The 144179-nt window shown below is 37.6% G+C and overlaps 2 protein-coding genes across 2 annotated transcripts in view; both read right to left on the minus strand.

Annotated features, from left to right (window-relative positions):
• Nucleotides 1–646: 646 nt before the first annotated feature.
• LOC139457891 (scavenger receptor cysteine-rich domain-containing protein DMBT1-like) lies at nt 647–72768 on the minus strand. Its single transcript, XM_071239238.1, has 6 exons — nt 72378–72768; nt 55372–55538; nt 54760–54901; nt 24081–24413; nt 2048–2214; nt 647–796 (listed from the first exon to the last, which is right to left on the minus strand). The coding sequence occupies exons 1-6, from the start codon at nt 72766–72768 to the stop codon at nt 647–649; spliced, it is 1350 nt and encodes a 449-aa protein (XP_071095339.1).
• A 20578-nt stretch (nt 72769–93346) lies between these two features.
• Nucleotides 93347–144179, minus strand: part of LOC139457890 (scavenger receptor cysteine-rich domain-containing protein DMBT1-like) — a 63203-nt gene continuing 12370 nt past the window's right edge. The window contains exons 4-6 of the mRNA XM_071239237.1: nt 112713–113045; nt 94711–94877; nt 93347–93502 (exon numbers count right to left, since the gene is read on the minus strand). Of these exons, the coding sequence (XP_071095338.1) occupies nt 93347–93502; nt 94711–94877; nt 112713–113045 (656 nt within the window). The remainder of the gene's footprint in view (nt 93503–94710; nt 94878–112712; nt 113046–144179) is intronic.

Below are 144179 nucleotides of genomic sequence, written 5' to 3' on the forward strand. Positions count from 1 at the left end.
CTCTAAGGCACTGTGTTTTCGTAGCTTTCGTCAAGGGGAGCAATGCCAAATCCACATTTGTCTGAGAGGTATACAAAGTACGTCATCTAGACTACCAGTTGCCGGCGTGGACATTTTGAGTGGAAGCCTCGGTGGTTGAGTTGGTTAGATTGCTGACTGTATGTGCTGGCGATTAGGTACCTCACACTGAGTGTTTGGGTTCAAATCCTGAATGAGACTCAACACAAAACGTACTGACATTTGTTACTTTACTAAGAAAGGGCATTCATTTGTTAAACGAATTAAATAGACTTGAGAAAGCAGGGTCACATATGTCCTCACACTTCAGCAGTCCGGTTTGAAATGAGAACCAAATGTACCAAAAAGAGGCACCAGATAAGTACTTTTTTCTCTAGCTTGATTCCATAAACTTGTTTCAGCTCATCTCTTTGTCATAGACAAAAAAGAGCATGCTGAAGATGCAACGCCAGGTTACCAATGTCAGGTTGCATGAGCTGCAGACGTTTTGAAAGAATGCAATGTACAACATGTTTTCACAAAGTATACACAAGCAACCATGGCAGTGACAAGCAAATATCAAATTACGGTATCATGGAAAGGAATAAAAGGAAGAACAAATTAAACAAAATATCAGAGAAGTACACATCTACATACCTGTCCACACAGCCTTAAATCCCTTCCTGACACCCCAATGATTCGTAGTAAACACAACACGGTAGTAGATGGCTGACTGGACAATGTAGCCCCGTCTGTCTCCACTAAGAAGGACAAGGAGGTTGTTGGAGGCGTCATAAACCTGCAGTTTACAAAAGGAGGATTGAGTCCCATTTTGACTACATTCCAATTTTCCTGAAAACTAACTGTAGGCAAATTCGGATTTAAAACACTCCTACAGATTCTTACATGTGTAGATTCTATAATGATCAAAATGAAAATATAATATATGAATAAAATATTACCTTATTATGATTTTCGCAATACATACTAAAACCTAAATTATTGGGAACATGTCAATTACTCTTGTTTTAAGTAACAGTTATTGTTTAATATAACCAAATATTAAACACACTCAAATTGATTACAGGACAAATACATAGGTTAACAATCCACAAAGTTCCAGGAAACACATCTAGAAATATGTTTACACAAGCAATGGGCGATCTTTTCCAATTTATGTTCCCTTCTCTAAACCCGACAGTGCGTTGACCCGGCCGTCCAACCTTAAGCTGACAGCACAAATCGCATGTAGCATACTTGTAAGCGATATGTTTCTCTGTAACACTAATAGATGGCTAACCGGTGCAGCCTTCACCTTTATTGGTTACGTCCATTTCGCTGGTGTACGAGCAGTATATCTTTTCGACCCTAAACAATGCTAATCTATTGTCATGTCCTGTAATTTGTTCTGTGCTCCGGTGATACATCAATGATAACCAGGTTTGCTTATATTAGAACAGTAAACCATGTTAATGTAAAATGTGAGCGGTTTGATCAGCTGATCGTTCATTCTAAGTCGTTTTGTGCTTAAATTTCACGCTTTTTAAACATGATACATAGTTTAGTATGTGTCCATGGGTACGTCGTATTATCGTGCAGTGGTTACATGCGGTGGTACACAAACTTTGAAGTTCTTACATTTATGTTCTGACATTTAAGTCGGTCAGATAATTGTGAATTGTGACAGCAACACAAGTCTTTAGTAGGAATATAACTGACGAATTGAGAAAATAATGTTCAGGAAATAGTGCATTAACAGGTACTAGTAAATTATGTCATAAACAAATATCCAAAATAACAGATATGGAAATAACTGAAATCATGTTTGTATTTGTAATATACATGGTTGAATATTGTCCGGATGATCGGTGTCTGTTTGTTGTCATAATGCTACACGTATTTCTAATGTGTAATCATAAGCCCTTGAAATTTCTTCCCTGTTTTCTGTCTGTAAAAGTAGTTTCTGAAAGAATCATTGATCTGATATTTTAATTGCACGCTTCGTTCAATATTGGTTATTGTTTTTCAAATAAAATAGATGTTTACATACCTTGACAACATCAAACCCATCCTTCGTAATGAAATCTTCGAACACGAGAGTGACCAGTGTCTCTCCTGCATCAATGATGTAGGTACAGTACAGATTGCTCCCGTAATTGCCAGGGTAGTTAAGTGAGGTGAAAGAACCAGAGGAGCTTGTGTAGCGCTCACCGCATCCTGAAGTAGACACAATAAGGCTTGTGTGAATGTGGTTGTTCCTAAAGTTTCTTCTTATCAAGAAGTTATAAACATCAAAGAAATCCAAAACTGTTGAATAGGTAAAAGATGAAAACGGTCGCCCAAAATGTAACAAAATCTCTTTAGATGTAGAAAGATATATTTTTCACTGCCAATTGTAGCATTATTAAGAATAAGTTATTCAAAGTGTAGAGGCAGTAAATTTAGAGTTTAGGCTAAATGTTGATGTTGAGAGATATAAAACATATCCCCATGCAGAAAGATTTTGTCATTATCTCACCAAAGAAAATGACTTTACTTAGGATGAATTATATGTCCTACATATGTTTCGACAGATAAACTGCTTTCAGAAATTTCAACTTCTACACATATCTGTGAGATGCTTTAATTGTACTATCAGTGTTTACCGAGATATCAGTAACAGTAATGAGGTAAAGACTGCTACTTTTAACTGGGGACCTATCATGTGATGTCCTGTGGCACGATATTTTAAACAAAGTAAATGCCAATGTTCTGGAAATATCTGGCAGATATCAGACAAGGGCTTGATTCACTGGATGTAAGTTCGGAACCGAACCCTGAACTTCGGCGTGACGGGCGAACGCAATAACCAATAGGCTAGCCCACCATCACACTTTCATGTTGACGTTCTGGAGAATGTTTGCTCAAAAACAACAAATTGGTCAATTGCTTCCCACTTCCCTGTAAATCATGTCAAGGTCAAAATCATCAATTTTGGTCAAGAAGCGTGAAACAAATTAATTCAGATGTTCTGTAGGGGTCAACCCCATTGCTCAAATCCAATAAGTCCACAGCTCCTTTTGGACTAGTAGTTAATGTTAAATGGATTTTAGGAGAAATCAACTAGTCCCTGAAGATTTTCAACAGCCTCGGACTAATGTTGTACTGGCCGTGCCTGTGCCTGGATTCTGGATATATCCTACCGACAAATAGGAAATATGACAAAATGAATGCATTCCATTCACTTCCATCAAGATCATCATTATCCAAGGGGTCTGCAATACACCTTGGCACCAACTCGGCAAACTTCAAACTTACCTTCCCACCTAATATAGATGTGATCTCTAAACGCACCTCTTGAAATATTTCACTACGAATTAAGGTCAGGTCGCCTCATTCATTCAATGTCTGTGGACTTCCAAAATAACCTTTCAACACACCCAAATATAACTAACAATAACTGTTTGCTTATTGTTTGAATTACGTATGATTTGCATAAATGTTCAGCGTTCAGGAGTTTTTGTACTTCAAAAAGGAAATCCCACCAGTTAAAAAAGCGTCAGCCAAATATTTTAGCACCCGTAACGGCCACCCGTTGAGCATGTTGTCCGATATTTCTTTTTAATGTTATCGTGTTTATTTTACATTTGATCAAACAGTTTTGATTTGTTGATAACAATGAGAACACTCAAGTTCCTCAATTTCTGTAGGCTTGTGAAGATCCGGGGTAGAATAGGTCTTCAGCAACCCATGCTTGCCGTAAAAGTCGATTATGCTTGCCGTAAGAGGCGACTAACGGGATCGGGTAATCAGGCTCGCTGACTTGGTTGATGCATGTCATCGATCTAAATTGAGTGGATCGATGCTCATGATATTAATCATTGGATTGTCTGGTCCAGACTCTATTATTTAGAGACAGCCATCATATAGCTGTGATATTGCTGAGTATGGCGTTTAAACAATTCAAAACAAACCAATTTCTGTAAATTAGCAACTTTCAGTGTAACTAATTACACATTTTTTTTAAATCAAACTTCGCACTACACCTCTACTGTTCACTGAACGTGTTCACTAAGTTTGAAAAGAATGCAGTAGTTTTCAAGTTATAGGTCACACTAAAATATCCTTGGAAGGACGGACGGACGGACGGAATTCCTTGAATTCCTATATATTATCGCCCTTTAAGGTCAGGGGGTACACAAATCTGGATTGTTACATTATTGATAGGATGGAACGGAAATACGCGTCATGATTCTCTCGTACTCCTACAATCCTTTTGTAAGATCTAACTTAGTTTTCCAAAATATAATGTTTAATTCATCTCATGTTAATTCCTTGGATAAATTTCCGCCAGTTACATGGAACTTAATTACATCCAAAATGAAATACAGATCATCAAAGAGAATTACAATATTCCTAGTTGATCCATCATTGCTGAAACCAAAAGCACATATATCTTTCCCTTGCCAAATTCAAAACAAGGGGCACATAGGGCATTATCGCTCACCTGGATATTTACACAATCTTGACAAAATATACATTTGCATTGTACATGTATATAATGCTGCACAGATTTCGTAATTGTGACTCTGTCAGCATATAAAAGGGGTGGATGGCAAATCCGACAGCATGGGGACTTTTGCTACCTACATGGACCCCAGCCGGATTTACATCATTCCTTCAGCTGTTGCCGATTATTGACAAATTTAGCAAACATTAAAACAACACATATGCTACGACTAAAGGTGTGGTAGAAATAAATATACTTTGAAAGACGTGGTCTTACATACCCTCTTAGGGGGACGCCAAGTGTTTGAAGGAAATAGTCCAACAGATGGGAGCGATTTATTTCACCCAAGGATCCATAAAAGGTAATGCAAGTTTGAAGACAAAAAAAGGCTGAAATTACCAAAAATGTTTGTCTTACAAAAATCTGATGGTCTTTTTTCACACGAGGGGGCGCTAAAGTCATGACACATAACTTTTTGGGGGCATAAAACTACTTCCAAGTAAATGGATGTTCTCATCAAAAGTGATATGTTTTCTTTTAATATTTGTTTTCAAAATAGATAGAATTCAACAACATACACAGTCATACACAAAACTTGAGCGTTCTGATATATTTCTGGTACAATAATACTTGTGTCTGCACAACAAATTGCAAAAATAATCAATGTTGACACTTTTCATTCATTTCCCTTCCTTCACATTGAAAAGAAACATTGCATAAATTCTCATTTCTATCACAGAAATGAGTCAGAAATTAAGATGATAATTTTTAACCATTCTATTAAAATGTTTTTGCGAAAGTGGCGATGGTCATATTATAAAATGATGACACAAGGGAGATGATAACTCTTTCCTAATGGTATTCATAAAAGTTGTCATTTGGATACATTTTAAGAAATATGAAAGCACATCGGGTAAGAATTTTCAGTTGATGGATTATCAGTTGAAACAAGTTCCGTTTGAAGCTATAAAGAAAAGCACAAAAAGATTTTTCTCCAATGAGGTATTTTACAGCAACTTCAATTTACAATACTTATCCTTTAGCGTACCTTATGGCAGTTGCAATGAGAATGTCTGCAAAAGAATTTTCGTGTCTTATTTGGCCTACACAAAACGTATTTAGTATATGTGTAACTATGATAAATAATTTCATATTCATGATATTACAGTATATACAATCTGTGTAATGTTTGTGAAAATCTTGATTCTCCAAACATATCTTTTAGGGCATCAGATACAGGTGTAGTTCATCACTTACAACGCCTGGAATGGGGTCCTGTCTGGATTGATCATGGGAACAGCAGTAACAACACAAGACGCTATTTCGACATCAATGCATTTGCTTCTGTAATTGGCAAGGACATATTTCAAATACTTTCATCCGTACATGCTTTCACATGGTGCGACTGCACAGCTGCATTCATTAGAAAGGGAAAGTGTCGATCCTTGTAAATGGTCCAGTCATCAGATGCCTTCAAGTCAACATTTAAAAGTTTGGGCTTGTCACAGAAACGACAAGAAAAAATCTTGTGTGCACCTAATATTCCAGACCGGAGATGTCAGACATAAATGACATTTGATTAGTATTTTTAAACAGAAGTATGCTCCTTAAAAAAATGTGTGTTTCTGCCATCCAAGAGAACATTAGTTGAGAATATCAAACGAACAAACTATGTATCAAGTGTTTGGAGAAATGCTCACACACCAACTCATGTTGAATATGCACCAGAAGGACATGGCTGGAAGGTAGAAGATGGAACCTACCAAATTGTTTGGTTTGATGGTGACCAAATGCCAAGCTGCATCACTAAGGAACTGACGACCATTCCTGATGATTTAGATGAAGACCATGCTGATGCAAGCATGAGTCACAGTTCAGACAGTGAAAGTGACACAGATGAAGAAGATTAATGTTTATCATGTCTTGAAGATGTGAGCTGGGTATACATGTCACTTAGCATCCAGAGAACTAAAGTAAACAGCTTAAAAAACTATTTGTATCATACGAACATGACTCTTGGAGCAGGCGACAAACAAATGGGTCAGTAACTGTTTGATTTATGGCTTCTAGATAGTCAAAATTTGAATAGTTGAAATACATCTGAAATACGAACATGTGGTCATTTCGATTCTCAAGAAGAATCTCAAGATATTATGAATTGGAAATTTAGTATCATAGTGTCATGTACACTAAATAATACATGAAACTTCTTATGCAGACATTCTCATTGCAAGTGCTATAAGGGAGGCTAAAGAATTATTATTGTAAATTGAAGCTTCTGTAAAATACCTCTTTGGATTGAAATGTATTGAGAAATGTGTTTGTGCTTTTCTTTATGTACTGAGTCAAATTAAAAACTTCACATTTTTAAAAGTAAACCCATATATGATATACAACGGACAAATGTATCAGAGAAGGTAATTTTTAATTATTAAGGTCCAAAGAAGGATTTTAATTAACGGTGAGCCATAATTTGTTCCAAGCACCCACGGTATTCGTTAATAACATCAACAGTTTAAATCACGCAGTCCCAAGCACGATAATCTGACGGCACACAAGTTCAGTAGCGTGTATGGCCACCATGAGCGTTGACAACTGCCACACAACGCCTCCGTATGGACCTCGTGATGCTTGTGAACACATGATTGGGAAGACGACGCCATTGTTGCTGCAAAATGTTGCCAAGATCTTGCAAATTCTGTGGTTGGTTCTTGAGAGTATGCAGACTTCTGCCAAGAGCATCCCAGACGTGTTCGATAGGATTGAGGTCGGGAGACCTTTACGGCCAGTTCACGCCATTGACTCCCGCATTCTGAAGGAAATTCCTTGTCAAAATTGCTGTGTGGGGTCTGGCATTGTCGTGTTGGAAGATCAAACCGGTTCCATGTGCTGCCATAATTGGCAGAAGTTCTGGTGCAGGTACCTGGTCGCTGTAAGCAGCAGCATTGAGGTTGCCACTGATGACAAGAAGCCTGGAACGTGCATTGCCACAGAAAGCACCCCACACCATGACACTTCCGCCTCAAAATCTGTCAACTTCCTGTACACAACACTGGGCGTAACGTTCATGACGGCGCTCTCACACCCTCGCCCTACCATCAGCAAAACGAAGATTAAATAAGGATTCAACACTGAAGACGACTTGATTCCAATTCCTCTGAGTCCATCGAAAGTGTCGCTGTGCCCACAATTGACGTTGATGTCTGTGTAATTGAATCAGAATCGGCCCGCAGTATGGCCGTCGTGCTTGAAGGTGAGCAGTTCTCAGATAGTTTCGAACAGTTTGCGCACTCAGTCTACCCCTAAACAGTTCATTTCTGGTTGATGTAGCAATCACAAATCGCTGACGGTGGTGACGTAAGACAACTGACGCCCTTCTGCATGTGACGTCACTATTGGTCGACCTGGCCGAGGGCGATCAGCTGTGGTATCCGTTTGCTGTAGACGCGTCTGTAAATCATAAACAGTCCATCGACAACAACCCATCGTCCTTGCGACTTCAGCTACGGGCGTTCCCGTCTGCAACATGCCGATGGTACGTTCACGTTGCACGTTTTAAAGGCGTGGCATGACAAATGTCAGTAAAGACTTTTGTTTTCTTGTGTTTTTCTTTTTTTGTTAAAACTTTAGGATTGTGAAGTTTTTAATTTGGTTCAGTATATTTTCTAACAGAGCTTGTTTTAACTGATAATTCATTAACTAAAGATTCTTATCTTAGATGCTTTCATTTTTCTTAAAATGTATCCAAATGACAACTTTTATGAATAGCAAATCAAAGAGTTATCTCCCTTGTGTTTTTAATATGACCATGGTCACTCATTTAGCAATAACCTTTTAATTACTTTAAATGGCATGGTTAAAACTTATCTTAATTTCTAACACATTTTTGTTACAGAAAATAGAATCCATGCACATTTTTTTTAATGTGAAGGAAGAGAAAAGATCGAAAAGTGTCAACATTGATTATGTTTGAAATTTGATGTGCCAACTCAAGTATTATTGCTCCAGGAATATATTAGAATGCTTAAGTTTTGTGCATGTTGTTGAATTCCTATTTATTTGGACACCAAATACTAAAATTGTCTTTTTTAGTTTTGATGAAAACATCCATTTACTTGGGAGTAGTATGATTTAAAAAAGTGCTAAGTCATGACTTCAGCGCCCCCTAGTGTGTAAATGGACTATCAGATTTTTTAAAGGAAATCATTTTTGGAAAATTCAAGCTTTTTTGTCTTCGAAACATGCTTTTACTTGTTTGAATCTCCTAGGTGAAATAATCGCTCCCATCTCTTGGATATTCATCAGATTCAAATTTAGCAACGGTAAATTTTTTAACATGCTTAAAAATTTCCACCGTTGCGCTGCCGGAGAGAGCAATGGCAGTGCTCCTGTATGGCTTCGATAATGTCGGTAGAGCACCGGTAGCGCCCCGTAATGGATCAGCAGCTCTCCGGTGGCTTCAATGTGTACCGTGCTGGTATCACTGTGATACCGTAGTACGGCCGAATGCGCCGACTACGTGATACCGGAGCTCCACCGTTTCATCGGTAGTGCATCGGCAGCGCAACGGTATCACTCTGCTATAGCTCCGGACAACAGTGGTACATCGGTATAATATCGGCGGCGGATCGGTAACACCAAGGTGACAGAAAAATGGTATTTGGTAGCACATCAGCTCTTTACACTGGTAGGACAACGGTATCACAACGGTATCACAACGGTATCACAACGGGAACGCCGGTACTACATCGGTATTGCTACGGTCAATTTTGATTTTTTTTCAAGTGCTTTCTCGACGTTGTCAAGGGCAGTTAAGTACTGGTGTAGATTAATCACTCCAGATAGTTATAGGCTACCTCATCAAGTTGAAGTCTCTTGATGATTCTGACAGAGTCACATGGGCTACACATTTCAAACATATTCTATTTCAATTTGGGTTTTATTTTGTATGTATTAGCCAGGATGTTGGGAATATTGACATTTTTATCCGAAGATAAGACTTCTTGATAATTTTAGACAAAACTGGTATTCTACACTACCCTCTTCTCATACATTTATAACTACACTACTGCCTAGAAGTCCATTCCCCTTACGCCACGCGTTACGCAACCCATGTGCACCCCGTTGACTACTTGTGTGGAACCCGTCCGCCACGCGTGTGACATCCGTGCGCAACGCATTGAACACGGGTGTGCACCCCGTTCGTCACTCGAGTTCAACGCGTGACATACTCATTACAGGGGAAACAAACTTTTGACCAAAGGTGGACCCATGTTCAGCTGAACTTGGAGGTGGCAACAAGAAGAGAATTTTTTTTATATCCTGACGAAAAATGTCAAAACACATTGTATCATATGTACTTGCTGATGTCTCATTTTTAGATGTGATAGTGATGGAAAATATGACTACTGTTGTGGCTTCTACATGATGTTTTGCGATGGTGAGAATACATGATCTTGGTAAATAATATTGCTATTCAAGTGTTTTTTTTTTAAATTTTGACATTTAACGTCTCTCAGTAATCATGTTTATGAGGTTTGGGGGAGTATTGTTTTATCGCACGCTCTCACTTCACGCATGGATAGATTCGAGGAGAGTATGGGCAGATTTGAAGACAATGTTTTAAAAAAGCTATAACAGACGTTTAATGCCAAACTGATAGAGATTCGGGAAGATGTGACGAGGAAAGTGAAGGAGGTGCACGACAGAAGACAGTATTGTGCATACACAGTGCAAAGAGAGAGGACCCGTGAAGATTCCGGGTTAGAATAGGTCTTCAGCAACCCATGCTTGCCGTTCAAGGCGACTATGCTTGTCGTAAAAGGCGACTAATGGGGTCGGGTGGTCAGGCTCGCTGACTTGGTTGATGCATGTCATCGATCCCAATTGCGCGGATCGATGCTCATGAAGTCAATCACTGGATTGTCTGGTCCAGACTCGATTATTTACAGACCGCCGTCATATAGCTGGAATATTGCTGAGTGCGGCATTAAACAACAAACAAACAAAGCAAAGAGAGAGACGTGCTCAATAGAGAAATCAATGAGCTGAGAAACAGAGCTGTTGGGAGAGAGGAAGACGTCAAAAAACTAATCATTGTGCTCAGAAATGTTGCAGGAATAGAGGGTGAGAATGATAGACATAAAGTCAATGCCATGATCAAGGACAGTTTGAAACTGAGAGGTAAAGTGACAGACAAAGCTTTGTGAAAACAATTGGCAGGGGTGATAGTTGAAAGTCAAGTGAGGATAAAATTAAATCTTGAAAGCTGGGAGATACGAGGAACTATAGAAACGTCTATGTTATGGCTGATAAAACCCGACAACAACGCCAGTACAAATCAAGTCTGAGAATAATAGCTACTGTGGTGGTGGGGTTGATAGGCTCGCGGTTGCAGCTAACACGATCACATGATGATAACAACCACACGGACAGAAACACGGACAGAACGGATCGAGGTGACAGGTGATATTGACAACCACGATAGAGACAACGTCGGGAGACAGAGTGCAGACGACACAACAGGGACAGACGAAACTGGCTTGATGGAGACAGGAGACCAAGAGAATCCACCACGAATGGAGGGGACAGGAGATCACCTGCAACACAGACCAGGGGCTCTAATCCATGGAGCCAGGATGGTAGAAGATAGTCAGTCTGCGTGTTCACGAATGTTGCTGGCTGGACACCTGACATTCTGAACAATAGTCACATGTTACGCCGCGAACTGTTAGAATTCCGTGACTTGGATATAATTGTTGTAGCCGAAACTCACCTACGTAAAGACGACGAATTGACAATAAACTGATATACATGGTTCGGATATAACAGACCTCCATTACATAACCGTGCTAAACATGGATCTATACCAGATTTCTCATTAGAGACACTTTTCTTGATAGTTTTAAGAGTGTCGCTATTGAAAATAAATCTGATGAAGGTATAGTTTGGATAGAGCTCTCAGACCAAAGTAACAATCATAGGTTTCAGGCGTGCCCAAGGGACTCGTTATTTGAGTGGACTGTCATGTTTGTTAGCACCAAAATGTTGCTGTTAGGGAGAAGGATGTTGTTTATGCAACTAAGTACTTTACTTCGGATGTACCAGGTGATTTTCTTACATCTAATGATATCAATTTACAACTTGAGGCTCCTACTCACTCCCAGATTGATCTCGATACCTGATCTGATAGGTTAACTGGGTTAGTTAAGAATAAAATGCACGAGAAGTTAAGTTCTCGCTCATTGTTTTGGGGAAGAGGAGTAATAAAAAGAGGCGAGGTGGAAAGCCATTGTGGAATGATGGCCTATGTTTGTTTTGGAATGCAATGTGTGAGGCGGAAAGAAAGTAGTGTAAATATAAGCATGGACCCGGCAGAGTGAATCTTAAGCATAGTTTTGTTATGAGGAGAAAGGAGTTTGATGAGCCTGTTGAAACAGCTTAGCACTCATTATTGTTGGTTGGTTGTTTTTTTGTTTAACGCCGCAATCAGCAATATTTCAGGTACATGACGGCAGTCTGTAATAATCGAGTCTAGACCAGAAAATCCAGTGATTGATATCATGAGTTTCTATCCACGCAATTGGGATCGATGACATGCATCAACCAAGTCAGCGAGCCTGACTTGACCACCCGATCCCGTTAGTCGCCAAGCATGGGTTGCTGAAGACCTATTCTACCCCGGAATCTTCACGGGTCACGCATATATGAGTAAGACTAGCAAACGGCTGGAAAAGCTGTGAAAGCCATGACCGGGAGTTTTGCAAGAAGATAAAATCGGTATAGTTGGAGAGAGACAGAAGCAGATTCCAATGAAAGTTGTGCTAGAGGATGGAACAGTGAGTGAGGAATGGAATATAGTGCTAGATATATGGAAGTGAGATTACTGTCGGTTGCTGAATGGGAATGCTGGTTCCCACAGCGAAATTGCAGATAACGACAGACAAAAGGATGAAGATGTTCATGTCCTTTTTAATGCCAATATTACAATGTTTGAAGTAGCTAGAGCAATAGACGGAAATCACCGTTGGAAGGCGCCTGGCACAGATGGTATTCCCACTGTATGTTTGAAGTCTCAAAATGATATATCAGCAATGCATAAAATATTTAATTTTTATTTTACCACTGGTAATATTCCCACAAAGTGGTAGATGGGAATAATTAACCCTATACAAAAGAGCTGTACATTGAACCCTACAGATCCCTTATCACAAATACAATTTATAAGATGTAATGTACTGTCCTTAATCAAAGATTACAATCTTGGACAGATTCTACCGGTGTTTTGAATGGTGCCCAAAATCGTTTTAGAAAAAAGAGGTCCACTATGGACCATATTCACACAGAATGTTCAATTATAGAAACTAGAAAAAGCATGAAAAAATCTTGGTTTACAGCTCTTATAGATTTAAAAAAAATATGATTGCTGTTAACAGAAATCTGCTATGGCATAAACTTCATAATATTGGTGTAAATGGAAACATGCTAGTAGCGCTTCAATCACTTTATCGCAATGTTAAATGAAGTGTGAGAGTAAGTGGTATGTTGACATGTGTGATGTGTGATGTGTCATGTTAATCGTGGCTTGAAACAAGGGTGTTTACTGTCTACCAATTTTTATTGGTAGTTCGGCTTTAAGTAGTGTTAACTGTTACAGCTACCTGGGTTTATTGTTGACTGAGCATCTTGATTATAACACAATGGCAAAGACTGCGGCCAAATCAGCTAACAGAGCATTAGGCCTACTTATTTCCAAGTTATGCATATTAGCACTTTTTCTAAGTTATATGACACTATGGTGTGGTCTGTCTTAGCTACGGCGCATCTGTATGGGGTAACCGTGACTGTCTGATGTTAATGCAGAACACCACCGTGGTGCCATCAGGTTTTCTGTCTAGGGGAGGGTAGATATGCAACTAATTTTGCTCTGAATGGGAATAGAGGGTGGATACCTCCGATTGTCAGACAGTGAATATGTATAGCTAGACAATGGTGTCGTTTTAGAAATATGCCTGATCGATTATATAAACTTGGTTTCTTATGGGCGGAAAGGCTTTCAGCCAATCACAAGAACACAATCTCACGTTGGCCGACGTAAACATACAGCATATTTTCAACATCACCACTGATTTAAATATGAAAGGTATTTCAAGCAAACTACAAGATGTCCTCATGGAAAAATATCTGAAAAACTGCTAGAAACTTCTATGGTAAAATTAAACTCCGTACGTATAGGCTTTTTAAATATAGTTATTGATGTGAAGAGCTCCATGCCCCGGAGTTACAGATTTGCCAGTACAAAATTTAGATGTGGTATTGCCCCTTTAAGGATCGAAACAGGCACATATGTTAATGTAAATGTTGAAAGCAGAGTAGGCTTTAATTGTTGTTTTTTGTTGTTGGTTTGTTGTTTAACGCTGGTAAAGGGCAGCATTTGTTTCATGAGAGTAGGTCATATCAAGGAGGTTACACTTGAGGGAGAGGGTTCTACTAATTACAGTACCACAGGAAGAGACCTGTAGACGTGACGTGTATTAGATGGCCGTTGCATAATGGCCGCCAGGAGAGGTAAACATTGAGTTAAAGCAGCGTTGTTTGAAATTCCCAGTGCTACTGTCAATATATCTTCTACTTGATCTTAGATACATCATTTTCGCATTTACAATATATATTTTTTCAACGTTCGTAAATAGTTTTGAAAACTGATTGGATAAAGAGAAGAAGTTTGCCCTTACATTTATGTAGAGACATCATCTGAATACGACTATATATGTAAATGTCACGATACTGTAGCTATCTACACAAACTATTAAAAGTGGACATAAGGTCACGGAGACGAGGGCTATAGATACTATACCATATTCGATGTTTTAGATGATCACGTACATTATTTGATATTTTAATTCAGGTATTGACATCTTCAAATCGAATTGCGATATCAGTAAACATTTCATGATAACATAAAATCAAATTTGTGATATGAAATCTTTTTTTGGTATCCATAAATGAATTATTGATATTAAGTTAGGAAAAAACTGTGAAAAGGCGCCCTATATATTGTTCTTTATTCATTGTATTGAGTAACGCGATTGCATCGTGGCTATACTGTTAATTGCTAGTCTTTTTTCTGCACCATCATTTCTTTCCTCATGAAAAAGTGTGTTTAAAATGCATCTTATAAATAACTTAGGAAAGAATACTAAATATAACACGACCTTCATTTATTTAACTCTCTGTCATTATTATCGTTAACATGTGTCTACTTTTAAGTGTATATACTTATAATATACATCGTACTGATTAAGGAATGACACACATTCGTAACATATATATACTGTTAAAACATGTAGCTCGTCGGTATTTTGATTCTGTAGCACCCGTTACCCCGAATTACTGTGTAACGGTTCACCTCTTCATCAGAGAGGGGCGGTCGGGTAGCCTAGTGGTTAAAGCGTTCGCTCGTCACGCCGAAAACCCGGGTTCGATTCCCGACATGGGTACAATGTGTGAAACCTATTTTGGTGTTCCCCAACCTGATATTGCTGGAATATTGCTAAAAGCGGCGTAAAACCATACTCACTTACTCACTCACTCTTGTTTTCAGACGTGCCATTCAGACAGTTATCACAATCTCACTGGTTATAAAGATTTGATACATGCTGACTGACGGGTCAGTAATTAAGACAACAGATCAATACACACGCTTCCTACCTATTCAGTACGTACGTGTGATTACATGGTTGTATGTGTGCATGGTACGTTCGGCTGTGTGTACCATTACATGGATGCATGTTGGTTGGTTGGTTGGTTTGTTGTTTAACGCCGCACTCAGCAATATTCCAGCCACATGGCGGCGGTCTGTAAATAATCGAGTCAGACAATCCACTGACAGATATCATAAGCATCGATCCACGCAATTGGGATTGATGACATGTATCAACCAAGTCAGCGAGCCTGACCACCCGATCCCGTTAGTCGCCTCTTACGACAAGCATAGTCGCCTTTTACGGCAAGCATGGGTTGCTGAAGGCCTATTATTACTCGTATCTTCAAGAGTTCATGGATGTATGTAAATTATGGGTGTGTATTTATGTATGTATGCGTGCGTGCGTATGTAAATGTATGTAAATGTATATAAGCCTAAATTAAGAAATATATCCCTCTGTCGTTTGAAGCCAGTAATTGTAATAATATACAAAAGTTTGCCACTAACGTGGCTATATCCCCCGCCCCTGTTGCAGAATTTATGATATAATCAAATCTAAACAAACCCTAACCTTTTTTAGCCGAGGTGGAACTTGTCATGGAAATTGTAAAAAAAAATGAGTTTGGAACCTAAGTCCATCTTGTTGCCATGGAAACGTAAAAAATAAATATTTCTAAAATTTCTCAATAGCAAAAGGCACCAGTTCAGCATGTACCTGGCAGACCTGCAAAGTTTGATGAAAAAAATATTGAACGGTTTATGAGTTATGCTCCGGAAACGAAATGTGACAGACGGACGGACGTACGGACGGACGGAGCCCGTTCCTATAATTATCATTAACAAGACGATTAGTTTTCGTGTATAAAGAGACATAAGTGTATGAACCAGCTATTACCTAATAAAACCATGATCGCGCCGACTTCGTACTCAAAGAACTAATTTCTGAACACAAAGCACATTTAAACTTCACAATAAGGTAACTTGACGATATAAATAACCTTAAAAAGGAAACTTATTATCATATCACATTAGGTAAAGTAATTATTTTCATATGTTTTAAATATATAGGTTTCCATTGATTTTGTTACATAATGATCGTGCATGCATATCAACATTTTACATGCAGAAAAGAAGATTGTCAAGGTGTCAATATAATTATCTTTCTTAAAAATATAACAGACATAACAATCAAACATCAGGTGCAGTATTATTTGAAATATTTGCGTAAATCAAACAGAATAATGAATACAAATCTTTCATAAGTTAAACAAATATCACAGTAAAGCGTCAATATCACATCATATCCAGCTATTATGTCAGAAAATAAAGTTGCTGATGTGTAACTGTATGTAAAAAGTTTATACGAAATGACTTGATAATGTCCTTCAAATTTATCACATAAAATCTTATTATGCAAAAAATTTGGAAATTTTACAAGCTGTAAAATATATGGGCTGCAACCATCGAAAATACTGTACTGTATCATCGTTGAAAGACTGTTGAAAACAAATGGGTGAGTCATTTGAGCCTAGGGAGTTATCTGAGCCTACGACGGGTGAGTCGTTTAAGCCTAAGGGGAGTCGTATGAGTTGTCTGAGCCTGTGGAGTCATTTCAGCCTACTACACCGGGAAGGAAGCCTACTCTCGCAGTAGCTCACAAGAGCAGAAACTTCTCTCGCGAGTATAGCAGAGTAAGCTGGGGGATTATAGGCTGTTGTGTGAAAACAATGCTTCAGATAGGTCGACGTCCTGTCCCTGTTAAGGCTAGACTTTACTTCTGTTTTCCTATATTTACCAGGCCCCTTATGCTAACAAATAGCCTAACTGTTTATATAACTATATCCTGCTATGGTTTAACTCTAACAAAGCTATACATTACTATTATATTAGGCCTTAATATTTCTCCCTCTGTATATATCCGTACTTACATATATACATAAATCATTTATAATTTATAGTCAAAATTTATATATAAATCTACTATACTCTATAATACTCTATAATATAATACAATATAATACTCTATAATATAATATAATATAATATAATACTCTATTAAATAATAATACTCTATAATAGAATGGAATGGAATAGAATAGAATACTGTTTATATATACTGACTATGAAGTCAACGTAAAACCTATAGCTATAACTGATGATAATAATCAGTGACAACTTCCAATTGGTGACATATTGGTGTACTTGGCAAGTGTTGATGAATTTTGATATTCGTTTTATTATAATCTGTCAAACTATACATAAATTTGTGTGTTAAATGATCAATATTCAAAGGGACTGTTCCTTACACCCATCAATATCTTACTGAATGAACATTAGTTTATTGTATGAATTATATAAAGATCTCAATCAGTATATGTTTTATATTTTTGAGTGCATGAAAGGGGGGATTAAGCGAGAAGGGGAATATTTTTCTAAAAGTATCCAGTAACTAGTGGAGGAAATCGGAAATGGCTCAATCTGTAGATAGCATCAAATCCGTGATAGATGAGGCAGGGTAACATCCAGCAGGCTCATTACCTTGTGATCAAGAAAAAGAGAAGAAATTTGCAGTGAACTACATTGGAAAATGAGAGAAGAAATGAATAGTCAATGTTTTTTATCATAAAACACTCCCTGGTAAACACCCAGCTAACACACGACGTTGTCACAACGTTGTGGAAAGGTTGTGGATAGGTAACATCGTGAAATAACGTTGTCACAACGTTATTATAACGTCAACGTACAACGTTATTTCACAACGTTACAACAACGTTGCACATTCACGTTCTGAAAACGTTGTACATCGGACATAGCACAACGTTTTGTAACTACGTTTCTGAAACGTCGGTGAAACGTTATAACGTTTGCTTCTTGATAGTCATAAAGGAATAGAACTGCTTTATCAAAATCAACATGGATTTGTCAGAATACCAAGGCAGTAATGCTTTACCTTTCTGTATATTCGGCATTTGAATTTTCATCTCTTAATTCTAAAATTTCCAGAACGTAACTGCGTATCTCTATTACAACGGTAGTATTACGTTACATTGTAACGTTATTCCACAACGTAACAACAACGTTGCAAATTAACGTTGTGATAACGTTATGCTTTGGACATTACAACACTTTTTGTAAATGATGTTTAGGAAACCACTTGTAGATCTATCATCTCGTAGTTTTATTTTTTTTAAACATATATATCTATGAAGGAAGTTATCTGTCTACTAAATGTTGTCACAAGCAAAATTACAGTTAAAAACACATTGGCGCGCATTTTTTGCGGCGTGAGAGTGACTGCTGAAAAGTTTAGCCTGTTGCCTCGTGTAGTGACGTCAAAATGACGTCACATTGTCGCGGAAGATTTGTTGTCACCAGCCATCTTAGTTCAAGCTCACTCTGGATATATTACAACCAAGTGATTGTGCAGCAACGGGAACTGGACAGATGATCTGTGAATTCGGATAAGGTAAGTTATTTTTCAAAAGCAGTCTCCGCTTGTTGATATATTTCTGTACATGCAGATAGTCAAATGATTTAAATGTATCGTATTATTCAGAAGTGGCGGGGTTTAGAATGCAGTTTGCCGATCACTTTCACTGAGCTGAGCGTCAGTGTTGATAGTAATATTTGATACACAAAACGTGATGTATATAGAGGTGAAGGAAGCCCATGACTTTTTACCATATTATTATTTTATGGATACCAAGTGAAATTACCAAGGGCAAGTGGTATATGTTTGACCAGAATTCAGTCTGGCGGCGTTTTTTGGTCGTCATATTATGTTCGGGTTTCGATCATAAGCGTATAAGGTCTGTAGGCCTAAATAGGCCTAACGTATGCATCGCCTACTGACCACTGACAGTTATTGCCATTTCTTCAGTGTTATTTCTGAAATCTGAAAGTTTACATGTACTGACTTTGATTTTTGTGAAACAATGTGGCTCATTCAGGCCATGGGAAAGGTTGAGTAGATTTCTCTTATACAGCGAAGAGAGGGAATCAAAACAATGGAAGTATTTTCAGATCGACTCTCTGTAGGTTCCTAGTTATAGCCCTAGTCTAAAGGGCCCTAGTCTAAAGGGCTCAATGATGTTATGAACAATTGTATTTTCGGGAAGAGACAGAAACATACTTGTTGTTCCCGAAAAGGCCCAATTAGCACTGACTGAAGTAGCCTAAATGTGGATCATATATGGTTGTTAGTGCTATCTATAAAGTTTATTTGAACAAGGCGCTTATCATATGTATTTTTAATATTTCCAAAAAAAAGAATCAATTCATCATTTTCCGATAACTAGATCTATGTCCGACTCCCTTCTAATGAAAACGAGCAAAAGTAAAACGAGTCTCGTCGCGCGCTATAACGGGGTGTTTGCGGTATTGTTCTCGCTGGTGATGATAGCTAGTCGATAGTCAAAAGTTAAATATCACCATACATTGTCAGTGATTTGGTCATCGTTTGTTGATTATTAAGGTGAGATAGGTGTAGATCTAGTCAATGTGCACCAATGAAAAATACAATGGAATTGATAGCAACCATATTCGTTCTCCGTATGTTGCCAGGAAGGCTACCATACTACAGAATTATATTTAACGATATTGAACTTTATTATGTTAATAAACGTAGTAAGTATATGATACTTGGTTCTCTGAAACATTTTGGCAATGAGAGAGAATAAAATGGTGATCGAAAACTGAACGAGTAAGTTCCAGTGCTCGCTACGAAATCGTACTGTAGCTAGATCTATATAAACAACGCTGCGATGAAGATGTGAGTGTGAGTCGTTATTAGCTACAATGCCTGTCTAATATATATGTTCCCGTTTGGATTCCGGTTTAGAAAAGGTCCCCAACAAACCATATTTGTACTAACATGATTGTGTGTCATTGTACTCTGACAGAGGTTGTGAGACGTGGCTCACTAAAACAATCACTGGTTTGCCTGACCGGGTTTGTCAGACCGGTGTATATGTAAAACCAAATTACATTAAGTGTTGTTTTTTTTATGATGGTACTCATAATTGTGTTACTTATATACTCATAATTTTGTTACTTATATCTGTAGCCTGAGTTTATTTCCGATCGGACCTTACACATGAAGACTTTAGATTTACAGTTTTCCTAAATTTTAGGCAATTATACAATGTATGTTATCTTTTTGTTTAGACTACAGATCTAAATGTATGCTTATTGAATATAGTTTTAGTTTTGACTTTTTTAATATGTTTTCTTTGCAGCAAGGGGGAAAATGTTACACGACCATTCCAGGAGATAAAATCAAGAATGTTGAATCATTGAGGAACACACCAAATAAACCCTGGGCTGTGAATTATGTTAACGTAAAGACCAAATGTTTACGATTACATTCCATTGTCTATATCCATGTTAATTGGTGTGTTTTTTTGTTGCTTGAAATGAATGCTAAGAATGTAGATCTATTTATATAAATCTATGCTCGTACCACGTTTTGTATTCAACCTGATTCTTGATGTCTCTGAATGAATGTTAAAATTTGTTTCCATCAGTCACTTGAATTATACATTATTGTTTGAATATTGATAAAACCTTATCTCCAAATGAATGTTTCTCGTCATATGAAATCTTTCATATACCTGCTTGAGATTTATTAAGCTGTTTGTATTTCAGGGAAGTGGAAGTGAACACCAAAGAAAGAAGATTCTGGCATTCAATAATTTAGAAAAGTGTATAAATTTTCTATAATCTAAAAATAATACAATGTCAACGCAAATATGTCTTGGAGTTCTTTGTTGAATGGTGACTTCGCATGACTGAAAGTTGAAGTATACAATATGGACTTGATTAGAGTCCGACCATTTAATATTCAAGGAGGTGGGGACCTGGAACCTTTCTATGGAGATTACATATGTTTTCGGTCACAGCTACAAAAGCAGATATATGATTTTCTTTAACTCTATGAGCCTGAAGATAAGCACCTTGCATCTAGATCTATGTCATTTTTTTTTGTGGCAGGCATTTTTTTCACCAGTCTGAACCGTTATTATTTTTGTCACGAATTTTCGGTGACAATATATTTTTTCGATAATATTCCAGGACCCGACCCTCCCCAGAAAATATCACATGGTCAACCCCTTACATTGTCTGCCATTCTTTTTTTTGTTTCTTTCAGTACAAGCCTAAAGGGTAATGGTGTCTAACTTTCTAATAGTCAAATCATGTATCTAGTTAACAGCTCAGTGGTGTTTTTACATTTTGAACATTGTTAGCAAAACACGATCTAACTCACTGTTAACCGGGCTATTCGACGCCCTGGTTTTCAAATATTGGTAAAAGGTATCTCGAATCATACACATTCACGTGACTAAAGCATATTCTAAAACATTTTTTGGGGTTGTTTTTACAACATTTTAGTGTGGAATGGTCACAACCGTATTTCATCCTTGTAACAAAGTTATTTCACGTCGTGACAACGTCCGTGGTAGTACACAGAATAACGTTGTAGGGACGCATTATTATAACATTGCCACAACGTAAATTACAAAATAACCACAACGTCAAATACAACGTTCCCTCAACGTAAAAAAACAACGTTCTCACAACGTTCCCACAACGTAAAATACAACGTCATCACAACGTTGTGACGACGTGAATATGACGTAACACAACGTTAGGCCATGACGTTGTGACAACATAAATGGGAGTCCACAGAATAACGTTATATGGACGTTACATCCACAACGTTGCCACAACGTAAACACAACGTTGTCACGACGTTGTCACAACGTGAAATTGTTAGCTGGGCACCAGTTGTTATTTTAGTGCCTTAGAAAATCGCCTTCTTCGTCCGGTACTGCCAATTTGTCGAGTCAGTTCCCCATGATTTAGTTCTACGTCTCCAAAAATAAGATCATTAAAATATTGTACAGTCGTTGGCATCGTCGTTATAGTATAAAACACGAGCACGTCTCCAGAAGTTCTTAGTCTACCCCCCTATACTGGATGGCCACCTAAAAGCAGGATATGTCACCTGATATGGCCGACTTGATTGAGTCCTCATGGTTGTAGAAAGATGCCTACTCATGTCTAATATCGCCCCTTTATCAGGACCCCCCTAGTACCTTTTTGAACAACTTGTGATAATGTTGGCTTTGGGTAGGTTGATTATAAACCCTAGTTTGACTTGGGATCTCCCAGTCGATGTGCAGCTGGCTCTGGCAGGGACAGGTAATTCTAATAAAAACCACCGGTCGGTTATACATTTTCATGTTAGGTCACGAGAAAATATTGCTGTTATTTTTTATTGTTTATGTTAATTTCCATAACATTTATGATATTACATTACGATAAGGAACACATACAGCATTATTTCATTACTTAACTTAGCTTAGTGACATAAGTATTATGATTTTTTTTAAAAATATGTACTCCTTATGTACTCCGTAACTTCTAAAATGCCGAACAGTTACTAAATCTAGAGCCAACTTTATGGAGGTGTTCTTTCGAATTTCAACAGTTTCATAAAACATGGTTGGGGTATATATCTTGCTACTGTTACAAAATCATAATACTTAAATCTTGAAAGTGTCCATCCAGGAGGAAAGGAAGAAGAAAGTATAGTCAATCATCCTCGTTATCGTTTCCTTTGATTTTTTTTAAAGCTTTGTTAAAAGAAGGTGCAAGGTATGATGGAAGGCACCTAACCGGTTCCACTGTAGATATATGCAGCAAGCTATGCGCTTTTGCAGCCACTTTAAGACAGAAATCAAATTAAAGGTAATCATATGTCCACTGTTGAAGGTTTCAATCTGAGGCACGATCGCGATTTAAAATCCAAACTGTCTTACAACACCGCAAAGATCAGTTTGTGCAAGTGGAATATGACTCAGGCATGTATTTTGTAAAGTGGATTGTAAGCACCTATGGTCGATGGTAACTAAGGATGCTCTGTGCAGTGGGCCCGGTTGATTAAAAGCATCACAAGAGGTTGTGTTTTACGTGCTTCAGTTATGTTGTTTACATACGAGAATAAACATGTCAAAGTCGCTTGAAGTCGAAAACTGACAGGGAGAGGCAAGCCTACTTCCATGGCTTGCGACTTGCTGCCATGGAAGGATCTGACAAGAGTAGCAGTTGCCCTGTCACTGTCCTGTATTCAATAATTAAATAATGCACAGAAGTATTTTCTTGTTTTATTGATACATTTCTGGTGTTTATGCTGGCAGGAATAAGAAAAAATTCTTGGGATGTTTTTTACATTAAACCATGACTATCTCGTTGTTGAGAATGATGTTTAGCATTAAAGAGATTGACTGTCCTCTTATTGTTTGTTTTCCCTAATGACTGCAGTCGGTGTGAATGTGTATAAATGATTTCATTGATCTCATTTCAGGAATTTTTGAATGAAACAGAAATATCAAAGCACCAAGTTTAACTGGTATGTCAGTATTTCAAGCAAAATCAAGAAAGGTCATGATTGTAGAACAATATACCTTTCTTAATCCTCATCATGACATATTTCATTGTTGTAGAGCAGTCATATGCATTTTGTCATTTACAAGCACAAACATTCAAGGTGTAGCAATTATATTGGCAACGATAGTTGCTTGGCCAACGAAAAGTAAACACATGCAATAACAGTGTCAGAGCTATGCAGATGGTTGTCTCTAATTGAACAACACAACATATACATTGTCCAGAAATACATTTCCAATAAATCAAAAATATATCCATATATGTGTTAGTCGTGGTATTCAACAGTTTCTAAAATGTAAACCAACAAATGCATTGTGAGAAAGCTAATCAAGATGTCAAGATTATCAAACAGTATGAATATCAAAAGGATATTTCAGGCATTTGGTAGGCAACAGATACGTATCAGATAGTAGACGGAACTTTCTGAATATTACTGACCCTGCACTACAAGCTTCTGTCCACAGTCAGGGATGATTGGTCCCCATGATCCTGGTGAGCCTCTGTAACACTTGTAATGACCTTCGTCTTCCCAGCTTACATCAGAAAGCACGAATCTAAACAAACCAGTTCCCGATGATGACACTTTTCCAATGAATCCCAGTCTAGATGTGAACTTGTCACTGGCAGCTCTGACATGATTGTGGCTTGTGACGTGAAGAAGGCATGTCTTTGTCTCACTGTTACACACACTGAACTCCCTGGTCCCAGGCTCCGGGAGAGTCCATGACAACGTGGCATAGCTGCCGACCCTGACATGCTCAGTTGTGGGCACTGGAAAAGAGAAGATTTATGAAAGATTGACAGAGGTAGACTTACAAATATGTATCACTTATGAAACGAAGAGTGTGACTTCTTTATGAAAGGTCCATGTAGGAAGCAAGGGCACTGTAAGTCCCCATGATCCCTGGTATGGTGAACTTCCTTTAGTTACTGACGATCTCTAGCCCATTTTTATATTGTGTTGTTAATTCTTTCTGCTTTTAAATGTTCCTCAACTAGTTTTAGATAGACTGTGATATTCTAGTTATTGTACTGTCCTTTGATGACAGTTTTTTTTTTATAAAGTCTACATATATGTGTTATTAATGTACTACTTCTCGTCACGATATGGCTGAAAATTTGCCGATGTGACGTTCAATATCAACTCACTCACTCACAATTTATGAAAGTTTGTTTGCAACAGTAAACGCAAAATATCACATTAAGTAAGGTCAATGCTCCAGCAGTGTATCTTGTATACATGTAACATCCAACATATTACCGTAAAACATCATATGAACTAACAAAAATGTCAGAGCTTCCATAAAAGACATAGTCACAAACACGTGAATAAGACTAAATATGTGGCAGTGTTGTATATACAGGCACTTTCTGTATTTTGCATATTTTTACATAGTGTATTGAAATGATGTATTGGCCTTTTAATGTAGCTGTTGCACTCTACAATGCTTATTTCGGCAGAATATGAACTTAACCTATGTGCTTTTTTTAATCAATTGTATATTTAAACCTGAGCATCAACAATAATTAGTTGTGGTGTATGACAGGTAGGCTGTTTTCTGTTGTTTCTTTGTTTAAGTCAGCTTACACCTGATTGTTCCAGTCTAGACATCCTAGCACTCAGCATTTCACATGCACACCAACTGTATTGAGTGACCACAACCGTGCTTTGCGTGGATTTTAAGTTGATCACTGAGATCCTCCTTACAAGTTAGTGATATATTAAATACGTCTTATTATGTATTTGAATTTATGTATTCAGTTACCTTATGACACTGTTTTAATATGTATCTAAATTGTCAGTTGTTACGTATCGATTCCCAAATTGAAACAATATGTTAACACAGAAATCTGTACGTCCAAGAACTTAGTGTGAAACCAACAAGCAACCAACAAATGGAGTACAATCAACAAATGTATTACAAAATCCACCAAATCCTCTGTACTCCATCAGTAGTATAGGTAATGATGGTTCTGGACCACTTCCACTGGAGCCAGATTCATATACCTATACTGCTACTACAGATGGAATTTTTTATGCCAAAATGATTATGCGATTCAATGATGGTCATAAGATTCAGCTAAATTGACCACCACCTGGAGTCTATGATATAATTTTTTATAGGTAATGATGGTTCTGGACCACTTCCACTAGAGATGGAATTTTTTATGCCAAAATGATGATGCGATTCAACGATAGTCATGGCTCTGGCTCACCAATACCTGGGGCCAATCATTGCTTTAGATGAGTCTAAATGGTAATAAACATATTCTTCATTATTTTTATCGATAAAGCGATATTCAACATTTTTATTAAGTTCTTCGTTCATTTTACTAGGAGACCAGACTATATAACTACACTCTTTTTGTAAATTGATAAGAAACAATTGATAACCGTATTTGGTTGGTTTGACATCACTGATATAATAAAAACCTTGTGGTAATTCTCTCCATTTAATAGTTTTTTTCCATTATTATATATATTTATGTAAGCATTTGTCTAAATGTGATCAAACGATAGTAAGCAATCTATTTTTAATCTCCAACCAGTTCTTTGGTTTTGGCACGGAATAATTGACGCGCTTGTTGCCTCCCGTGGTCTATGAACTTTTTTTCTCGTCTTCGCTAATACCATTGGTCTTACGAGATTTTGATCGAATCTCTTGCTTCATTTCATTGTATTTGGTGAGTTCTGACAACACTAAACGAAACTCATCCTTGGATATCTTACAATCGGCCATTGCTGTCGAAATATGATCCTCAATGCTGTTCAACTTTGCTTCGGCGAGTATCCGAATACTATCGTGTTTTAATGCTTTCTTTTGCAACCTACGAGAAATGTATTTTATCGCTATTCCTGCCAGTCCCGAGACTCCGGCGGTTATTTCCATGCCGAGCACGATAGGCGCGGCGATTATAGTTGATAGTAAACCGACACCGGCTACACCGAGTCCCATGCCAGCTACTACAAGAGCGGTGTCAACTCTGTCCAGAGCATTCACGGCTCTGCGATACTTTTTATACAATCCAAGTCTCAACTCCCTATCCTTTTCTACTCGATGTTTTATGTCGCTTATTTGATGTAATCGAAATCAGTTTCCATCTTTGAAATTGCTTCATCGAGCGCTGGATATAAACTCATAGTGTATATTACGAATATATAATAGTCTTTAATTGGTCTTGCTTAAATGTTTTGAGAGTATACATCAACCTTATCAAATGTATATTATACGGCAAGAATATCTTAGAAAGAGAAATTCTGTACCTTTTAATAATTTGAATCCCCTCGAGGGTTGCAACGGGTGATGCACCGACATGAATTATACTACAACGTTTACGCTCGTGTTTCTTGAGCCATTTAATCGATAGACCTGGTAATATTTCGAAGGCATCTACCGGTGCATCTCCGAACAAGACTTCAATAATAAGCGTAGAAATATTAGGTATTGCACTCAAGTTAACTTTAATATCATCGAATTCTGTAACCAAATTTAAACTAACATTTTGGATTGCCGGACGACTATATAACATATGACCTGTTTTTTCTGGCAGGGGAGTGACTAACACACTTTTTCGTTTTGACGGGATATAGGCCGCGAGTACGATGCCACTATTTATTATCTTAGTTAAATTTTGTCCCTTACCCATCATCGCATAAGGTGGGGTAATGACGATATTCAGTAGCCACTTGATGTTTGCTTCGACCATAGTGCATTTATTCTCACTGTTGTAAATAATATTGTACGGAGTGGTTTTAAGGAGTCTACTAACGTCGACATCGCTTAAATCTTCTAGATTTTCCGGGAATATAACTTCTTTCTGCTTGTATACATTATCGTGTAAGTGTAAAGCGTATAACTTACCATTGTTACCGGGTTTACCGAATCCTTCCGTGTCTCCGAGATCGGAAAGCGCAATTGTATTACATTGTCTTATCGTTCCAGGGCCTGATGCATCAACCATTATTTATAATATGGAGTGTTACACTTAAGTATCCTATATGTACAGGTTGATGTTTTACATCTAATACAGAAATTTTGAGGTCTGAAATAATACCACGCTTTAATTTTTTATATTGTAATGACGAGAAAGATTCCGTTCTACCGCTATTATATTTTTCATTTTTCACTGGAATAGATCTGAGTAGAGTTGAAGGACTTTCTAGTTGAATATTATCCGTCGTGCTTATTTGATCAAGATGGATGAACAACTCTTTATTGGGAACTAAATCGGGTAATGTATCTCCATGTTTTGTTTCATTGGGTTTTATTATGTTCATAGATTTAGAGTCGAGTGCAAATCCAAATTTAGATGCTAAGTTGTCAGGAATAGCTAATAACTTTTCTCCAGCGACTAATTTCAGCATCCCATTCGCCTCATTTTGTGTGAGACTAGCTCCCATAGGCTTAAAAATTTTATCATTGAGTGAGCATACGCTGTAATACCCATCAGGTATAATAATGAAGTTTTCAATAATATTTTGTTCAATTGATAAATACATCTCATTATTACCTCTTGCAGCACTTATATTGGTCCACCGTGGGTAATACGTTACATCACAGATAGCTACTTCGAGTTGCCCATCCGAGTCATCGATAGTATGAAGCAGTTCAATAGACTGACCATTTGTAATTCCCGGGAGTGTAACATACATATTAAATATACAATGATACTATATCATAACTTAAATATGAAATCGAGATACATTACTAATCAATCGATTATAGTAACTGCCTCTGGTGCTGAATTTTTCGTTAAATTCCCTGAAAATTACAGGGTCACGGCAACTAGCGATAAAATGGTGCACGATTGGTTTCACAATCCGATGCAATTTTGGCAGAATCAGTGAAACTTTGCTATATGGTGTGCCACAACGGGATGTGGCGTATCTCTTTACGCTCCAGGATTTGAACTGAATAAGTCTGTTATAACATTTCACGTGTACTATCAGATTAGACGTATACTTAAAGAAATTAGTGCTCCATTACCGCAGGATCGAGCGTGGAATTCCACAAATAATAATTATGATAGGTCCGCGTATGAGCGTATTTGTCAGGAATTTAATGTTTCTACGAGTAAAGATTGGCGTATTAAAGGAGCAAACCATGGTCTAGGTGTTCCTTACACAGAGGAAAAAATATCCGTCAAAGAAGAAAGCGATAATGTATATAAAGTACTTAATAAACTTCCGGTTAATTTTGGTAAATTGTATAGTACCAGCAAACTTTACACAAGAATATATGATCACTGGCATAAAACCGGTGATTGGTATAAAGGCTGGGAACTTTATATTAACGATTGGAGAGGGGATATTATGAGTTTTAAGAGTGGTTTAATTTATATTGTTAAAAAAATTGTACAAATGAACGATACCGCAGACGCTTGGAGTGAATTTCTTAATAATAAAACGGAAAATAATTTTACTAACCCAGGATTTGTAAGAGTTAATGAATCGATAAGAACTTATGTATGGGCAATTCTCGGAGCGCAATCGCAAACACGAACGTCCATTATCGGTTCTGGGACGGCGCTCGATGCGCAAAAACGGTTTGTCTCAAACGTGGAGGACGCCATTAATTCACCAGTTGACATACCATCGTCTATAAAGCGTTTTCAAGATGCATTACAGTACGCTCAATCCAAAGTGGACTTTGTTTATGCACCGGGACTATACATGTCTCCGAGTAATGTGGAACTTAAGATCGGTCAAGTGATCGGTTATAATAATAAAATTGTTATCGCTACCGATCAACAAAAACCAGGTATAAATTCAGATATGAACGTCGAATTAATAACGCAAACCATCACGGGTGAAAAGGGAATAGTCAAGCCACAAACACCACATGTTTCACAACCATCTACTGATGCACAAGTGTCACCGCATATTGCGGCTAAAAATCAACAACATATCGATGAAAAAACAGCGCTTGTAGTGGGTGGAGTCTCGGTTGGTTTACTAATGATTTGGTTAGCGAACTGATTTGGTTAAATAGTCTTTAGCGAATACGTACAACAGCCTTGCAATTGTTACGATCAACCCCCACAAGTTTTGACTAAGCCAAGTGGTGGTCTTAGCTAATAAATTCAATAGCCAGGAAACTATACTCCCTATTATACCGGGAAGTGCGGCCGCAGCTTTCTCAGCTAGCTTTCCCAGTGCTGAACCTAATGCTTTTAAATGCTTTTTTATCCACTCTTTTATACCGTTTTTATCGTTAGGCGGTGATCCGCCGCTACCACCTGTGCCACCTGTTAACGCGAGAGTCAAAGTCGATATAATAAATCCCAACGCGGTTAAAAGTACTGGCAATTGTTAGTCCCTGTTCTCTGAACAATGTTTTAATTTTATCCGCCAGTGTAGTATCATCGTTGAGGACTTGATCGATAGTTTCTCGAATACGACTGATTTGCGAACGAAGTGCCTTTCTATTACTGGAAGCTGCTTCGAGGCGGGCCGATCTTTCGTCTTCTAAGTTACGCAATCTTTCCGCTACGCAGCGTCTACTGAACTCACCGCCCGCCTGTTCGAGTTTTGTTTTCTCGTAAGCTATATGCTTGTCGATTTCGGATATCTTGGCTGTATTATTGATGAGTTCTCCCCGCATTGTTCGCATTGCCTTGTCAAGACCCTGTAATTCCCTAATACTGAACTCTGAATGTGGTACCTGTAAAGTGGAATTATCGTAATAGGTATCTAAGATTTCTCCGAGTCCGTTCGAGGCCACCATCGAGGAAGCTTCCAAATCATCTGTATTAACGAGTTCTTTCCTCATAGTCTGAAGAGCCTTAGTAGTCTTTGCGGAAAGTTTTGGTCATCGGTAGTAGTCCACAAAACCTAATTCATCACGAACAGTGCCGATGCCGTGTTTAGCAGCTATCGTAGACAAGGCTAGGGGCTTACGAGTACGAGAATGCATAAGATCAATATCCGGAGCGCCACGCAGTCGCAATATTCCTTTACTATCTATCGTAAACTTTGAATAGTCACGAACAATAGGACTATCATCTTTAAAGGAATCGTAATAATCATTGACGGTTGATTGTAAAATTTCATCGTTAAGATTCGTGCCACCAAAGTTGGTTTCATCAGTATCTTCGCTTGGATTCTGGTTATCAAAGTCATCAAAGGTACTTAGATCAAAGTCATTAATATCAAAATCAGTCATTTTTATATTAAACATAGGGTACACTAATAACCCTAGTACCATCGATCAGAATCAAACGCTTCTGGTTCGCTTTCCTAATCTCGGCGCACACGATGTGTTAGTTCCGGGAACTGTCCGACTAGTATTTACGATTAGTTTGACTTCTGACGACGTTAACAGGGAGCCCGTTCAGAACATAGGTCGTGCTATCGTTAAGAAAATCGCTATTAAAATTAGCGGTAATGAGGTTTTGAGTATCGACGATAGCGATGTATACTATTGCTACATGAAAATGGTGCTGAAAATGGTAACGCTACCAACGAAAAAGATAAGGCCGTTGCCGACGCATTAGGTAACCGATTCTATGTTCCCCTAGACTTTGAATTACTAGATTCCCACATGCCTTTTTATCAAGCATCCTTAGGTGATAGGTTAGAATACGAACTCACTTTTAACGACTACAGTAGAGTAATCAGAGCTGATGAAGATGCTAGCTATTCCATTGACAATATCTCGCTCGAGTACGATATGATAACGGATCCCGAATTAGCCAGACAAATTCGTAACCATTATTCAGGAAGTTAAGCCATTTTGTACGATCGCGTGCTGCGACACCAAAAGATCACGAGGGACAAAAAAAATATGATGTGGAATATCAATCTTAACGTCCCCACGAGGTTGTTGAAGGGTATTTTAATGTTGTTCGAGGACCCCTACGATGCGTTTAAAAGAAATACCGAGAAGTTCTACAATCCCAAGATTACGAAAGTAGAATTGACTATCGAGGGCGTTCCTTATCAACTATATAGCCAAGGAATGCTAGCGTATCACCAGTGGGATGAGATTAAAAAACTTCCTTCTATAAAACGTTCTGAGGAGGCTAACGCGGTCGTGAAAGTTCTGTCTCTCGGGAGTGTATCGATGGGTGAATACCTCACCTCGAAGTACGCGCTATGGCTAGACATGCGAACAACGGACGATGACCAACTACACGGCAGTGGGAGGAGAATAGAAAATGCTAGCGAGGGTGTCACCATACAGATAACGAAGCTCCAGGAATCGGCTGGTAAATTAAACATATATTTGTACGTGATTATGGATGCGCAACTTAATATACAAAATGGGAGATTCGTGCAAGCAATCTATTGATAATCTTTTACCTAAAGATCCGCACTGCGCTATCATATGCGGGCAAACGGGCTGTGGAAAAACAGCTTTTATTCTAGATATTTTACAAAGTCATTATCGGGACGTTTTCGATCATATTATTATTCTGTGCCCGACTATAAGCGTTAATAAAACATACTTATCGAGAGATTGGGTAATGAATGACGACGGGGTACACAGAGTCGATACGGGCGATCGTTTACAAGACTGTCTCCGAGTATGTCACGAAAAATACAAAGGAGAATCAACCATTTTCGTAATAGACGACTGCAGCGCGAGTAAAGAATTAACAAAAAAGAAGGATATGCTTTCGTATTTAGCATTCTCCGGAAGGCATACTCAACATAGCGTTTGGGTACTTACTCAAAAATACAACTCTGTCCTGAAAGATCTCAGAGAGCAGACCAAATGGGTAGCGCTGTTTCATTGCAAAGATCGAGATTCATTCGAGGAATGTTTACGCGAAAATGACGTCATTTATACCAAGGGTGAACGAGATAAAGTCAGAAAATTGTTATCAGCAACGAAGCACTGTAAACTCGTATTAAAAACCGATCAACCAGCTGCTTATGCAATTGCTTAGCAAAATGTAGCAAAATTATAGCAAAATTATAGCAAAATTATAGCAAAATGTAGCAAATTGAACATTAGCGGTTAATATGACATAAAATGTGGTTCGAAATCATCATTCTTTCGCAACAGTTCATTATTATGGGATGTATTGGATACGTCATATTATATTATGTTAGTCTTAGATATCTCCTTAGGTATTACATTATGGAATGCGACGAACTCATCGAACAAATGCTCAAAGAATCTGATGTAGATAAAAAAACACATCAACATGCTGAAGTAGTTACAGATAAACATAGAGAAAGACTCGCGGCTTTGGTAGCCGGTGGAAAATGTTCCCAATATTTGGGAGAAAATTATACCATCGAAAAAATTGATAACATGACCGACGAAGAGATTAAAAAACTGTACGCGCGTTACGAGTCTAGACTGGGAGCTACAATGACTAAAACGATAGGGTCGTCTATATTACAACTATACACAGTCGTAGCTAGTACGTTTCTCCCCATCCCATCAGAACATCGCATGTATTTATGCGAATCTCTAGAGAAAGACCCATTCATCGAACACGCTATAAGCTCAGTGAGCTGTGAGTTTTATCATAGATTCGGAATGTTTTTAGCTCCACTCACCACAGCTTTAATAACGGCTAGGTATTGTCAATTTAAACATACGTGCCCACTTAATAATAATGGAGACTCAACAGGTGACACCACAACAGATTGTGAACACGCAACCACAACAGATTGCGGAAACGCAACAACAGATTGCGGAAACGGAACAACAAGTGAATGAGGAACCACAAAAACAACCCAGAGTTACTAAGAACCCCAAAAAAATAGCAGCAGGAAGAAAGGGAGGGCTTGCGCGCAAAGCAAAATTAATAAATAATTCAAATCCGATTAAAACATGGGCACTAGTAGGAGTTGCTGGTGTAGCAGCTGTATGGTTCTTTTATAAGACCGAAGAAGAGAAAACGTCACCCCCGCCGCAACAACAAGTTCAATTAGAGGTTAGTCCTCATATAATGCTATAAGAAGCATGACTACTCCAGTTACAGACGGTAAAATGTTGGTAAACGCGACGTATCATTCAGCGGTGGTCACCGGCTTGGCCATTGGCTATGCCCGTATGGCTAAAATGATTACTAAAGCCACACCTCCCAAGCTAGATTTTAATGGAATTGATATAGGTATGATGGTTCTGGATATTGGATTAGCAATGGCAACGAAGGATATGCTCATCAAACAAGGACTTATCCCGGAAGACATAATGAAGTAATTAAACATTTGAATATTTTATGTTCATATAAAGATTTGAATATATTATATTCATATAAATATGGCATCTATTGCGATGATGGTCGGTGGAGCTGTTGTTAATGCTCTAGCTTTTTCGGGGAGTAATTATTTATTTTCTAGTATGAAGGAATCAAACGCTAAAGAAGTTGAAGACGAGCGTACACGACATAACGAAGCTTTAGAACAATACCAAGCAGCCCAGTTACAATATACGCAGCAGAGAATGAAGAGATTAGACTTTATTCATGAAAAACTGATTAAGGAAGGACATTCAATTCAAACGTTTAAGGATGTCGAATCTGCCATGCACGAATACTACCTCGTTTATGGGAAAAAACTCGACCCAATACCTAGACCAACAATGAGTCAGTTTTATACACCGTCAGAGGCTCAGAAAGACCGAGAGGTCACATTTGTGATTATGGGATATCTGCTCTATTGATTTTCAGCTATACAATAGCTACTCATAAATAACCACAGCTGTGGCTATGCATGACCTAGTTATAGCGATCTATAAATAGCATAATCAATATCTCGCCTTGTGTAGATGTGATTTGCATTTAGACAAATGATATGATAGATGTATATACCATGAATAACTGCATGTTTACACTCATGGGGAAGACGACTCTATGTAATAGACGCTGTGTTGATGATATATACTGCGGTATACACAATTATTACATCAGGCGCGGACACATAAACTATAAGTGTTCTGAATGCGGGATAGGGGTCAAAGGTCGTTATTGTTTATGTAAGAAACACGGTGCTGATAGGGTCAGGAATCAGATTATTTATGCTAGGAAGAGAGATTACATCAATGAGAGGAATAGGTTGGGGAGAATACATATTTAGATATATGAAAAACAACCAATCAGACATTAGTCTCATTTTGCATATACCATTCAACCACAATGGTTTTTGTCAGAGAGTTGAAGGCTATGGCAAAGCAAAGTGGCCTACGTGGATATTCTCGTATGAGAAAAGCTGAATTGATTACCTTACTCGGTTTGGAATACAACAGACCACCCCAGACTGTTAGAGAACTCAAAGCTCGAGCGAGAAACAGTGGGCTGAGAGGTTATTCTCGAATGAGAAGAGCTGAATTGATCACTTTACTAGATAATAATAATGATGATGTTCAACCTAATGATATTGATAATAATCAACAACAAGATTTAATATTTGTACCCATATCCGCCGGCGTTGGTAAATATCTAAGAGGTTGGAAGATGGATATTAATTCCAACATGGATGTTAATGATATTAAGCCCATCATATCGAGTAAAATTAACGAGGAGTTAGATGATTTACATAGTATAAAATACCAGCTGACGATTAAAATGTCATTGAGTAAAAGTAACGCAGACGATAGCGTCGAATATACCGAACCATATTTCCGAAGCAATCAAGAAGTTATAACCGAATCCGATACTATAAACGCATCAATAGATACATCAATTCAGAGGATACCGGAAACTTTAAAACGCTGGACTAATAGAGGTTCGGGTTGGGGTGTGGATAGAATCGATAGTTTATATTTAGATATAGCAAATTACATGCCCTTCAAAGGTGGATCTTATATAGATTTACCCCCGTATTATAAGAAGAAAAAAGCCATAATTAACGTAAAAAATAAATCCGATGACTGTTTAAGAATGATGATAAGATCTGCATTGTTCCCCGTAGACAAGCATCCGGATAGACCTTCTAGCTATCCCCCAAACGATGGACTCAACTTCGGTGGTATAGACGAACCTACACCAATATCACAAATTGATAAGGTGGAAAAGCAAAATAATTTAGCTATAAATGTTTTTGGACATTCTAAAGGAATTGTTGTACACAGGATAAGCTCCGCTCTGGAACATATTCCCAGAATCAATTCATTTCTGATCGAAAAAGATGGTAAATATCATTATACGTGGATAAAGAGTTTAAACAGACTATTATACGATCAAACAAAACATGCTAGAGAGAAATATTTCTGCGAAAGATGCCTGCATGGGTACAGCAGACAAGATCTATTAGAAGCGCATAAAGAAGACTGTAGAGGTGTTGGACAGACCGCTATCAGGATCGATATGCCTAAAGAGGGAAAAAATATATTAAAATTTTAACACTATTGTAATCAAATGCCAGTACCGTACGTAATTTACGCCGACTTCGAAGCGCTTATCAAACCCATAGAAAATACCGAACGCAATAATTATAGTAGTTTTACGTACAAAACTCAAGAACATATTCCTTGTGGGTTTGGATATATAGTTGTAAGGTATGATGGGAAAACAAACACTCCCGTGATTTACAGAGGTCCCGATGCAGCGGGAAAGTTCCTAGAATAACTACAAAATGAAGAGAGAATAATCAGGGAAAAATTATCGTGTAAGAAACCCATGCGTATGACGATAGATGATTGGAGGGCCCACAAGAAGTCAACGAGTTGTCACGTTTGTAATAAAGCCCTGGATGGGGATTCCGTAAGAGATCATTGTCATGTCACGGGTAATTATCGGGGAGCCGCTCATAACGAGTGTAACTTGAAACTAAAAATGAATGCTCAAACAATACCCATCCCCGTTGTGTTTCATAACCTTAGAGGATACGATTCACATCTCATTATGCAAGCTATCTCAAAGACCGACGGCGGTTTAACGTGCATTCCTAACAATATGGAAAAATACATATCGTTCTCGTTGACTAAACCTATACATTATAGGGACAAGGATGGGAAATCTAGAATAAAGCAAAGTAATGGGCTTAGATTCATAGACTCCGTACAGTTTCTGTTATCTTCCCTGGACAATTAAGCTAATGCGAACAATCCCGATGACTTTGCGATAACAAATCAATATACAGATAAGATAACTCGTCATTTGCTGCTGAGAAAAGGTGTATATCCTTACGAGTATATGGATGATTGGTCTAGATTCGAAGAAACTGAATTACCACCCCTCGAATCATTCTATAGTAACTTAACGGAATCTAGAATAACAGATGCCGATTATGAACACGCTCTGACGGTTTGGGATAAATTAGGTTGTAAGAATTTAGGCGATTATCACGATCTGTACTTAAAAACCGATGTACTGTTACTCGCCGATATATTCGAGATATCTAGAAAGACGTGTTTAAAACAATACGGCTTGCACCCGGCATGGTACTATTCCAGTCCCGGACTATCGTGGGATGCATTGTTGAAGAAAACCGGCGTAGAACTAAAACTACTCACAGATTACGATATGCACTTGTTTATTGAGAAAGGATTAAGAGGGGGTATATCGATGGCAGCGAAAAGGTATTCTAAGGCTAATAATAAATTAGTGGAAGGATACGATCCGAGTAAACCCGACACGCACATATTATATCTCAACGCTAACAATTTGTACGGATGGGCTATGAGTCAACCTTTACCCACGGGTGGTTTTGAGTGGGTCAATGTGAATGATATCCATAATAATGATGAGAATAAAGGGTACATAATAGAAGTTGACTTGGAATCTCCAAGTTCGTTACATAAAGACCATAACAGTTATCCGCTAGCTCCCGAAAGATTAATGGTTAATAAAGACTGGATGTCGGAATATCAACGCTCCTTGATGGGTAATAGTAGGTTAGCTAACGTAGAAAAGCTCGTACCAAATTTGATGGATAAGACAAAATATATAGTTCACTACAGAAATCTCCAGTTGTATCTATCGTTAGGTATGAAACTTAAGAAAATACACAGAGTTCTAAAGTTTGATCAAAGCCCTTGGATGGAGCCCTATATAAGGCTGAACACAGATTTAAGAAAGATAGCCACCAGCGATTTCGAAAAGAATCTGTATAAGCTCATGAATAACTCGGTATTCGGTAAAACTATGGAGAATCTAAGGAAGCGTGTTGATGTTAAATTAGTCAGATCTAATGAGGAAGAAAGACTCAGGAAACTTATAGCCAGTACGGCTTTTAACAGAAGCAAGATATTCGATAACGACTTAGCCACGTTGCATATGCAGAAAAGTAATATAAAATTCAACAGACCGGTGTACGTCGGTATGAGTATTCTCGACTTGTCAAAACACTTAATGTATGACTTTTATTACAACGAACTTAAGAAACAATACGGCGATAGATGCGAGGTGTTATATACCGACACAGATTCTTTGTTGATGGAAATACAAACCGAGGATGTGTATAAAGATATGGCAGAAATAATAGATATGTACGACACGAGCGATTACCCAAAAGATAATCCACTGTACAGCGTAGTAAATAAAAAGGTGTTAGGTAAGATGAAGGATGAATGTGCTGGGACCCCTACAGCGGAGTTTGTTGGATTAAGACCTAAGATGTATTCTAGAAAGAAGCCCGATAATGGAGAGATAAGAAAAGCTAAGGGTGTTAAGAAGTATGTGGTAAAAAAGCATATCAAACACGAACGGTATAAAGAATCATTATTCAACGGTAGAACGTTCAAACATGAGATGAACTCTTTAAGAAGTTACGATCATAGGATATATGGATTAAGAATGAACAAGACATCATTATCCCCCTTAGATACAAAGAGATGGATTGATAATGATGGTGTAACTACCTATGCTTATGGTTATGGTGGTAATACCGTACCGTCGGGAACTATGAACAACTCTTCTCGTACAAATGCCCTACCCGGTCCATCTTGAAGATAATAAAGAATAGGCTCTCCTTCTTTTGTAACCAATCGACTAATGTTATACGTCTTAAGGGACCATATGGGATCGGTTGCGCGACGTAGGCCTCCCTCGAGTTCACCGGGCTGGTATAAATATCTTACCCATACTCTATCCGGAAGTTTTCGTTCTTTGCCTCTCCTCGGTGCTGAAGATTCGGAAGTCACGGATTTCATTTTAATCACATCGGATGGTTTCTTCCCTATTAATCTCGTTACTTCATTATTCAGCGCTGATACAACGGCTGATAATCGTGTCACCCATTCGGTTGATCTCAATCGCTCGGTTTTCATTTCGATCCCATACTGATAGCCAAACAAACGATCCGCTAGAGTCCGGTTAAATCTTTCGACAATGGCTTGACTGCAGTGGGCCTCTCTTTCACCACGGACGATTTCGACGTCGTGCTTTGTTAACAGTTTAGTTACCGATCCCATAAACTCTCGACCGGGATCTACTTGAAATAGCTTAGGCCATTTTAGCGGTCCGCGTTTATATATGCGACTCAGTGCATTAGCAACTTCTGTTGAATCTTTGTATCGACTAGCCACATCCACTACTGTTAAAGCGTATTTATACGTTTTGCGTTTTAGCTTATCGTGGGGAAGAAACAAGAGGTCAGCCTGATGAACTTCATTCGTTGTAAAAATATCAAACTTCTTCCTCGGTATATAACGCGGTGCCGGTAAATATATTTGCCACAACGCTTGTTTCTTTAACCAATCCTTGGCCACATCTTTAGATACCCTAGCCGCGGTGGCTAATTTTTTTATTGCTCCTATACCTTTCCAATATCCTCGTGGGCTATAGTAAATTTTATTCATTATTAATTAATATTGATGTTTCGTTTAATACAAATCCGGCTCCAGTGGAAGTGGTCCAGAACTATCATTACCTATAAAAATTTATATCATTGGCTCCAGGTGGTAGTCAATTTAGCTGAATCTCATGACTATCGTTGAATCGCATAATCATTTTGGCATAAAAAATTCCCCCTGTAGTGGTGGTATAGGTATATGAATCCGGCTCCAGTGGAAGTGGTCCAGAACCATCATTACCTATACTACTCCATCCCACATCCAGATCTGTGACCTCTAAGCCTGAATCAGCGCCCTTCCGCATCGCCCGCCTATTCATAGGAAAATCTTCCCACATTATCAGCCACCTCCTCAAATTGCAAGCCAATATTTACACCTACTTCACCAGTTCCACCTCCCTCAATACCCTATACTATAGTACCTGTGACAGATTGTACAAATTGATCATACCAAACATTTCCAAAACCACTATTGAATTAATAAAAAATTCAAATCAGTTACCCAACAAGAAAAAAATGTGTGCGTGGCTCACTGATACCCCCCACCCGCCTAGTGTGTCAGTTGTTTCAAATTAAATAGCTTGGATAGGGTTAGGCTTTGAAAAAATCATAAAAAAATGAGACACAGATTATATGAATAAGTTTGAGATGAATCCACTGAGTCGTTTAAGAGAAATCACGCGGACGAAATTCATTAAAAAAATGGAAAATTAAAAAAACTTTTTTTTTCTTTTGACTGCACCTATCCATATGACACAGATTATATGTACTAAGTTTGAGAGGAATCCACTGAGTACTTTAAGAGAAATCGCGCGGACAAAGTATTCGGACGGACGGACGGACGGACAGACGGACGAAACCTTGGTATAACTATGTACCCCCGACCTTTAGTCTTTCCATTCGTGTCGTATTATCATCATTTCTTAGGGTATCTCGATGAAGTCATTTCAAGGAGTTTCAGCCAGTACTTTATGACTTTCAGCTGTGAAAAATAGATAGAGGAAATCTACCACTGTCTCCATAAACCATTGCGCTAGATGTGTTGGGTTTTACACCAAGAATTTTTTTACATGCAAATAAGTGGACCTTTTTGATATAATAAAATTGGTTTAATCACCATATTTCAGCACCGTAAAGTAAAATGGGGTTAATTTTAACATCAAAGATCTCAAAGAATGACTTGTAACTGTTAGAATTCGCTAACATTATAAAAGCTGGAACTACATGTGCAATACAAAATATTCTCGATGATGTGTTCCTAGAAGAAAGTCACAATATTTTAACTTCATGTTCAACAGCGTGAAAAATATATACTCTGTACTGTCGACTAAGTGTATGTATGATTGTTTAATTATATATGTAGTCTTGCATGTATTTTGGATTAATGTGTATATACAAGTAAATTGTGTTTATATAGACAATTCGTAGGTATGTCTATGTTATTGTTGCAAACATTATGTTTATGTTCTTGTGTAAATATATTTCTCTTTGTTACTATAAATGTAATATGTGCATATGTATATGAGTATGAGTATGTATGATTATGTGTATATATGAGTATGTGTATATGTATGTATTTCTGAATATGTATGTATATGTATGTGTGTTTGTATACATATATATATATATATATATATATATAGTCAATGTCTGTACATATAGAGTAGTCAAAGTGTATATGTATGTGTGTTTGTATACGTATATATATATATATATATATATATATATATATATATATATATATATATATATATATATATATATATATATATATAGTCAATGTCTGTACATATAGAGTAGTGAAAGGGCCAACTAAGTTGGATAACTTTTGCCGAATCCCGTTGACCATATATGTCAATAAAATATGTTTAAAACAAACTGATATCATCAAGGATATGTATATTCTTAAATATACCAAATAAAACCTTTTTGGCCTGAACTGGTGCTTCTCTTACATGAATACTCCAATTTAGTTACTGAAATACACACCCAAATATTTATAGTGTGTAGTCACATTCAAACTTACAACTTTGAAGGACCATTTTTCATTTGTTGGCAATTTTGCAACCATTTTTTAATACAATACTTTTAGTTTTGACTCTATTAACAATTAATTTCCATTCATCACAGCACAGTTATTTTGTAAGTCATCAATTTTCTTTTGCAAGTCACCAGCTGTGCTTGATAACATGATAATGTCATCTGCAAATAATAGAAGAAAGAGATGAATGACATCCGGATGTGATTGAACGGCGTTTGTACAATTGTTATGGATTTCCGAAACTAATTCATTTATGAAAAATAAAAATAAAAACGGACTCAATATACATCCTTTGGGACGTCAAATTTGCATTCAAACATTTCAGACAATAAACCCTTGTCTCGTACACACGTTCTATCATTTTCATACATACTACATAATAACTTCAACATTTTGGCTCTAAGTCAACGTGCAGTATAATTATCCGGTGTATAGAATCAAATGCTGCAGAGAAGTCAACAAATAATCAATAAAATTTCCATAATTCTTACATTTAAACTTTGAGTTTCTAATGTTATTCTCAATACATTTTTTGGTGTGTTCAAAATATCCTTTTTTTTGGCCTGCAGCACTATATTTGTTTCTTATGTAGTTATAATCCTTCAACGTGTGAATATCCTTATATTTTCCAAACCTATTCGATGCTCTACATCTTTTACGTTGCAACAGTTCACATTCAGTATCAAACCATTCATTATTGCATTTACTTGTTCGAGCTGGTTTCTTCAAAACATTTGCCGCGACACATGATGCATCTCTAATACAATCTATACTTCTATCAATGTCATTAAAAATCATATCAACAGAATCATCAAGTAATTCTTGTATATGATGGGACAGCATTTTTTCCCTAAATAATTCTAACTTTTTATAGTCCAATTTATATCTAAATGATTTTTGATTGATACCAGTGTTATTTACATTTCCGCAGGCTTCCCAAGCTTTTAGCTTCAGGGTGAGCGGAAGATGAGGTGACTCTGTACGTGATTGAATAGAAAAGTCATTAGGCAAGCTCAAACACTGCCCCGCAAACGTAATTATATAATCAATTACGCTTGCCCCATTTTGCCCATTAATGTATCATCCCCAATTTCACGGTCAGTTCCTGATCTTCCGTTCATGACATGAATGTTGCATGACGAGCTCAACTCTAACAAACCTTTACCAAAGTTGTTTACATTGTTTTCACTTGAGAAAGGATTTAAACTAAAGTAATCGCACATTAAATCCCAGCTTAATGTCATCTTCTACAAAATCAGGCTTCGTTCCTGTTCTGGCGTTACAGTCTCCAACACAAATTACAATATAGCATCTCTTTATTCTGATAAAATGTCCAATAATCTGTTTTGAAATAAAATATAGTGATGCCTTTTTCACAATCAACAGATAAAATGTTATACCAGCTAGATCGCTCAGGATGGATATATACACGTGAATATAATATGCCAGATTGACGGCCGAGCAAGGAATTATCAAAATATATATATACTCCTCAAAAAAAGAAACTTGATATAGATGTAAAACCACTTTTTGCCAAATATCTTAAATAAGTACATTAAATGAGAACCAAATAAGTCAAACAGAAAACACATGAAAAGCACATAAACGTAGCGTTTGGGGATCAATTTTACAGCTTCATCCAAACGCAACCGCCTGTAATAAACGGGCAGCACAGGATACTGCATTTAGGCATGCAGGCCCCCCTGTTGAATGGGTATAAAAATCCACATCAACGGCAGTTCTTACAGTCCTTATAACGGCAATAGAGGCGGTGACAGAATACCAAGACTGAATGCAGCTCAACGGAACAACGAAATTGGAAGATTACAAGCTGGAGCAACTCAACAAGAAGTGGCCAGGCACTTTGGCGTATCCAGACGGACAATCTCCGCACTGTGGACACGATACAACAACACCAACAGAGTTGACGACAGACCAAGATCAGGAAGACCAAGGATGACAACCCAAGCACAAGATCGATACATCCGGATGCGACACCTCCGAGACGGCACTACCACAGCAACGTCTACAACCACACAGATCCCTGGGTATGCAGCATATCAGATCAAACGGTACGCAAAAGACTGAGGGAGGCCGGACTTTTTGCACGAAGGCCTGTTCGACGTCATGTATTGACCCCACGTCATCTGGCGGACCGTCTGCTTTGGTGCCAACAGAGGGTTAGATGGGCATGTGCAAGGTGGAGAAATGTACTGTTTACTGACGAGTCCTGTTTCCTACTCAAACGTGCTAATGGGCGCGCACGTGTCTACAGACGTCGGGGTGAACGTTACGCCCCAAAATGTGTGCAGCAGGTTGTCCTATTTGGCGGCGGGAGTGTCATGGTATGGGCCGGAATTCATCACGGTGGTAGGACGCCTCTCGTGCATGTGACAGATGCATTGACAGGTATGTGTTACAGAGACATGATCCTACAGCCTTACGTTCTTCCTCACGTCAACCTTCATGGCGGACAGTACCAGCAGGACAACGCTCGACCGCATATTGCGATTGATGCACGTGGTGGGCACAACCGATACTGACATTTTCTGTACCCCTGTGACATTAACTGTATCGTGTATGTGTGTCTGTCTAGGTGACACGATTAATGTTTTGAACATTGTGTACATTGATCTTCAAACAGTGTTTCTATTATGGTTTCTGTGTCCTATTTTGAAACAATCACATTATATTACATTTTGAAAGTCGGTGTCAATTTTCGTTTTTTGAAGAGTATATAAACAATTTCTACACCATTTAATATATTGCTGTAGTTGCTTCTTTACCAAGTTTTGGTGACTCCAATTATATCAAATTTGTTGACATAGTTCATTATCTGTTAACTTGTATTTGATGCCTGAGACATTCCGGAAGAGAAAGTTAATGAAGCAATAATTACTGTCGCTTCTCACACTTGATGGGTTCTAAGTCTTAATGAGCAGTAAAATCAGTGTAAAGGCGGTGTATAATATTGAAACCTACTTCACCAGTTCCACCTCCCTCAATACACTATCAGGAGCTAACGACAGAAACACCAAATGCTAAGAACCTTAAGGAGTAGTTTATAAAATTGAACTGTGGACAATCCTACGTAGGTGAAACATCCCGCCCCATCAAACATCAAACCCAGAATCAAAGAGCACCATATTATAACCATCAAATCAGACAATTTTACCAACTGTCCAAATCACAACATCAACTGGAAAAAAAAGAAGTCCAAATCCTCTCCAATAACCTCCATAACTTCTCAAACGAACAGAAGCAGTCCACATTCGCCACCACAAGCCATCAATCAACAGAGATCAAGGCTAGTTCATCCCATCCGCCAACTTTGAACTCATAAAGCAATAATTACCCCATCTATGTACACATAATCCTGCGTAATTGGCTTATTGTCTTATTGGCTTCCTCATCATGTGTTCTCTGTCCATCATGTTTCAGTATTATCCTTCTGTTGTCATTGTTTAACCTACTCACGTTAATCTCTCTGATGTATGCAATTGCTGTTAGTCGTCCGCCTACTCTATATATACTGAGCAACAAAAGTTCCTTTGACATTGAACAAGATTTAATCCAAAGTTATGTTTTTTACCAAATCTGAAAAATTTCGGTTTGAAAGAGATAAAGGACTCCTGTAAGCGTTCAAATGGTTTAATTTGCCATACTGACTTCAGAAAATGCGTGATTTAAAAAAAACCCACATGAACATGCCAAAATGTCAATTTACAAATCAATAGCGTGTATGTCCACCTCTGGTTGCTATGCAAGCAACACATCTTTGTCTCATGGAATGGACCAGGCGTCACACAAAGTCCTGTGGGATATCTCTACATATCTGCTGGAGCATGTTTCGAAGTTCCAGGAGTGTCTGTGGAACACGTGGTTGACGTCGAAGGCGCCGATCCGTCTCATCCCACATGTGCTCGATTGGTGAGAGATCTGGGGAGCGAGCCGGCAAGGGGATGACATTCACGTTGTTTTGTTGAAGAGATTCCTGAACAAGTCGAAGAATAACAATGATAGACGTAACGTTCACCTCGACGTCGGTACACTAGAATCCGTCCATGGGGTGGCTGAGGTGAAAACGAGACTCGTCAGTGAATAGAACTTGTCCCCACTGCATGGCCGTCCAGGAAGACGCTGTCTGCACCACTGTAGACGTGCTTGACGGTGGTTTCCTATCAAAATGGGACGTCTGGCGGGTCTTCTGGCGACAATCCATGCACATCTGAGGCGGCGACGTACGGTTTGTTGCAGTTGCGTTTTTGTGACTCGATTCCATACATGTACTACGATATTGAAAACCAAGCTTTACTTGTTTGAAAAATACACTAAATAGTGGTGTCAAAGGAACTTTTGTTGTTGAGTATATTCTGTACCACGTTCTTTATTCAGCCTTGTTTGACAAAAATATAAGGATGTATGCAGAAACGTCACCTTTACAGTAAATAAAGACGTTGTTATCCATAAATTGTCTCTATTTTGTCGTCCTTCAACATCTAAGTAGTAAATATCAAATAATTCATAGGTCAGTGAGTTTGTAAATAGTTAAGACATCCAGTAATTCAAGCACTATATATCTTATCCCACTCTATACCCTTTATTTCAGAATGAGTGAATGCATATTTGTATACATGTACGTGTATGTTTGTTTACAGGTATCTATGTTGTTTATGTGTAATATGAAGTGCTCATAGCTATATAGTATGAGTATTACATGAGTATGCCTGTTTGCTACCCCACCCGATTTTCCTTGAGATGGAAAGTTTGTATTTGGATGAAGTCACCATAGTCATCATACCGTAAAATCAGCATTTGCTGCAGCCACTATGCTCCTCACAGGGTCGGATTGTAATTTTGTGTATAATACAATCATACATGTATACTGATGCAGGCATACAGATATTTTAACAAACTGCATTCTTAAAAGTACATATATGAGTCATGCTTTATAGCTTTGCTATCTTCTGAGTGACCTTGTATACATAGATGATTTCATCCTTACATATCTATGGATGTGATTATTTGTTATGAAGTATATTTTTAGGGCGTTGTGAATCTTCAGTACACTATGACATGTGTCAAAGTCAAAGATAGCATGTAAAGCCTCGGCCTATATAATAAGAAGAGTTACAAATAGGTACTTTTACATATTTGGTTATGTACTCGTGTTTAACAATTTGTTTCTGAGGGAAATTAAATTTTTAACATATATTGCCAGTTTGTAATATGACAGCAGCATCATTTGAAAAAAGAAGAGAAATAAAAGCAGGTACAGGATAATTTGACAGATGGCGTTCTGTTATGAACTTGTTTCTTAGATCACAATAATAAGGACATACAAAAGTAAAATGAATTTCATTTTCTATAGCTGATTGACAAAATGAGCACAACCTCTTCGACTTTTCAGTGGACATTTTTCTTCCTTCATAAGTGGACGTCAAAGGGCTCTTGATGTTAATGTAGATAAGTATTTACCTGGTTGAATAGGACTCTTAAAAGTTCTATGAAAGGCATACATTGTACCTTGAAGTGTTTTCTAAAGTGGAATGCCATTCCTGGTAAAACATATAGATTGTTCACGAAATTGTTTCAAAAAGAGTTTAACATCACAAACTGTTTGGTTTAACCATACAAACCCGTAGCCATGAGAAAACAAAAGGATTCTTTTATGTGATCACCATGTCGTCTAAATGTACAAGTATATTATAAGCAAGTTTGGGGATTCAGCATTCATGCATTCCAAGAATATTAAACCAGTATTTCAAGCATCTAATTTGGGAGTTGATGAATGACTGGTATCTGCAACACTCGCCATAGACCATGGAATCGGGTGTTGATGGACCAACAAATAAGAAGTAGCTTTTCGAATCTATCGTATCGCCGAAATCCCCATACTTCTGGTCCATATAACAGGATTGGTTTGATTTGGGCATCAAAGAATTTAAAAAATATATTCAGTGTAAAAGCTCCTACTTTCTGCGAGACAGACATTACATTACATTGATTAAGGCTCTCTTTGCACGTGATGTTAAGTCCGAGACACTTTTCTTGAAGTTCATTGTGTGGGTAAACATTATACCAAGATACCTAAATAACATGCGTGAAAGCATCTACCTTTGCTACTGTCCACAAAAACATTTTATCAATTTGCACTTGGAACGTAAATGGTCTGCGATCTACTCTCTCCTGCAATGATTTTGTATCTTTTTCTACAAGTTTTGATATATTGGGTTTCTTAGAGACAATGTGTTGTGATGCACAAAATCTGTTATGTAAAACTTTTGATGATTATCAGTGTTTTACATCAGAGGCAAAACGTCGGCAGAACCGTGGACGATTATCTGGGGAAATTTATGTTTGTATAAGCAAAGCATTAAAATCATATTTAAAACAGATTAAATGTAACTGGGGAAATTGTGTCATTTTTCAATTACTTAATGTTAATTTGTCTTATCCAATGTTTCTTGCATTCCTCTATATACACCTGGCAGGGTCGACAGAGTATGACAATTCGGAGGATTGAAGAGTTAAAACATGAATATGTAGTTGATTCTTCGTTTATCATATATGGAGATTTTAATGCTAGAACAGCCTCTGAACCAGATTGTATTCCGGACGATGACCCCAAATATGTACCTATGTTGATGAAGAATTATATCATGAAGATTCGTTTGTTAAACCAAGATTATCTTGTGATAATGTAGTAAACAATTTTGGAAAACAACTTCTTGCTTTGTGCAAAGCCATGAATATGCATAGTTTTAATGGTCATACAAACGGCAACACTCCAAGTAACCTTACTTTTATTTTAAATATAGGAACTAGTGTTGTTGACTATTTTATCATTAGTACTGCCTTATTTACTAATCACCATGATATGACTGCATTGTTGCGAACTGAGTCTGATCATTTGCCACTGGAATGTAAGTTGGAAAACATTTTTGCTTTTCAAAGTTTGGATTGTAATTTAGTGAATATTCCTGTTGAGAGAATCTCAAGATTTAGACTGCGAGTTGATTCCCACTTGAAGTTTGTTATCTTAATTTCAACCAACTCTTTGAGTTTGATGACGGAAGAATATGTAATGTTATTAACTGAGGATGTCAATGCTGCAGTAGTTAAATTAACTGAATTATTTAGACATTGTTGCTCACAAGTTGGTTATGACAGCTACAATTTTGCACAGAGCACAGATAATAAACCACCATGGTTTGATAAAGAATGTATAAATTGCAAGGCCGAAAAGTACAAATGTCTATATAAGTTAAGGAAATTTAAGTGCGAAAAGAACATCAATGATTGTATATCGGCCAAATCCACCTTTAAACATTGCTGTAAGCAAAATAAGAGTTTCTATGACAGTAAAACAGCTGATGATATAAAAGATGCCGCCTCCCAGAGTAACTGTAAACAGTTTTGGAAATCATTAAAACACCTTCTCTATAGTGATAAAGGCAAATCATCTATTTCTCCAGAAGTGTGGTATTCATATTTTAAGCATTTGTTTCTAGTCGTATTACTGAGAAAGAAATCCAGGACACTATTGTGGACTTAAAGTTAGGGAAAAAACCAGGAGAGGACGGTATACCGCCTGAAATCATCTATTAGCCCCAGAAGTGTGGTATTCCTATTTTGAGAATGTGTTAAACCTGGATCAATGAACTGATCATTTGCTGTTTGATCAATCCGTTTCACGTTTTATTGAAAGCCATTCATGTCACGATTGTAACGAATTGCAATTTACTGACGAATTGTTATATAGTCGTATTACTAAGGAAGAAATCCAGGACACTATTGCAGACTTAAAGTTGGGGAAAGCACCAGGAGAGGACAGTATACTGCCTGAATTTTTAAAACTTTCTAATAATTATTTTCTACAACTTCTAGTCTAGTTATTTAACAAAGTTCTTGATAGCGGGGTTTTTCCTGAGGTGTGGAATCTAGGGATGATAATACCATTATACAAAAGTGGAGTTAAAATGGATCCTAAATACCAACGGGGCATTTCTCTTATGAACATATTAGGGAAGGTTTTTACGTCTTTTCTAGAAAACCGCCTTAGAATTTGGACAGCGGTAAATGAGCTTATTTCAGAATCCCAAGCAGGTGTTCTCGTTCTCAATATTCTACCACTGTTCATATCTTTATGCTGCATGCATTATATTCCAAACATCCATGTAGGCCAAAAGGCTGATTTTATTGTTCATTAATTGATTTTAGAAAGGCATTTGATTATGTTGACAGTAAGAAAATGGTATATTTACTCCTACAAAAAGAATGCCATGGTAAAATGTACAATTTGTTAAAAAGTATGTATGCATCTGTAAAAGCAGGTGTAAAGATTGGTTGCTTTAAAACTTCTTTTTTTAACCACACTAGTGAGGTAAGACAAGGCTACGTTTTGAGCCCTGTCTTATTTATATTCTTTATTAAAGAGCTTGTTTTGGAAATGTATTGCTATCATGGTATATTTGTTACCCAAAATATTCAAGATCTGATGTTACTCTTATTTGCCGATAACATTGTACTTTTCTCGTATACTGTTCGGGGCTTGCATAGACAGCTGAATATATATTGTTTGAAATGGGGATTGTGTGTAAATCTTAAATGTTATTGTATACGTATGAAGCATGGACACTTGATAATGTGAAGATAAAGACGGTAACGTACTATAAATATCTTGGAATAATCTTCTCCTCACGGTTAATATGGTCCAAAGCATGTGAAACCCTTGCCTTGCAAGCACGGAAGGCAATAGGGCCAGTTTTTCATTTGTTTAGTAATAACAGATTTATAGATTTCTCGACTGCTTGTAAAATATTTGACAGTAAAATATCTGCAATATTGATGTATGGTTCAGAAATGTGGGGTATTAAATATTATGATTCAATTAGAAAGATACAACCATGCTATTTTAAACGTGTTCTTAATGTGGGTAAATTTGCATCAAACAAAGCTATTCTGGTTGTAACTTGACGTCATTTTATGTTATGTTATGTTATGCTTACAGTATTAGATGAGAATGAAAAAGTCAATTGGGCATCGTATGTGAGGCAAATGTTATTTAGTAGCGGTTTTGCGTATGTGTGGTTATTCCAAGATGTTGATGAAAAGAACATGTTTTTATCTGAATTTAGAAGATGCTTAAGAGATATTTATTTTCAATCATGGTACCACAGTTTAGGGTCATCTATTTTTAGTGCATTATGCTGATATAAAATCTCTTCTGCAACCCGAATTATACATAACAGTACTCAGAGACAAACGATTAGTTAAAGCAATGTGTAAATTTCGCATATCTCTTCACAACTTCTATGTAACACAACTATATGTAATGAATGTGACTTTCATTTAGTAGAGGATAAAAACCATGTTTTTATTAGTCATGTATCAATTTCATTACTTTGCATCTCTTAAATCGTCAACGCCTAGCATCTCCTAGAAATGCCACAAAGTCACAGTCTATGTGTGAATCCGATATTGACCATGTAAGTGTTTTTCATTCTATGGTTATGTGTATAGATATTGTGAACGTTATCGTTGTATGTAGATGCCTGGAAACAAATGTGTAAAAAACAAGGAATACATTGCAAGGGAAGGACATTTTCGCGTTCATGCATGATATAAATTAGGTACATTTTAAAACCCTGTTTACAGAGACAAAATCAATAAAGAAGTTTTCAATGTCATAAAATGATTGTTTTATTATCCATTGTCAGTTTGTCAATATGCATTGGGGTATGTGGCCGAATCTCTGGATTTAGTCCGGTTTAGGACTGTACAGTGATCTGTTAAATGTCGGTTCCATTTCGGGGGCACGGGTGGCCCAGACGTTTAAGGCGCCGGGATTCACTGTGCAGAGTTGCGTCACTTGGGCACGCCAGAAACCTATGATTGTGGGTTCGAATCCCGGTACGCCCCGATTATGTTTCTAGGTTTGTCAGGACCATACCCGTGGTCGTGGGTTTCACCGAAGTGGTAAATGTCTGCGACCTGCATCACTTGGGGCTTTCCTCCCACATTAAGCTGACACGCCGAGATATAACTGGAATACTGTTAATAGCGGCGTTAATCCAAACTCACTCTGTGACGAGTCTAGCCTGTCTTGTTTGAGCGATGGACTGAACGCTATCAAACATATGTGAGTATAACCCATGCGTTGTGTTGATAAATGTGAGTAAGGACCGATAGACACATTCTATATTGTAGATATTGCTGCAATGAAATTGCATCACAATGCTTTGCAGACCATTGTGACGTCATTGGTTACCATGACGTCACAATCAAATGACATCACTAATAGCTCTGCTACTGAAGCTGTTAGTAGTACGTACTTTTTACACTAAAGACACTGCTAATTACTGTCTACAAACTGAAAAAGTTGGAAGAATGATGTTGGATGATATAAATTAGGCAGTCGACATGTATCAAATCTTTATAACCGGTGAGATTGTGATAACTGTCACACCTGACTCATTTGTCTGAATGACACGTCTGAAAACAAGGGGTGAATTATAACACAGTAACTCGGGGTAACGATTTTCTGTGCTATAGAATCAAAGCACCGTTGTGCTGCATGTGTATGGAGTACATATATCTCACGATGATGTGTCATTCCTTAATCAGTACGATGTATGGCATAAGTATATACAATTAAAAGTAGACACATGTTAACGATAATAATGACAGAGATATAAATAAACGCAGGTCGGCTAAGTATTATTACCTGGGTAATTATAAGTTGCCTTTCTTTAAACAGTTTTTTATAAGATGAAAGAAATGATGGTGCAGAAACAAGACTAGCAATTAACACTATACCTGTAATGCAATCGCGTTACTTAATACAATCAACAAAGAACAATATATAGGGCGTTTTTTTACTATTTATTCGTTATATGGTACTAATCATTCATTTATGGATACTAAAGAATGAATTTATAACACACATTTGATTCTGTTTTATCATGAAATGTTTATTAATATGGCAAATCGGTTTTTAGATATCAATAACTTAATTTATTATCAAATGATGTACTTTATCATCTAAAAAATGAAATATAGTATTGTATCTATAGCCTTCGTCTCCGTGAACTTTATGCCCATTTTTTTAATAATTCGTGAAGATAGGTACAGTATCGTAACATTTGCATATATAGTCATATTCAGATGATGTCTCTACATATATGTAAGGGCAAGCTTCTTCCTTTTGTTTAGTCAGCAGCTTTCCTCCTGGCTATGGATGTGGAACACAGCTTTTAGGGGTTACATATGAATCTTGTTATCATTGTATTTTAATGCGATTTGAATATTATTATTTACTATCGTACTTACTTCATGTTTTAAATGAGACGTTTTATATATATATGTCACCACAAATTACAATTATTGCTTGTAAGCTCAACACAATTGACAAATACTCAAAAAGATCTGACTAGTAAACCATGAATGTACATATATAAATATATATTGTAAATGCCAGAATGATGTATCAAGGATCAAGTAGAAGATGTATGGACAGCAGCGATGGGAATTTATTCAACAAGCCCATAAACAACAACACTGCTTTAGCGCAATGTTTACCACTCCTGGCGGCCATTATGCAACGGCCATCTTACACACAACCCCGCGCTCACATCTACAGGTCTCTTCCTGTGGTACGGTAATTAGTAGAACCCCCACCTCAAGTGCATCCTCCATGATATAACCTACTCTTATTAATTAAATGCTGCCCTTTCCAAGCGTCACAAAGACACCCAATCATCATAAAGTAATACATGATCACTGAAAGTCGTACTACAGACGTTTAATGTCAAATCACAAAAAAAGCATTTGAACAGCAATAACATTTAACAGGATCATGTATTCTCTTAACACCATCGCAAAACATCACGTGGAAGTCACAACAGTAGTCATATTTTCCAACAAAATCACATGAAACATCAGCAAGTACATATAATAAAATGTGTATTAACATTTTTCTTCAGGAAATCAAAAGGTTATCTCCTTGTTAGCACCTCCAGGTTCAGCTAAACATGGATCCTCCTTTGGTCAGAAGTTTGTTCCCCCTCTAATGAGTGTGACACGAATGTGCACACGAGTGACGAACGGGGTGCACACCCGTGTTCAACGCGTTGCACACGGGTATCACACCCGAGGAGGACGGGCTCTACACGAGTAACCAACGGGGTGCACACGGGTTGCGTAACGCGTTGCCCATGCGTGTAAGGTACGGCAAGGGTTTCAATGTGAAAACCGACATGAACTGCCGCAGCAAAGATGTGGTATATGTTATGACATGTTCGGGATGCGGCGAAAACTACATCGGTGAAACCGGCATGGAATTAAAAGATAGAGTCACTGTACACAAACAGCAGATAAGAGACCCTGATGTTCGATGCTTAGGTGTCAGCAAACACATTGATGATTGCAGAAACGGGAAATTTACTATTTTTCCGTTTCATAAATTGTATACAAGTAACAAGCAGCTGAGACTGAAAAAAGGACAAATGTTTATCCAATTGATGAAACCCAAATTGAACTCTAGAATGTATTATTAGATTTGTCATTTCAATCGTAAATGTTGCACTGTTACTTTACAAATACTGTATATTTAATTCAAATGTCTCCCTACAATTGTAAAATTACTTGTTGTCGTCACTGGAGTGTGTAAATACATTATGACGTCACAGTTGTAATTTATGACGTCATTATCAGTTGCACTGAAGAGCTGTCATGAGACAGCGAGAGCACAATGTCTAAAACTGATATAAAGAATATGATGGACTAACGTGGACTTTATTATTTTATTACATATTACATGTACACCGAATGAACATTTACCTAATTCTTGTATATATATATATATATATATATATATATATATATATATATATATATATATATATATATATATTCTTGTGGTTTAAATCATTTTCATAACCGGAATACTGACATCTAATATTACGAGTAAAAAAATATCAGTAACATTTCAATATGTCTAGAATTAATTTTGTGTTCCAAAGAGCATCTATTTAAACATCTTCATTTTCCCCTGTTTCCCCTTTTCTAATACGTAAAACTAAACATTGGGTGATTCAGAAACACTGCATCTTGGACATACAGAACAATTATATAACAATACATGGCAATAATCTCTCTTCTCCAACATATACAAAGAAAAACAATTTAGTACGTAAACATCATCTTTACAAAGTTGTTTTGCTGTGTATATCTCATCAATACAAAGCATTTACAAGCGTGTATAGCTGGACTTTTTGTACAGTGAACAAACGAGCATCAGCTGCAAGGTGATGATGAAAAGACATGAAAGAAAGTAAAAAGTAAACGAGATATAATATAAGTACATATCTACAAACCTGTCCATACAGCCTTAAATCCCTTCATGACAGTCCAACTATCCGTAGTAAACACAACACGGTAGTAGACGGCTGACTGGACAGTGTAGCCCCCTCTATTTCCACTTAGATGGACAAGGAGGTTGTTGGAGGCGTCATACACCTGCAGTTTATAAATGAAGGGGTGAGTCCCATTTTGCCGACACCCCAATATGCCATTGGTTTATGTCGTCAGCTGGGTATCTGTCAAGATGTCAATGAAACGGTTCTCTAGCCATATGGATGAAGCAATACTCGAAAAAACGGGCGAAAATTATTCCAGTAGAGGGGGAAAAAAGCGCACAATGCATCTACCAAATTCTACGTGACAATCTCAAGCAAACGGGACAGAACACAATATTTGTGGACTCTGGTACATTGCATTTAGCTCAAGTTCTTGGTATCTTTTAAATGGACCTCCGTGTGGTGTGCTTAACATCACTATCAACACACGAGCTGTGAAATCGACAAGGTCACTGACCACTACTGGTACAATTATACTTCCATGCTCTATTCCTTCTTGGTTCTGATTGACTTATAGAAACAGCGCACGCTATCTTGTATACGTCTTAACAAAATAACAACTATACATACCTTGACAACATCGTATCCTGACTGCGTAATGAACTCTTCAAACACGAGCGTGATCAATGTTTCTCCGGAATCAATGATGTAGGTACAGAACAGGTTGTAGTTGTAATTGCCAGGGTAGTTAGGTGAGGAGATAGAGCCAGACGAGCCAGTGTAGCGCCCTCCACATCCTGAAGTAGATACAATAAGACTTGTGTGTATGGTTTTGTTTGTTTCTTGTTTAACGCGGCACTAAGCAATATTTCAGCTATATGTCGGCGGTCTGTTAATAAACGAGTGTGAACCAGACAATCAGGTGATTAATATCATAAACATCAACCAAGTCAGCGAGCCTGACCACCCGATCCCGTTAGTCGCCTTTTACGACAAGCATAGTCAACTTTTACGGCAAGCATGGGTTGCTGAAGACCTATTCTTCCCCGGAATCTTCACGGTTCTCTTGTGTGTATGTCTTGTTTGCAAAGTATTGCCTTAGATCAAGAAATTACAGAAATCCAAGAAACTGAAATCCAAGAAAATGACAGTTGTTTGTGAATAAGGGAAAGGTTAAAAAGTTAATCCAAAAGGTAACAACATCACTTTAAAATGTGGAAAGATATCTTTCTCTGCTAATCAATGCATAACTAGAGTTTAAGCTTAATGTAAATGTTGAAAGGTAATGTAACTGTTGCTGAAAGGATGTGTCCTTATATCACCAAAGAACAAAAGTTTACTGATACTATCTCCTCTAAAGTAAACATATATGTTGCACCATAAACCAATGCTGATGTTGCACCTAGATGGTGGATACATTATGGTTCTATGGCCTCAAAATGAGAAAAAAATTATGTCTGTCATATCTAAAATCTGTCAATTTACTCGACGGAAATTAAACAACAATTTATCAGTTACTTCACCAAGTAAGGAACTCTGAACAGTCAATAAGATGTATGTTGTTAGCAGTGACCAGGAATAACCTTTTGCAATAATTACACTGTTATAAAAATGGAAGAACAGGTGACCTATGGCACTAGGAGTAGTTTCGCAGAGTTGCATCCCTTAGTTGTGCAAGGATCTGCTTATTACGATTCAATATGAACCTCGATTAGCACCATACTGGTATTTGTGATGTTAAACAAAGTAACAAAGGTACCGTTTATGACCTGGTTAACTTTTGACACTAAATGCTGATTCTGATTCTAAATTGTTGCACACTTACGCAAAATCACATCTGGATATAACCAGGGAATTTAATATCAGCATTACAGCTTAGTTTCTAGAATGCCTAGTAATGTACCTCTCACAATTTGTGAAGGTACAGTAAACTACGGTTAAAACGAACACGTTTATAACGAACTGACGGATATAACGAACTTACTTTTTTGTCCCGACTATTTGCTGTAGTTATGCTGTATATATGCATATAACGAACCACGGCTACAACGAACACAAATTAGTGGTCCCTTCGAGTTCGTTATAACGTAGTTTACTGTAGATACTACTACAATCTACTAACGAGAGGGAATTGTATGTAACACGCATTGGTTGACATCACCATAACGGAAACATTTACGTTTTCTTTTCCTAAATTGAAATTCAGGTTTCTTTAATTTAAATAGTCATCATAAAAATCAATTATACAGGTTTCTAAATCATCTTCACCACCAAATATGTACAAAATATAAGAAAAACATTGAAAATGGTCACTGAGACCTTGAAAATATTATATTGATATAGTGTGGTCTGTAGACTAAATGAGGTCAAGGTCGCCACTTTAATTCTTGGACCTTTTTAAAACATTTGAATACAAGAGTGCTCTGAGAGCACAACATCCCCCGCATGAATTTTTAAAACGAGTTTATATTTTCTTTGTATTTTATGAAATAACAACAGTAGATGGCACTGCATTTGAAACAAATTGTGCAGAACATTTTGTTGGGAGTAATCCAGTCTGAATGCCATAAGGATGTAGCTCACCCACAAAAGCCTTAGACAAGGAAACTAACTATATTTAGATATTGTGACATTTTCACAAGAGAGACTAAATGGCATTGTTTTATAATGGTTGTTACCTGAGACAAAGTTGTACCTATATCAGTTGACAAAAATGAGGATCATAAACCAGGGTAGTAACTCTGTTAAAATATATCAAATTTTTAACGACTGCGATATGTGTATCAATAACACATGTTCTGTGTAGAGCGGCATGTGTTTTTCAGGACATTCCCTGAAACACGTAGGAGTTCACAAAAACAGTACCCTCTCTTACAGTTGTGCAAACTGAGCTTCATAAACCAAGGGCAGTAACTGTCTCAACATGAAAACAAATGAAACGTGAGTGTGATATGGATATATTAACCATGTGCAGATTTTAACTGTAGGAGGAGTTGATTTCACAAGCTTAGTACCCTCTCTCACAATTAGGCAAATGAAGCTCCGTAAAACAGGGGCAGTAAGTCTGTCACAAATTGTCGAAATGAAACCGGACTGCAATATGTGTATCATCAACATGTCGACATCTTGTGTGTAGAGTGTCAGGGATATACACTAAAAGCTTGAGGAGGAGTTGATTTCACAAGCTTAGTACCTCTCTCACAATTAGGCAAATGAAGCTCCGTTAAACAGGGGCAGTAACTCTGTCAAAATTTGTCGAAATGAAACGGGGCTGTGATATGCGTATCATCAACATGTCGACATCTTGTGTGTAGAGTTTCAGGGTTATTCTTTAGAAACCGTAGGAGGAGGTTGTTTCACAAGCTTAGTACCCTCTGTGGGACGGACAGACGGACGGACAGACAGACAGACGGACTGCGCCACGACATAATGTGCCTTCGGTCATTCTGGCCTGGCGGGGGATAAAAATCCATGCAGTGCAGTGACTCAACTGCTAAAATGTTTCTTTGAGACATGTGTCCTAAACAGAAACGGACATTTCAGATGAGTGTTGAAACATTTATTGCAAATGTAAAAACATGAATAACTGATGTCTTAAAATGTTATAACCTGTAACAGCATTGACGGACATCAGAATAAGAACAACTTCTGGTATACCAAATGAGGTTTAGATTTTCTACCACCATTAACAAATTTAAAAGATTAAATGTTTTGAATAATTTTTATAACATACTTTGAGCAATAGTCAAAACATTGCTTTGCAGGTTGTGTAAAGTTGGATGTGTCCTGCCTTGGCCCATCCATTTGGCAAAACATCTTTGTTCAATCAGCCGTGAAGGCAGCCACCCATTTACATATATGTTTTTAGAACAAAGTAAAACCGTGAGCAATGTCAAAAGCATAGCGTCAACCAATTAATCCATGAGTGAGTCACTTATTGTGATCTTCTGACACCGGCAGCAGTGACAACAATACGGACATGGAAATGTTTTGCTATATGTTCTGAATGAAAACGACATGTTACTGAAGGAAATATTACTTAACAAAAAGGAAAGTATTTTGATGTCCATACATTTTGTGAGATACACTTCCAAAACCTTACACACATTGTAGGCATGGACTCAGTGACAAAGTATATATTTTGCTTGACCTTTAAATCGTCACGTGCCATGGAGCCTTTTTCTACCTTATTTCTAAAGATCAAAAGAGTTTAACGTAGCCAGCCATGGTCTATTTAGACCAATGAAATTTATGCCCAGTTAAAACTTAGCATGGAGCAGATTCCAGAAAATTAACAGACTTACGTGAAAATTTGTGGCTCATAATTTAAAAAATGTTTAAGCATTCTGTTTGTTTCTTGATACCATAAGTTAGTACAAAAGAATTCCTTCGTCTGTTGATTACTAGTAGACCCATGAAGATTCCGGGGTAGAATAGGTCTTTAGCAACCAATACTTGCCGTAAAACTATGCTTGTTGTAAAAGGCGACTAACGGGATCGGGTGGTCAGGCTCGCTGACTTGGTTGATAGATGTCATCGATCCCAGTTGCGTGGATCGATGCTCATGATGGCAATCACTGGATTGTCTGGTCCAGACTCCATTTTTTACAGACCAACGTCATTTAGCTGGAATATTGCTGAGGGCGGCGTTAAACAAAAAACAAACAAACAAGAATACTAGTATATTTTCAGATTGTAGTCAATTATACTTAATGTACCTGAAATAACACACTATTCTTTTATGTGAGTGGTGTAGAGGAGAGAGTAAGTGTTTAATTATTGTCACCGTTACTTATTTGTGGATACGGGGGCATCTTGCATTGCTTTGGAACCTTTTATGAAGGAGATGGGGTAACTTGCCAAAACAGGTGGATTCCACAGGTCCATACACCTTTTTGACCAACTTGACTGATCCATGGAAAATATTTCAGATATTTTGAGAATTCATCGGTGAACTACTGATGGTCGTTGACAATTTGAATCCAGTGATTATGCTGTGAAATAACAGCTACTAAAATATTGGAACCTATTTGGAGATAATAAAGTGACAGGTTGATCTTATTAACATTTTAAACATCATTACACCTTAACTATATTGTCAAACTATCAAAGGTATTTGCTTTGGCAAATTCGGCATACAGAAAAGAGCGAATTGGATGGTAGTGACACATTTGGGGTCATCAGCTTCAGATGACATGTGTCACTGCTCTTGCTATTAACAATTTCTTGGATTCAGATTCGTTTTGTTTTAGGCTAAGATGATAAAGGTTTTATTATTTTGACATGTATCCCTTTTGGTGTAATCATGAATTGTGAAAATATGAACATGTGTGTTAGTGCTCATATGCCGACTGTCACTTGTACATAGCATGTGTTTTTCAGGCCCTGTGACAATCAACATGAATATGTTCATTGCTCACGACATTTGTACAATCACACAATTCATTTCAGGGATAGCCATACTTAATGCCAAATAGACAATAATAATAGTTCTGAGTTTGTTTTTTTAGGTAGCAAATATTTGACTATTTCCTTTTTGCTGAACTTTTCCAACACATGGTCTACATGGTCTACTCCTAGATGCTCTCTAGCTGCTACCAGGACACTGGAAGCAGGATCCACTAAACATCCTCAGCCTATTGACAACATATCCTCGATGTAAGGGACCATACCGGACAGGGTAGACCACCAGTTAGTTAATGATTTGCAACAAAAACCTGATTAGACCAATTCATCTCCAAAACCGGTTTCAACCTGACTTGAAGATAGCTCGGACATTTCCATAGCCTTCGCTCTTGGTCCAGTGTTGAAGTAATTTATTTTTACAGCATGTCAGTTTTAAGTGGGAGGGGGCGGTGGGGTAGCTCGCTGGCGTTCGCTGGTCACGCTGAAGACCTGGGTTCGATTCCCCACATGGGTAAAATATTTGAAGCCCATTTCTGGTGTCCCCCGACATGATATTGCTGGTATATTGCTAAAAACAGCGTAAAACCATACTCACTTGCCCACTCACTAGATGTGGGAGGAAAGCTCGAAAGGATGTAGCTCTTAGATGTTTATCAAATAGATAAAACAAAACACCAGAATCGTCATGATGCTGACAAACTAAGAAACACAATCACGTCCATCTTCCCGAGGAAAGTGCCACCAGCGGCGATTACAAGTTATGTCCCTTCTGTCTCCATCCTAATGACAATGAGATTCTACCTCATATGACTTGCACTTGCTTAAAAAAATTGTCGGTGCAAAGTCAAGACGATCTGATAGATGATCATATTGTTGTAATAGGCGACAAAATAGGGTTGCATAGTCAGACTAAATGACGGGGGTACTGTATATCACCGTACCCGGACAAAATGAGATGTTGCTTCAGGTATATCGATAATCTGATATCGTTCAATATAAATCAAACAGCCAATTCCCTTCTACTGATTTACCAACCTGAACAATAATAAAGGAGACCAGTGAGACCGCCTCATCTGTTTCAGATTTACATCAATGCATGAAGATTCAGAGTAAGAAAACACACTCCACAAGACTGTATGACAACAGGGATGACTTTTACTTTCCATTCATGTCGAGCAATATTCCAGCAGCTCTGGTGTTTACATTTCGCAACTTTTGAGATACAATCAAGCATGCTTTTTCTACCAAGATTTTAAAGAGCATCATACGACTCTTGCTCAGAATGTGTTTCATCAAGTTTACCACAATATTCGAGGCCTCAGTCAAGCTTATAAAAAGCTTTATGGTAGACATGTGGAAGGACATTTCCAAATTTGACGTATCAGTGACAAAAACGATGTCCGATGCAATTCCCAATTTTGACTTGTACCATATGTTCCCATTTTTTTCAGGTGAACAGTTAACTTGCCACTGGTGCCACTGGTGGGGCAGGATACGACCACCTTTTCGCGAACATCTGTACAATCGACTCTCCTTTATGCAGAGATTTCTATTAGATATGGAAAGGGATTTGTCACTTTATAATTAGCATAATATCAACAAATTCCATTTCCTTGCTCAAATTTCTGATCGATTAGCATGTTTCAAAAGAAACCGTGTCACATAAACAAGAATAGATACATCTGATCAAAAGCTATATCCAACCCAATTGCATTCAGAGATCGATATCATATAGTATATACACAAAAAAATATGATATGAGTGAGTTTGTATTTCAGTCATAGTATTTGGTGAAGCCAATGAAATTAGGTGTGATGCTGACAAACTGGGATTCGAACCCACAATCACAGGTTTCTCGCACAGCGAATTTCATCACCTTAGATGACAGGCACATTGAATTTTATTTTGCAATAGTCTACAATGAAGATTTTCTGCAGAGTTTCCACCAGCCTAATAGTTACAGTGGTCGTCCACAAGGAATATGTCACTAGTCCTTTCTGAATTCTTCTAGTCTCATAACAAGGGACTTGTGTTGTCAATTTTGAACCCTGCAACATGATCCTGATGTTATCATAACACTATATATCATAATTCTGTAGTTCGAGTTGGGCTATTGGACTTGCACTTACAGGAGCTGGCTCAGTGAGAGATTCCTTTAATGAAAAAAAAACAAATATATGTTCCATTTTCAGGCCCTCCTGTCTATTGGAATAAAAAGTGTTGAATGAGTCTTAAATGAAGGCATACTGGTAGCATAGCTTCCGTTTTGGAACCGAATGCATTCGTTAGTGGGAAAACTTGTTCCAATGCAGTGGAATAAGTTTGGCTGTATCCGTCAAAAGCTGATATAAGTTAATTGACCACGCCTTTCTGGAAAAACAGCATGCGAGAAATGGCGGTGATAAACAAATAAGCGACAAGCGAAGTTCTTTTGGTTTTGTCTGACTCGAAGTCTTGACAAAAAAAACATAAAGTCTATGGTATTGAGCAACTAGAATTCATATGCATCATAATTTGTTGTCTAAATTGGGATGCGTGATTTCTGGTATCAGTTATCACAAATAAACGGGCAGTAGTTAAAAGTATGGTCCCCAAACACACTGAAGATGTCTGACATCTCGCCCAATCGCCCATCTAATCCCAGTAATCTTGGTAACTGAGTGGTAGCCAAAACACGCACATCAGGATCTGGTAATGATATATGATATATGTTTAAAATAAAGATAAGATTAAGGCCTTATATAATAGTAATGTACAGCTTTGTCAGATGTAAAGCATAGCAGGATTTAGTAATATAAACAGTTAGGCTGTTTTTCGGTATGATGGGCCTGCTAAATCAAGGAAAACTGAAACCTAGCTTCAACATTCATATATTTTGATGTTAACATGTTTTATAACGCTTGTACAAGAAACATATTCTCCAGCAAAAGTAATTAATCATTAAGAAACCGGACAGACACTTCTGGCGTTCAATCCGTAATCTGTAGTTTGTTCAAAGGAACAGGACGTCGATCTTTCTGAAGCATTGTTTTCACACAACAGCCTATAATCGCTAAGCTTACTCAGCTCAACTCGCATTATTTAAAAATAATTCTGCGAGAGAAGATTAAGCTCTAGTGACCAACTGCGAGAGTAGGGTTCTTTCCCGGGAATACCTCTGCCTTCAAACGACCGAAGCATTTATTTTGTAATCTAGGCTTACATACATTTACACACACGCACGCACACACATAACTTACATACATACATGCAGCCATACGTACCATGCATACACACAGCTATGTAATTATACGTACATACTGAATAGGAAGCGTGTGTATTGTCTAATCACTGACCCATCAAGAGTGTCACTCGGCATGTATCAAATTTTTATAACCGATGAGATTGTGATAACTGTCACACCTGACTTATTTGTTCAACTCATGAACATCTTAACTTTTTCAGAGATTTCGCCGTCACGCGGTCATCGTTGTTAGTTACAGGATGTAACGTGCCGGATACTTTATCTGACCACTCATTACTTACCTGGAACGTGACCGTACCTACCTCTGTGTCTGCAGATGTACACGTATGCTTCGCGCAGCAGCAAACTCCGTCCATGTCTCACAAACGATACGACGCTGGTAAGATAACCAACTCGTTTTTATCCCAAGACGATATCATTGGTAAAGTAACAGCCGTTGTTCATAAAATTGAGAGAGATTTGACTGTTTCAAATAACGTTGACGCTGCGTATGACGAGTTTGTTAGTTTAATGCATGAGTTAGATAGTTTGTGTTTAACACGACAGTCAGTAAGGAGAAACCCGAATGCTAAATCTACATACAAAACATACTTGTGTGATGAGCTTCAGAAGAAAAGGCACTATCTGTGCACGACAGAGCGTATTTGGCTGCGGGATCAGTCCACGGTTAACGGTAGGAAACTAAAAGAGATTTACGTGATGAAACGGAAATTCTTTGATAGGCTTTTGAGAAAATTTAAACGCATCTACCAACTTCGTGAACGGCAGCAGCTGCTCGATAGATTTAAAGGCGAGGGTTCTCGATCATTTTGGAAGGCTATAGGTAAGATAGGCATTAGTAACGATAGGCATTCCAGCGTCCCCTGGGAGTGTTAAAAGAAGACAAGTTGTGTGTACAGACAAAAATGTTGTTCTTGACAAATGGCAACCCGATTACAGTTCTCTTTTTGTAGAGGAGGACTTGCCACAATTTGACCAGGCCCACTTTGAAAATGTCATCGACGATGTAAACAACCGTTACGCGAGAGACAATCCTGTGTATGACACTACTGACCTAGATTCACCGATAACACGTCAAGAGATTGAAGCAAGTGGCAAGTCGATCGGTACCGACTCAATACCCGCTGAATCTCTTAAGAATAAAAACTGTATGGACATTCTTTTAAAATTGATTTCTTATTGTTTTAATAACAACGTTTGTCCAACTACTTGGCGATCAAGCGTTATAAATCCGATTAAGAAACCAAATATGGATCACCGTGACCCACTTGGATATAGGGGAATCTCATTGCTATCAGTACCGTGTAAGATATACGCAGATATTCTGAACTGTCGACTTAGTCATTGGTGAGACGAAAGTGTGTATTAGCTGATGAGCAAAACGGTTTTCGTACAAAACGCCGAACTCAGGAGCACATATTTAGTCTTTACTCGATAATCAATAACAGGAAGCTTTCCAAACAATCGACGTATGTGTGTTTCATTGACATGAAAAAGGCATTTGGCAAAGTCAATCGGGGCTGTCTCTGGTATAAACTTATATAACTGTGGATCCAGGGAAAGTTCGTTGAGGCAGTCCAGGCAATGTATGATGGGACTTGGTCACATGTTCGTATCAATGGCTACCTAACGGACCCATTTCCTGTTTCGGCTGGCATGAGACAGGGCTGTGGTTTATCACCGACACTTTTTTCCGTTTATATCAATGACTTTGCGAGCGAAATCAATAGTCTAAATGCAGGTATTATATTGATGGGCAGATGTTGAGTTTGCTCCTCTATGCGGACGACATTGCACATATTGCCCCTGATACTAACGCCCTATAACGTATGTTAGCCTGTGTGACAAACTGGTGCTCAAGGTGGCGACTACTCGTGAATACGAAAATAACTAAAATTGTCCATTACCGTCCACTATCAGTCTTTGGATCGGATTTCGCCTTCGCCATTAATGGTTACGTTATGGACTATTGTAATACTTACAAGTATCATGGGATATGGCTGCATGAAAATCTCGATCTTAACTTCACAGCGAGAGAAATAGCCAAGTCTGCCAAGTCTGCTAATAGAGCGCAAAGTATTTTAGTCTGCAAATTTTACTCCGCTGATGGAATGGCATAGACGTTTTTAACACCCTTTACAACAACTTAGTTCAACCAATCCTCACTTACGGTGAAGCAATATGGGGAAGTAGCGAGTTTTCTTGTGTTAATGCAGTGCAAGAAAGAGTTTGTCGTTTCTTTCTCACCGTTGGTGGGAAAACGCCAAATCCAGCCGTCCGGGGTGAAATGGGTTTGACTTTACCATCCACCAAACATAAAATCGAAACTGTAAGGTTTTGCTGTAAGCTTCAATCTATAAGTGACAACAGATTAGTTTCCGCCATTCGCAGATGGTCACGTAACTTCCGCAAATCTTTAAGTAACAGAATTATCGGTATGCTCACAGGATTTCATTTTCATTTTACCGATGTAAATAATATTAGTGATTTTGAATTTTTGTGTGTAAAAGATTGGCTCATTGCCTTAGATCATCGTGACTGGTTAGCTGGATTGTGGGACGATAGAAATAACATAAACGGCAACAAACTGAGGACATACCGCCTATTCAAACACATACTCAGCGCGGAAACATACATTACTAAAATTTTGAATAGATCAAAGTGTTCTGTGTTAAGTAAATTACGATGTGGAAACTTAACTTTAGAAGTAGAGACCTGATGGTACTCGAGTCCCGTTATGCCCCTTGCGAACCGTATTTGCAAATTATGTAACAATCGTGCAGTCCAGGATGAGGTTCACTTTGTCACAGATTGACCCTTCCACTCGGATTTGCCGCATAATCATTTTAACAAAATATATACAACTGACCCCACGTTTCCGGGAAAATCTTCATTACAAAAGGTTATCCACCTGCTGAATTATGAATATAACATCACATCCCTAGCTGCCATGGTGTCGAAAATGTTTGACCGAAGAAGGTCAACACTTGCTTATATATAATTATGTACATTACTAACTTATTTATTAACAATTTCAAACCCTTTCAGCATACATGATAGATAATTGTCATTATTACCTTTATATATTTTAAACCAATATCAAAAAAAAAATTAACATACATTTATTGAATTGTAGTGTCTCATAGGCCAAATCTGGCAAGACACATTTATATGTGTGTGACACTTTAATAAAATATCTTCTTCTTCTTCTTCTTCTTCTTATTTGTCTGAGTGACACGTCTGAAAACGAAGTCTACCCAGATCGTCTGATTTCCTAAACCAATTCATACCCAAATTGTCTAGTTACTGGTCAGCCCAGATTGCCTAATCTGTGTGATCACTAGTCCAAGCACTCTCCCGGAGTAGGCCAACGTTGAGCAACGGGAAAGTCAAAGATGATTAAGCCTAAAACCAACACTGCTTTTAAGTGGGAATATTAGTGTTGTATAGCTAACACATGAGTAAAGAATCTTAAACCACTGAGATAAAGAGATCAGTAAATTTTGCCTTTCTCAAATGAAGCGAAGCATATACACAGATATAAAAGGAAAATGTCTTGCCTGTTGTCCATAATCAAAATGTCAAATGTTCTAGTGGCAGTTTCCTTTCTACCTCATCCTCGGGGAGGCAGATATGCTCATCATCATGGAGGTTACAAGTTTAGAGTGAACAGAAAGAAAAATGATGCAGTCTACTGGATGTGTACTGAGGCTACTTGCAAGGGAAACATTATGACTGTTGTGGACAGACTAGTAAAGATCGGCCCAGACCACAATCACCAATCAGCTCCTTATCTCGATCATGTTGATGCCTTTAGAAGTAAGCTTTTTGATCGTGCCAGAACTGAGACTACGCCTATCCTACGTATTTATGCTGATGAACTGGCCAAACTCAGACGACACACTGATGAAGTTCCTGGGGAATATCTCTGCCATTTTCCTACTTCTGACAGCATGAGGTCACCTATGTACAGAGAAAGACAGAAGAACATACCCAGACTTCCAAAAACCAGAACAAGAAGGCTGAACAAGAACTGACGCAGGAGAACAGTTTCTGATTGCTGACCAAAGAGAGCAATCTTTATGTTTTAATGAGACATGTCACCACAAATTACAATTATTGCTTGTAAGCTAAACACAATTGACAAATACTCCTAAAGATATGACAAGTAAACCATTACTGTACGTTGAAAGAGTTTATATTGTAAATGCCAAAATGATGCATCTAGGATCACGAAGAAGATATTTTGACAGCAGCACTGGGAATTTATTTAACAAGCCCGTAAAAAAGCAATGTTTACCTCTCCTGGCGGCCATTATGCAAAGGTCATCTTACACACAACCCCGCACTCACGTCTACAGGTCTCTCTTCCTGTGGTACAGTAATTAGTAGAACCCTCTCCACAAAGTGTATCCTACATTATATAACCTACACTCATTACTTAAATGCTGCCCTTTCCCAGCGTCACGGCTATGGAGCTGAGACAAAGAGACCCAACCATCATAAAGTAATTAGGGTCCAATAAAACAATGCTCCGCCAAACCTCATAAACATGATCACTGAAAGTCTTATCACCTTGTTACCACCTCCAAGTTCAGCTTAACATGGGTCCTTCTTTGGTCAAATGTTTGTTCCCCCTGGAATGTGTCACGCGTTGCTCACGAGTGACGAACGGGGTGCACACCCGTGTTCAATGCGTTGCACAAGGGGATCACACGGGTGGCGTACAGGTTCCACGCGAGTGACCAACGGGGTGCACACGGGGTGCGTAACGCGTTGCCAATGCCAAGGGGAATGAACTTCTAGGCAGTAGTGTAAGTAAACACGCTCTCCTCATTCTGATCCATTGACTGCTTCATCATTCTCTTTCTAGGAGCTAATAGGCTAGTGTAACTGTGATGCGTGGGCGGATGGGCGGGCACAGATCGTGTGAGATAGAATAAGTATTATAAATATACAACTTATCGAAAAATTTACAACTTATCCTAGCTCGCTCTTTGCATTTATCCCAGGGTTCGACGGTGGGTCACAGATTACCCAAGTCTGTATTCGTTTGTACCTGTAAATGTACACGAGGAAGCTGGTGCTGACATGATTCAACCCTGGGACTGTCACACATCCACGTCTGGAGAATTACTCATGTTTTCTATGGCTGAATCACTGCTATAGATGGAACTTGAAAACCCCTTTACGCTACTAGGAAACACCGATACGTCTTCGGGTGTAACATATGCTTGTATATTTTCGCATAGTACATTGTACTGTGACGACCACATGGTTTTGAATAAGGCAAGCTTTTCGACCACGACTTTTACCAAATTCAGAAGGGGTCTCCAGTCAAATAGTTCTACAAAAAAACTTGTCCGTACCCAGGCATTATTTCTTTGGCATCCCATTTTACGCGTTGTGGAAGTCATCGATTCTACTGCAGGGTTGAATTATACATATACATGAGGAAACGATCGACAATATCTATAAGAGGATATTCAAAGTATTACTGCTTCGTATGCTCAAGGCAGCGGCGGGCTGATAATAGAAATGGGACACGGTGAAAACGGTCGCCTGTAGCACAACAGATGGATCATTTCAGGGTTAAAGCAGTTTTTTAATAATTATAAAGCACTTATATTTGCTGGTCCTTCAAATCATTTACCGGGGACATGGCAGAGACTGTGAGACCTCAACGTTTGTGTTCAATCTAATAACTATTTACTTGTGTTATGAACCTATATGTTTCCATAAACGTGCAAATAAATCCTCGCCTCGTCATCTGCTACCCCAAGAGAATTTTATATTAAATGCGATAATAAAGAGTATTCACACAGGGCTATTGTACCTTTCCCTCATATTATCCACTAAACATACATACACTTGGAAGGGTGATATATTTATAAAATCCTTTCCATTTTGAACGAGGAAAACAAAGATTAAATCTATGACTATTGTCATAATAATAATTTGTTACATCATACCTGATTTTGGTGTAAAATACTTTTGGCAATACGAAATCTGCTATTGAAACTTCGTACAATGACGGACCGGCCCCATGGTCTAGTGGAAAGAGTGTCTGCCAGGATACCCGTATTTGTGAATGTCTCCCACATCAGACAACAGCTATTATACTGTCTAAAATACTGTTATTCCCACTTTCCAGTTTTGTATTCTGATTAACCAAACACATTGTTTGGTATGTGTATTCTGTGTGCAATTCCTTTTTTGACTTGCACCCTATCTTCCCATGTTTTTCAGGTGAACAATTGACCTTTCTTTTCATGTGTTTGTGATGGGTGCCATATGTTTATGATATGGTCGGCATCGTACAGTGGACAATGCTATAAGCTGATATTACTAATGGCCATGGACATGATTTGATCACTTTTAGTAACACACACTCATGTGTAACTCACCACTCATGTTGTACCACAGAAAAAAAACATTTATTCTAATAAATTACCGATATTGCACATTACCTTGTAACCTATTCTCTGGTACATCAAATATAACATAAATACTGATATAGATTATGCTTCATAAATGAAACACCCCTTTCTAATTGTCGTAACCATATAACCTATATGCGTAAAGCTCTCTCTATGACATCTTGAGTTGTTCTTACCTTTTTCATTTTGAAATTAAAACAGTTCACAACTTCAGATTAGGTTATGGAACATAATAAAACGAATATTTATTACGCTGATGGCAGAGTTCACAACCAACACCAATTACATCATACCATATTTAATGTATTTTATGCCTTAGTGTATAGTATGTTAGATAAACTAAAATTATTGAAATGCTGTCACTTCAGGTACCACACCATGTGACAATACTGTGCCTGCATACTTAGAAAAGTACCTTTCTTTGTAAGGAATCGTATTGGTGGCCACGCATATTCCTCAAATTGGGTTCCACTTTTTACCTTCACTTTGTTTTTTTTCTTTGTGGAGACTTTAGCGCATGGGTGACCAATAGTAACAACTCGTCTGAACCGGGTCAACTCGAGGACAGAAGAATAAATGTTTATTGAGAAGGACCAAGGTATTTTAAGGAACTGACCGCTTCAATGTTCTTGTCGGTGCAAGTGCATCTCCAAAACTGTGGGCAAATTGACCTGTTTCTAAATAAGATAATTAGTCTTACCTAAATGTTATTTTCATGTCCCTCGTTACACTTGTGAAATCTCTGAAGAAAGTCTATGTTTTTCGTTTTGGGGTTCAAAATAAAGTAATACAAAGTTTCATTACGTTTGAAATATCCATGACATAACCAACATTCAATCCCCGTTAATGTCCCAGTGAAGCAAATAGATCGGGGTAGTTGTGAAGTCACTGTAGATACTTTTTAATGTTGTTTTGTGAGTATTTCAGCAATATCAAAAATAAATCAATCAAAATTGAGATAATCACCTAAAAGTGATTTTTAAAAACATTTTCTGGCACAGGTCGTGAATGTATGCGATAGAGACTAATACTCACGGAATAATAATATTCCACAACATGCAGCTGGGTTTCAGTAAGTTCAGGCCATAGTGTTTACTTGTACAATGATTGCACAACTATTAAATTCATCTCTTTGAGGAACATTCTAGCAAATGGAAAACAAATGTCACATAATGAACATATTTTCTTGTCAACGTTTTTTAAGAGCTAAGAGATATTGCATTTGACCGGTGTCCTACTTTTCGGAAACATGCAGTGTGTACGGGCAGTGGTAATACCATCAGTAACATGACAGTCTAGTGTTGGCAATGTTTGGGTGAAGAATGCAAAATATTAAATTCAATGATCACACAGACATGCACTGGCAACATTCAAATATGAAACGCCTTTACCTGTAGACACTTGCATTTATGACAATACACGTTTACATCTCTAACTGAAACAATAAACTTGTGCTTCTGAGTTATATGTGATGGTAAATTCCATATTTTACATCACTGCCTTTTCATGCAATTAATAGAAATATGTTCTGATGAGATTTTATGTTTTTTCTTCATCACAAATAGAGGTTTGATGTTCAAAACTTAAAATTAGTAGACCAGTTATGAAGAACAGGTGATGTATATCCTTCCAATCCAGAAGAATGTTTGTTTTGTGCACAGATGCAGCCAGGTACTTGTACAAAGAACAAACAATGACGTTTTTATTAAAGCATAAAACGTCAAAGCCAGGGAACTTAATAAGTCTCGATTCTCCAACGAAACATATTTCATTGAGCGCAAAATGCAACATAGTGGTGAAAATAATATGAGTGGAACACGGAAAATCAGTGAAGACACCAAGTGTTCGCGGAAAGGGTAAGCATACCCTACCCTACCGGTAGCACGCGCCACTCACACAACTTGCATAAAAATGTATGTGTGTGTTGCCTTACGCCGCACATCCGTACTAATGCCACCCGGCGGCGACATGTAAACAAATCAGACAATCAAGTGATGGACAAATTGAAGAAAGAAACATATGACTGGTGCCTAACTTGTGTTGTAAGTTTGATTATTGCGTTAGACAAGTATCTCTGATCATATTAGTATTTTTAATCATCATTGCATAGTGTCCTTTGCTAGGTATCAACCAAGGAAATTGTCTTAATTGATAACAACTAGTCAGATAACAGTTTGAGTGAGTCAGTCAGTGTATTTAAGGCTGCCTTTATCAATATTCAAGCAATCTTGAGGTGGGGGACACCAGAAAATGGGCTTCATACATTGTACCCACGTGGGGAATTCAACCCGGTTTTTGGCGTGGCGATTGATCGCTTTAACCAAAAGGGTACTGCCCTGACACCGATTTGAAAACTAAACAAGGGCAACACACAAAAGAATACAACCAACATAAACCTGCAGTGCACACTATATATATAATCATGTTTTCAGGGAAAACTGTTTGAGGGAATGTGATTGAAAGAACGTATCAGTTTATGGATTCCAAATACATATCATCACATTCTAACAAATAGCATTGTACAATCAGTTGAATCATATACTTACGTATGACATGAAGCACCTGTCCACAGTCAGACATCTGATCCCCTCTAGATCCTGGTGAACCCCTGTAACATCTGTAGACACCATGGTCAGAATTCCACACAACATCATACAGCAGGAAACTGAACACACCAGATCCTGACGAATCAATGTTCCCAGTAAACTCTGCTCTTGTCCTGTACGTGCTAGTGATGTCCACCTTGTTGTAGTTGGTCACATAGAACAGAGTAATGTCTGATGAATAACGTCTCACTGTAAACTCTCTGACAGCAGGCTGGGGTAGTCTCCAGGACAAGGTTGCATTACTTCCTTGACGGGCATATACCACTGCAGCAGCTGAAACACAACACACCGTCTGTACTGTTGGAAAGTGGTTAATCAACCAACTGACCATCAAAATTAATCGGTTCGTCTCAATTTGCTGTTTTTCAATGTAACTTTCAGTGATACTAGATCACAACTATAAAAAACAAAAACCCAAATACTTACTTCAGCCCAATATTTTAAACATAGACACTTTCTCACAAACAAGTTGTTTTGTTTGATGATGTCAAATTGCATTCGATTTCTTGGTCGTTTTGGACCTTATATCAATCTTAGATTATTTCATCTCATCAGAACATCCTAGTCATCTGAGTGTGCACACAACATGTTTTCGGTAGAATAATACCAAATATTTTCAAATAGTTAAAATTAATAGTTATTTTATTATGTAATAACTGGAGATGAAATATGTTCATGCTTATTTCTATATATTCACGTTATTTTCTAAACACATCTTATCCTGTTCAGTTTCTTGTTTCTTTCTGTGACCATATCTATCCTCCCGTGAATGTTTAGAATGGAACACGACTTTTAACTCCTCTCTTTTCTCAGAAATCCCAAAGCGTCCTTGCGTTAAATTAGGCAGATTATGGGGCCATTGAAGCTTAACTGATTTTCATTCCCCATTAGAGATGAACAACGGGACAGGCAATATTTCTTATGATCATGTGAAAGTGGATTTCTTATGATCATATGAAAGTGGAGAGAGATAAATGTGCAAAATGAATTGACATTACACAATGTCATAGAGTGAGTGAGTTAAAGCTTTACGTCACATCGGCAATATTTCAGCCATATCGTGACGAGAACATTTATAATACGGACATTAAAATATAAAACCTGTCATCGACGGACAGTAAAACAACTAGCATATCACAGTTTATAAGTAAAACTAGTATACAACAATCAAATGAATAACCTATTATTCAACAATAATTTAAAAAACGGGCTAGAGATCGCCAGCAACCAAAGTTAGGCCACCTTACTGGGGCCCGTGGGGACTTACAATACTTCCGCTACCTGCACGGCTCCCCAGCAGGGTTTACACCATCCCTTCAGCTGCTGGCGATGGTATGCAATTAAGCCATAATTAAAACAAAACAAATATACTACGTTTAAAAACAGTGGTATGAATAAACGTACTTTCAGGATGTGGTCTTACATATCCTCTCAGGGGGAAAATAATTTTACACTACTTCAACCCCCTTTGAGGATACAGTCATTAACCATCTAAGTTACTCATTAAAGACTACCAATATTATAAAAATCAACTATCTACACAATCAAAATTTATCAATAAGTTCTATTTCTTTTAAAAATCTAACAATTAAATGACAACTGATACTATTAAAAAGATCCTTAAGAGATGATGATTTGAAATATTTATCCCTTGTGATGGCAAAATCAATACAGTCAAGCAGGACATGCTTGGCCGTGATTATCCCATCACAAGGAATACAAAATGGAGAATCCTCACCTTTCAGTATATGTTCATGTGTATATCTGCAATGGCCAATACGACATCGTCGCAATATGACCTCTTCAAATCTGGACTGACAACCCAAGTAGGTGTAACCGAAGGTTGGCTTAATTTGATGTAATTTATTGATACCAACTTGGGTGTCCCACTTCTTTTGCATTAGATCTCTGATGTACGATCTAATCAAGGGTTTAATATCACTGTAGGGGATAAGAAGTGGTGTCACAGATTTGTTGAGTGCTGCTTTTGCAGCAGCAGCAGCAGCCATTGTGTTACCAACGATTCCAACATGGCTGGGTAACAAACAGAAAGCGATGTCATATTGGCCAGTAGCTAGATCATTATATAATTCGACAATTTCGAGTAGAAGTGGATGTGTACTGGACATATTGTGAATAGCCTGAAGACTCGAAAGAGAGTCTGAAAATCTTATGAACTGCTTATGCTTAGATTGATTTTGAATGTATTTAAGAACCGTTAAGATGGCGGGTGATTCTGCCGTGAAAATGGAACTGTCATGTGGCAACCTGAACGATACTGTTCTGGATACAATGATAGTAGCGCTAGCAACTGTGTCACCATCATTAATAAGAATAAGAGAAGATTTCTTTTGGTAGAGGTCCCCATATAGGGGGTGAAAAACGCAATCATATGCAGGGTTTGACTGATTTGAAGATAATTTGGTTATATACTGTGAAGATAATTTTAGACGTTTGAGTTTTAGTGATGGTTCATCAGCTTCTACATATAAACTGTTAATGGGAGAAGTTCTGAAGGATCCAAGGCAGAGCCGTAGTTCTTGGTGATGTATAGAATCCAGAATGTTTAGATTGCTTTTGCATGCTCCCCCATAAACGATGGAGCCATAATCCAGTTTTGAACGTATGAGAGATCTATATAGTTGGAGGAGGGTCTTCTGGTCACCTCCCCACTTTGAATTGGAAACGACTTTTAACAAATCGAGTGCCTTCAGGCATATTGCTGTAAGGTATTTGATATGGGGTTTAAATGTCAAATGGCTATCGAAAATAAGTCCCAGGAATTTCGCTTCCTTTACAATTTTGATGTGTGCACTCCATGTACAGTACAGGGTCTTGATGTGGTTTATATTTGCGACAAAAAAAGTATACAATTTGTCTTGGCCATTTTCCAGTGACCATCTTTGAATTTTATTTAGACATAACTGCAATTGTCTTTCAATTGAATGCATATTTTTACCACTACAAGATATGTTAAAATCATCCACGAAAAGCGACCCATCTATGGAATCATTTAAGACCTTAGACAGGCTATTTATCTTAATACTAAATAGTGTAACAGACAAGATACTGCCTTGTGGGACACCCTGATCCTGATTATAATGATCAGACAGGGTTGAGCCCATGCAGACTTGCAATTCTCTGTCAGTTAAAAATTTGGGTATAAAGAGAGGCAAAGGGCCTCTCAATCCAAAATCGTGTAAGTCCTTTAAAATATCATGTTTCGAGATCGAAAAATATAGACACTGCATGTTGTTTGTTTAATATGGCATTTTTAACGTACTAAATGATCAATTGTACTTCTATTTTTACGGAAACCACATTGAATATTTGTAATTAGGTTATTGGTTTCTAAGTACCAAACAAGTTGATTATTGATCATGCGGTTTTGCAAACGCAGCTGGTCAATGAAATTGGACGATAATTTGAAGGATCAGTATGATCACGTCCTGGCTCAGATACTGGAACACTTATAGCATCTCGACATGAGGATGGAAATTCACCTGATGTCCTGATTTCATCAAAAATTAGTAGAAGGTTTTCTAAACATGAGTCTGGTAAATGTTTCAGGAGTTGATAATGTATATTATCAGCTCCTGTAGCAGTATCGTGTGATTGTCCAAGAGCAGTATGAAGCTCATGGATTGAAAATATTTCGTTATGATCTTCCCCATTATCTGATTTGAAATTTAATGATTTTCGTTTCTTGCAGTTTTTTTGTATTTTGGGAATTTAGGTTTATAGTTAGAGGAAGAAGAATGTTTTGCTTATGTGTCACCAAGTTTATTTGCAATTTCCGATTTATCAGTCAATAGTTCGTCTCCATTTTTAAGGTGATGTATGCTAGATTTAGAACATTTACCTTTAATTTTCTGGATCATGTTCCATACCTTAGACATGGGCGTATGAGAATTCATCTTGGAAACATAATTTTGCCAAGATTAAATGGCATAGAAGAAAGATAATGGTATACTGTTGGTTGACTAAATACACTTGGTTGTTTTCATTGAGATTAGAAATGTGACATGTATCATACTATCAAGGTGTTTGGGTCTTATTTACTTCTTATATCAAGGATTCCAAGGTTCGGGATCAAACGACTTTCAACGGGATTCACACATGAGACTGAAACTAGTTCCAATTTAGAGACATACAAAACAAATGAAAAACAATGCTTAACTGAAGAACTAGAGTAAAAACGAATGGACGTAGAACATCAAAGGATATTCAAAGCATGAACAGATCAAACAAATTATGACGAAAGAAAGGCATTAGAGCAAAGTAATACTTGTACTGAAATCAGGACAACCGCCATTTTCAAAAAGCTTATCGTTTGCTTGTAAACATGCAGTGTTTTCTATCAATACGTTAAGAAGTAAACATATCATAAATGTCTAAGTAGAAACAAATAATTTAGGTAATTAAACTTCAAATATCAGGTGCCAAGGGATCTCTACTAGTCATGAATTTTGCAAAGTTGCCATGTGTCCATATAATCCAACCTTTTGGGTTCAATTATAAACGACAAAATAGTTACAACTTTAGAGACTAGCAGAGGCATGGAAGCACCTTAGTCGTATCCTTGATCCTTGTTGTGACAGACACCACGTGATAACTTACATCCAGTGACAAGGGGGAACCATCTAAATGTGGTAAATCGCATGGTTTATTACACTTTTATTTCACTCCCTTATACAATATATGCAGATATATTAAATACTCGACTGTCTTGTCTGTTGGAGATAAATACTATCTTAGCTGATGAATAAAATGGTTTCCGTAAAGATATTGTACGGATCATCTTTATGTTTTATCTACTTTAATTAAAAATAGAATAGCTTAAAAACAACTTTTGTTGGTTTTGTTTTAAAAAAGGGTGTTTAGTACCGTTACAAGAGATTATTTGAGGTTCAAGCTGCGTAAAGTGGGTGTAAATGGTTAAATACTGGACGCCATGCAATCTCTTTATCGTGGTGTAAATTGTTTTGGCAAATTAAATGGATATTTCATGATATGGATGAATGTATTTATAATTTCAATTGTGGTATTCAAATAGATGATTTAATGTTATCTGTGTTGTTGTATGCTGCTGATGTCACGCTCATTGCTCCAGAAAAAGCGTCTCTACTATCTATGCTAAATGCCTCAAATGATTGGTGCAAAAGTTGGCATTTAACTGTAAATAGCAGCAAGATAAATATTGTAAACTTTCAATGTGCTTCTGTAACACGACCAGAGTTAAATTCAATTGTGGTCTCATTACAGAATGATGAACGTTATAGACATATTGGCTAATGGTTCAATTACTTCTTAGATATAGGAAAGACTGTTAGGAAACACCATAAATCTACCAGTCGCGCCTTATCACTGCTATTTAAGAAGTTTGATGTGGCAGGAGGTATGTCTAACCATGCATGTGTTAAGTTCTATAAGTTCTCTGGTTGAACCAGTCATGTTTTATGGATCATCAATGTGGAGTATAAACAAATGTATGCAAGTTAATATCACAAACAGAGCATGTCGTATATTTCCCGGGTGTACATAAAACCACTTTCAATCTTGATGTTAATGGTGATATTGGGCTTGCTTCACCTATTCATAAAGTACACACTAATGTTTTTAGACTTTTTATTAAGTTTGAACGACAGCCATGAGACAAAATTTGCTCTAAGGTTATTTATTGGTCTAAACATAACTGTAAATATTGGGCCAGGAGAGTAGACAAAAAAGCAATCAGCTGCAATTTAAAAATATTTCATATTCAACATTTGCAAAATACAATAAAAATAGTTTTTATCAAACAACGCTTTCATGACGTTAATAACTGAAATAAATGATTTATGGGATTATCGCAGAAATGTAAATGGCAACAAATAAAGAACACTTAGATAATTTAAACCTATCTCTTAATGTCATTGAACCTCATGTATTGAATGTAAATTTAAGAGACCAGCACTGAGTTTTAGGAATGTTTAGATGTTGTTCCCTGCCTCTTGCCTACCAGCAGATAGGATTTGTACACATTGTTTTAACTCTTTTAGCATTTGCTCTGTTGAAGATAGACGCACTTTTTAATTGGTGGTCTTTTGTATTCTGATTTGAAAGAAGAATTATTCTTAAAGCAACTATTAGTATTCCACATTTTTAAAATCTTAACGAAAATGATCAGTTAATTAATTAATTGAAAAATATTTGTATTCAAGCATTTGTATCAAGAATTCTTCTAAATATGTATAAGCGAAAGCTTCTTTTATGTAACCACCTCTTTTTATATCTGTATTCTAATCTAGAACCTTTATTTATTTAATTTCATATATTTTAAATATGAATTGTGATTCAAATGTATATACTTAAATCTTATGGCACTCATGGAGTGCAGCCTCCACGTGGTGAGTGCTGGGCAGCGCTATTTCCTCTTACCCCGTGTGGACCCGGGATGGAATGTGTCCTCATCATCCCTTTGCTTGTCATATGAGGCGACACAATTGGGCAACCGATTTGCCGTGGGTTGAGCCCCTGTGTCGGTCGATGACGGGATTCTGGTGTCAAGAACAGGTGTTCCTTTGCCCAACACACCTTTGACCCTCACTTCACCTGGACGGGTGGTAGGATGGGCCCGATCCTATCAATAGGCTGGTCATGCCAAGCTGTGCATGGTCAACTTTTATTTTAAATATATCTGTCCTCCTGTTCCACACAGATACTATGGAAACCTTCCAATTTTGTATAAATTAAAAACCTGCCTAGAGTCCGGTGCCAGAAGACGGTTGCTCATTTCCCAATCTGGCGATACTGACCTCCAGGTTCTAACTGTCTTCAGATAATTGCCAAGAGCGGAAGGGCGGAACCAGCCTAACTTTAATTCTGTTTGACACCCGTGCTACCCATACAGCTACCCGTGTCTGTATTGCTCGAGTAAAGCATCCCTGTAGCCCTGGTGTTTTGTTTACCAATGAATGCAAACAAGCAAGAAAGCGTAGGAAGAAAGCGGAAAAATATTTCCGTAAACATCCTACAGTACATAACTTGAATAATGTTAAAATTACTAGTACCAAGTCACGGCGTGCTTATAAACATAATAAGCGTCAATCGTGGAGGAATTGTGTCTCCAAAATTAATTCACGCACACTAATGTCCAAGGTGTGAAACATGGTTAAAAAAATAAAAAGGTAACGGTTCCAAATCGTCTGTACGCCATCTTAAAGACGGTGACAAACAAAAAATTGATAAATCTGCCATTGTAAATAAACTTGGTGAAACTCTTGCCTAAAATTCTTCATCATCAAAGTATGTTCCCGAGTTTCAGAGATATCAGAAACAACAGGAAAAGAAAACAATTAAAAAAAATTTGGAATAATGGTGAAGATTACATTGAAGTATTATCATTGCATGAGCTACATACCGCTCTTGAGCAAGTTCATGATATTGCTGCAGGGGATAATAATATTAATTATCAGTTACTCAAGCATTTGTCTGAATCATGTCTTGAGACGCTCTTAGAAATATTTGACCAAACATGGACATCAGGGAATTTTCCTCTTTCATGGCATACTGCCATTGTAGTCCCCATACCAAAACCTGGCCGGGATCATGCAGATCCCTCAAATTACCGCCCTATATCATTAACCAGTTATGTTTGCAAAACCATGGAACGAATAGTAAATAATAGATTAGTATGGTATTTGGAAACCAACAATCTTGTTACTAATATTCAATGTGGTTTCCGGAAAAATAGAAGTACTATTGATCATTTAGTACGATTAGAATGCTTTGTTAAAAATGCTATTGTAGATAAACAACACATAGTGTCAATTTTCTTTGATCTTGAGAAAGCATAGGATACTGCCTGGAACATTGGCATTTTAAAGGATATACACGAATTGGGTTTGAGCGGTAGTTTACCTAATTTTATACCACCATTTTTAACACACAGACAATTTCAAGTCCGACTGGGTTCCATCCTGTGTGACTGTTATAATCAGGATCAGGTTATCCCTCAAGGCAGTATTTTGTCAGTCACCTTGTTTAGTATTTATATAAATAGTCTGTCCAAGATTGTAAGTGATTCAGGGGATGGATCACTTTTCGTGGATGATTTTGATATTTTGGTAAAAATATGCATACAATAGAGAGGCAGTTACAAATCTGTCTCAACTTACAAAAACTAGATACTATCCATCACCAAGGCCTGAGGCTTTACCTTGGAGCCTTTCACACTTATCCTATTCAAAATATGTCTGTTTAAGCAGATGAGCCTTCTCTTAAACAACGCCGTCTGAAATTATCTTAACAATAAATTCACTAAATCACTAAAATCACTAAATTATATTCTAATCAGTCAAATCCAGCTTTCAATTGCGTTTTTAATCCTCTTTACGAAGATATTTACAATAAGAAAACATCTCTTGTTCCACCACTTGGAATAAAAATAAATCTGTCGTTTCTTCTGCTAGGATTTACTTTCAGGATATAGCTCCAATACAACTGTTTTCATCGCCTCCTTGACAAATGGTAAGGCCAAATGTAGATCTCACTTTAACTAGACTTAAGAAATTGGATACAAATCCACAAATTTATAAACACGAATACAATCAATTACGAAACACTTATGACACTTATAAATCTATATTTACTGATGGATCTAAGGATGATGGCGCAGTTGCTAGTGCCATTGTCACTGGATCCAGAACAATATCATCACGACTACCAGATAATAGTTCAATATTCACAGCAGAAGCAAACGCAAATTTAACAGCACCAAACTATTTTAAGAAACAATCCAAACATAAACTATTCCTTATTTTTTCAGATTCACTTTCGTGCCTTCAGGCTATTACGAATATGTTCTGTAAACATCCATTTTAAATTAAAATTCTTGAGTTATTTAATGATCTTGCTACTGGCCAATATGACATCGCCTTTTGTTGGTTACCCTGCCATGCTGATATCATTGGTAACACAATGGAAGATGCTGCTGCAAAAGCAGCACTCAAGAAATCTGTGACACCGCTTCTGATCCCATACACTGACCATAAACCCGTGATCAGATCTTACATTCGTGATCTAATGCAAAAGAAGTGGGACATCCAAGTAGGTATAAATAAGTTACATGAAATTAAACCAATTATCGGATATACCTTCTTGTGCTGTCAGTCAAGTCATTATGCGACGATTGGCCACAGCAGATATACCCATGAATATCTATTGAAAGGTGAGGATCCTCCGTTTTGCATCCCTTGTGATAAAAAAATCCGGGTCAAGCATGTTCTGCTTAACTGTATTGATTTTTCCATCACAAGGGATAAATATTGTTGTGTAAAAACAGTCAAGGACCTTTTTAGTTATGTAAATTCTCATTTAATATTGTGTTTTTTAAAGAAAATAGAAATAATTCATACATTTTGATGTACATAATGTGTTTTTTTATGTATTGGTAATGCTAATTTGTAACTTAGATTGTCAGTGGCTGTACCCTTGAGGGAGGGTGAAGTAGAGTAAAATTATTGTCCCCTAAGAGGGTATGTAAGTTCCATATCATTCCAGTATTTTTATGCATGCCGGGCTTTTAAATGTAGTATTTCATCACTTTAATCCTGGGTCCATGCAGGAAGCAAAGGCATTGTAAGTCCCCATGGTCCCTAGTATAGTGATTTCCCTTTAGTTACTGCCCCGTGAAGATCTGGGGTAGAATAGATTTTCAGCAAACTTGCAGTTAAAGGCGACTCTGCTTGTCGTAAGAGGTGACTAACGGGATCGGGTAGTCAGGATCACTGACTTTGTTGAAGCATGTCATTGATCCTAATTGCGTGGATCGATGCTCATGATATTAATCATTGGATTGTCTGTTCAAGACTCGATTATTTACAGATCGCCGTCATATAGCTGGAATATTGCTGAGTGCGGCGTAAATCAAACAACCAACCAACCCTTAAGTTACTGACGATCTCTAGCCCATTTCTATATTGTGTTGTTCATTCTTTCTGCTTTTAAAATGTTCCTCAACTAGTTTAAGATCTACTCTGTGATATTCTAGTTATTGTACTGTTTTCGATGACAGGTTTTTATAAAGTCTACATATGTGTGTTATTAATGTAGAACTTCTCCTCACGATATGGCTGAAATATTGCCGATGTGACGTTAAATATTAACTCACTCACTCACTTAAATAACATAGCCTTGTAAAAATATATACAATGCTTTTACCATGTCTCATCAGCCTTAAAGCTGATTGTTATGTTTATTTCACTGGTATTGATTTGTATTTTATACCCTTTTCAACACTATCAACATTTACTAAATTACCATTTGTACACTGTACTTTCCTTCATATGAGTGGGATTAAGGATTGAACTATACTCCTCTTTCTTTCAACAACGGAATTGCTGCAAAGGCCATTTTTATCAGAAATTAACTTCATTATAACCTGTGAATAAAGGAAGTGTAAAACATGCTTTTTTTCAATTGCGTTAATTGTTCACTTTTCGGTAGTTTCATTTATTTTGTTGGGAGACTGTTCTTTGTTTAAAATATTCGCCAATCTGTGCATAAAATGATATAGCATAGACCGCACTTTCTTCATTCCTCGTTCTCGGCAAGGTTGTTGATCAGTTGACTGATAACATTCACAGGCTCAAGCATGATGAACAGCTACCTTTACCATCTATGAAACCGAAGTTACATAGGACGCGCGGAGCTTATAAAAATTGGTTTGTCGCCAGAATCAGACACATCATCCCTCCTTTACAACCATCCTATGAAGGAGTTGCGCTGAAAACACCCATGACTATGGAAGAGAAACAGTGTATGACCCAGACAGACTCTTATGTCCAATCAGAGATCTCAAGTTCCATCATTTGGCTATAGACCCATATAGACGCCATCGGAGGTGACTTTTCCTATCCTGTAAGACTCAAACAAGAATATCACCAAGGCTACTTTAGCACGATAGATGAAAGCACAAAGTTGCACAAAGTTATACACAGGCTCAGAATTCCACTCTACGTTTCGGATCCTGCTCAGCTCACGACATCTGAGCCACAGCCACGCTTCATGGACATCAGTCTCAGTAAAACAAGTAGTTTCTCGCTGTCAGTGGGCCTCACAAACACCCCACCAGCTTTTACTTACGTGACGTGCAACCGAACTCAGAGGACATATATTCCCTTGGTCCGGTGATCATGGCACAAACTATCATCCGCCAATAATTTCACCCGTTCTATCGGAAGGGGGGAGGGGGAGGGGAAAGAGGGGGGTAGGATTCGACACCAGCAGTATCAGAGGGTAAGTACACTCTTGATTATTTTGCTTATTGGTTGTAGGGTGGATTTGAAGCAACTTAAATGTCAACTATCACCTTTTACCGGAAATGGCATCATTACCGGAAGTGATAGGGCACCCGAAAGTGATTTCGTCTGCACCGGAAATAGCCGGACAAAGTCCTTCTAACCAGGAAATGACATATTTTGGGTAGACCTAGAGAGACGTCATTACCAAATGGGGAAATGACATACCGGAAGTGACGTCATAACCGGAAAAGACGTAATCGCCGATAATAAAAGTCACTAATCCAGGTTTATTATGATCAAGATCAGCAAATATAACAGTCAGTCTAAATATATTTGACTGAATCTTGACACAGTTTTCTGATTTTCAAGTCCTCAAGGGGAATTTCAGAGGAAATTATCTCAAGTTGCATTAGAATCAGTACATAATGGTTTGCAGAAGAGGATAGCTGTCAATTACACAGGGAGTTACTAGAGGCAGATCCCACCGGGGTCCCTCTGGTATATTCTGGCAGATATGTATATAGGTAGAAGTTTCATAAGAATTATCGAACAATAGTTTATAATTGTTAATAATTCTAAGAATACTACCTCTATTACATACGAATTACTCCCTCACATCACCCCAATTCATCTACCTCTAGTAGTAGATGATGGAAAAAAGTGATGTTGCCGCAATTGTGACGTCATGGCTTATGTAGTTACGAGACTAATTGGCAACGTATTGTGTGATTGATAGTAAAGAGGACGTCTGTTGAAAATCTTAAATCTTTATTTGTCTGATTGAAGCCAAAATACAGGAATTATGTGATAGCTCTAGACTAAATGAATTTTTGAAAAGTGTATAATGGAACATTTTAGAACTATTTGCTAAAGACCAATGCCAGCCCTGTTCGTAAGCAAATTTTACATTCGGAAAAAAATGATTGGGGGCAAATAACATATTGGTTCTCCCATATATATCCAAATCCAAGGCTGTATAAAAGAGTTTTGACTTTTGTAGCCCAATTAGTTTTACCATGTGTGGCTAGCTGAAATAACATATCATAACTTTTCTTAGGATATCGTGAATTTGGTAGGGACATAAGTTTACACCAATATTTTATACAGCGTTTATACGCAGAAATAAACAGTAGGTAAGCATCTATATCTTATGCGGCCTGACACGGGTAACCTTAAACTGCAGTAGATCTTTAACATGCTCTCTTTTTTGCCTATGACCAAATGTACATAGATGAGCTTCACCAAAGTTTAGGAACTCGGACCAGGAAAGAAGTGGAATTATTCTGTTCATTCTGTCTGGTACCTCCTTTTAGAACATGCTTATGTAAGACTGGGCTGGTCATTATGAAATGTGAAGAAATGTATAACCCTGCTTTATGAGAACAAGTTACCTCGAATAACATAACTAATTTATTCTTGAAAAAATCTTCATTTCCTGACAGCCAGCGAGGAGAGCACTTTGTATTTACATGGCACCAGGTAATCCTATCCACGTATTTATGGGAGATTAATAGAGGATTTACGTAAATAGTAAAATAGGTCTTTGCTGGGTTTGCTTGGGTTTCCGGTACCTTCATTCACCTATTATTTATCCCATTTTGTATTCATAGACCATTGCACAAATGTGTAAGTGCTTCATTGGTTTAACAAGTTAATAACTAGGGGGGCGGTCGGGGAGCCTAGTGGTTAAAGCGTTTCGCTCGTCACGCCAAAATCCCGGGTTCGATTCCTGACAAGGGTACAATTTCTGGTGTCCCCCGCCATGATATTGCTGGAATATTGTTAAAAGCAGCGTAAAACCATGCTAATTCACTAAGAACTACGATAACAACTGTCAAAACAATGTTGCCTTTAATAAATGGAGATACATGTGATCATAGTAACAGTAAATCAAAACAATTTGGGTTGTTAGTACCTTAATTCCCTCGTTGTGTTTCCCTGTTTGTCTTGCTATAACATGCCACTAATGAGCGCTTTATTGATCTAGTGGTTAGGATAACAATTCTTTATCATGTAATTTGTGGATTTCTCGGCAGGATAAAGCCAAAGGATAAAAAGGATATTCGTTTGGGTCATATGCCATGCCCTCCACAATCAAGAATCCAAAAACAACCAAAAAATCCTAATACTTACTGACTCCCTAAGTGGACTACAAGCCCTCCAAAACAAAAATACCAAAAACCGACCTAAATTAATAAATCAAATACTTAAAAGCTCCAACGACCTAACAAAAGCAGGCAAACAAATAACCTTCTTGTGGATACCCGCCCACGTAGGAATATACGGTAATGAAAACGCCGATAAAGCAGCTAAACTATCCCTTAAAATCCCAGAAATAAGCTTAAACTTACCCATCTCAAAATCAGAAATTAAAAGTGTAAACAAACAAAAAATCACAAAAAAATGGCATAACCTATATCTAAACTCAAATAGCAAAATCAAAAGAGTGCTCAGCAAACCACTAACCAAACCAAAAATTCTCCATCCATCAAAAAAAATCGACAGAGTAATCACTAAACTCCAAACAGGACACACCAACCTAAATAACCACCTAAAATTTTTTAAAAAACACACTACAGGTAACTGCCCACACTGCAAACAACCAGAAACCCCAGAACACGCACTCATCCACTGCACACACTACCTAACACATCGAACCGCATTACAAACCACCCTCAATCTAAACAAGGCTCTCACTCTAGAAGCAATACTAAACCCACAAAATAAACTAGAAAACTTCAAGGCCTTAGGCGTATTCTTAATAAAAACGGAACTAATAAAACGCATCTAAAACCATAATAACCTACCAAATCAAAATCACATAAACAAACAATCATCCACCATACCCAGCTCCCTTAGTTCTCCTCCCCAACCCCATCAGCATCTATTCCAAATCTCAAAATTCCCAAATTCTATATAAGCAACCCCTAAAGCCCCCTCTTGGGTTGCACAGACCACCCTCGCCCCTTTCGGAAACACATTAAATGGCCTGGCCGGGCCCGTGTGCGAAATACGCATCAGTCGGAAAGCGCACGTTAAATCTCCAAAGTAAGTAAGTAAGTAAGGGTCATATGCGGATAAAGATGCAAATATCAAAGGTCAAGTTGGGACTCATTTCACTGTTTATAAAGAAACATGGCGTCGCCCTTGTCATTCGGCGATCGAGTCACAATTAACCGACGGGAATCCAAAGACACATAACTGTATATAACTGTGAAGTTACTGCGTGATTTTACAAGTTTAGGCAACTTTGGAGATATAAATTGCGAAACAATATTGCCAGGGCAATAACTAAGCAGGATCACTTTCCATATCTTGGCTTGGGACCTTTTCCACAAATTATAACAGCTGGATTTGGCCAAAATATGTTCAATCTCGGAGAAATACGGCAATGGGATTTTGATTAATATATATCTCACATAACTTTTGTTCATGGCATGGAAAAACTTGATGTGTAAAAAGGAATTAGACGCTTTTCCACAGGACATAAAATTACTGATTTTACCATGTAAACTTGAAAAGATAAATAATGGGATAGTGTATCTTAATTGGACAGGACACGCATCTATTTGGCCTCATTTTTACGTAATCAAAGATCCAAAAGTATATTTCAAAACAAACAAAAATATTTTCAATTCTTGACATGTATTTGTTCGATGTTGTCTGATTATTTCTATTCATCTCGACTCAGAGTTATACAATAAAAGATCCAAAAAAAGCTGCTTTGGTATAGAATTATCAGGTTCGACCAACGGGAAACATGGCATGGTTTATATTTTTCGTACTTTTTACAATACAATTCCTCGAGAAATAAAGAAAACCCTTTAATATCATGTTATCACAATATTTCTAAAAGGGTGATCCGATTTATGAAATAATATAAAACGAGAGGAATAAATCGTAAATCATTTGTGACTAACGTGCCCTTGGCTAATCACCATTCTGTCTGTCAAACGACATAAAAAACATTCCAAGACCAAGACAATTCTTCTAAAAATGTGTGCATATATATTTAACAAAAAATGTTATCCATTTTGTTGAAGTAATATATTCAGTTTTAGTTTAAAAAAAAAATAAAATGGCTATTCACTAACCTGTTCATATGAAATTACAATATTGTCTTTTGCATACCAAATAAAGACGTATATGTTGCATTTACATTTACATTTCATCTTCAAAGGAAAGAAATATCATATACGACACATTAAATTTGTCAATTTCTTATGTAAACAATATTCAAACTTCATTGATAACTATCCATAATGAAATTAATTGTGTGAAAAAATATGTAAATGATACGCGAAATCTACATCACAATTGAACACTGATTGTCATTCACCGACCTTCACCTCAAATAATATACCAAATATGTACAACAATGTCGACGTATGACATCACTACCATTCACCGACTTTTACAACAAGGCATGTTCACGGACATAAGTACGGGGGATTTTACAAGGTTTTTCAATGATTCAGGGATACGAAATATATGAATCTGACATGTAAGTAATCAGAAAAAATTCTGTGTCCTGTTATTTGTTTTGAATTTTGTCATTGTAACCAAGAGAAATAGTCAGAAATTCGAATAAATCCCGTTGTCGCTGTGCGTGATTTTGCGCCAGGAACGACAGAAACTTTGACACATTCTGTTGAATTTACCAAATCTTTGCAATGTATCTAATTTTAATTCCCTTATTCTGGCAACGATTCCCTTCCTACGCTGAATGTTTGTAAACTTTCTGCATAGCTACGCAAACAATCCGCTGAGCAACTGCAGAGTGTCTGCGAAACTAATTGGACCCTTACATGTAAATCTGATATGGTGTCTGTTTTTTCAATGACCTGTGAAGATCCCGGGTAGAAGAGGTCTTCGGCAACCCATGCTGGCTGTAAAAAGCGACTATCATTGTCGTAAGAGGCGACTAACAGGATCGGGTAATCAGGCTCGCAGACTTGGTTGATGCATGTCATCGTATCACAATTGAGTGGATTGATGCTCATGATGTCAATCACTGCATTGTCTTGTCCAGACACGATTATGTACAGACTGCCGTCATATAGCTGGAATATTGTTGAGGGTGGCTTTACACAACAAACCAAACCAAAACAAAAAGTGTTTTTCACTATTCATTTTCAGCATTCGAAGCCTCAGTAAAGCTTTCAAAAAGTTTCATGATAGACATGTGGAGAACATTTCCAAATTTGACGTATCAATGACAAAAATGATGTCAGATGCAATTCCCTATCTTGACTTGTAGCATATATTCCCGTGTTTCTTTAGGTGAACAATTTACTTGCCGGTGGGGCAGGATACGCTCACCTTTTCGCGACTACCTGGTGTCATTAGTATTTGATAGTGATTCATAAACACATGCTCATGATATAGTCGGAATCGAACAATCGACTCCGCTTTATGCAGAGTTTTCTATTGGATATCGAAAGGGATTTGTCACTTTATATACACTTTATATATATCTAGGGCCAACATTTGATTCAAACTTCAGCTTAGAAAACCATTAACACCTCAACCAGTTTCATTCTAAAAGGCTTGTAAGTAAATACGAATGTCATGATTAATTTGTTTGAATCATAGCGTTTATTTTTCTCCCAAACTTACTTCTGTTAGTCCTGTATCTCTTACATATGAAATGATAAATAAGGCAATTCAAGTGAGCCAGGTAAATCGGCCGTGACTGTGAATCTTCGTAGACCTATTTCAAGAGCTATTCAACTTAAATAATGAAGGGGGGGGGGGGGGGGGGGGGGGAGCAGTCGTCTAAGGTGCCGCGATTCGCTGTGCAGAGTTGCGTCCCTTGGGCACGCCAGAAATCTATGATTGTGGGTTCGAATCCCGGTTTTCCCCGATTATGTTTCTAGGTTTGTCAGCACCATACCCCTGCTCGTGAGGTTCCACCGAAGTGGTAAACGTCTGAGACCTGCATCACTTCGGGCTTTCCTCCCACATTAAGCTGACACGCCGTGATATAACTGGAATACTGTTAAAAGCGGCGTTAAACACAACTCACTCACTAACTCACTCAGTAAATATGGAATGTTTACTGCTGGCTCTTCCTGTACTCGGTAATGCCAGATAATGACTAGATAAGACATGCGAGCTATGCCAGAGTTGCATGTACGATGTTAATATGTATCAGCTGCTCCTGCTACGTGTATGTTGTTATACTGTGGTGTCAGCCTTTTTAGGTATCAAATTTGCGTGGGACAGGGATTTTAGATTAGGTTAGACAGGATTCTGGATTAGACAGAAATTCGATTCTAACAAAGAGCTATATGCCTTTGTATTTCGCTTCAAATGTCGGTTCCAGATAGTAGATGTGATGTGTGTACATGCACTGGTGAGTTAAAATTTAGTACTAATGCAACGTTAAATTTAAACTCACAATGTTAGGGCAATCCATTTCACTATTCCTTTTCTTTGTACGATATCACCATTTCCCATGATTTGTGATGTATTGCCATATTTCACAATGGTTAGGAATTGCAATGGCCTAGTCCCAATCACAGCCCTTTTTCTTTTTGCACATCAACAGCTATCTAAGTGAAAGCAGAATTTCGTCAGTACTACAAGTTATTTTCTTAGCATTGAATGTGCAATGTTATACCTAGCCATAAAAATCCAGTATATGTCTTTGCGAAATTAAGCTGTAGTTTTTTCACTGACACATGCACGATTCTTTGGATACAAGATCATAGCAAGTAATGATTCAGATATATCTTTGAACTATCTTGTAAAGGAAACTAGATATCAACCAATCAGACTTCACAGAAATAATTGTCAATAAAAGCAACAAAGCCTTTTCCAAATTTACCAAAATAATCCCTGCAAAAAGCAGTGTCTATTATTGAATTTTGACCATATCCTGAACATAGGGATGATACCAGGTGTTTGCGATAAAGTGAGACCACCGGTGGCACATGTCACAACTTACATGCAAAGTATGCAAGTCAAATGTTCACCTGAAAAAAAATGGAACACATATGGAACAAGTCAAAGTAGTGAACTGTATGTGTAAACACTAATGAATGTAATTTTAAATGAAAATGATAAACAACAGGATTAACTTGTATAATTCAGAACGGATTTGTTGATATGCTATTCAGGAAAAAGTGTTTTCATAGAACAGGTGAGCATGTTCGGGTTGTGGGATGGGGATGGGAGGTTGTGGGGTTGTTATCAAAGTCATCAACTCTATTCAATCAGAATAACTATTGTAGTTATCACACAAGTGTTACCATTGTCAATAATTCACAGAATACCTCTGTCAATGCCATAAACCCTGAATTTCTGCAGTCATTGCATAATAAAATCTTTACATTTTCAACACACGTTCTCTTCAGCTATCTAATGCACGCATCTCCCTTCAACTTTTTATCAGAAGAATTATAAACTGTTGCTAAACTGATGAAGCACTCATTAGTGTCATGTTATAGCAACACACAAGTGAGTGTAAAGGATAATGGAACTAAGGCAACTGGACCCTTATTAGAAATAATTATTATGATAAAACGTATTCCTATTTATATAAGGCAACAGTTGTTTGGCAGTTGTTTTCTTAGTTATCAACTTACTATACCAATGAAGTTCTCACACATTAATGTTGTTATTAGAGTAGAGGCCAACCCTTATAAAGAGGCTTATTTAAGGAGTAACCCCTCCCCACAGTAGAACAAAGTACAATCACATTTTTCTTCACAGGATGTCATTTATGCATAAGAAAACGATGGTTGTGGTGATTTCTTTTGGTTGCAGACATGTTTTTGGTGGTAAAATACATATTTTGAGTGTCAAATTAAGTAAATCAAATAAATGACACATGGTATAAGTGACTTTCTATTATGAAGAATCATGTTTGTAATAACAAATATAATCATAATAGTGCACTCCTTGGGTATTGAGAGAAATAGTGTATTCATTAATATTCATATTATGAGGTTTAGATACCTTTTAGTAGTCTTTGAATGGCATTAAGAAGTGGTAAACATAAAGAAGAGAATTTATGGATGTCAACATCTTTATAATGAGGATCATTTCGGAGTATATATACTTACTCCTTCATTAGGTGAAATATTGTTATGAAGCAGAGAACATATTTGTGTACCTGTAAGAACAACACAAGTAATAAGATGACAAAGGTGACAGTAGGACTTTATCACTGATTGGAAATAGGCAATGGACAATGGGGAAACTGGATACAGGGGGGTAATTACTGATAATTAATAGCAATAGAAATGGTAATGAACAGATTAAAGCCAGCTGGATAATTAGCAATAAATAAAAGCAATAAGTCCTAGGCACTGAATAGATAGGTTCGCTCGTCACGGTTCATGGCTGACTGTGTCTCCTGATGTAGTTTCTTCTTGTAGTTTTCTTTGTCGCCAGTTGTTGGTAGACAGGACTTTGGTTGCTTGCAACAGGATGTTATGATCTTGCTTCTTGATGTGTTCAGAAATAGCGGATTTCTGGTCTTGTCTGTTGACAGAGGTCTTATGTTCTTTTTGATTCTGGTGTTGAGGGATCTGGGGGTTTCTCAAATACATTGTATTGGTGGCCACAGTTGCAGGGGATCTGGTATACGCATCCTCTGGTGTTGGGACTCGGAGACCGTTAACTGTTCCATTTGTCCATTGCTAATCAGAGCCAATTAACTGTTGGCTTCCCTTGTGACGTTTCCACCTTTGTTATCTTATTACTTTATTGCTCTATGAGTAAGCAAATACTCTGAAACGTTGAGATCCTCATATCAAAAAAGTTGACATTCATAAATTCTCTCTGAACACAACAGATGATACATAATGAGCGTATGAAGCTACAGGCAATCATGAACTTCCTTAAAGCATTTTGAAGGGGTTTCTTAGTGCCCTGTTAATACAAAGTGTCCTCCTCAATGGCTGTAAGAATGTTTCTTATTCAAGAAAAAATCACAACGGCCACAGAAACACACTAAGACATTTCATGTCACCACTTTCTACAAGGCAGTGTGTTTTCGTAGCTTTCCGCAAGGGGAGCACTGCCAAATATACATTTGTCTGAGAGGTACACAAGGTACGTCATCTAGACTGCGAGTTGTCGGACTTCTATTTCGTGTGGAAGCCTCGGTGGTTGAGTGGGTTAGATTGCTAATTATGTGCTAGCGATTAGGTGCCTCACTCTGAGTGTGTGGGTTTAAATCCCGACTCAACACAAAATGTACTGACATTTGCTACTTTACTAAGAAAGGGCAATCCTAAATATCATTTGTTATAGAATCAAAGAGAATTGAGAAAGCAGGGTCACATATGTCTTCACACTTCAGCAGTCCGGGTTGAAATGAGAATGTACCAAAAAGAGTCACCAGATAAGTATTCAACTTTTTCTGTAGCTTGATTCCATAAACTCATCTCTTGGTCATAGACAAAAAAAGCGAACATGCTGAAGATGCAACGTCAGGTTACCAATGTCAGGTTGCATGAGCTGCAGACGTTTTGGAAGAACACAATGTACAGCATGTTTTCACAAAGTATACACAAGCAACCATGACCACGACAAACAAATATTAAATGCACGATATCATGGAAAGGATTAAAAGGAAGAACAAAGTAAACAAAATATCAGAGTACACATCTACATACCTGTCCACACAGCCGTAAATCCCTTCCTGACAGACCAATTCCAACGACTTGTAGTAAACACAACCCGGTAGTAGACAGCTGACTGGACAATGTAGCCCCGTCGGTCTCCACTAAGAAGGACAAGGAGGTTGTTGGAGGCGTCATAAACCTGCAGTTTACAAAAGGTGGATTGAGTCCTATGTTTGACTACATTCCAATTTGTCTGAAAACTAACTGTTGGCTAATTCGGATTGAAAAACACTCCCAACAGATTCTTACATGTGTAGATACCATAGTGATCAAAGTAAAAATAATATATGGCTAAAATATTAACATATTATGATTTTAGCAATACATACTAAAACCTATAATTATTGGGAACATGTCAATTACTCTACATTCAGTAACAGTTATTGTTCAATGTAACAAAACATTGAACACACTCATAATGATTAAAGGAAAAATACAAAGTTTACCAAACCACAAAGTTCCAGGCAACACATCTTGAAAAATGTTTACATAAGCAATGGGCGACCTTTTCCAATTTATGGTCCCTTCACTAAACCCGACACTGCATTGACCCAGCCCGTCCAACCTTAAGCTGACAGCACATATCGCATTTAGCATACTTGTAAGGGATATGTTTTTCTGTAACACTTATAGATGACTAACCAGTGCAGCCTTCACCTTTATTGGTAACGTTCATTTCGCAGTATACTCTTTCGCCCCTAAACAATGCTAATCAGTTGTCATATCCTGAAATATGTTCTGTGCTCCCGTGATACTTCACGGATAACCAGGTTTGCTTACGCAGAACAGTAAACTATTCTAGGTCGTTTTGTCCTTAAATGTCACGCTTTTAAACATGATACATAGTTTAACTGTGTATGTGACCATGGTTACGTCGTATTATCGCTGATAAGGATACATGCATGCATTCAGTGCAGTGGTAACAGGCGGTGGTACGCAAACTTTGAAGCTCTTACATGTATGCTCTATGTAAAGTCGGTCAGATAATTGTGAATTGTGACAGCAACACAAGTATTTAGTAGGAATATAACTGAGGAATTGAGAAAATAATGCTCAAAAAATTGTGAATTCACAGGTACTAACAAATTATGTCATAAACAAATATCCAAAATAACAGAGATGGAAATAACTGAAATCATGTTTCTATTTGAATATTGTCCGGTCGATCGGTCGCTGTTTGTTGCCATAATGCTATTTCTAATTTGTAATCATAAGCCCTTCAAATTTCTGCCTATTTTCTGTCTGTAAAAGTATTTTCTGAAAGAATCATTGACCTGATATCTTAATTGCACGCTTCGTTCCATATTGGTTCTTATTGCTTTTCAAATAACATACATGTTTACATACCTTGACAACATCATACTCATCCTTCGTAATGAAATCTTCAAACACGAGAGTGACCAATGTCTCTCCTGCATCAATGATGTAGGTACAGTACAGGTTGTTCCCGTAATTGCCAGGATAGTTTGGTGAGGTGAAAGAACCAGAGGAGCCTGTGTAGCGCTCACCGCATCCTGAAGTAGAAACAATAAGGCTTGTCTGTATGTGGTTGTTCCTAATGTTTGTTCTTATCAAGAAATTCGAAAAATCAAAGAAATCCAAAACTGTTGAATAGGTGAAAACGGTCGCCCAAAACGTAACAAAATCTCTTTAGATGTAGAAAGATATATTTTTCTCTGCCAATTATAGCATATCAAGAATAAGTTATTCAAAGTTTAGAGGCTGTATATTTAGAGTTTAGGCTTAGTGTTGATGTTGAAAGACATAAAACATATCCCCATGCAGAAAGGTTTTGTCATTATCTCACCAAAGAAAATAACTTTACTTAGGATGACTTACATGCCCTACATATGTGTGACAGATAAACTGCTTCCAGAAATTCCAACTTCCACGCATATCTTAAAGCAAATCTGTGAGATGCTTTAATTGTATTATCACCTGTGAAAACACTGATATATTACAATAAACTTTTCTGTAGTTTTGCAACAGTTTGTCTGTCTGTCCATGTATATCTGTGACCACAAACCTATGCTGATGTTGCACCTGCGCGGTTGAAGTATTAGAGGACTATGGCTTCTGATATGAAACAAAACGTATGTCTGTCATGTTTAAGATCTGACAATTCACATGAAAAATAAACAGTGAATGATAACACTGGCCCAAATCAACAACTCTGAACATTAGGCTACATGCACGCCGCAGTGACCAGGAATAACTTTCTGTAACTACTGGTATTACCCTGTTACCCTGTTGGCAACAGGTGACGAAGGGGACAGAAGGCTGAGCGTGATACCTGTAGACGTTGTGCAGAGTTGCTTCTCTCAGTTGTGCAAGGATATACTAATCATGAATTTGAATCAAATATTTGAACATAACATAACCCTTCAGGTGATCAGCACCAGTTTGAAAAAGGAAGTACGACGTCTATGACCTGTTTCACTTTTGAAACGCCCTGGTGAAACTAAATATTGCTCTAACCAGCGTAAGCACCACCTGACACACTCACCATGTTAATGAAAACGTGCAAAATGTAACGATTTGGACATCAGACGCTTTTTCATCATTCTCAATTGTTTCACAATTTCACAAAATGACATCTAGATATAACCTGATAATTTAGTATTAGCAAGACCGTTTAGTTTCAAGAATGCTTCATGAACTAATGTGAAACCAAGTCACATGACGCAAACAATGAAGAATACTTTGTGAGGGTGGATTATATTTACCTTCTTGTTTCTATATATAATTCAGACTTCTTTAAGAATTAAATAGTCATCATAATAAACTGATAGGATTAACACAAGTCAAAATGCTAAATAATAAAGAGCAGTCCACAAAATGAGTTAAAGGTCGCAACATAATTTTGGACTTTCCAAAGAAACATTTCAAGAAAAATCAATAAAGTCCATACATTGCAGTGCTTTGCTTCTTTATGGACATTTGGGACCTAGATTTTAAAAGATTAAATGTTATGAATACTTTCCATAACAGCCTTCAAGCATTCATCAACCCACTGTTTTGCTGGTTATGTCATACCAAATGAGGTTTATGTAGTCGAACAGCATTAACGAAATTAATAGATGAATTGTTATGAATACTTAACAGATTTCGACCAGTAGCCAAGGGTTTGGGTTTGAAAAATTAATAAAAAAATGGAAAATTAATAAACACATGTTTTTCTTTTGACTGCACCCCTCCATATGACACAGATTATATGTAATAAGTTTGAAATGAATCCCCTGAATAGTTTAAGAGAAATCGCGCGAAAAAAGTTTTCGGACGGACGTTAGGGTTTGAAAAAAATCATTAAAAAAATGGAAAATTAATATAAACATTTTTTTTCTTTTGACTGCACCCCTCTATATGACACAGATTATATGCACTAAGTTTGAGATGAATACCCTGAATAGTTCAAGAAAAATCGTGCGGACAAAGTTTTCGGACAGACGGAAGGAACCTTGGTAGAACTATATATAAGGTACATTAAGTATAATGTCCAGTTATGGGTTTAAACAGTTCAACACCATTAGATAACCTAACCATTTCAAGTAAGACTTGCCTTTAATTAACCAATTAGTCTCGCACCAGTCATTCAGAAAAATATAAAAATGAGAACTTATAGAAGTAATGCGTCCGGATCGGCCAGCGGTGTGAACAATACAGAAGTCTTTTGCTACATCTTTACAAAGAAAGAGTTTTTTAAAAAAAAAAGATACATGTTGCCAAATTACTTGGCGCAACATACTCTGAAGTCTATACATTTTGTAAGACGTGATTTTCAAAAACGTATTCACATTGTAGGCTAGAACCACTGTGTGAGCCGTTTTCACATTCTTCCTAAAGTTCGAAAGAATATGTTCTATCCAACCATGGATAATTCAATAAATCCACTCGAAAAACGGATCAGATAGGTTGGGATGTAATTCGACAGGTTCTGGTTTATCATCGACTAACTAGACCGATCCTTCGAAAATATTTTGGACATTCTGAAAATTAATCAGCAAACTGCTGAATCTTAATGGTTTTGCTGGGACAAATGTCATAAGAAGATGTTCATGATTCGACCTTTCTTTGATGGAACATTCTTAAACATCACTAACCAGTTTTAATACTCTATAGGCCATTTTGGAAGGCAATCAGTCAGTGTTCTACAAAATGAACAGATCTGTTACCCCGGAATCATTGCAGTGTTTATCGAGATATCAGTAACAGTAATGAGGTAAAGATTGCTACTTTCAACTGGGGACCTATCATGTGATGTCCTGTGGCACGATATTTCAAACAATGTCAATGCCAATGTTCTGGAGATATCTAGCAGACATCAGACATTGGCTTGATACACTGGGCGTATGTTGGGAACCGATCCCTGACCTTCGGCGTGACGGGCGAACAAAATAACCATTAGGCTAGCCCACCATCACACTTCCAATTTGACGTTCTGGAGAATGACTGCTCAAAAACAACAAATTGGTCATTTGCTTGATGCATGTCATCGATCCCAATTGCGTGGATCGATGCTCATGATATCAATCACTGGATTGTCTGGTCAAGACTCGACTATTTACAGACCGCCGTCATATAGCAGTAATATTGCGGCCTGCGGCGTTAAACAATTCAAACCAAACCAATTTCTGTTAATTAGGAACTTTCTTTGTAACTAATTACAGATTTTTTTAAAATCAAACTTCGTACTACACCGCTAGTGTTCACTGAACGTGTTCACTAAGTTTGAAAAGAATGCAGTAGTTTTCAAGTTATGGGTCGCACTAAAATGTCCTTGGCAGGATGGACGGCCGGCCGGAATTCCTTGATATCATTATATATTACGCCCTTTTAGGTCGGTGTAACCAAATCTGGATTGTTACATTATTGATAGGATGGAACAGAAATACGCATCATGATTCTCTAATACTCTAACTCTCCTTTTGTAAGATCTAACTTAGTTTATCAAAATATCATATTTAATTCATCTCATGCTAATTCCTTGGATAAATTGTACATGGAACTTAATTACATCCAAAATAAAATTCAGATCATCAAAGATAATTACAATATTGCTAGTTTATCCATCATTGCTGAAACCAAAAGCACACATATCTTTCCCTTGCCAAATTTAAAACATATATGACATGTAACGCTCACCTGGATATTTACACAATGATGACAAAATATACATTTGCATTGTACATGTATATAATGCTGCAAAGATTTCGTATTTGTGACTCTGTCAGCATTTAAAAGGGGTGGATGGCAAATCTGACAGCATGACCGTGTACATCTCTAGATACAAAAGTAGCATCAAGCTCTTAACTGTTGTCATGTTATGATCCAGGCAAATAGGTCTTTAAAAGCAATAGCGCCAAATTACCACTATTTCGCCCCGCCCCTCAGCCCCTTGGTTGTGTCAGCCCCACCATGTGTACAATTTTGAATCCTCACCACCGGAGAAGGCTTTCAACCAAATACGGTTTATATCTATCTCTTAGTTCCAGAGTAGAAGTCGCTTAAAGCAATATAGCCAAATTACCTCTATTTGGCCCTGCCCCTCAGCCCCTTGGGGGGTCAGCCCCTCTATTTGAACAATTTTGAATCCCCACTACCTACGCCTTCTTCCAGTCTAATTAGTGGTTCAGAAGAAGAAGTCGTTTGAAACAAAATGTTGACGTACGGACGAGGGACGACGGACAGAGGACGGACCTGGGTAGATATCACAGTTGTCTTCATTTATTTGTTTTGTATTTTTGTATCCATGACAGCCACTGTAACGGTATGGGTAATCATGTTTACAGGGACATTTTTGTTCACGCCACCCAGAATACTGATACAGCCAGTTTCTCCGGTCCTGGTTGTCTAACAAGCTGCTGTACAAGCATGACTGGTCTTCCGATCTCCCGGTTGACTTGTTCTGGATTTCTCGGTGAAAATTTGATTTGCTTGTTCTTGTTCATAATCCAGACTTTCTAGGCATCAGACAGTTTGTTTCTTTACTTCGACTCATTATTAGATCTTTTCAGAGATTGATGACTTCTTCTTGGTTATGTGTTGCTCTTCGGCGGATGGTTCTTTCCCGAGAGTTAGGGAGAAGCCTTCAGGCCAGTGGCCTCACACAGGCACTCAACGCTAGGTTATCACTTCAGGATCTTCACTTTCTCTAAAAAAACATCTGTCTCTACCACATGAAGTTTAACTTGACAATGCTAATATCAGCGGGGTTGACATGGCTCATTATCGCAAATGAATGGCTTCAGGCATTCGTTTGGTGATATGTCACAACAGGATTTGGTCGGTTTTTGAAGCCATTATGCTTTAGCTTGTCATGCATTGTTTGACTTTGTGGCCAAGTGTTTGAAGGATATAGTCCAAGAGATGGGAGCGATTTATTTCACCAAGAGGTCCTCACAAATAAATGCAAGTTTGAAGACAAAAAAGGCTCAATTTTACAAAAAAAGTTTGTCTTAAAACAAATCTGATGATCCATTTTCACACTAGGTGGAGCTGAAGTCATGACTCCGCACTTTTTTGCATGAAACAACTTCCAAGTAAATGTATATTTTCAACAAAAATAATATATTTTCTTTTAATATTTGGTTTCAAAATAGATAGATTTCAACAACATAACCAGTCTTACACAAAACGTGGGCTCTCTGATATATTTCTGGTGCAATAATACTTGTGTTGCCACAACAAATTGCAAACATAATCAATGCTGACACTTTTCGTTCATTTCCCTTCCCTCATTTTAAAAAGAAAGATTGCATAAATTCTATTTACTCTTACAGACATGTGTCAGAAATTAAGATAATATATTGTAACCATTCCATTAAAAGGTTATTGCAAAATAAGTGACAATGGTCATATTATAAATGCTGACAGGGGGGATAACTCTTTGGAATGGTATTCATAAAAGTTGTCATTTGGATACATTTTAAGAAACATGAAAGCACTTCGTATAAAGAAAAGCACAAAACATTTCTCTCTAATGATGTATTTTACAGCAGCTTCAATTTACAATACTTATCCTTTAGCGCACCGTATAGCAGTTGCAATTAGCATGTCTGCATAAGGTCTTATTTGGCCTACAGAAAACGTATTTAGTGTACGTGTAACTATGATCATTAATTTCATATTCATCATATTATAGTATACACAATCTGTGTAATGTTTGTGAAAATCTTGATTCTCCAAACATATCTGTTAGGGCATCAGATACAGATGTACTTGTTTTGCTGCTTCATCAATTACAACGCTTGGAAGGGGGACCTGTCTGGATTGATACAGGGAACAACTGCAATAACACAAGACGCTATATCGACATCAATCCAGTTGCTTCTGTAATTGGCAAGGATATGTGTCAAATACTTTCACACGGTGCGACCACACAGCTACATTCATTAGAAAGAGAAAGTGTTGACCCTTGTAAATGGTCCAGTCAGCAGATCCTTCAAGTCAACATTTAAATGTGTGGGCTTGTCACAGACACGACCAGAAAACGTTGTTTCTGGAATTGAAAATCTTGTCTGCACCTTATGTTCCAGACCGGAGATGTCCGACATAAATGACATTTGATTAGTATTTTCAAACAGAAGTATGCTCAAATTCTACTCCACTTGACAGGATTCGAGGGTATGACCCACTTGTGTTTCCGCCATCCAAGAGATCATTAGTTGAGAATATCAAACGAACTAACTTTGTATCAAGTGTTTGGGGAAATGTTCACACACCAACTCATGTTGAATATGCTCTAGAAGGACATGGCTGGAAGGTAGAAGATGTAACCTACCAAATTGTTTGGTCTGATGGTGACCAAATGCCAAGCTGCATCACTAAGGAACTGACGACCATACCTGATGATTTAAATGAAGACCAGGCTGATGCAAGTATGAGTCACAGTTCAGACAGTGAAAGTGACACAGACACAGATGAAGAAGATTAATGTTTATCATGTCTTGAAGATGTGAGTTTGGTATACATGTCAATTAGCTTCCAGAGAACAAAAGTAAATATCTTAAATAACAATTTGTGTCATACTAGCATGACTCTTAGAGCAGGCAATAATCAAATTGGTCAGTAACTGTTTGATTTATGGCTTTTAGATAGCCACAATTTGAACAGTTGAAATTCGTCTTAAATGCGAACATGTGGTCATTTCGATTCTCAAGAAGAATCTCAAGATATTATGAATATGAAATTAATTATCATAGTTACATGTATACTAAATAAGACATGAAACGTCTTATGCAATAAGGGAAGCTAAAAGAATATACATTGTAAAATGAAGCTGCTGTAAAATACCTCTTTGGATTGAAATTAATTGAGAACTGTGTTTGTGCTCTTCTTTATATTTTCTATCAGAGCTTGTTTCTGATAATCCATTAACTAAAGATTCTTATTTTAGGTGCTTTCATTTTTCTTAAAATGTATCCAAATGACAACATTTATGAATACCAAATCAAATCCCTTGTGTCAGCATTTATAATATGACCATGGTCACTCATTTCGCAATAACCTTTTAATTACTTTAAATGGAATGGTTAAAATTTATTTTAATTTCTAACACATTTTTGTTACAGAAAATATAATTCATGCAATTTTTTAATGCCAAGGAATGGAAATGAACGAAAAGTGCCAACATTGATTATGTTTGCAATTTGTTGTGCCAACATAAGTATTATTGCACCAGAAATATATCAGAACGCTTAAGTTTTGTGTAGGTTTTTATATTCTATTTATTTTGACACCAAATATTAAAATTTTCTTTTTTAGTTTTGATGAAAACATCCATTTACTTGGAAGTAGCTTAATGCAAAAAAGTGCTAAGTCATGACTTCAGCGCCCCCTAGTGTGAAAATTGACCGTCAGATTTTTGTAAGAAAATCATTTTACGAAAATTCAGCCTTTTTCGTCTTCGAAACATGCATTTACTTGTTTGAATCTCTTGGGTGAAATAAATCGCTCCCATCTCTTGGACAAATATTCATCAGATTCATATTTAGCAACGGTATTCGAAGTTAGAAATTTTTGAACATGCTAAAAAAATTCCGCTGTTGCGCTGCCAGAGCGAGCAACGGGACTACAATGGCAGTACTCCGGTATGGCTTCGTTAATGTCGGTAGAGCACCGGTAGCGCCCAGTAATGGATCGGCGGCTCTCTGGTGGCCTCAATTTGTACCGTATCGATGTGATACCGGTAGGGCATCAGCTGCGCAACGGTATCACTCTGCTATAGCTCCGGTCAACAGTGGAACATCGAAAAATGGTATTCGGTAGCACATCGGCTCTTACATCGGTAGGACAACGATAAGACAACAGTATCACAACGGGAACGCCGGTACTACTTCGGTATTGCTACGGTCAATTTTGATTTTGTAAGTGCTTTCTCGCCGGAGCTCCGCCAATTTTCTCACCGTTGTTAATTTTTTGCTCTGGTTTAGTCCTGGTGATGTACATCGGTAGTGTGTGACAGGCCCTTTACATAGCAAGCTAAAAAAGCCCTAATGGCAATATACATGAACCAAAAGAGAGTAATATTATTTGTAATATTATTTTCAGTCCAAATGCGTTCATGTCTTAGAGATACTGGATCATGTTATGTGATATGCTCACACACTAATACTTTTAGACTAGCATCTCCAAGAGCAACAACGCTGATGTCCTTGGCATTCTTCCGCCAACCATGTCGGGCATCTGACATAATGTTAATACCATCTAAATGTTCATATCCAGCTACTTCTTCCAATAACGCTGTGTCTCAGGAATCGCAGATTGAACATTGTTCTTGTAAGAATTCAGTTGATCCTTCCTATATCTTTGTGAGAGACTTCCAATACCAGCAGCTGAATAAAATCCTTTCTACTGGACAGGTATGAAACCACTGCTGTAAAATGCATGCCCAAGCTTCTCATTAACTAGGAATTTGTTGTTGGGAAGATAAGGTGATGATGCTAAACGGTACTGGTGTGACGTAGAACACCGTTCATCGTTAAAGCATTTCCTTTGTAGTTGGTCTGCTTCAGAGACAGTTGATCAGTTGACACTTGAACATTTCCGCCCATGCTGATCTGCTACATCTAGGCACATTTTCATGGATGATTTGGATATGACGAAAAACCTGTCATCAGTGTCCCCAGGCCCTGCTCTGAGGTGTGTCACGGTTGGATCTTCTGGGACAGTCAGGCAATGGTTTTGGAGGTAGTACGTCAAGACACGATCGAGTACGGCAGCATTATTGGCAGGCATATTAGTTTCTGCCTGAAAATGTATCTTCACCTGAAGAATGCCTCTCTTCACATCATCATTACCAGGTACTTCAATAGTGAAGCGCGCTGATCGCCCACTTTGATCCGCCATAGTAGAAGATCACTTTTATCGGTTAGATAATTCAGAAACAAGAGATTTGTTGTAGTCAGTAGTCAATTGAAAACAAAATGATAATGAAGTCAGTCACTAAGACAAGTGCTTGCCAGATCCCACTTTTTTTAGAGGTAGGGGATGAGATACATGGCAAAACAACCATGGTACAGAAAATGGTAATTAGAGTGTGTCTAGAATGATCAGTGGTTGAACGTTGGGGTTTAAGGAAATATTTACATTAAATTTACTGAAAGATGACCCAATAACAAATATACCTTGCACAACTGTCTCCACCCCCACTGATATAGAATGAAGGGTCCCCCAAAGTGTGCCATGCTATCATCCCAGAGCAGGAGGCCAGTGCAGGGGGGGGGGGGGGGGGGGGGGTCAGTTTCACTCCCAGCTGATTTGAGAATGTAATTTGAAACCATGAATGATATTCTCTGTCCATCCAGACAAGTTGCTATGAATACTCACCGCACTCTGGCTGTCTGACTGACAAGAGGGAAATTAAAATTTGAATCACAAAGTTTATATTTCTTTTCTAAATGCAGACTTATTTGACTATCTGTACCGACGTTTTTCACAGCAAATATTCCCATCAACCTTTTGCATGGTCCTAACAATTATCATCTTGAAATACCAGATAGTATTAGAAATATTTCATAAAATGTATTTGAATGTTGCTCTGTTCTCAGCATTAAGACAGCTGGTGCTATACTGGGAGAACACACCACCTGCCTCTTTTATACCCGCATGCCGGCCTTTAAACCATCAACCATCATGTCTAAAATAATACATTTACCATTATCGTTGAAACAAGTCTTGTGTGTTTTATATTCTTCATATTATAAAACTACCAAGAACCTTTTCGTTTTATATAAGATCTGTGTTATCTTTGGAAATATGGACATCCTGCAAACAAACGATAGAGAATTTATTTTTTCTATATAAATTCATGGCTTCATTTCGTTTCGTCTTTTCATTATCAACGTTATCAATATCATGGTATTAATTATACCATGTTTATCTTGAAATAACGAAGTGTAATGTACACACTGGAATGATTTTTAGTTTTGTATAATGATAGAAGAGGATAGAAAGAAATATACTTGCCACAAGCTCTGGCTTTTCTGGATGAAGGCAACGAGCTTCCCGTGGATAAGCAGTATAGTCACAATAAACACGTTTACCCATATACACACCTACATGCACATACACATACACACACCTATGCATATACCCATACGTGTACACATATATACATATACATACGTGCACACGGATGCCAGAACATATTGACGTGTGCATGTACATATAACAGTTTTCAATATGTATTCCAAATTAAACCAAATAAGGTGTAAATCAATCAGTCTACAGATAATTTTTTTCACAATTTAACTTACATATTCTGCCGGTGAATAAGCAGTCCATAATGTAATTACGGATATACACTGATAAATATCAGTCGCTATGAAAATATGTCTTGTCTGTGTCACATAACTGTGATAGTCCCTCACGGCAAAAAGTGTTTGCTCTCGTTGACACAATCAACGCGAAATTGTGAATGTTATACATCAATGTCAATCCTTTCAAACCTTTCAAGAAGCCTTCACAATTAGCAATCGCACCAAACTTTGGTTTTTGTTTGGATTAGAAGGGTTTGAACTTAACACTAGCCCGCTAGTACAGGGCTAGTACAAATCCCGGTAGGCTGGTACATATTTCCAAATTTCCCCATTGTTGTTTACATTAAAAGGGCACCTCATCTTTACTCAGTCTAGTAAAGCTTTAGAGTTTACTCCTAACCTTTCCCTGGAAAATGTTGGCACAATCAGCATTACCACTCTCATCGTGTTTGCTGTCAGTGTATTTGGAGCCACCTATTCTCAAAGTGCTGATTGAAATAATCAGCTGGAGGAAATCAACTAGCCCCAGATGTTAATATTTTTCAGTTTAACAATATAATTTTCCCAAAACCTGAAATCATTGAGCCACACACCCATCAAAGGAGATCAGCTGTTAGAATACCTGGATTCCTATCTATTGTTAACTAAAGCCAGTATTTTTGGTTGTGGTTTCACAGAAGGATTCACTTACATAACACGGGTCCCAAAGAGGCAAGTTTAGTTTGTTTGCTAGAATCAGCGCAATATGGAACAAACTGTATTTGAGAAAATGTGAATGAAGTAAGTTTAGACAGAATGGCCGATCCATATCATAACAGACTTTTAATGTTTTCTGGTTATTCATGGTAAATCCTCGTGATATTCACTTGCCTGGAATCAAGTTCTTGCACACATATTATATAAGCAAAGCATTACAATTCGCATGTGGTATAAGTAGCTCAATATTTGGAAAACAAAATCCACCTTCGTCAAGTGGATAGTGCAAAGAACGGTACATTCCCAAGGGGAGTTAATGCATTACTCCGACGACTTTCTATGCTGAGGATCTTGAATGGATAATTCTGAATGGCAATAAGTCCTGTCTTTATTATTAGCAACTTGTGACGAATTACTAATGCCAATAGCCAGCCACAAAATAGTAACACCAACCCCATTAATAAATTCCCTTGGAATTCAGCTTGACACAGTCAGAATCGAGTAAACCATAGCAGCAATCGAAAGTCTTCTTGGTTCTCTAAATTACATAGGTAGGGCCATAACCATAGGCACAGCCTTACTTCGGAGATCCACTGATTCGATTTTGTGATATTAAGAGTGAGTTTTAGTGAGTTGGGTTCAACGCCACTTTTAACAGTATTCCCGTTATATCACGGCTTGTCAGCTTAAGGAAAGCCCGAAATGATGCAGGTCTCAGACGTTTTCCACTTCGGTGAAACCCACGAGCACGGGTATGGTGCTGACAAACCTAGAAACATAATTGGGGTGAATCAGGATTCGAACCCACAATCATAGATTTCTGGCGTGCCGAAGGGACGCATCTCTACACGGTGAATCGCGGCGCCTTAGGCGACTGGGCCAACCGTGCCCCCGTGATATTAAGAAGCTTCATCATTTCATCATAAGGTTAGGGTTACAATAAATATGAAGGATGTCTTTCTGATTTGGCTTCCATTCCTAGACAACCTCATTGGAATGTCATTATTCCTTGATCAATGCTGGATTACAAACGAAGCATGACAGCTCTAAACAGACATACATAAGGAGACATCACATGGGTTCGGAACATACTTTCCAGGGCGCTGGACTAATGGTTCATGGGCGGAGCATTGGAAGAATATAGGACTAACATGGAACCATCCTACTTCAGTCTAAGTTCAGTCTAACATTTGGGCTGATGAGCTCAGGAGACAAAAAATGATAATAAACAGTGATAACCAGGCAGTTGTTTCCATATTGAACAAGCAGTGAACTACATGCGAGAAGACTATGCAGTTTGTTGGGCAGTCTGTCCTTCATTGTCTCAACATTAATTTATTAGTCAAAGGTTAGTATAAATACTATTTTTAAAAAACAACAAATATGTTCCTTATCTGATGTTTCGCCAGCTGAAATCAGAAGCAAAAACCAAACAAACACCAGTTCCCAGGAATCTGTGGCTTATCTAAAATCTGAGGCCATTGGGGCAAACAAAACAACAGTGACGAGCAATATTCAACATACCTACGCAGCTGCATTAAGGTTATTTGACAAGTTGTGTCACCAACATGAAATATCTCTGATTTGGACTGCACAAGTAGATGATATTTCATGTTTCATAGCCAGTATGTCAAGGACGATTATCTCCAGTGTGGAACCGCTACGCTCTGGCTACTGTCCTTCAGAAAACCTTTTATTTTGCAAATGCATGCAGGGATACAGAAATACAGCAGCTCTGGTGACGACACCCGACGTTAGACACCCAATCATAACTGACATGTTAAAGAGCCTACCTACTGCCCCACAGTCGGTTTGTACATTATGTTATCAAGCTTCTCTACTCCCAATATGCCAAGTCACGTCACTAACCACACATTTGTCTCTACGCTCCAACAAGGCCAGTTCTTCATCCATATGAGTGGTAAACCTGTCATCAAATATCAGTTCCTACAACACACACTAATTTAGGATAGGAGCCGCAGGGAACACAGGTAACAAAGGGAATACCACATAACATATTTTGCACATGGGATAGCTGGAAATCTCTGTATATGCTGTGTACATTCGCAGAAAAATGTTCTAACAGCTCATTTCTGACAGAAATATGGTTAGTCATGGGGCTCACCGGAGAACCGTTTTAAGGCCAGAGGGATTGGACCTGAATCTTCAGAAGTATTGACTCAACTTAAAACGGTACGAAATAAGACAATTGAAGTTGAGCTCATTGCTGCCATTCCTACACCAAAAATTAAGATGCAGTCCTTTACCAGCTTAATTTGGGAGGTAATGGTCTCATGGATGTGCTACGAATGGTGAGTTGGGATCTTACAAAATTTCACACGATGCCCTACATGCACTTAATATGGTTAGATAGTCTTCAGAGAGTCACATAGCGGGGCATACCAGACAGAAGAGTGATAGCATGCAAAGGAAGGGATTTAACCGATTCGGAAGAAAGGTGCCCTAGACCTTGAAAGGCGTGTTCACGGGAACAATTAAAGTAACATAGTCCACAGGTTTCTTCAGACAGGTTTGCACCCACCTGTCAGACATTGGCAATGACAAATTTGTTTACTCATTTGAAGAGGTTCTTGAGGTGGTTGCTGGTTTGTCCGCTCATTTCCAATCTTGTTTCATTTGTATTTCTGATCTTATGCTTAATCCACAGGGGCAAGAGCTTGCCATAAGGTCGTGGCAGGAGTAACACGTTTCTCATAAACTGTAAGTAAGTTGAACCTCAACGTACATGTTGCACCTCATGAAGTGTACCACAATCACAGAGGACGGCAGTGTATCTAATGGCACAGGATTGACTGGAGCTCACGCCTCAGGTTGTGTTTAGTCACGGAGGATGAACTGTACTGTGTATATTCCAGCCCATTTGGTCATGATGTGTTCATTCCAGGCCATTTGGTCACAACGTCTATTGTTCCAGCCCATTTGGTCATGATGTGTATATTTCCATCCGACCTGGTAATGGTTTTGTAGTTACTCCTTTGAGTAATCTGTGTACTGTGTATTACTGCTTGTCATGACGTCCGCCTGTATTTGGGGCAGTCGGATAGCCTAGTGGTTAAAGCGTTCGGTCGTCACGCCGAAGACCCGGGTTCGATTCCCGCCATGGGTACAATGTGTGAAGCCCATTTCTGGTGTCCCCTGCTGTGATATTGCTCGAATATTGCTAAAAGCTCCGCCTGTATTGTTATGTAATAAAGCTGCGCCAGTATTTTGCCACTTAGTATGCTTCTTGTTATCTTTTGAATTAATTCATTCACAATTCGACTTCATCGAGGCACTGCACTGAATTGTCATCAGGCTGTCACTTAACGATGGCTTTCAGGGAGGATAATGTAAAGGTTGTAAATATGACTTTAATCTTTGATGTGTGGGTACACTCCTTCCACACCCGCCCCCACCCCTCAACGTGTGCATGGGTCTTATGTGTTGATCCTCTTTACATAATCTAATAACTATTTAGTTTGTTATGAACTATTATGTTTCTGTTTTAAGGAAATGATTCATATTAGAATGTTTCCATAAACATACAAATAAATCCTAGCCCCGACATCTGCCACCCCAAGAGAAGTTTATATAGAATGCAATTATATACAGTATCGATACAGGGATATTGTACCTTTCACCCATATTATCAACTTAACATACATACACTTGGAAGGGTGATATATATTATTAAAGCATTTCAATTTTGAAAGAGGAAAATAAAGATCAAATCTATGACTATTGTCATGATAATAATTTATTACATCATACCTGATTTTAGTGTAAAATACTTTTGGCAATACGAAATCTGCTCTTAAAACTTCGTACAATGACGGACAGGCACCGTGGTGTAGTGGAAAGAGGGTCTGCCTGGATACCCGTACTTGTGAATGTCTCCCACATTTGACAACAGCTGTAAACACTGTTAGTCCCACTTTCAAATTTTATATTCTGTATAACCAAACACATTGTTTGGTATTTGTATGTGAGTGTGCAATTCCCTTTCTGACTTGCACCATATGTTCCCGTGTTTTGCAGGTGAACAATTGACCTTCCTTTTCATGTGTTTGTGACGGGTGCCACATGTTTATGATATGATCGGCATCGTACAGTGGACAGTGCTATTAGCTGATATTACTTATGACCATAAACATGATTTGATCGCTTTTACCAACACACACTCATATGTAACTCACATGTTGTACCACAGAAAAAAAAAATAATCCTGATAAATTCCAGATATTGCACATTACCTTGCAACCTATTACATGGTACATCTAATAAAACATAAATACTGACAGAGATCATGCTTCATAAATCAAACACCCCTTTCTATTTGCTGTAACCATATAATCTATGCGTGTAAAGCTCTCTCTATGACGATCTTGAGTTTTTCTTACCTATTTTATTTTGAAATTAAAATAGTTCACAACTTCAGATTAAGTTATGGAACATATAAAACAAATTTATAACGCTGATGACAGAGTTCACAACGAACACCAATTACATCATACCATATTAAATGTCTTTTATTCGTTTGTGTATAGAATGTTAGATAAACTGCAAAAAGCGCTTATTCAAATGCTGTCACTTCAGTTACCATACCATGTGACCATACTGTGTCTACATACTGAGAAACGTACCTCTCTTTGTAACGAATCGTATTGACAGCCAATATTACTCCATTGGGTTCCACTTTTTACTTTCATGAAAATACCGATTGTCACTTTGTTTTTTCTTTGTGGAGAATTTAACGCATGAGTGACCAACAGTACAAACTCGTCTAATCCGGCTCAACTCGAGGACAGAAGAATAAATGTTTATTGAGAAGGACCAAGGCATTTATAGTAAATGACCATTTCAATGTTCTTGTCGGTGCAATTGCATCTCAAAAACTGTTAACACTTGACTTGTTTCGAATTGAGATAATTAGTCTTACCCATATTTATTTTCATGTCCCTCGTTACACTTGTAAAATCTCTGAAGAAAGTCTATTCTTTTCGTTATGGGGTCCAACAGAAAGTAAAACAAAGTTTCACCACGTTTTAAATACCAATGATATGGCCGACATTCAATCCCTGTTAATGTCCCAGTGAAGTAAACACCCAAATATAGCCTCAATCTACGTTTGCTGTAGATATAGATCACAATAAATCTATCTAACAGTAAAAAGACATTTTCTGGCACATGTCATGAATGTATGCGATAAAGACTAATACTCACGTAGTAATGATATTCTACAACATACAGCTGATACTGTTGCGTTTCAATAAGTTCAGGCCATAATGTTTATTTAGACAATGATTCCTCAATTATTACATTAATCTCTTTGAGAAACATTCCAGCAAATGGAAAACAAATGTCACATAATGAACATATTTTCTTGTCAACGTTTTTGAAGAGCTAAGAGATCTTGCATTTAACAGGTATAATAGTAATGGTTATATTTATTTAAACATGCAGTGTGTTCGGGCAGTGTTAGCTTTGTTTTGGTGAAGAATGCAATATATTAAATTCCAAGATAATACAGACATGCACTGGCCAAATTCAAATATGAAACACCTTTCCCAGTAGACACTTGCATTTATGACAATACACTTTTACATCTCTTACTGAAACAATAGACTCGTGCTTCTGAATTATATGTGATGGTGAATTCCATATTATACAGCACTGCCTTTTCATGCAATTAATAGAAATATATTCTGATCATGATTTTATGTTTTTCTTCATCACAAATAGAGGTTTGATGTTCAAAACTTAAAATTAGTAACCCAGTTATGAAGAACAGAACAGAAGACTTTGTTTTGCGCACAGATGAAGCCAGGTACTAATACTAAGAACATACAATGACGTTTGTGGTAAAGCATAAAACGTCAACGCCAGAGAATAGCAAGTCTCGATTATCCACCAAAACATATTTCACTGGGCGCAAAATGCAACACAGTGGTGAAAATAATATGAGTGGAACACGGAAAATCAGTGAAGACACCAAGTGTTCGCGAAAATGGTAAGCATACCCTACCCTACCTGTAGCATGCGCCACTCACACAATTGCATAAAAAGTATGTGTGTGTTGCCTGACACGGCACATCGGTACTATGCCACCCGGCGGCGACATGTAAACAAACCAGACAATCAAGTGATGGACTAATAGAAGAAAGAAACATATGCCTGGTGCCCAGGCTGTTTTCTAATTTTGATTATTGCGTTGGACAGTTATCTCTGATCATATTGATATTTAAATCATCATTGCATAGTGTCCCTTGGGACAAGGGCAATACACAAAAGAATACCATCAACATAGAACCTCCCCCCCACCCACCCACCCACCCACACACACACACACTATATATATATATATATATGTGTGTGTGTGTGTGTGTGTGTGTGTGTGTGTGTGTGGAGATGGACAAGATTCAGGAAACAATGGCAAATATGCGGACGTCACTTACGAAATGTCACACTTGCATCCCAAGTACCAAGTTGTCCTTCTACGCATCGTTCTCGGTACCTCAGGTTTGGTATCTACTATAATTGTCTAACAGAATTTGGAAATATTGATGAAGCACAAGTATTTTGAACTGTTAAATCAGGTACAGTACTGCCAGTTGAGAGAATCGGACACACACACACACACACACACACACACACACACACTATATATATATATATATATATATATATATATATATATATATATATATAGTGCTTCATCAATATCTCCAAATTTTGTTAGACAGTTATAAGCACAGAGTAAATCCTGTTTTGTGTGTGAAATGAAAACTGTTTAAGGGGATATGATTGAAAGAACGTATCAGTTTATGGATTCCAAATACATATCATCACATTATAACAAATAGCATTGTACAATCAGTGTGGCCATATACTCACGTATGACATCAAGAACCTGTCCACAGTCAGACATCAGATCCCCTCTAGAGCCTGGTGAACCCCTATAACAACTGTAGACACCATGGTCAGAATTCCACACAACATCATACAGCAGGAAACTGAACACACCAGATCCTGACGAATCAATGTTCCCAGTAAACTCTGCTCTTGTCCTGTACGTGCCAGTGATGTCCACCTTGTTGTAGTTGGTCACATGGAACAGAGTAATGTCTGATGAATAACGTCTCACTGTAAACTCCCTGACAGCAGGCTGGGGTAGTCTCCAGGACAAGGTTGCATTACGTCCTTGACGGGCATATACCACTGCACCAGCTGAAACACAACACATCGCCTGTACTGTTGGGAAGTGGTTAATCAACCAACTGTACATCAAAATTAATCGGTTTGTCTCATTTTGCTGTTCTGCAATGTAACTTTAAGTGATACTAGATCACACATATCCAAACAACAAACACAAGTACTTACTTCAGCAATATTTTCAAGATAGACACTTTCTCACAATTTCCGTCAAGTTGTTGAGAGAGATGGGAACTTGTTAGGTTTGATGACTGCAAATTGTATTCGATTTCCTGATGTTCTCAAATAGGTCAAACTAATACTCATTTTATTATGTAAAAACTGGAGATAGAATTTGTTCATGCTTATTTGCGTATATTCACCTTATATTCAAAACACAAAATATCCTGTTCAGTTTCTTGTTTCTTTCTATGACCATATCTATCCCGCCTTAAATGTTTAGAATGACACACAACTCTTAACTCCTCTCTTTTCTTAGAAATCACAAAGGCTTATTACGGGACCATTGAGACTTAATTTATTTTCATTCCCCATTAGAGATAAACAGCAGGACAGGCAATATTTATTGATATTTTATTTAATATAACTAGGATTATATTTCATATGATCATATGAAAGTTTGTTTTGTTGTCTAATGCAACACTCAGCAATATTCCAGCTATATGACGGCGGTCTGTAAATAATCGAGTCTGAACCAGACAATCCAGTGATTGATAACATGAGCATCGATCCACGCAAATGGGATACGAGGACATGCATCAACCAAGTCAGCGAGTCTGGCCACCCGATCCCTCTTACGACAAGCATAGTAACCCTTAACGGAAAGCATGGGTTGCTGAAGGCCTATTCTGCCACGGATCTTCACGGGTTTCATATGAAAGAGGAGAGTGATAAATGTGCAAAATGTGCTCACTATTCAATACAAAGTAGCATAGAAGAAAGATAATGCTATAATGTTCGTTGGCTAAATACACTGGGTTTTTTTCATCGAGATTAGAATTGATTTTTTCACAAGTAACATCTACCAAACTATTCAAGGTGTTTTGGTGTTTGGTTTTATGCCAAGGACTTCAACATGAGCCCGTTCGGAATCAAACCACTTTCAACAGGATTCACATATGAGATCTTAGAAACTTACAAAACAAATGAAAAAAAAGCTTGATAGAGAAACTAGACTAAAAACGGACTGACGTAGGACATCAAAGGATATTCAAAACATAAACAATTATAACAAATGATGACGTACGAACAGCGTTAGAGAATAGTAATACTTCTACTGAAATCAGAACAACCGCCATGTTCAAAAAACTTATTTGTGCTATAAACATGCATTGTTTTCTATCAATACGTAAAGAAGTAAGCACATCATACATGTCTAAGAAGAAACAAATAATTAAGGTAATTAAACTTCTATTATCAGGTACCAAGGGGTCTCTTTTAGTCATGATGTAGCAGTAATGCTTTAGTGATCCTGGTGATCTTGAAGTACTACCAGTAGCCTTAAATTTTGCATAGTGGCAATATGTTCATACAATCACCAACGACAAAATAGTAACATCTTTAGACACAAGCAGAAGCATCGAAGCACCTCTTTAGTCGTATCCTTGATCCTTGTGTGGCGACAGCAACGAGGGGGGATCATCTAAATCGACCGGTTTTACTTGATATTAGCAGCCGTATTAAGGAACGCAAGTTGTCTTGCCTTAATGTTCAGTATTATAAGATATTGTTTCAATAACGGCGATGTACCTAGTTCATGGGATGAGAATGTATTTAACCTGATACAAAAAGCTGGTATTAAAGGTTTATGTTACCTGCTAGAATATAGAGGTATTACAGTTAATTCAATCGCTTCATTACATGCAGATATATTAAATACCTGACTGTCTGGTTGGTTTGAGAGCAATACTATCTAAGCTGATGAACAAAATGGTTTTCGATAAGAGAGAGATTAAGCGGATAATCGATATGCTGTATCTACTTTAATTCAAAATAGAATAACCTGTAAACAATCAACTTTTTTAGATTTGATTATTTAAAAAGGGTGTTTGAAACTGTTACAAGAGATAATTTGCACTTCAAGCTGCGAAGAGCAGGTGTTAAAGGCAAAATACTGGACGCCATACAATCTAAATATCGTGATGTTAATTGTTTTGTAAAATTGAATGGATATTTCACTGAACGTTTCCCTGCTTATCGAGGAGTAAAACACGGCTGTAAATTTTTCACTACTTCATGTTCAGTGTACATTAATGATTTGGTTGAATGTATTAATAATCGTAATTGTGGTATTCAAATAAACGATGTAATATTATCTTTGTTGTTGTGTGATGCTGATGTCGCACTCATTGCTAACTCACTCTGTGTCGAGTCTAGCCTGTCTTGTTTGAGGGATGGACTGAACGTTATCAAACATATGTGAGAATAACCCATGTGTTGTGTTGATAAATGTGAGTAAGGGCCGATAGACACATTCTAATATTGTACATATTGCTGCAATGAAATTGCCTCACAATGCTTTGCAGACCATTGTGACGTCATTGGTTACCATGACGTCACAATCAAATGACATCACTAATGGCTCTGCTACCGAAGCTGTTAGTTGTACTTTTTACACTTAAGACACTGCTAATTACTGTCTACAAACGGAAAAAGTTGGAAGAATGATGTTTGATGATAAGTAAAATCTCACCCTTGTGTCTTTTGATATGAAATAAATCAACACCCGTTGATAAAAGTGGAAAAAACTCCCCTTTTATCAACTCGTGTTGATGTATTTGATATCAAAAGACACGAAGGTGATATTCTCTATACATGATACAGAATCGAAGTCGTTAAAGAAAAAGAGTAAGCATTAGAAATCTGAATACATTCTCATATATTTCAAATTTGGTTTCACATTAATTTTTATATTTCATTTCCTTTTCAGTTATGACACTTCAGATGTCGCGTTGGAGAGGCACATTCTAATAATGAGTCACTGGATTGTCAGGTCAAGACTCGTTTATTTAGAAACTGCCGTCATACAGCTGGAATATTGCTGAGTGATCTACAAACACACACTCTAGGCCACAATGGTACTTCACCAAACCGAAAAGATTTATTCTGATATAAAAGATACCGCCTGCCAGAGTAACTGTAAACAGTTTTGGAAATCATTAAAACACCTTCTCTATAGTGATAAATCATATATTACCCAAGAAGTGTGGTATTCCTGTTTTAAGAAATTGTCAAACCCGGATCAATGAACTGATCATTTGCTGTTTGATCAATCAAAATTTGTACATAGAGGTTATGGAGTATGCAGAATTCGATTTTAAAACCTATTATTTGCCACCAAGATCATGTTTCTATGTCAAATAGATCCAAAGTTACGGCCATATATCGAAATTTGTAATACGGATGGTGGCCATCTTGGATTTCTCAATTTTGAGTGGGAACCATTGGTTTGCCAGCGAAGATCCCATTAAAATCGGGTTCTGCATACTCTAAAACCCCTATGTACAAATTTTCACGCTTTCTTCCGGAAGTGAACATCTTGGCCTTATATTGTTACATATCTGCCGAGTTAAAGTTCTTGATAGAGGAATGTTTTCTGACGTATTGAATCTAGGGATGATAATAACATTATACAAAAGTGGAGTTAAAACGGATCCTAACGACTACAGGGGCATTTCATTTTTGAACATTTTAGGGAAGGTTTTTATGTCTATTCGAGAAAAACGCCTTAGAATCTGAATAGAGGTAAATAAGCATATTTTAAAATCCCAAGCAGGTTTCCATTCTCAATATCCTACCACTGATCATATCTTTACGCAGCATGCAGTATGTTCAAAATATATCTCTGTAAGCCAAAAGGCAGATTTTATTGTGCAGTCATTGATTTTAGAAAGGTGTTTGATTATGTTGACAGGAGGAAAATGTTATATTTACTCCTACAAAAAAGATTCCATGGTAAAATGTACAATTTGCTTAAAAGTATGTATGTATCTGTAAAAACAGGTGTAAAGATTGGTTGCTTTAAAACTTCTTTTTTTAACACCTCTAGTGGGGTAAGACGAGGCTGCGTTTTGAGCCCTGTCTTATTTATATTCTTTATGAATGAGCTTGTGTTGGAAATATATTGCGATCATGGTATATTTGTTACCCAAAATATTCAAGATCTGATGTTACTCTTATTTGCTAATAACATTGTACTTTTACATTGCAGATTTTACATATTGTTTGAAATGGGGATTGTGTGTAAATCTTGGTAAATAAAATGTTATTGTATTTTAGAAATGGAGGGATAATAACCAAGTATGAAGCATGGACACTGGATAATGTGTAGATAAAGACGGTAACGTACTATATATACCTTGGAATAATCTTCTCCTCACGGTTAATATGGTCTAATGCATGTGAAACCCTTGCCTTGCAAGCACGGAAGAATGAGAATGGAAAAGTCACTTGGGTATCGTATGTGAGGTAATGTGATTTAGTAGCGGTTTTGCGTATGTGTGGTTATTCCAAGATGTTGGTGCATTTAGATGACATTTAAAAGATATTTATTTCCAATCATGGTACCACAGTTTAGAGTCGTCTATTTTTTTAGTGCATTATGCTGATATAAAATCTCTTCTGCAACCCGAATTATATACTCCTCACAAAAAGTTAAGCAACAAGTATTATTTTCCGTGCAACATTCTCATCAGTGTTGAATGCCATCCAATAAGAACAAATTCAGGCAGGAGAATTACCTACGAATACTCGACTTAAAGCCTTTTCCATGTAGATTTTCCTGATAACACTGATAACATCGCCTGAACACAACCACCCTCAAAACACACATGCAAAATGCACGACATGCATGTTTTACACACTTCACCCATGCACCCTGACTGCTTAAAAACTGCCAGCAAGGGCAGTTTGTCGCCATTAACACTTTAGACATGGCTAGGCGTCACTTAACGCCAACTGAGGTTGTTCAGATTATTGGAATGGTACAGGGGGTCTCACCCAAACTGCTGTTGCCAATCATTTTAATGTTCCCCGCAGTGTCATCTCAAGAGCGATAACTTGATACCATCAAACTGGCTGATGACAGAGAGACCACGCACAGGTCGTCCAAGCGTGACAACTCCTCGTGAGGACCGGTGTTTAGCCACCCTAGCCCGGAGAAACAGGTTTACTACGGCCAGATCTCTCCAGAATGACCTTCAGAGAGTTGCAGGAAACAGAGTCTCAACACAGACAGTAAGAAACAGACTTCACGCTCAGGATCTGAGGTCCAGACGACCAGTACGACGTATCCCACTGCCTGCACACCATCGACAACAGAGACTTGCATGGGCCAATCAACGCCGTAACTGGAGGGTCAATCGCTGGCGTAACGTTCTCATCACAAACGAGTCAAGATTCTGCCTTGACTTCAACGATGGTAGGGCACGTGTGTGGAGAAACCGTGATGAACGATACGCCAACTGTACAATTGTTGAACACGACCAGTATAGGCTGGCATCAGGGTTGGACACAGAACTGATCTGGTGGTCATCAGACGTGGTACCATGACTGGAGTACGGTACAGGAACGAGATTGTCACACCTGTGATCATTCCCCTGGCACAACAAGCAGGTCCTAACTTCATCTTTATGGATGATAATGCTCGTCCACATCGAGCAAGAGTTGTCACTGATCTTCTTCAGACCAACATCACGCATATGGACTGGCCTGCAAGGTCTCCGGATCTTAATCCTATTGAACATGCATGGGACATTCTTGGAAGGCGTGTTTATGGTCTTCATGTTCGTCCTCAGAATCTGGATCAACTAGAACAGGCCTTAAAGAGAGAATGGCAGAACATATCCACAACAGACACTTGATAGGTTTATCTGGTCAATGCCAAGACGTGTAGAAGCTTGCATTCAAGCCAATGGTGGACATACACGTTACTGAACATTGGATCATTGTTTCAAAATGACTTAAACTCAAATTCAAAGATTTTCCCCTTTCAGTGCAGCACATTTTGCACGGCTGTTTTCATGATACTGTTTTTGATCATTTGTAAACCTAATAGGCATAAACGCTTATCAGTCCCTTTGAGGTCAATGTGTGTTTGTGCTCTTTCTTTGTATTGCTTAGTCAGTTTTTAGGTATTGGAATATATGAACATGGACTGACACATCATAGATTCGTTGCTTAACTTTTTGTGAGGAGTATACATAACAGTACTCAGAGACAAACGATTAGTTAAAGCAATGTGTAAATTTCGAATATCTCTTCACAACGTTCAACATTTTTCGTAAAAGATCATTGTTAAATATACCTCATACAGAATCTATTTGTAAAGAATGTGACTTTCATTTAGTAGAGGATGAAAACCATGTCTATTTTGTATGTAAGAAATATATTCACTTGAGAAATACTTTTTTTTACCTCATTACAAAATATTATAAAGCTAATGTCATGTTTACAAATTTATTTAAATCAAGTAATATTAATGAACTATGCTTAATAGCTTTATATTTATGTAAATTATTTAAAATGAGATCGACAGAGATGTAACACTCTGGACATGTGACCTAAAATGTTATTTATCTTACAACTGTACTATGGGCCATGTGGCCTGAAATACGAAATAAACTTGATTGATTGCATAGAAGCATTTCGTTTATTCTTCCGCCTTAACAGTATGGAAATTACAAGATTGCCCGGTGTCATTCATGATTGGTCAAGTAGAAGAGGGCGCTCATGGGAAAAGGAGGTTTACAAGCTACCTAGAAACTTAAACGTCGTCGACTTGATAAATGTCCATTCTATGAGACGTGGTCAGTTCACTCTCATTAAGCAAAAATTATTTAAAGTGAATGAAACTGCTTGGTTTTCAGAGCTGTGGAATGATGCTATTAACCCTAATGGTAATAAGCTGAGGACCTATCGATTGCTTATACAGGATTTAGCGCCTGAGCCCTATGTCTTATCAAATTATATCCATAGAAACACCAGAAAATATTTGGCACTTTTACGCAGTGGCAGCCTCCCCATTCACATTGAAAAAATTAGGTACAGTCGTCCCTCTGTCCCTCTTCAGGATAGAACTTTTTGTTTTAACTCAGTAGAGACTGATGTCCACTTTTTAATTGATTGTAACATATATGATGATTTACGTTATGATGTAATGAACGCTATGCGTGAAAGTATGCCAGAATTCTTAAACTTAACTTCAACGGAGAGATTTATTACATTAATCCGATGTGAACACGGGTGTTATACTCTTTATAAGTAAATTGATTGAATTCTCCAAAGGCCCATGACACCCATTTAATTCTGTGTGCGCTTTTCTACATGTATGTTATTGTGCTTGCGAGGAGTAGTATTTCTGCTTGTGATCAATATTTTAGTTGTAATGTTTATGTTGTGTGTCGTTGAGGATAAATGCACCACTGTGTTGGGGGTGTGTGTGTGTGTGTGTGTCGGGGGGGGGGGGGGGGGGGGGGTATAAGGTACCTAGTATGGCGTGTGTGCGTGCGCGTGTTTGTGTGTGTCTACGTGTTTCTGTATGATTGCGTGCGTGACTGTATAAGTACTTTGGCGTGAGTTGAGTGCGTGCGTGCGTGCGTGCGTCTTAACCCAATCTTAACTTTAAACATTATGTAAGTATATGTCTTGATTTACCTTATCATGACGTCATGCACATGCTCTCTCTCTCTCTCTCTCTCTCTCTCTCTCTCTCTCTCTCTCTCTCTCTCTCTCTCAATGTTTACACAAGTCAGATTTATTTATCCTACAGCAGGATTTGAAGTGATTTCTCTTTTGCAGTAGATGTTTCTATTAGAGTTATTATTTTTTTCCGTATATGGTCATTGGACGGAAAAACGAAGTTATTTTGACGTTTTCAAGCAATCGTTTTTCCGTCCAAATAACGTCGTTATTTGACATCGGAATTTACTGGGAGAGGAAGATATCATCAAGCTCCTCCCTTTCTTGATTGACATTGTCAATCAAGCAACAGCGTCTGCCGGTATTTCTACTTCTCAGATTTCATTGGTCAGTTCTCGCGCGTTAGAATACAGGCTCGAGTTTGACACGGCACACGAAGTACTGAAATCAATCGTTCTGCGCATGCGGATTGCTTAATGCCATGTCGAAATTTTCCGTTCTGTGCATGCGTGATTTCGCGAATGGTTTCCTAGGTTCACCACTATTTGACTATGATTCATAAACACAGTCTCGTAATAAATTCGGAATCGTATAGTGTCGCTTAAATTTATGGCACGTACTTGATCGGCACGCGTTTCCAATAAACAATGATAACGGTAATAATTGTAGTCAAAATACGAGTATTTAGCAATGCACAAGGCTCAGTAGTTTGTCTTTCAGACCCTGATACAAATATATATCAAATACAGCCCATACAAGTCTATAGTGTTTGGCAAGTCTAGATTACTGCTGTATCAGAAAATGAAAAGAGTCACTGGGCTCCCTTTTAAAGGAAAAGGATTACTTTCGCAATTCAAATATGCAAACGAACATCAACCGGCTTTTAAAACTTATTTTTGTAGAAGGTGATCTTGGTGTTTATTGCCAGATATTATATGCATATACATTTTTCAGATATTACTTTTTTAAATGTTTATTAATAGTTTTGAGGCTAATTGATGGGATTCCACTTTCTCATTTGAACATGACACTTAAGCAATATCCTGTTAATGTACACAGATTAGTTTCAAATTCCAAACTGGTGATGTCTATTCAGACTTATGCTTAGTCTCTAAATCTGTATAGTTTTGAAAGAAACAAGTAACTCCATTTAAATTGAAGAGGAGCCCCAGTGATATACGAGATTCCGAGATGAACCTATTCTGTGGCTATCTGGGCAATATATGATTGTATTCCGGTCGATTGTGTTCTTGCATTTACTTTTAAGTCAGAAAAAAAGACTTAAAAGGGGAGTTGTGGAGTTTAATTATTAAATGTTGCCTATACGCTAATCTGGACGTGCTACTCATTGGTCTATTTATGTCATCATATACACATTAACGCGTGTTACCGTTCTAAAGTCTCATATAACCTTATATTGTTCAAAGTATCAAAGTTTAATCAACAAAATCAAGGTCAAGAGCAGCAATTTAAACAACTGAAACACCTAAACACTAGGCTGTTATCAAGCGCTAGTGCAGACGTGATGCATCGTAAAAACTGTATCGAGATGTCTTCAGAAATGCAATTTCTTTCAATATTTATACTATAGTAAGGATAACGATTACTCGCCGATGGAGCGTAGACAATATCGCTAATACAGATATCACGTATTTGAATGTAAATACTAAAGACAAACACTCATTATTTTTGCAGTGACGATACAACACTTATACACGTTTATTGGTAACTTTCATCAGTTTTGCTCTTCATTTTAATAACTTTGTTTTCACATATACATGTAGCAATACCTGACTAGCCTGTCATACATAATTATGGGGCAGTTTACAATCTTGACTTACTCTGGTGTTCCTGAGTGAAGCTTATTGGCTTGGGTGTAATATCCCGTTTTTCTGGTAATCCTATTATTACTGTGTTTTTATCTAATGACATCCTGTTCTCTGGATCACGGCTCTGTGACTATCCGTAACAATTAAGATGAACATTCAGTTCAAGTAAATGAATGAGTTTGTTTTGACGCCACAGTCAGTCGAAGACCAATGCTGTGAGGTTTGATTCCACACTTCTACCAGGTCGAACATCGTGGATCCTCATTTTCTGCCTAAAGAGAATCATAATTCAAATGCTAATCCACCTGCGAATACCGTCACGCTCACGATGACCTTACTTGTTGTTAAGTCCATCTCCCCCCCACACACAAACACGCAAAAGCAATATACCCCGAAACGTTGTGTTCCTAATAATAAAGACGTTGACATCATAATGTTTTTCCTTATGAGTATCCCTTCTTAATGCCCTTCAAAGACTCAGTCTAGCTTTGTTTTTAAATGTGGTGATATTTGAATAGAATATATAATATGGTCATGCCTATATACATTTGGGTATTTGTCTACATGAGCATTTAGACATAAATTTTATAGCTAAGGAAATTGCTAAATCTGCAGGAATGCAGTACACATTATAGCAAGCTGGGATCTTTATTTACACTTTAGATATTCATAATGGAGATCTGTAACTGAAGCTTATAGTAATTTTCACCTCCTGACCAGTTGAACTTCTTAGTGCATTCTGATGCAATTGTAAAATTCCAGGCTGCCCTTCTTTCTGCGAGATTTGGACGGATGAAATCTATTGCGTTATAATCATCTCTGTTTGCTGATATTCAATATGTACATATTGTAAAATATTTACGATATTTTAAATGTGTAATTCGATGCATGCAATGCAATGTGAACATGAATGCAGATGCACGAAGGCGGTTATAGTTATAGTTATAGTGCGATGGATGTAGTAGGGAGTATGTATGTAAGCACGAATACCGATCAAGAAGGCGGATATAGTTATAGTTCGATGGATGTTAGGGAATGGTGGGAGGATGGATTATGTATGAAAGCATGCGCATGGATCCATGATGGCTGACGTAGACATTATAATATGGTGGGGAAAGATGAATGCGATGTGTGTGTGTGTGTGTGTGTGTGTGTGTGTGTGTGTGTGTGTGTGTGCGCGCGCGTGCATGCGTTGTGATGCGTTGGCGAACATGTAGTGAGATGATTGTGTAAGTAAGTTAAGTGGTTGAGGATGTGGCAGGTTTGAGAACTTGGGGGACTTGGTGTGCCTGTACTGTCTTTTGTTTCACTCACTTATAGTACACACACACACATACCTAAATAACCTGGACAGGAAATACTGCTGGAAGCCTCTGGTCAACCCGCTACCGCAGAATGTTTGTCCAACTATGCGGGGGGCATTCTCAGTAGCTTCAAACGCACTGAAATGTTTTCGCCTTGCATCCAAGATGGTGGACAAGTGAAATCGTATGATATTTGGCTATTTTAGGTCGCTATCTCTTTTTTGATTACCCAATAAAGTCAATTAATAGTAACACGGTTGTGAAGAAGCTTACAACTTTATATCACTCATTTATTTAATTCCAATAGAGGTACTCTGCTCACATAAAGTTTTAGTTATTATGTCACTGTTTTATTTCTTTAAAAATATATTACGTGTTCATCAATAACAATTAAGATGAACATTCAATTTCCGATACAAGTTAATGCATAAGTGTGTTTTACATCAGTCAAAGACCAACGTTGTCCGGTTTGATGACACACAATCTATCAGGTAGCCCTTTGTATTCACCCGATCCACATTTAAGTCTCCACTGTGGATATTCACACTAATTGTTTTATTAAATGTATCCCCGATACTCAGTGAGAAACTTGAAATAACTGCCTTTGTTCTGTGAATCTCACCAAGTTTCAGCTTTCGCCTCTTCCTTTGTGGAATGAGGTTTCACAGTTGTAAAATGATCTTTCTTATCTGTCTGTACCATCAACTTACTGCCCTCACCCCCTGCAGTTTTCCCGTCCCATATTGCCAAGCAGGCGACCCACAAGGAGGAATACCAACCTCCCTCAGTCCAGTTATACTGTGCCTAGCACAATATGGTGTGAATACGTAGCCTTGTTGCGGCAAAACAATTTGTAACAATTTGGCAAACTTTCATATGTAAACAGCAAATATAATTCAGTTATATTTCATCTTAATATATCAGTTGAATCCCACTTGACCTATAAGACCGGGTAAGAATAGACCTTCAGCAACCCATGCTTGCCGTCAGAGGCGTCTATGCTTGTCGTAAGAGGCGACTAAAGGGATTGGGTGGTCAGGCTCGCCGACTGATGAATATCATTGTATCTCAATTGCGTGAATCGATGCTCGGGATATCAATCACTGGATTGTCTGGTCCAGACTCGACTATTTACAGACAATCGTCATATATCTGGAATATTGCTGAGTGCAGCGTTAAACAAAGAATAACAAAAACGGAAAAAAACGGATCATACGTATTTTGTGGATACCATAACAATAAATCAAGCCATTAGATCGTTTGAGCTGGCATGAATATAAAAAAAAAAACAAATAGCAAGTCGACAGTCATTATTCTCTCTGTTGGTCCCACGTGACAACTTCTTCATGAATACTGTAAATCATGAAATGAACGCAATAATAAGTCTGCACATTGATGCGAGTATAGAACCCTGGCCTAAAATGCGTCATGACATTTATGAGAGTAGCCTTGCAAAAATCACTGTAGACTCACAATTCAATAATGTAGTATTGGCTGATAGACGTTCGACCGAATAATATCATTTGCTAACATCAACTGTTCATCTAATTTCCATTAATGTATGTTACATTAGTTAATATTTTCATGGGCTTATCTTTATACTTAAAAGCATCAGGTTTGTCTGTCATACAGACACCGAAACATATATGTCCAATACAGCCAAATATTTGGCAAAATGAAGAAAGTCTCTTGGCACCTTATTATCATATTTTATAAACTATTGTTTAACAGCTGTTCTTTTTCTGTAAAATATGTTCACTTCAGAGATTAGATGTTATTCTTGCATCAGGTCTGTGGTAGGTTCACTACATCAGCGTTGACATTAATACGATATTTACATATATAAATACATACAGAGGAAATGCTTAGCATTTATCTTTTAAGGAAGAGTGTAGGACTTGCTAAATGCATATATATGTGGACATATATGCATGGACATTTGGATGAATATAGATATACCTCCTTATAGATAGTGATCGTGGATGATTGTAGAATGTGCATGAAGAAAATGGAATAATTATGTGAGTAATCGGGTTAATACCACGTTTAGCAATATTCAATCATAATGCGATATTGGTTTCCAACATACAAGACGGACCATGAAATTATGACTTGAATTTGGACCTGTCTTTCTGGTGTGAAACACCCCATAATTTCTTGTAGAAAAGAGCTAAAAGCACGAATAAAGATCACGAGATGAAACTGATGTATACATCCGGACATATATTTGCGTAGTATTACTACGTTAATTCATCTGTATATCTGTATTTCGCTAAAAAGGATATTGTAGGATCGACGCTGACATGCGCATATAACCTATTCACCGGCGCTGTAATATTTAATTAATTTGTCTTTTGACACATATCGATAGGAACATGGAGGGTCTCTCTGAAGATGTATAGACATGCATGAAATCTTTTGGATAGTTGTTCTTCTCGGTTAGACTAACGCTTACTCTCTGGGAATATATCATTTTGGTTAAAACGAGAAACTATATTTAAATTAATAAGGAGCCCTAGTGGGATGGAAATTTCAGCCTGAACCTGTTGAACATCTAGGCTTGTTTCATTTGGGGCTATATCATTGCAGTAAGGCCTGGGCGGAAGTGAAAATAGTACGGTTCAGGGACTGTGAGACAAACTACTTCACGGTCTGTATCGCCACAGTGATCTCCAGATCTACGAAATTTGAGCCATCAGATACAAGTCACTACTTCTCTCTCCAAACGAAAATAAATACGAAAAATGTCGGAACCTTCTAATTTTCTATTTTGATACATGTTTTAACTTTAAAGTAATTATGTATATCATGTTCAAAAATGTATTATTGGTATCTGTGATGCTGGTACCGTTTTGTCGCCATTGTGTAGCTTTTGTGGAGATGTTATGAATATCAAATACATGTCTTGAAATATCGACTTTAAAAAAGCTCATCATTGAACCATATGCAGTCTAACCTATTTAATTTACGTGTGTGGACATATTATCCATCTACTTATACACACTTACTATGGACATATACAGAATTTCATTTTACCTTATTATTAAAAACAAATTACCCGTGAAAACCGGGTTAGAATAGGCCTTCAACAACCCATGTTTATCGGGTGATCAGGCTCGCTGACTTGGTTCATGCATGTCATCGTATCCCAATTGCGTAGATCGGTGCTCTTGATGATAATAACTGGACTGTCTAGCCCAGACTGGATTATTTACAAACCACCGTCATATAGCTGGTATATTGCTGAGTGCGGCGTTTAGTAACCAACAATCAAACAAAAACTATTATTAAACACCTTCCAACAATGAGAAATTAAACTTTTATTTTCTATATATTTTGTTATATTTATAACATAATTTGATTCACAATTCAATCATTGCGTTGCTTTCTTGTCTGTCATTCAATGCACATGTTCAAACCCCTAAACTTTGAATATTTGATATTTCACAAATGGTTACGCTAGTGAGTTGCCTAGATCTCTCGTTACCTACTCACACGAACAGATTAAAATATTTTTTTTGTACTATCATATTTCAGCTTATTTAATTCATAATACAAAATTAATAATTCATTCATGACAGTATAGATCATAGAGTATTTATATCTCTATCTGATGTTAAAGCTTTATTGCAGAAATTATAATGAATTCAAAATGCAGAAAGATACACAATTTGCCATTATTTGACTTTTAAACTATACAAAGTATAATATAATGATTAGAATGCCTGTAACGGACAGTGTTTAAGAAAGAAATATTACTCGATTAGTCCTATTTTTCAGATATGCCCTTCAGTGTTGTATTATTGTTTATCCCCAGATAGATGTTTACATTGTAGTTGTCATTATTTGTGGATAATTAAAACAGAATGATATATTCTACCATGACGGAAGAATACAGAGCATACAAAAACTCGCAATTGTTCAAAAGGGATTTCAAATCACAATAACATATCTGATATAAACAGAGGTGGTACTGCCGAAACTCCACAACATATCCGATTACACTACCCCAGATATTAATATTCCATCAATTTATTTCCTGGTTGGTCTATCCATGTCTACAAAATAAAAATAATAAAATTAAAAAGGAGCACACAACAATTCTTAATTTCAGGCTAGAGCTATGGAAATCTAGACTTTCCCAATCATTGTAGACTTGAGTTGGTCTCATTTTTTACATTATTCTCTTGGGTCTATGTCACAGCTCACACCACACAATAACAACACCAGTTTGTCCGGTTATGGGCAGGGAAGGCGAAATCAATCCCTCAGAGTTAGAAATTACGTTCGCCTTCCAGGTCATCACAAACATTCTTATTATGGCAGATGATCGCCTTCCCGGTACCAGTTAATTACAAAGAAAACACCAATGAAATGAGGACACTATTTAATCTGGGCAACAAAGTCAATATATGACAAGTATAGTATAACATATCATATATCATGCATTTATTTGAAGATGTATATAGACATACATTTTATCATTTATGTAATAATTCAGTTCATTCCCAGTGCAGTAGATCTGCCATATCGTCAGTGTAGTCCATTGTTGTCGTCAATTGGTTCAACAGATCTTCTTTCAAGGCACGGAGTCTAGAGTCAATCACTCGGTATTTTCTCTTCCGAGCAGGTGCTCTTGTGTGAGCGCCTAGCTGCTCAACTCTCACTTCTGTTAGAGATTGTTCACGTTTCAGAAGATTCACTACCTCGAAGATGTTAGGGTGAGTCTTCTGGGCGCTCTTTTTCAGGTGATGATGCCATCCTTCAAGGTTGTTGTTTGTTCTGCGTCCCTGGTTTCCGAAGTGATTCCACAGGTCCTTGCTCCAAGATCCTTCTACCCATGTAGTGGCAACATAGTCCATGAATCACATTCTCTGAGTTCAATTTTTTTTTATCTCTTTCTTCACTTTTCCATCTCACAGCACCCCCGTGTCCTCAATGTATAAGTGTCCGTTGTATACATAACGAGGGTACACATCACTCATCTTTTCATTCGCCTTCCCGGTCCCCAGTCCCTTACCCCTCCATTCGCCTTTCCGGTACTACTGGTAAATAGATTTTCGACTTCCCGGCCCGTATCCCCGCCGGAGCTCCTGGATTTTGGTTATATCATCTAACATGGACACCTCTGCTCTTAGGTAAACAAGAAGCTAATCAGTGAGGGTTCCTTTATCATCCCTATTTGACTGCTTATAAAAATCTGATATCTCTCCTACACAGCTGGTTAATAATAAATTGTCTACTGATGAATATTCGAAACAGAGTAAGTGAGTGGGTACTACATATGTATTCGTTTCTAATTTAATAACTGCATAATGAATACAACATGCAGTATACAGTGTGTCGCGAGCTCTGGGCTGGGCTGGAGCCCACATTTCCTACCCCTTTCCCTTCGGCAAACCTCATGGGGTGTAACGAGGTCACAGGTCAGGCGCGCACTCGTCAGTTGTCTGATACGGTCAAGAGTAAGATCTTCCGGAAGAACACTGCACTAGAGGTATGTGGATTGTTGATGAGGTACTACGTGCTTGGAACTGGGAGTTGAACACTAAGCACTTATGGAGAAGAGCTCACAGTAAAACGTTATGGAATCGCGGAGGGACTTGTGTTTTCATTTCAAGACATACATGTATCAGGTTGAACTTCTACGACAGATATAACGTGGTTACCGCTTCCTAACTGTAACATTAACTGAACTTTACGCCTTTTATACACAATTGTGATGGGGCGACAATGCGACAACGAGACATATTTTGACCTTGGAAATGTCGCGTTACGGCATCGTCGCCCTTTTGTAAAATAAAGAAAAAAAGTAAAGGTTATTCAAAGAGCAAGAATGCGACAAATGGCCAAAATGTCGCGTTGTCGAATTGTCGCGCTTTGGTCAATTTTGACACGTTTTGCTTGATTTTGTAAGGGCGTCAATTTGACAATACCACAACGCGACAATGTCCCTTCCAAGTGATCCGTGCAACTAAAACTGAGTTATGAAATAGAAGTCTAACATGCCAATTAAAAGATAAAGTGTAAAAATGCGCTATTGCAGCTTCTGATTTCAGAGATCTTCAAGAAGGATTATCAATAATGGGATGGGTGATGAGTTCAACTGCATGCCGAGTCTATACGCTGTGATTAACACTAATGCTCTGAGTCAATACATTTTGTCAAATGTATGACATGTATAGCCAGTAGGAACATATTGTTTATACTCGTCCATGTTTTTGACGGACAATATAATGTACATGCTCGGTAATAGTGATGACGGGCATAATTGTGTGTTTCCGTGCTTTGTTCAGATGAACAGCTGACTTGTCCTTGCATGTTGCATGTGTTTGTGACGGGTGCCACTTGTGTGGCATGATGCGCTCACCTTTTCGCGAACACCCGTTGGATAGCCTGAACCACTTCGGATTTTTATCGCACATCAGTCTGATACACCGTGCTATAACTGATATACTGTTCAAAGTGGTGTTTAATGCGATCACCGTTGTGTGTTACTGCAACTGTCTCAATTTTGTGTAGTGATGTTATGAAATATGCGAAAGAAAGCATATTCAGTTATCCAGTTGATTTGATTAGAATATACTTGCGTCAGTGTATTTTATTAACGCCCCAAACCGTAATGTTAAAACATATAATAACAGATCATATACATGCATGGTGCCTTGACTTACCACTAGCTAAACAGTTCATCTGTTTTAGTTTGTTTACAAGAAATGTATTTCAAACAATATCCTCATGAGATGAGAAGGTCTGTTAAAGAATTACCTCTGTAAGTTAATCACAATGACAGAGCGTTGTAATACATTTACATCAAGTACAAGACGTCAAAATGGCCGACACGACAAACGTGACGGGAGATATTTCCGAAGTTGTTAATTAACCTGTGGCTATTTCAAGCCTTTGTCATCACTGATCAATTGGCCGATCATTGAAAGGTGATTGTAAAGATGTGTCAAATAGATACTAAGGTAAATTCATAGATTGCTGTAGATTTTCACTACGATAGTTTGGATTTTTTTCCCGTTTTTTTTCTGGGATGGGTTGTAGCGAGGGTATCCTTGAACTTGCATGCAACCAAAATCCCCGCCTTATCACAGAGTTAGCTAAGACGCTAAGTTCAAAATTAAAGGGTCTAAATGATGGGAAACAGCGCTTCTGTATTGATTCGTACCAGGGAATTCCCAGGGTTTTCCCCGGGAATGTGGAAGTAGTCAGTGTTTACGTCATTTCAAGAATACAGTCATGTGAAAAACCTCATGTGACCGACCTCTCGTCCAATGGAAAAGCCGTATATTGTGTAAACTTCACATTAAAAATGAGTTTTTGTTATAACCAAATGAAACACAACCCATTATCCAATAGAGGTAACCGTGCATAGCGGAGGGATATGTTATGGTAACATGGTTTGGTTTGACTTCTTTGCGCGTGTCTGAATTCCATAAACATGTGACATATCCTAAAACTGGCTTATCAGCAAATCTCGCTGCACTGCGCTCGACAGATACTAGAGCAAGGCATGCCAGTAATATGAAACCATCTGATTGGCCGTTAACAGTTGTACAAGGCGGAGCAAAAAGCATCGTTTTTCCGTCCATTTTACGTTTGAAAAACTCGACCCTTTTCCGGACACTTTCTAGACACTCACCAATTAATCAATTTTAATGAATTTTTAGTCGTTTTTCCGTCCAATGACCATATACGGAAAAAACGACGTTTTCGTGTCGGGTCGGTTAGCCTAGTGGTTAAAGCGTCGATCGTCACGCCGAAGACCCGGGTTCGATTCCCGACGTGGGTACAATGTGTGAATCCAATTGCTGGTGTCCCCCGCCGTGATATTGCTGGAATATTGCTAAAAGCGGCATAAACCATACTCACTCACTCACTCCAATTGAGTGGATCGATGCTTATGATGTCAATCATGGGATTGTCGTGTCCTAAAGCAAAAGGCACTAATATAGAGTATTCCTGATGTGTAAACATAGATTCATTAGGACATGTTGATCGGTATGAGAGTTATGCTCCAGAAACAAAATCCCATTTCCATATCCCCCGAAACAGTGAGGTTCACGCTGTAGGGTCATGTTTTGACCGTAGGACCCCATCGCGGCTCTCAGCTAGTAACGACGGCTGTTGCCCATGTAGTGCATAACGGCCAACACACTAATTCCTTCAACAAGCACTGAGAATCGGTAAAATAGAGGATAGGTAAGAAGCGTCCTCGGCTGCAGCTATTGAAACTGGCGGGTAATGCGGGTACAAAGGGGGAAAATAGAGTTACCACATTTAAAAATGCCAAACATTTAAAAATGCCCAAACAGTTAATGGCGGATTAGATGTTTCTGTAACAGGTCACTGTAAATTTGTGAGTACACATGAAAGTCACGTATCAAAACATCACTACTGAAACAGAAGTTGAGCAACACGTTGACGATCAAGCAACTCTTTTTTTCAAAGGCCGATCCTGTCAAACTTAGAGGTTGCCATGGAACTGGATATGTAAACGTTCGTGGAACATCAGACAATACCTAGTGCAAAAGCAGCAAATGACGGTGCTTATGCCCAGGATGGGAATGTGGGCAGTGACTGTGATGTAAGACAGATAAGGCAATCTGTGTTTATCAAGATGAATATTTGCCCTGGACATACCCAGCTAACACACGACGTTGCCACAACGTTGTGGAAAGGTTGTGGATTGGTGACGTTACATTGTAACGTTATTCCACAACGTAACAACAACATACAAGATGGCGGACGGTCACATACGCCCTGTTGTGAGCCGCGATACATTTTAGCCACAGCACCGTTCAAAAGAAGGTAACAACGACTATTTTGTCATCAACACCGTGTGAACATCTTCTGGCATCATGGGTGTGGATATTTCGACGTGGGACGTGGGACATTTAAAAAGCCTGCTTCACTGAAAGGTATTGTTGTTGATGAATATGACCCCACGTCGCGCTGGTCATGGATGAATGACATGATGTTTCGAATTTCGTGTATGGGAATTTACTGGCGATTTTTACAGCTGGCGTTTTGTGTGTACATGCAGTTGGTAATGAGATTGAACATGGCAATGCTACTTTATTTTGTGCCAAAAAACTCAACTTGTTCGTACTGTACACCCCTTTTGACAGTGTTGACATTTTCTGCCCCTTATACCGCCACTCATCGAGTACAATAAATGGTGATCTGTCACCTTCAGTCTGCCTGGCAATAAATACTGTCTTGAGAAGACTACTTCTCATTGCTGGTGATATTGAGAAGCAACCAGGCCCGACGGTGGAGGAACAAATAACGGGTTTGAAGGATGCACTGTTCAACAAAACAAAATGGAGGAAAACAAGAAATAAATATGTGCAATATTGAGTGAAGTTCGTACACAGATGATAGCCATTGAAAAGAAATACTATTCACTGGAGGTGATGTGTGAAGACATAAATAGCCAAGTGTCTGAATCCCTGCGATTTTTAACAGAAGTTCGTGAAGACAATAAGCAAATATATTCTGATTTGGAACCCCTTACAGCACGTTACAACGAGATAGAAGACAGACTGCAAAGTACAAAAGAGGAGATTTCCGAAATGCACGTGATGGACGAGCGTCTCAACATCGTCATGGAGGCCGTTTATAGGCTAGAGGCATATAGTAGGCGGGACAATGTCATCAAATATGGCATGTCAGAGGTCACGGATGAAACAGCTGAAGATTGTAAACAAAGTGTATTGGAACTATTGGACTCTGTTAATAGGGATGAACCGATACTTGCAACTGATATTGTCCGATTACACCGTCTCGGGGTACGAGTAAGTGGTAAACCACGACCAGTAACTGTCCGATTTGTCAGTAATGATATTAAAATTAAAGTTCTAAAGATGCGAGGTGACTTAAAAACGTCTAATATCGGGCGTGCAAATGATCTGACAAGAAACCAACGTGACAAATGGAAACGTTTGCGAGAGGAAAACAAGCGCGGATACTATAATGGAGGTAGTTCCCAGTCCACACAACCGATTCCACCAACAAAACTCCAAATCAGACTAGGGGTAGAGGTTCAGGGCGCAGGGGCCCAGGATCCATAGGTAAAAGAATCAACACAGACACTAACCAGCGGTCCCTACGATCGAATTCTAAAGGAAGAACTGGGAAATAGCGGCGTGGCCAGGGCCCCGAGTGTAGTGATAGACAATACAAAATGTCATTCCTTTCATGGAATGTGGACGGACTTGAAAATAAAAAACGTGATGATGATTTTTTATCCTTTGTTACCAGTTTTGACATTATAGCTTTGTTTGAAACATGGACTACAGAATAAGACTTCAGTGCTATATTTTCTGATTTTCAGTTATATAGTGTGCCTGCAACCAGACTTTCTAAACATGGGCGTTTATCAGGTGGAATTATCGTTTTAGTAAGAAATTCTTTGACTGATTTTGTCATTAATATTGTTACTTTTGAGCATAGCATATGCATTGTTTTCTCAAAAGAAATGCTAAATTTGACTGATAATATCCTGTATGTCTTTTCATATGTACATCCTGAACGTTCCAGCTGGTATGAAAATAAGGAAAACAAGAATGGTATTGAATTACTTCAAAATGATATTTTTGAAACAGTTTCGGCAATATCCAAATATTCCTATTGTTTTGATTGGAGACCTTAATGCAAGAACAGGCGAAAAAGTAGATTATTCCTTGATAATAATGGGTGTTACTCAGATTATTTTCCAAGCTTCTGCAAACAAAGATATTCCTGCGATAAAGTAGTCAACATGTATGGAATTAGTATTAGTATTAGACATTCACACAATGAATGGTAGACTAGGTGCGGATAACCAAATAGGAGAGTACACTTATGTCAGCCCTAATGGTTGTAGTACCATAGATTATGTTGTATGCTCATCTAACTTCTTTTATCATATATGTAATTTTGAGGTTGTGCCTCGATGTGACTCACTACATCTACCTGTAACTATGACAACGCCTGTGGTAAAATGCTCCGCGGAAACGCAATCAACAGACCGTCGTGTTCGATACACCTCGGTGGATAACAAGCAGGAACAGTTCATACATCATATGGAATCGCCCGAAATTGCAACGAATCTGAAAAAAGCGAGCTTAGAAGCTCTTTCTGACATAGACAAGAGTGTATCAACGTTTACAGAGGGAATTCTTTCAGCAGTATTGTATGTTTAAAAAAACGTGGAATAATGATAGCAATCATCAACATATATGTAAAACAAGAAACCCGTGGCATAATGACGACTGTATGTTAATGAAACACGAACGCTGTCGTGCACTTAACAAATTTAGAAAAAATAAAGACAATGAACACTTGCTGAACTACCATCAAATTAGGAATGAATATATGACTATTTGTAGGAAAAAACAAGGGGATTACATGACCAGTAAACGTACCACACTGGAGCAAACTACTGATTCAAAGTCATTCTGGAAGAACATCAAGGACTTGCAGAATACAAAAAGTAACTATAATCCCATAGATTCAAAAGAATGGATGGAATACTTTGAACATTAATTTAATCAATCTACCATTGAAGAAGATAGTGATTTCTTAAACAACGATGCTGAACCACTAGTAATAGAAAGCGAGGAAATCTCCCACGACATCATGGATGGACCAAACACAAAAGATGAAATTATTGACAGTATTAATTCTTTCAAAAACTCTAAATCACCTGGTATGGACAATATTCTCCCAGAATACCTGAAGTTTGCACTAGCTAACATTGTCCCTCATGTTGAGATAATTTTCAAATGTATCTTTGATCATGGTGTTTTTCCCAAAGATTGGGATACAGGTGTTATTATCCCATTACATAAAAAAGGCTCAAGATTAATCTGAGATAACTATAGAGCTATTAGTTTATTGAGTATTTTGTCTAAAGTGTTCACAAGTATATTAAATAATAGATTATCTTTTGGGGCAGATATGTATGACAAAATATCAGAATGTCAATCTGGCTTTAGACGAGGACACTCGCGATCGACAATTGACAATCTATTTATTTTAAATGCTATTATTCAAACATATTTAGGTATGTCTGGTCGTAAGTTATATGTAGCCTTTATAAGACTTCTCAAAGGCGTTTGACTCTGTTCGTGGTTCTTATTTGTGGAAAGTATTTGGAAAGCACGGTGTCAGTACGAAGATGTCCAAAATGTTAAAGTCAATTTATGGCAATGCCAAGGCATGTGTCAGAAGTAACAACCTGTTGTCAAACCAATTTCAATGTAATTTAGTTGAAAGACAAGGTTGCGTTTTAAGCCCCTTCTTATTTCAATTATTCATAAATGAAATTGTATACACAATTGAACAGGAGCAGCTATACAGAGTACAGATACACCCGGATATTATACAAGTTTTATTATTGGTCTTTGCAGATGATTTGATTTTAATTTCAGACACAATTGGGGGACTACAGAAGGAACTCTCTATCTTAGATAAATATCGTGTGGACTGGAGTATGTCAGTTAACATTGAAAAAACTAAAGTTTTTCAGAAAGGTGGGCGGCTGAAAAAAAGTGAAAAATGGTATCTAAATGGACAACTTGCGGAAGTCACACAAGGGTATAAATATTTAGGTTTGTATTTTAACAGCAGGCTTTCATGGACACACGCTTTAAGCAACATAGCAGTTCAAGCTAAAATGGTACTAATCAACTTATTAAAAAACATTAATTGTTTACAACCTTATTCTCCTAAATTTCTTTTCAGATTGTTTGACTCCAAGATATCACCTATGCTACTGTATGGGTCAGAAATACGGGCATTCTATAAAATGGAAGAAGTTGAGATTTATATGCGTGTTAATGGTTATTCAATGTTAAACAATGCACATCAAGTAGCGCCATGTTGGGTAAATGTGGCAGATTCCCTTTACATATCAATGCAATGATGAGAGCTTTTAAATACTGGCAACGTTTAATATGTATGCCGGGTACCCATTCTTTTATGTACAAACAACACAAAGCTGATTATTAATATCGCTAAATATCTGTATCACAGTAAAGGAGAGAGAACACGTATTTTGTCATTGTGACTGTTGCCATAAATATGCCACACATTTTGTGTGTGGCCTGTACTGTACTGAATAAAGATCTGAACAACGTTGCAAATAAAAGTTGTGCTTTGGACATTACAACACTTTTTTTGCAAATGATGTTTAGGCAACCACTTGTAGATCTACCATATCTTAGTGTTATTTTTTTTAAACATATATATCTATTAACGAAGTTATCTGTCTACTAAATGTTGTCACAAGCAATATTACAGTTAAAAACAATTGGCTCGCATTTTTTGAGGAGTGAGAGCGACTGCTGAAAAGTTTAGCCTGTTGCCTCGTGAAGTGACGTGGTATGACGTCACATTGTCGCGGAAGATTTGTTGTCACCAGCCATCTTAGTTCAAGCTCACTCTGGACATGTTACAACCAAGTGATTGTGCAGCAACTGGAAATGGACAGATGATCTGTGAATTCGGAGGAGGTAAGTTAATTTTTCAAAAGCAGTCTCCGCTTGTTGATATGTTTATGTACATGCAGATCGTCAAATGATTTAAATGTATCGTATTATTCAGAAGTGGCAGGGTTACTTTCACTGAGCGTCAGTGTTGATATTAATATTTGATACACAGAACATGATGTATATAGAGGTGAAGGAGGCCCAAGACATTCTCCCATATTATTTTATGGATACCAAAGGTAATTAACAAGGGCAAGCAGTAGACTATATGTTTGACACGAATTCAGTCTGGCGGCGTTTTTTGGTCGTCATATTATGTTCAGGTTTCGATCGTAAGCGTGTAGGTCTGTAAATAGGCCTAACGTATGCATCGCCTACTGACCACTGACAGTTATCGCCATTTCTTCCGTGTTATTTCTGAAATCATTACTATTCAAAGTTTACATGTACTAATCTTCTGACTTTGATTTTTGTGAAACAATGTCGCTCATTCAGGCCATGGGAAAGGTTGAGTAGATTTCTCTTATACAGCGAAGAGGGAATCAAACCAATGGAAGTATTTTCAGATCGACTCTCTGTAGGCTGCTAGTCTAATGCGCTTAATGATTTTATGAAAAATTGTATTTCGGGAAGAGACAGAAACAAACATTGTTTCCGAAAAGGCCTAATTAGCACAGACTGAAGTTGCCTAAATGTGGATCATCTGGTTGTTGGTGCTGTCTACAAAGTTTATTTTTGCAAAGGCGCTTATCATGTGTATTTTTATTATTTCCAAAAAAAGAATCAACTAATCATTTTCCGATAACTAGATCTATGTCCGACTCCCTTCTAATGAAAACGAGAAAAAGTAAAACGAGTCTCTCGTCGCGCGCCATAACGGGGTGTTTGCGGTATTGTCCTTGCTGGTGTTGATAAGCTAGTCGATAGTCAAAAGTTAAATATCACCATATATTGTCAGTGAGTTGGTCATCGTTTGTTGATTATTAAGGTGAGATAGGTGTAACCAATGTGCAAATACATTTGATAGCAACCATATTCGTTCGGTTTTCGATCTCCATATGTTGCCACGTAGGCTACCATACTACAGAATTATATTTAACGACATTGAACTGTATCATGTTTATAAACGTAGTAACAAATAAATTTCCATAAATATTTACAGAGCTGTTTCAACTTCGTCTGGTATTGTATAAGCTATTGCATTTTGTTAATTTTCCCATGTTTCTATCTTTGTAAATGTTAGAACATATATAAATATCCTGGCATATTAATATGGAAAATATTAAGGTTAGTATTAAAAAAATAATCACAATTTTAATTAGGATAAATAATTAACACTTATATCACTTATTGGTGGGTCAATTCATAATTCATTTTCAAATATGGGAACTATTTATTTTATTTGGCAGTATATATTTTTCATTTATGTATATATTTGTTCAAATAAGGTTTTAGAAACTTGACCAACATATTCACTTGAATCACTAGTTTGTGATGTACAACAGAAAGGTAAAGTTGAATAACTACAGTTGATCTATAAATAAAACTATTTGCCAACATTAACACCACTTACATCACACTGTTAGTAAATGGGATTTATCTATACAGTACTGGTTTATTTAAGAATGTGATACTTTGTGGTTTCTGTTTTTCTTTCAGGTGGAGAAAACAGTATTGTGGAAGCATATTTGTTTAAAGTACATCACTGACAGAAAGGTATGTATGATGCACTAATATACACAAACATCTTCAAGAATTAAAATTTAGATGATGCTTATTTAATTATATCTACCCACAATCTAAAAGGGCGGGGGTATAAAGTTACACCAATGATATCCGTCCGTCCTTCCGTTCTTCTGAGGACGTTTTTTGTGTGAGTGCAGTTCAAAGTTTGATTTCCATCTGTGTATTTTCTGAAAAAAATATTCTTTACATGTTTTTAACTTCAAATGTTCTTTTTTATCTCAACATTTGTGCGACCTTTACCTTGGACAGTATTTCATAGATGTTTTTTTTTCCAATTGGAGACACAGTTTCGATACCCATAAGAGAGGGGCATTGCAAAGTTTGATTTCGATTAGTGTATTTTCTGAGAAACTATAGCTTTTTTTCATGTTTTGAACTTAGAATATTGCTTTAATTCAACATTTGTGCGACCTATAACTTGAGACTACTGCATGGATTCTTTCAAATTTAAAGAACCCTTTTTATGCTAATAGAAGAGGTACAGTGCAAAGTTGGATTTTTATAAGTGGATTTTCTGAGAAAATATTGCCTTTTTTTATGTTTTGAACTTACAAATATGATGGAGTCGAGGTTGGGGTATTAATGAGCTGTGCTCACCTTTTGCCTTGCTCAATTCAGAGCTTAAAGCTTTTCTGCCTAGGTATGATCCAAGAGCATCATGGTATTACTGTCAGCGCCTTCTTCGCACTTTCAGGAGTTTTTAACAGTTTAAAGACTAACATCAGACATCAAAATATTATTTAGGGGAATGCAACTATTACTTTGTTGTCTTGCCATTTTATAACATTTGCGTCATTTTTAATTCAGTTACCAAGGAACTATGGAAACAGTTGAAGATCATGTCTGTGACCTTTCATTTGAGGACTGAAAAGGCACCTCAGCCACTCAACCCAAGTTCTGACTTGTCATTTAACAAATAAATAAATGTCACCTCAACCAGAATTCTATTGTCATTTCGTTGCTGGGAAATGGATCTTAGGACATCAGATGCATAGAATATTATGTTTGTCACAGCGTTGCTCTCAATGCTGAATGTATTGGGTACGGCCAAGAAAATGTAAATGTTTCAATTTGTGCAGGGCTTATTGTTTAATGGTTTTTAATTTGCAAATTCTTGGGAAAATCAAATATCTTTTAATTGTGTTGATACATTTGTGAACAATTTGCCCATAGCCTTGAAAATTGTTTTGGAAAATAATATTATATAACCAAATTGTACATGTAATTTAAAATATTTAGATTTTTATCTTGGCCGTATTTCGAACTCTGCCAAAAGGCAGTGGATTTCATTGACTTGCTGTTTCATGGATAGGGTTAAAGTGAATTCAGTTTGCAGAATGTATTGCTAGGTACCTGATGTCTTAACTAGATTGGTACAAACTTTTCAGGCTGCCTGGGAGGTATTTAGGAATAAAACAGGCGTTAATCTACATGGACATTGCAACAACGTGCTGCAATGGCTGTAGTGTCGCCATATGTATGCGATACCTACGTTGTCGCGACGTTTTGGTTAAACGTTGTAGCAACGCAAAAAATGGACGTTGTGACAACGTCTTGATTTGGTTGTATTTTGGTTTACGAACAACGTTGTAGCAACCAATCTGGGAGTCTACAGATATACTTTGTGACAACACACCATTTTAACAACGAAAAGTCAACGTTGTGCTGGGCTCGAACTTTGCTATGGAGATTACATATGTTTAGAGTCACAGCTACAAAAGCACATATATGATTTTATTTAACTCTATGAGCCTGAAGATAAGCACCTTGCAACTAGATCTATGTTATTTTTTTATGGCAGGCATGTTTTTTCACCAGTCTGAACCGTAATTATTTTTGTCAAGAATTTTCGGTGACAATATATTTTTTCGATAAAATTCCAGAACCCGACCCTCCCCAGAAAATATAATATGGTCAACCCCTTACAATGTCTGCCATTCTTATTGTGTTTCCTGCAGTACTTGCCTAAAGGGTAATGGTGTCTGACTTTGTTATTGTCATACAAATGTATGTATCTAGTTAACAGCTCAGTGGTGTTTATACATATTGAACATTGTCAGCAAAACACGATCTAACTGTTAACTGGGGTATTCGACGCCCTGGTTTTAAAACATTGGTAAAAGGTTTCTCGAATCATACACATTCACGTGACTAAAGCATATTCTAAAACATTTCTGGAACATGTTTTTGGGATGTCTTTACATTTTAATTGGGAATGGTCACGACGTATTTCATCCTTGTAACACAACGTTATTTCACGTCGTTATGACAACGTCCATGATAGTACACAGAATAACGATGTAAGGACGCGTTATTATAACATTGCCACAACGTAAATTACAACATTACCACAACGTCAAATACTACGTTCCCACATCGTAAAAATACAACGTTCCCACAACGTAAAAAACAACGTCATCACAACGTTGTGACGACGTGAATATGACGTAACACAACGTTAGGCCATGACGTTGTGACAACATAAATGGGACTCCACAGAATAACGTTGTATGGACGTAACATCCCCATCGTTACCACAACGTTAACACAACGTTATCACGACGTTGTCACAACGTGACATTGTTAGCTGGGTATACAATATTATTACTGGTGTACTTATGTAATCTTAAAAAAAATATTAACAAAAACGTAACTGTATATTTTCAATAATTATACAGTTTGTTGTACCACATATTTCTCTCCCATAACACATGATTGGGGTTATCATGGAATAAAAAAAAAAAGATAAACATATATGGATAGGGGATAAAGACAAACTGCTTCTGATAATAATCAAGGACAAAAATGCTTTCCTGGCTTGTGGTGCTAAACAAACCTGTCCTTTAGACAATGACAGCTTTGGTGAGAAGATTATTCCAAGATATCTGTACATATTCACCACCTAAATCTGATGTCCATTAAAGAGTAACTTTTCAAACTGGCAAATCGGGCCACCCTTCCGAAAGTCAATTATTTTAGCCTTATTGATGGTAACTTTCAGTCCAGGTTTATCACTGAACTGTTCAAGAATAGTTATTTTCTTTTTGTATTGTAGTGTCAGATGCAGCAGATAAGTCATCTTTAAATAGCAGTGCAAACACACCTGGAGTATCAGTGGATATAGATATGCACCTCCCACTATCGGATTCCATCGTTGATGCTGGTTGATTAATAAATAAGATGATAATTTGTGGACTCGGGATACACCCCTGACGAGTACCCAGTGTACACTTAAAATATTCTGACCGGCCACTCTAAGTCCTTACACAATCACATATCTTAGGGAACATGTGATTATATGAATAATAAGCCTAAACAATTACCCTTGATTCCAAATTGTAACACATTTTGAAACAAAACCTCATGTTTTATATGGGGCGGTGGGGTAATCTAGTGTCTGAAGCGTTCTCTCCTCACGTCAAAGAAGCGAGTTCGATTTCCCTCATGGTTACATGCATGAAGCCCATTTCTGCAGTCCCCCGCCGTGATATTTCTAGAATATTGCTCAAAGTGGCGTAAGGCCTCACTCACTCACTCAGACTTGCTGACTTGGTGAAAACATCCCCTTAGGCTAGATTGATACTGGATTTTCTGGTCCAGACTCGACTATTTTCAGACCCCCGTCATATAGCTGGAATATTGCTGAGTGCGGCGTAAAAGAACAAGCAAACAAAAACATGGTCATAAGCTTTAGTAGAAAACAATACACAAACACTAGAATCAACCATTCTTTCTCAGCAAATCTGTCATACTTAATCCGTGATCTGTTGTTGAATAACTACGTCTAAAACCTGGCTGTGTTTCAACAATAGCATTGGTTGTGTCAATATAATGTTGTAGTCTTTGATTTACTGTTTTACTGATATGACCTTTATATGAAGTTATAATGTTAAATGCCAGAAATGAAGGCTACCACTTAGTTATGAGTGCTTCATTTAAGTTCTCTACTTTCTTTGGTTTGTCCTGTTAATTCATCCGGGTTAGTCAGTACAAGGCCAAGCAAATGGATGTAAACAGAAGATGAAAAGAACATGTGTTGTGTGTAAAGGGGCCTATATAATGTCTTGTAACTGTCAACAATAAGCCTTACCATTAAAGGGTCAGTAAAAGATTTGGAAGAAAATACATAATATCGGTCAAAAAGTATGTAATCAAGAATGTATGAATCAATCTGTGCTGAAGTTTAAAATATACCATTTAAGACAGTGTACATAAATGTGTGTCAATGGCCAAAGTGTATCACCTACAACTGATATCAAAGCCAGATATATACCTATGTAGTTGTCTTGGTTCTTGGTGCTAATAGACTTTTCCCACGCGTATCAGGAAATATTCCTCAATCAAGAACTTTGTAAGTCTGTGGTGATGTGTAATGCTTCGTTGTTAAAGAAGTAATTTGCAAGGCCATCAGGTCGAGGTGACTTACCAAGTTTAAGATAGTTCAGCCTTGAGTAAATTTCATCACCTGCATATGGTTTGTTTAGTTTTGATCATTCAGCATTTCCCTGTAGATCTGTTTCGTCCTAGAGGAAATAATTATGGTCAGCTATTATGCAACTGTTAAGTGTTCAGTAGGTTACTGAAATTCTTTAACAATAACATTACTGATTTTGAGAGGCCGTGTTATTCAACTAACATAAGTTAAACGTTTGGACAAAAGTACACTTGGATCATTACTTGACATACTCAGGCTCTTTTCCAAATATAGGCACCTCGTTTTGTTGAAAGCTTGATTAAGGGGCTTTTTCACTTGTAATGTAAATATCAGTATCTTGACTGTGAGCTCTAGCAGATCAGAGGGCAGCAATCTTAGCTTGTTTTAAATGTTCGAAATCATTATCCCACCACGGAGGCTGGATCGGAACAGGGTGTGACTACTTTGTGTTGTACATTCTCTTAAACTGATCCACCACAGTAGTATGAAATAAATCAACTAAAGCTGCTGAACCTTACTCTGCATCCATTTCAATTATCTACCTTGGACATGTTCCTGACAATTTATCAGAAATGATTGTTTTATGTCTACACACCAAGTGTACTTGACCCAATGACAACTGAAATGATGAATAACATCCTTCACATCATCACATGCTATGTTTATGTTGTTTCTAAATTATGTTTCATTGTTGACAGTCTATGGCGCAACAG

This window comes from Haliotis cracherodii, unplaced genomic scaffold (genome assembly GCF_022045235.1).
Source record: "Haliotis cracherodii isolate W230 unplaced genomic scaffold, xgHalCrac1.p SCAF_12, whole genome shotgun sequence".
Lineage (NCBI taxonomy): Eukaryota > Metazoa > Mollusca > Gastropoda > Lepetellida > Haliotidae > Haliotis > Haliotis cracherodii.

What these genes read in the sequence shown, in the direction of transcription:
- LOC139457891 (XM_071239238.1), bottom strand. Translation starts at nt 72,768, where the DNA reads ATGGTCAGTTGGTTGATTAACCACTTTCCAACAGTACAGACGGTGTGT. An exon ending in ATTTAAGGCTGTATGGACAG is followed by an intron (nt 24,414 to 54,759) that starts GTTTGTAGATAT and finishes TCTCTTTTCCAG; the next exon opens with TGCCCACAACTGAGCATGTC. An exon ending in ATGGGTTTGATGTTGTCAAG is followed by an intron (nt 797 to 2,047) that starts GTATGTAAACAT and finishes TGTAAACTGCAG; the next exon opens with GTTTATGACGCCTCCAACAA.